The sequence below is a fragment of the Dasypus novemcinctus genome, chromosome 8 (genome assembly GCF_030445035.2).
Source record: "Dasypus novemcinctus isolate mDasNov1 chromosome 8, mDasNov1.1.hap2, whole genome shotgun sequence".
Classification (NCBI taxonomy): domain Eukaryota; kingdom Metazoa; phylum Chordata; class Mammalia; order Cingulata; family Dasypodidae; genus Dasypus; species Dasypus novemcinctus.
Genome location: NC_080680.1, coordinates 80939459 through 81083637, shown reverse-complemented (window position 1 = coordinate 81083637; position 144179 = coordinate 80939459). Strand labels below are relative to the sequence as shown.

General features: G+C 40.9%; 2 protein-coding genes across 4 annotated transcripts; both read right to left on the bottom strand.

The window, feature by feature from the left end:
* Positions 1-171: 171 nt before the first annotated feature.
* Positions 172-20441, bottom strand: GLIPR2 (GLI pathogenesis related 2). Its single transcript, XM_012524689.4, has 5 exons — positions 20301-20441; positions 10795-10903; positions 10330-10433; positions 8420-8497; positions 172-1727 (listed from the first exon to the last, which is right to left on the bottom strand). The coding sequence occupies exons 1-5, from the start codon at positions 20311-20313 to the stop codon at positions 1567-1569; spliced, it is 465 nt and encodes a 154-aa protein (XP_012380143.2). The 5' UTR covers positions 20314-20441; the 3' UTR covers positions 172-1566.
* An 8704-nt stretch (positions 20442-29145) lies between these two features.
* Positions 29146-134039, bottom strand: RECK (reversion inducing cysteine rich protein with kazal motifs). Of its 3 annotated transcripts, XM_004457292.5 has the most exons (21): positions 133859-134039; positions 120790-120848; positions 98145-98219; positions 92968-93004; positions 90004-90089; positions 88247-88294; positions 76997-77030; positions 74653-74850; positions 72540-72807; positions 69686-69865; positions 56691-56903; positions 54526-54662; positions 52264-52404; positions 46996-47184; positions 45179-45301; positions 43063-43234; positions 35540-35732; positions 34077-34287; positions 32611-32684; positions 31650-31805; positions 29146-30683 (listed from the first exon to the last, which is right to left on the bottom strand). In XM_004457292.5, exons 1-21 carry the CDS (start codon positions 133956-133958, stop codon positions 30441-30443), a joined length of 2937 nt encoding a protein of 978 aa, XP_004457349.2. In that variant the 5' UTR covers positions 133959-134039; the 3' UTR covers positions 29146-30440. The 3 variants fall into 3 exon arrangements, with proteins under 3 accessions (XP_004457349.2, XP_023444188.2, XP_058158060.1); XM_023588420.3 differs by lacking the exon at positions 56691-56903 and having other exon boundaries at positions 133859-134037; XM_058302077.2 differs by lacking the exons at positions 88247-88294; positions 90004-90089; positions 92968-93004; ... (1 more) ...; positions 120790-120848; positions 133859-134039 and adding an exon at positions 86987-87083.
* Between the last annotated feature and the right edge of the window lie 10140 nt (positions 134040-144179).

Genomic DNA, 144179 nt, shown 5'->3' with positions numbered 1-144179 from the left:
AGCCCTTGGGGGTGGGTCATACGATTCAAAACATGGCCACCTCAGCAGCATAGTCTAAGGGGAGGGACTGGAGATTGGCAAGGACTTGAGTTACTCCAGACAGGAACTCAGAGTCATGGATTGCCTCAGTCCCCAGTTAAGATCAGGCATGAAACACATTGGAGGAAGAAATTACCCAAAAGAAAAAGATTTTATTGTCTTATTGCCGATATCCCTGGAAGAAATGAAGAGCACAGCATGAAGCTGTGTTCACAGTGCAACACAGACCATCGGGAGCCATGTTTCAAAGGCTGGCCTGCTCAGACCCCTGTCTGTAAGCTGGCAACTCCCTACCACCACCACCCCTGCTATCTTATGGCATGGAGATGCCACGGTTTCAGGACTGCTCACCTTGGCATCTGGGCGGGTCCCTCCTTATGGACAGTGTGAAAGTGCTATTCAGGAGAACTTCGTACAGTTTGAGGCAAAACACAGAACCAAATTAGTGTCTCTAAGCCCCTGCTTGGGACATCTCTCTGGAACATTTGGGCCGGTCACACATTCCAGGAGGCAACATCACACAGCTGCAGCCACAGCTGTCAGGAACAGGCCCGGGCCCCCACCCTGGGTGTGGGGGGAGGGCGGAGGCTTGAGGGCTTCCTCTCGGGGTGCTGAGCTCACCCTCACCCCCACACTCACTGACTTCATCCGTCCAAGGCCACTTGGCCAAGCGCCCAGGCCGTGTGAGGGGCTCTCTCTCCCAGAGCGGGCCCTGGGCCTCCTAACGGGGGCGGGGAGAGTTTCAGGCCTAGCGCAGTTCCCCAGAAACCAGAGGTAGCATCCTGAGCTCTGAAATGCCCGAGGATTTTAAGGAAAATAAAAAAAGTTTGGGGCTGGGGGACAAGGAGTGGCGGTGATAGTGGTATTTCGCTACTCTTTAAAGTTACAAAAATGCAAGGAAGGAAAGCTTTTCTCCCCCCATTTGTTCTTTGGCAATCCCATTAAGAATTTCAGGAGGCATGTGGGATGACATCATGTCTTACAACTGAGAAATCTCAACAATTTTGTGAAATGGAGCCCCTGCCTGACCTATGTTTCCAATGGAAGCTGCTTTCTATTTAAAGGTTAAAGCTGTGTTTTATGTCACATTTAAATGAGGGTTTGAGACCCATATATATCTTCCCAAAGCAGATTACAATGTATGAAGATCACATAAAATCAATTTCACTTCTCAGCATCACAAACATTTGGAATACAAAAAGACCAGGGATTAAGATTATAAGTAATAAAGGTACAAAAGAAGTTTGCTTAAAAAAATAACAAAAAAAATTAAAATTGATTCCCCCCCCCCAAAGTCTAAATAATTGTAGTCAAGGAAACCATCAGGATAAATGCTTCATATACTCGCTCCTTCGGTAAGAATGAGTTCATGCAGTACTGTATATCCAAGTGTGTGTACAAGAGACGTTCACACGCATCACACACACAAGCACATATACCCACAGGGACAGACACACAGCTCAATCTTTGTTCTAGGCACTTGATATCCATGCTCTTAAGTCTGCCACCTTCCCATTATTTGATAAATTACTTCTTTGGAGGCAGGACATTTTCTTCAAAGTAGCCCTGATTGACAACATTCCCTGCTGGGAAGTATCTGGCTACCACAAAGGAGGACCCATCACTTGCAGATGCCTTTCCCACTCCCATCTTCTTTGTATTCTTCCATACCATGGCTGTGAAGTGTCCTGTAGAGAAAAAGGCAGGGGGCAGAGGGAAACAGATCAGTCAGTAGAGCCTTGAGAAGGATGTTTCCAAGGATTCTTAGACTCCTACACCATCTTATCAGGCTTGGGGGAGACTGATTTTCAGACACTGATCAGAGGAAGGCAAGACAAAACACACCGACTGCCCGATATTTGCAAAAGCATCAGGTCCTCTCAACCACATAGAACTAAACTCACCACTTTCTGATAGCCAAAGCACTGTGATTTCCCAGTTTTCTTTGTTTTATGACAAAGCTCAGTGACTGCAACAATAAGGATGCCACCCTACCTGATACCTGCTCCAACCCTCCCTTCAAACTGCCCTCCTCAAGGTCACCAACCACCTCCATGTTGCTCCCCAATGGCTCCTTTTTGTCATCTTACTTGACATCTCAGGGACGTTTAACACAATTGACTCCTCCCCTTTCCAAAGTACTCTTCTCTTTTAGGTTACATGATGCACATTCTCTTGGCATTCCTTCCATCTTGCTGCCTCCTCCTTCTCCTCTTCTTCCTCTCACACATGTAAATATTGGAGGACCCGCATTTCCCAGGTCTCAATCCTGGACTCTTCTTTTTTCTCTACACCCTCCTTAGGCGACTTCATCTTTCTCTGGCTCCCAAATTTATTTCCCCAGCTCAAACCTCTCTTCTGTGTTCCAGACACAACTCCTTATTGATGTTTCCACTTGGATGGCTCACAGCCCTCTCAGATTTGACCTATCCAAACCTCACATTTGATTTTGATTCTCTGCACCCATCCTGCCCCCCTGTTTTATTCCTCCCCAGCCCTCCTATTTCCATCAACTCTTCCTCTATCTATACAATGCTAGGGGTCATTCTGCATTCCTCTATCTCCCTCATCTTCCCCACTTCAATCCAACATTAAATCCTGAAGAATCTAGCTCCAAAATACATCTCATGTCTATCCACTTGTCTCCAATTTACTCCCAAAACCTTCCCAACCACAAATATTTCTTACTTGGACAATTGCAAAGACTTCCTGACTGGTTCTCTTGTGTCTACCTTAGTCCTTCCAATTCATTTTCCATTTACGTAGCCAGAATGATCTTCTTGAGCATAAGTATTTGTTCACTTCCCTGCTTAAAAATCCTCCCATAGCTTCCACATGCAACTAGAATGAAAGTGAATGCTTTGGCCGGGTAGCCTCTTTTTCATTCCTTGAACACAGCAGGTTATTTCCTGCACCAGAGCACTTGTACACACTGGTTACTGTGTGAAACACTCTTCTGATGCCCAACATCTTCTTGACTCTTAGGTCTCAACCCAAATGTCACTTGTTCTGAGAAGCTTTTCATTATTACCCTTTTATTTCCTCAACATCCCTCTTCCAAGATATTCTTACCGCACCCTGTTTTTCCTTTCATAGCATTCTTACAGTTTGCAATGACACACTTGTTTGATTGCCCAATCAATTATTGCTTCATTCCTTCACTAGTTGTGAGCCTCACATGTGCAGAAACCAAGTTGTTTTATTCACCAAAGTATACCCAATACTTTGGCACAGTTTGACACATGAAAAGTGTAAAATAAACTTTTGTTGAATCAATCAATGAACGTATATGTAGAGGGACTATCTTTGCCTCAAAATTTGCCCTCATTGGCAATGCAGGCCTTCTATGTTTTGAGCAGTTTGAACCTTGACAATTCACAGCTTCCTTCAAATCTCTCTGCTCTGAGCCAAACACTAGCTCCTTTTAAAGCTACTGCCCTAACCACCCAGGCACTTCTGAGGCTTGGGGAGACTTCTCAGCAGTTCCTTACTGTTCAAGCTGCTTATCCTTACTCACTAGAAGCTAACTTAGAGCTTAGCTTCTAGCTCTCTTTCCCCTTTGGGGTCAAAGAGACAATGCTGTAATGTACTCTCTGCTCAGTGGTCATAAATTCTTCTCATCTCTTGGCAGTAGAGGTCCAAAACTGATCCCTTCCCTTGTACTGTTTGGGACCCCTAAAGCTTCTTTGACAGCCAATCTAATTAATGGGGTATTTACTTTCATATCTTAGGATGGCATTTATTTGCTAAAGTAACCCTCAACCCACATTCCTAAATACCTGTCTTGCAACTGGGCAAACTCTGTGGGGGCAGGCACCATGTCTGCCATGCTGACCACCACATCCCTAGTGTTCAGCACCGACTTGGCAGATAGAAGATGCTCCATAAATATTTGATAAAGGAAGAGACAGAAGAAGGAAGGAAAGGGGGAAATGGTGACCAGAGTAGCTAAGCTTGTCCTAGGGTGCTTAAGAAAGAAAAGGTGTGCTGGGGATTGAATTGTGTACCCCAGTTTGGACATGTCCTTGGTCTTGGTCACATTCTGAAGGGTGTGGACCATTGTAAATAAAATCTCTTCAAGATGACACTTCAGTTAAGGTGTGGTCTAACTGAATCAGATTGGCCTTTTTTTTTTTTTTTTTAGGTACCAGGGGCTGGGGATTGAACCCTGGACTTTGTATGTGGGAAGCCAGTATTTAATCGGCTTCAAACTGAGCCACTATGGCAACGCTGAGTTGGTTTTTCTGTTTGTTTGCTTGTTGTTGTTGTTGTTTCAGGAGGCACTGGTAACTGAACCTCCCATGTGGGAAGCAGGTGCTCACCAATTGAGCCACATCTTCTCCCCAGGTTGGGCTTTAATGTAGGATTACTGAAGTCCCTTATAAGCAAAGTGAATGCCAGATGGAGGGAGAAGCCCCAGGGAGAACCCAGAAGCTAGAAGTCGGCAGAACCCAGAAGAGAAAAAAGACACCACCATATGCTTTGCCATGTGAAGAAAAACCAAGGACCAAGGATCAACCATCTCCAGAACGCCACAGTCTTCTGGGAGAAAGCATCTCCTTGCTGATGCCTCCATTTTACACTCAGAACCGTGAGCCAATAAATTCCCATTTTTAAGTACAAATACTGTACATCGTATGGTATTTGTTTTTAACAACCAGGACACTACAACTGAGTGGTATTCACCCTCTTCTAATCCTTTAGGGAAGAGACAAAGTTGGTATCTCCCACTGTGTCTTGAAAATGGTAGGAACTTAAAGTTTTGTTGATTAAATTTTGTTTTCCTTCTATAGTTGAAATCCATTTTATAATTTTTAAATTTAATTTCTTTGTCTACACCCACAAAGGATTTGAGTTTACTAAATTCTTTTTTAAAATAACCAAACTAATAAACACTAATCAATACAGTTAATCACCAATGAGGTGAAACAATGAAAGCAGGAATTAAAGGAGGGAAGCAGACATGGCTCACGCAATTGAGCTCCTTCCTACCACATGGGAGGTCCCAGGTTCGGTTCCCGGTGTCTCCTAGAGAAGATAAGCAAGACAGCGAGCTGATGTGACAGGCAGATGTGGTGAGCTGACACAACAAGGTGGTGTAACAAGAGACACAAGAAGAAAAATATAGCAAGAGACACAACAAAGCAGGGAGCAGAGTTGGCTCAAGCCATTAGGTTCCTCCCTCCCACATTCAGTTCCCAGTGCTTCCTACAAAGACCAGCACACAACAAACACAGCAAATGCAAACAATGAGGGGATGGGGAGAAATAAATAAGTCTTAAAACAAATCTTAAAAAAAATTAAAGGAGAACAAATCCTAGGTGCAATTATGCATCTTTACATTTATCCATAAACTTGTTTTAACCATTACTCAATAAACTCTGGTTTTCACCTCAGAATAGTTTCTCAGAGGAGAAACACACACTTTTTGCCCGTTCAGTGCTGGTCCTTCTACTTTTGAGTCAGAGCTCCAGGTTTTCAGCAGCTTCACCAGTGTCACTGCTTCTGTAGGCTGTGTTTTCACTAGGGCTCAAGCCTTTTCTCACACAAGCCTTTGCTCTCAAGAGACCCACCCACTCTCTCTGTCTCCAGACAAGGAAGCAGCAGCCACATATCCACTGGTTGCCAAGAAATTGATTAAGGACACAAAGTGCACATCAGCAGTATGAATGCCTGCGGCAGCCTTTACAAACATAAGGGACTGCGTAATCTTTCTCACTGGGGAGTTTTCTGTCTCCATAGACACAGTGAAGTGATGGGTGTTTAGAGATCAATTACAGGACACAACTTCCTTAGCAACCATCAGATACACACTGGTTTCTAACTCTCTACTAACAGAGCTCCCCCTCATCTTTTTTTTTTTCTAAAAGGATTACATCCTTTTTCCTGCTATGGACCCAAACTTCCTAGAATATACCTCTGAGAAAACATTACTAAGTTACAGTACATCCTTGCACAAGAATAATGGACAACAGTAAGAAAGAATGAGAAAGCTCTTTTTGTATTGATATGGAACAATCTTTGACAACCAGTTGTGTGAAGAAAGTGAGTGTAAACAGATCATAGACTGACACCAATGTGTAAAAAAAGGGAAAAAAGAGAAATGTGTAAAAAAGGGAAAAAAGTGTGCATAAATGCTGGTATAAACCCAAATACTTCTAGAAGGATACACATGAAGCTGCTAATACTGGTTGCCTTTAGGGAGGGAGTGTGCTGGGGGACGTGGATGGAAAGGAGACTTTTTACCTTCCATAGCTATTTGCAGCTTTTGAATTTCATGTCGTGTAAAAGCATTAATTATTCACAATAAGCAAACAAACGTACTCATTTAAGTAGACTGTAACGAAGCAATTCTAAGAGAGTTTCTCTCCACTTGGCACTCAGGACAGAACTCTGCTGGCGGCACCCTTCATCCCGAGACACTGACCCGGGGAACGGGGGAGAGGCTATTAGGAGATGTTGCAAAGGCCCTTTCACTCATAACATAGACCCGGGTCTGCGCAGTGAGCAGAGGTGGGGGCGGAGGCTCTGGGGAGGGCGAGGCCTGGATGACTGGTCTGATGACACCAACACCCAAGGCCCCGCTCACCTCTTAGGCTCAGGCTCTGTCACTCCCTAGGCATTGCCCACTGGCACCTGGGCCAGCACAAGGCCTGGGTGCTCTGGGCTTTTCCTCTTTCCGGGGTGTGAGATGTGAAGCAGTGGGTGAGATGGGCAGAGCGTGGTAATGGAGAGCTGACCCTTGTGAGGTGTCCGGAGAGATTCCCTTCTAAAAGGAGGAGCTGTGGGGGGGGGCGGGGGGGAAGCAGGGCCCTGGGACATCTCTTTCTTGCGTGGGCTTTCAATTTCTTCTTCTACAAAATGGGAAGAAGAAAGCCCCACCTTCAAATGGTGTCCAGGCTTAAGTGGCACCTTCTAACTGTCAAGTGGTGTGCACACATGAGCAATGCTAGTAACTTGCTCTGAAACATGACGATTGTTCGTCAATCTTGCTCATGGGAAAAGCAAACCTAGAAGCTATGAAATGAAACATTTTCTGTATACTCCTCTTTATTAAAAGAAAAGGGCCTGCTTACACGTCCTTGATCAGTGGTACAAGGCTGTTACTGCCCCCTCTCTTACTCCTTGAATATAATTGCCACAGAGTCATCAGTTCTCACTAAGGCCCTGGCAGCAGTCTGGGTAAAATGAGAGGAGGAATGCTTCAGCAGATGCTTCTACCTCTGTACCCTCACAGGATTGCAAGAACCCCTGCCCAAAAGGGTGAGCAGCAAACCACAGGAAATGGTGACTGGCTCGGGGACCCTGTCACTTCCTGCTTCTGAAGAAACCCTGTGAGAGGAAAGGGGGCGGCCACAAGCAGCTCCACCCAGAGCTGGGACAGGGGTGAGCAGAGAATCCCCTTTCCAGGCAGCCCTGGTGCCTCTGGTCAGAGGCACTCACAGCCCCTCCCCACCCCATCCTGTGCCCCAGGCAGAGTCCCGGAAGGGCACAAAGCAGCGGAAGGGCACAAAGCAGCGGCTGTTTGGGGCTGTTTGGGCTTGAAGGAGCTGAAGGTTTACCTTTTACCTTCCGCCTTTCACCGTGGAGGAGGCCTAAGGGAGTGGCTGGTGGTTTCCCTGGCAGGTGCCACCCTGCATCTGGACCACTGGGTCTCAGAATGTCCCTTAGAGGATGCCACCTTGTCCCTTTCCCTCAGGGAGGAAAGGACAGGAATCGACCCAAGGTCACACAACTAACAGTGTCAGAGCCGAGATAAGATTCAGGTTTCCTGCTTCCCAAGCTTGCCTGCTTCTCCAGCTGGAGGGAAGAGGTGAAGGGAGGGAAAGCCCAGGAGGCCAGGCCTGAGCAGCGTGGCGGGCTGGAGGGGACGCGAGGGGAGGAGGCATTAAGACCAGAAGAGCGAGGGGCCCTTTTCCTGGTGGCACCAGGGAGCACTGGCAGTTCAATCAGGAGAGCCACATGGGCAGAGAGGATTTTAGAAATACTGTTCTGGCTGCTGGAGAGCAAGGCAGTTAAAGGGCTAAGGTACACAGCAGGAGAGGAGCATCCTTACACAGCTTTAAAAATCCACAGCCTCCTATGACGTGCTCCAGTGATGTGATGACCTCTGAGCTGATGGGAGAGAATCAGCAGCTTATGTGCTCTTACACAAGGGATCTCTCTTTCAATCTCTCTCTCTCTCTCTCTCTTTCTGTGTTTGAGGATGTGTTGGGGGAATGGAAATCTTTGCCTTTTGGGTAAGATTAAAAAGAGAAATATGGAAGAGGTAAAGGGGGAAGGAAATGATGGGCTGTCAGGTTAGTTCCTCTCTGAAGCCAGACACCCAACCTGCAACCCTGCCCAGGGCCCGGCCACTGTGTGGGACCCTGCCACTCACCAGTCCCCGAGGTGAAGCCGGGCTGCTGGAAGTTGTAGTTCTTGATTTCACTGTACCATCTATCGGCCACCTCTTTTCCTGTAAGGAGAAGAAACTGTTCTAAAATTCCCTCCGTCTTCTCCCATTCACTCCAGACCACCCACCCCACAGTTACATATCTGATAAAGCGCCAATGAGCTGAAACATCTTGGATGTTCCTGGCAGACTCCTAGGGACTCCTGCCCACGAGTGTGCCCAGGCTGAAGTCAGGGCCTTGGGAGCTGGGACGAGCACTGAGCTGCGGTCGGGAGGACTCACTGTGCAGTCCTGGGCAAGGCCTTCCCTTCCTGAGCCTCTGTACAAGACGGCTGAGGGCATGCTGTGCCTTCCAGAGACAGGTTGAGTGCCTATGAGACTCTGCCCTCATCCCACCCCAAGTCTGGCTCCTGAAATAGTCACAGGAGGAAAGGTAATTGGGCTGGGCGCTACCACAGGCAGGAGGGACCTCACGGCTTGCGGCCACTGGCTTAGCAGGTAGGGATATGAGCTGCTGATCACAGGGCCGGAGCTAGGCACCTGGGACCTCAGTGCAGTCACCTCCCAGCTGGAATGTGTGCATGAATCACCCGGGGGGGCTTACTGAAATGCAGATTCTGATTTCAGTAGGCCTAGGGTGGGGCCCATGAGCCCGCATTTCTAACCAGCTCCCAGGGGTGCGGCTGGTCTGTGGATCACAGCCTGAGCAGCAAGGCCCTGGAGAGCACTGGCTGCACATCAGCCTCACCTGGGGGGCCTGAAAACTACTGATCCGTGGGGTCTTCCTCAGACCCATTGTGTCAGTACCCCTGGAGGAGACCCAGGCATCGGTATTTAAAAGCTCTGCAAAAGATTCCAGTGTGCAGCCAGGGACCGCCTACCCGCTCGCCTCTCTGTTGAGATGGGGAAACTGGGGCCCGAGGGCAGTAAGTTGCTCAGGTTTCCACAGGGAGCCAGAGCTGGCCTGGGATGGAGCCCAGACGGCCACTCAAGGCTCCTTCCCTGCCCTCTCTGGGCTCCCCTGGGTCCACCAAGGGACAAAACCTGGGGAGTGGGAGGAGCCTGCGGGCTAGGGCGAGGCCTCCCAGGCGGGCTCCTGGCCTTCCTGGGGAGGGGGCTCACACCACCTCTCCCAGAGGGCTGTGCAGGAGGCCCCCGTCAGGGTCAGGCGGTGCTGGGCAGCCAAGAGGACCGGGATGGGACCTCCCCCTGGGAACTCCCAGGAATGTGAGGCCGGGGAAGGAGTGAGTCATTCTCGCTGGGTTTTGGAGAAGGCTTCAGAGAATGAGACACTTTCTCCATTATTTTTCCTAAAAAGCCACTCCAGGGTCACCCAAGCCAGGAAGCTCAAGAATGTTTGGTCAGTGGGGGGATCACCATTCCAGGCTGAGAGCTTGGATGGAAGAAGTGTCTTTTTCAGTTATTTTTTCCCCCAAGATGTAAAAAGCTCTCTTGCTGCTTTTCTGATTATAAAAGTAATAGCACTGTAAACATTCTAGAACAAGGTGAAGAAAGGACAGTTCCTCTGTAGCTGGGGATGATGCTCCGGTGCCCACCGAATAGGCTAAGACTGTGCAGAAATGGCCTGTCTTGCCCACCCCCACTCCTCAGCTGGAAGCCCTTCCAGAAGTGGGGGTGAGGGAAGGTCAGTCTGACTCATCTCTGTGTCCTCAGCACCCGTCACAGGCCTGGCCTGGAGCCAGCCATCAGAGCCCTTGCTGGGAAGTCAGCCTCTAGGAGAGACACAAAGGGGAACTTTGGGTTTCCCTTCCCTCTGTGGGCCTGTGGCTTACCATGGCAACAGGAAGGGTAAATGGGGGCCAGGAGGGGTCTGAGGAGGCCCCATCCCAGGCCCAGCTCAGGCAGCAGGGAGGAGAGCCAAGAAGGGAACTCACCCGTCTGATCGTAGGACGCCCATGCCAGGTTCTCCCCACACTGTCCACGACTGGACTCCGGGCTGTGCTTGAGGATCCTTGTGCTGGCCAGGGCCTCAGAATACCTGCCAGAGGCCACGGTGCTTCCTCAGAGCGGGCAAGTCCATGGAAACCCCCCTCCCCGCCAAGGTAGGGACCCCACAGGTGGGGCTGAGCTTCCTTCCTTGCCCAGGGCTCTCAGAGGAAATAGGCATGAGCGTCACACCTGCACCTCTTCGAGCCTCACACAGTTCCATTTTACAGAGCAGTAAACCAAGGCTCCAAGGAATGAAGGGACTTGCCTAGGTAAGCAGCAGAGTAGCTACTCAAGCCTGGCTGTGTCTGACCCCAAAACCCACGTCCCTGCTGCCCCCCAAAGCCCCTCAGTGACAGCAGCAGCAGCAGCACTGTGGAGGTCCCAAGTCACTGCAGGGCCCGGGCACTCACTGCTGGGCCTCCTGGTTGAGCTTGTTGCAGAGCTTCAGAGGGGGGACACCGTGCTGCCGCCGGTACTCATTGTGGGCCTTCAGGACCTCGTTATTAAACTGCTTAGAAGCTGGAAGGATTTCAAAATGGAGACTGTCTCAGTGCAGGGGAAAGACCCAGCAGAGCAGAACGGCATGTTTCAGAACAACTGCACCTCAGGCCACAAGAACGGGTGCTGCTCCCCTCCCACGCCCGGCTCCCCTGCCAAACGGGCCGCCATGCTGCCCTGCCCCACACCTTTGCTCATCCTGTCTCCACCCCTGACATCAGCCTCCACGTCTCTCATATTTAAACCTCATGGATTATACAATGTCTAACAGGCCATGTTAGGGACTTGGGTCTTTATCCAAGGCAAGGGAAGGCCACCGAAGGGTAGGGAGCTGGGGGATGAGCTGGTTGGATTTGTGTTTCTGACAGACACCGCGTGCTGCTGAGTGGAGGAGGGGCTGGAAGAGGTGCACAGCAGATGTTGGGGACTGGGCAGTCAGCAACAGGACTTGTGAAAGAAAGTGTTCGAAGGACAATGGAAATCTGACTTGACCTAAGGTGAGGGGTGGGCTGGAGTTGGGAACACAGAGCAGAGGCCTGACTGTGGAGGGGTACCCACCCTAGGCTGGTGGGACCAAGAGGCAGAGGGATAGACAAAGACAGAGAAGAGGACCATGGAAGGGGAGCTTTGGGGAGGTGGAGTGAGGGGAGAGGGTGTAAGAGAAAGTGGTGGTCAGCTAGGCCCAGGACTGCACTGCAGAAAGAGATGGGGTCTATACCTAACTGCGTCATGACCTCAGAAAGGACAAGGTCAAAGGGCCTGGGATTAGGGAGAGAATAAGTGCGTGAAGCCAGGGGCAGGCAACTCTAAAAGTGGACAGAAGTCATACCAATTTGGATCTTAAATGGAACTCCATCCATCCACCACCCACCCATCTATCCAATATCCTCCATCCATCAACCAATGTCCATCCAATATCCTCTATGCTTCTACCCTATCCATCCCACATCCTCTGTTCATCTATACAACCAACGTCCTCCATCCATACCTCCACCATTTATCCACCATTCATCCACCAATCCTCTGATTCATCATCCATCCAGCATCCTCATCCATCCAGCATCCTCACTGTGGCAGTTTGATATTATTTATGGCTTCCAAAAAGAGATATTGATTATGTTTGTAAACTGGTCTGTTCCTCTGGGCATGATATCCTTGATGTATTAGATTCAGCTGAGATGCCTTTGATTAAATTGTGTTAAGATTAGGGTGTGCGGGGTTGAGTCCTCACCCTCTTGGTGGGTTGATAAAACACACAGAAAAGAAGAAAACAGAGGAAGAGCAACAGCTCATTAAACAGGGAAAGAGGCCCCAGGAAGAGAGATGAGCCTGATTGTCTACATCTGACCTTGTGAAGAGACCAGAGCAGCTAAGCCTGGAAAGAAACAAGCCCCAGGGGCAGAGACAAGCCTTATGCTGCCTACAGCTGAGATCGGAAGAAGCTGAGACCATGAAGCCTTAAGAAGGAGGAAGACTGAACCCTCGCAGACATCGCCCACCATCTTGCTTCAACATGTGGCCAATGACTGGGTGAGGAAGTGCCTTGAGTTGGACTCTCTAGGGTCTTGTGACTGTAAGCTTCTACCCCAGATAATACCCTTTATAAAAGCCAACAGAGTTCTGGTGCTTTGCATCAGCACTCCTTTGGCTGACTAATTTACACTCATTCATCCACCCAGCCAGCCATCTAGCCAGCCAGCCAGCCCCGACCCATTCACCCATTCATCCATCTGTTCATCTGCTCTCTGAAGGCCTCCTCTGTGCTATGGCCTGTATTGTGTGCTCGTGGTCCAGAGGCAAATCAGCCACACCCTGCCCTCACAGAGCTCACACACCAGAAGAGAGATCATCTCATAAACAGACACCAGCTGTTTACTTAACTATGAAAAGTTTCAAGGAGCAAGTGAGCACAGGTGCAAGGAGAACTCAGAAAAGAGAGACCAAATACAGTGAGGAGGTGACTGCACAGGAGTTAGCCAGGCTAAGATTGTGAAAGCACTGAGTGCCAGCCTTAGGAATTTGGGAAATACCCTCTGTGCAAACAGGGGTCAGTTGGGTGAGCTGCGAGTGGATGGGAACCTGCCCCCTGGGGCTGGCGGTCGGTGTGGACAGGAAGGGTATAAACTGAAGCACTGCTCCAGTCACATTTACCAGTCACCGTTCTTGTCCACCCCGAGGCTGAGGGGATAACCCCACAGGGCATCCTCTTTCCCTCCCCCTTGGCCAAATCTCCTGTCTGCTGAGCCTTCAAATCACATCCCATTGGGCCTCAAAGGGAATCCCAAGGGACGAAGCCCAGGGCTCGACCTCAGGGAGCTTCACCAGGAGAGGTGAAGATACTGCATGGAACATCGAGAAGGAATGGTACCACCGACCTCAAGTCCTTCAAGCCTCTGGGGCTCCAGGCAGCAGTCTGGTGAGGTCCTGTCACAATAATGTGGGGGACAGACAGGACCACAAGTGGGGCCCCGAAGGCAGGACTTGGGGTAGAAATGGGGAGACATTGTGAACAAAGACAGGAAAATGATGAAGATCTTGGACCAACTGGGCACAAGGCAGAGGGGCAAAGCCACAAACCATCTGCGGCTTTCAGGTCCTTGTGGCCAAGAGAAGGCCTAGCCTTCTTTTGTTGGTATGAAAGACAAAGAGTTCAGGTTGAGCATGTTAATGCAGTATTTGGGACAGTGGAGTCACAGAGGCTTGTAAAGAACATCTCAAGCAGAAATGGCAAGAGCCACAGCAACTCGTGGGAACTGGCTGGGGATCAATCGGCAGGGTGATGTGGCAGCCTGAAACCCACGGGCCCCTGGCTGGGGCACTGCTTGCCATGCAGAGCTGTCCCCAGCTGACTGGTCACCCAGCCCAGCCTCTGCTTAGTCTGAAAGGCAGTGATGATTTGTTGTATCCAGAGGCAGTGAAGAGGGGGGAAGGGGCTGGAAACAGGATCTTAGAAGGAATGGTTGCAAATACTGGGTATGCTCAACCTGGAGAAGACGAGACAGGAGAAGACACAGCAGCCGGCCCTGATGAATTCTACCATAGGGCAAAGCTGAGGCTGGTGGATGAAGCCAGAGGGTGAGTGATTTCAGTTCAGTCTTTCTCTCAATCACAGCTTTCTGAATACCAAAAGGGCTACCTCGCAAGGTAGTGAGTTCTCCATCACTGGGAGGATCAAGCAGATGAGCCTTTCTCAGAGACATTCAGACACTGGGTAACAGGCCCAGTCAGATGACCTCCAAGTCCCCTCCAATCTGGAGATCCCGTAAAGTCCCATTGGGGTGGGGGTGAGGGGAGACAAGATAGCCAGCTGGCCCCAGGCTTCCAGGATCCGCTTCTCTAAGGAGACTGAGAAGTCAGACACAGGTGTAAGCGCAGGGCATGTAGGTGCGCCCACTCTAGGTGGTGGAGGGACCCCTCTGGGTGACAGGCTTGGCGAAGCCCATCCTCAAGTCCCTTCCTGCCCCCATATCCCAGGCAGGCCATGGTTGATCTACTAGGACACCACTGGATATGCATAAGACCAAATGGCTTGGGCACTGTCGACCATGAATGTATCAAGGAAGGCTCCCTGGAGGAGGTATTCCTAGATCAGGAGGAATGAGATGAGAGGCAAAAGGCCCAGAAAGGGCAAGGGTGGAAGCACTTAGACCTCTGGGACTGTGAGGAGGGTGGAGATAAGGGAGTGGGTGGATACCTAAGGTGAAGCCAGTTTGAGGGTAGCCCTGACGGCCAGGGACACTTTACACTGGGCCCCACAGTGCTGTGGGCCCTGCAGTCTCCTTGGCAGAGAGGGACCTATAAGGTTGCTAAAAACTAGGTCACTGCATTCCCAGAATGTGGAAAGTAAAAGGGAAACAAAAGTGAAAGTTCCTGTGCCCACCCCAAGCTCGGGCCCAGAAGCCAAAGCTGGGCATTATCCCCGGCTGGGCTGGGTGCCTGGGGCTGGGTTCTCAGGAAGGGCTCAGGAGAGCTTTCTGGTGATCTGGAGGGGAGGAGGCCTGCTTGCCCCACCCTGGCTGGGAGGCCAGGGAAGGGAGGGGACACTGGTGCTGGGAGTCCCCTCCCGCCCCAGCAGCCAGGCACAGCCCAGGTGCCTTAGATCAGCCCAGGGCGGCGAGATATGGCCCTTGACCAGCCCAGCCAGAGGCCTGCCCAGCAGGAGCCACACCCGATTCAGTAGAAAAACTCAAGAACGAGATAAGCATAAGGGAAAAAAAAAGTCACAAGAAAGCCACCTGTCCCTGGGTTAGGCAGGGAGAGCCCTCACAGAAACCTCACAAGGGGGGAGGGGCAGGAATGGCCATCCTCATTTTGTGGGAAGGTAAACTGAGGCTCAGAGAGGTCACCTGCTTGCTGACCAACCATTTCATTCACTGACTTTTCACACTGTGGGAGCTTCCATTACTGTACCCAGCCCCACCCATTTTTTAAAAGTTGCATGAGGAAATTGAGGATTGAGGAGTGATTACTGCCCAGCTGGTCCCGGGGCAGGCCCATGGGGGTGGGGGGAGGGGACCAGGCCTGCCCTTAGCCCCCACTCCCCAACCCAAGGGTCAGGAGACAGGGCAGCAGGCAGAAGGGGAGCCAGACCTAGGCTCAGTGGGGTCAGCTGAAGGATTGAGGAAAGCAGGCCCAGGGTTGGCAGATACCTTCAAATTTCTGAAGGAAGAGGAGGAAGGAAGAAGAGAAAAGCAATAATATTTCTCAAGAGCCTTCTCTGTGCCAAGCCCTTTATAGTCCGGCCTGCCTAAGGGGTCCCAGAGGACTAGTCAGGAACTGAGGGGTAGAAGCTACAGGGGGCAGATTTGGGTCTTAAAATAAAGGTTCATCCTGTTGAAAGATGGAAGGGGCTGCCTGGGCGCAGTGACCTCCCTTCCGGGCTGTGTCTGCTGGGGCTGAGCTAGGGGCTCTTCAGGGTTCCTTTGGGGCTGGAGACTTTACTGCTTAATAAGGACCCCCAGTGGGTGGTGCCCCTCCCCGCAGCCGTGGCTCTTGGCTGGGGCCAGGCTCATCTCTCCATCCGTCCTTCTCCTCTGCAGCCTCGCAGGGCCCAGCCCACCTCATTTCTCTGCCCTCTCCAGACTCCTCATCAAAGGGGCCTGTGGCAGCCAGGCCCACAGAAGGGAGTTAGGGCCAGGCAGGAAGGGTGAACAGGCCTCTTCTGTCCCTCTTGAGGCAAGTCTGGTTTTGCTTGTTTATCAGGAAGAAAGAACAAAAGGTTTGGGGTACGGGGGAGAATGAGTTCCGCATGGGTAGCTCCTGCTTTAAGCCTGGGTTCCAGGAAATTCAAGTGGCCAATCCTAGCCAGCTCTGCTTTTTACTAGCTGCAAATCCTGGGCAGGTTACTTAATCATTCTGGGCCTCAAATCCCCCATATATAGGATGGGACTAACAGAATCCACCTCACAGGGTTGTTGTGAGGGATTAAATGAATTAATCCATATAAATGCTTTAGAAGAGTTCTGGAATACTCAAGAATGGGAAGCCACAAGAATGGGATTCCTCTTCTCAATTACAGATGGGAAAACTGAGGTCTTTGGGGTGGGAGGTAGGAGGTGGGGGGTGGGGTGGGGGATGGGAGTGAACACTTATTAAACCTCAGATATAATTATTATCATCACTACTGGCCCAAGCCCTGAAGGCCCCTGGTCTTGGGAGAACCTGCTCCGGTCAGATCCTCCGCTCTGAATGTCAGCAGAGCTGCTGGCATTAAGTGGCTCTCTGATGATGCCTTTCAGTACCTCAGAGCCGGGATATTTGCTGAGTGAGCGAGTGAACAAATGAACGAGGTTCTCATACCAGCACAGGGAAGCCACAAGAATGGGATTCCTCTCCTCATTTACAGATGAGAAAACTGAGGTCTTTGGGGTGGGAGGTAGGAGGTGGGGGGTGGGGTGGGGGATGGGAGTGGGTACACATCAGCCTGAGGTCTAGGAACAGGCCCTTTTGTCACCCCCTCCCCTGCTCCAAATCTCCCACTCTTTCCACTTTACAAACATCTCCCACATTCCCACTGGAAAGAGTGATCTCTCATGAAGAGTTGTTCAACTGCTTAAGGGAACACGGAATCCCCATTCTGGAGGATTAGCCCCAGGCTGCCCCTGTCTCCTCTCCTAGGCAGGGGGAGAGGTTGCTCTGGCCCACAGAGAGGCCCCCTATTTTCTGGCCTCAATTGTGAATAGCCACTCACTCCCTTGAGGCACTGGGCAAGCGCCTGCCCATCTGGGCCCCAGGTTCCCCAACTTTGTGAGAAGGAAGGATGACATCGTGTTTTTCAGAATGTCTTCAAAGCTGGGGGTCCTTTCTTTTGAGTGAATTCTTCAACAAAATCAAAAGATGAGACAGCGGGGGCGGGGGGTTGACCTGGCCCACACAGCTGCCCCTTGCACGATGGCCCCACTCAGTAAAAAATTCCTGGGCTAGTTGGTCCCTAAAGACTTTTCTGTTTTGGCACTTTCTGGAGCTGGGAAATGTGGAGTGAGGGACAGTCAGATTCTTATGAGATGATAAGAAGGCACCTACTGGGAGGGAGGGGGTCAAGTGGTCAGTGTGGTAGAAGGGAGAACACAGAAGTTTGGAAGTCAGAGAGCTTGGTCCAAATCCCAGTTTAACCACTTACTGGTCAAGGTGGGAGCTTGGGCAAATACTCTCTGCAAATCATCGCTGCCGTGCAGGACTATTACAAAGGTTGGTAACATATACACAAATACCTAGCTCCATGCCTAGCATGCATCTCCTCCTCTTCTCCAGCCCCCACCCCTGCCCTAGATGCCGCTATCATCGCTTGCCTGGGTGACCGCCGCAGCCTCCCCACCAGTCCCCCACCTCTACTCTCTGGTCATCCCATCCACCCTCCAAACTGGCACAGCTCTAGTCCTGCCAAATCGATGCCCTTCAGTGGCACTCCAACTCACACAGGACAGAGTCCAGATTCCCAAGACCTTCTGGGATTTGACGGCCTCTTCCAGGAAGCCTTCCACAGGCCTCCTTGCTGAGGAGATCTCTTCCTCTATTGAGCTCACCCCTCTTCACCTCTGCCTGTCTTGTGACTTAGATTACTTTCCACCTCTTACTGAGCCATGTGGTGCCCGTGTCTCCCTAATCGGCTTCATTTATTCATCTTGCAATCCAAATGAACACCCCTGAGAGCAGGGGCCATGCCTTCCACAGCACTGGGACTGCCGCTTGGTACAAAGCTGACGCATGGCTGAAGAGAGGGCAGGAAGGACGGGGAGATGGATGGATAGATGGATGACCAGATCAAAGGATGGATAGAGCTGCATATCAGCAGTTCTGGAAAACTGATTTTGGGGAAGAAGCTAAAACAATGGAATGAAATGTAGCTTTAGGGAAAGTGGATTTTCTCCCAAATCTGCAGGGAAATGAGTTGATTTCCCACGCAGAAATCTCAAAATGTTCTATCATTTGCCACACTTTTGTCCCATCACCACCCATCATGGTGTTCTTTAACTACAAGATAAATCCCTATATCACCTTTCCATACAGAACCACAGGATTCCAGAACTGGAGACCATCTGGGCCACCTTCATTGTACAATTGGGGAAACTGAGACACAGGGAGAGCAAGAGCCTTGCTCAAGAACACACAGCACATGACTAGTAGAGCTGGGGCTGAAAGCCAAGCCTGTCACTACAGCCCAAGGAAAGGTGAGGTAGGACCAAGGCCAGGAAAGCAGCTTACTCCCCCTGCCGGTATCACACCAGCCCCATCGGTGGGACAGGGTTAAGTGACTCCAGATCTTGGAACACAGATTCAAGAATCCCTTCTGAAGGACAATCACCACACCATGGAGCCTAGAGTGATTACAACTGAAAATGGGAGGATTGCATCCAGCATCCATGTGGAATTTGAGCCTCCTCTTGACATAGAGGTGCAATGGACACAACCAATCCAATGTCCACATAGAAGAGGTGGTATTGGATTGAGAAAAGTGGACCTGGTGGACGATGGGTATGGGGAAAGGCAGGAAGAGATGAGAGGTGGAGGTGTCTTTGGGACATGGAGCTGCCCTGGATGGTGCTTCAGAGGCAATCACCAGACATTGTAAATCCTCACAGGGCCCACTGGATGGAATGGAGGAGAGTATGGGCCATGATGTGGACCATTGACTATGAGGTGCGGAGGTGCCCAAAGATGTACTTACCAAATCCAATGGATGTGTCATGATGATGGGAACGAGTGTTGTTGGGGGGGGAGAGGGGGGGTGGGGTAGCGGGGTTGAATGGGACCTCACATATATATTTTTGATGTAATATTATTACAAAGTCAATTAAAAAAATGTGAATGAATAGGATTATTAAAATGATTTTATACTGTAAAAAAAAAAAAAAAGAATCCCTTCTGAGACTGACAACCCCAATTTTCCCTGAAACAGGGCTTTTGAGCTCTGTTCACTTCAACAGCTGTTTCTTAAGGGCCTCCTGGGAGTAGGAAACTCTACCAAGATAAAACCTGGTCTCTGACTGCCAGGAGTCAGGAGTCTGTGGGAAACAGGTCTAGGGCTGGATACACATCCAGGCAGACTGGGGCGCAGCTGCAACAAAGGGAGGGGCTGTTGCTCTGCCTGGAGGCATCAAGGGTGAGCTTCCAGGCAAGGAGTAGAGCCTAGAAGGAAGTGGAGGATTTGCAGCCCCAGAGAAAAGGGAAAGGCCGGAGGAGGTGGTGCTGAGTGCTAGGAAAAGAAACCCCAGGGACAGGAACAGTGTGACAGGATACACTCCGGATAGCTGGTGCTTCAGGTAAGGGGGTGATGACCAACCCCCAGAGCTGGCGAAAGCAGATGTGGAGAGTGTGCACTTTTCCACCCTACAGACAATGGGATGGAAGGTCTTAGGCTCGGAGAGACAGGATGCGCTCTGTAAGAATTTTAGAAAGCTCCCCCCACTCCCGCCCAGTCACCGTGGTGAAGATGGGCTGTGACAGGCCAGCGGTATAACCAGGGTGGAGCCAGACTGAGTCTGTTACAGGGGCCTGGCACTCCTGCCGCCCTCGAGGGAGGAATAAACGAAAGGAATGCAAAAGACGCTCAGAGCTGTTCTCCGGCGAGTTAGATGGGGCAAGCTGCCCTGCAGCGAGATGCTGTCAGTTTGGTGGTTTTTTCCAACTCTAACTCTGTCCTCCTCCTGAAACAAAGCAAAGGCCACGCCTCGGCCGGCGCTGGGCGCTAATCCCATCAACGCCTCGGGCTCGCCCGCCAGGGGACCGGCCCTCGGGCTCGCCTGCCTTCCCTCTCTGCCCGCGGCCTCACCGCCTCCCCGGCTTCCCGGCAGCCTCGGAAACCGCCCGCGCGCGCCTCCATCCGCGCCCCTGCCCCAGCCCGCCGGGGGGCGCCGCGCGTCCGGGGTCCCGAGGCTCCGGGGCCAGCCCGCGCCGCAGCCCGGGCGGCCGGCGGCCTCACCTGACTTGCCCATGGCCGGCTCGGCGCGCTCCTCGGCTCCCGCGGCGGCGGCTGCGGCTGCGGCTGCGGCTTCGCCTGCGCTCCCGCCCCGGCCGCGCGCCGCTCGGGACCGAGGAGGCCGGGGCCCCTCCCCCGGCGCGGCCCGGCCCCCGCCTTATAAGGCAGCGACAGCTGCAGCCCGAGGCGCCGGGGGCCACCCCGCGGGCGGCGCGGAGGAGGCGGGCGCGCCCCGCGAGCCTCGAGGCCTGCTCGCGACAGCTTTCCTCGTTGCGCCCCGAAGGCACCTCAGCGACGGCCCGGCCTCGCGGATCTCAGCCCGGAGAGGTCCCCGCCCGGGAGCGGCGCGGGGGTGTCCCTAGGGGAAGCCCACGCCTCCCCCGGGGCTCCCGGAAGTTCCCCAGCGGCTGGCGCTCTCCGAGGGGCCCAGGCACCGCGCGGGGGTCGGTTCCCGCTGTTGTCGCCACGGGTCGGTGCTCCCCCTGCTTTGGCCTGACCCTACAAACTACCTCAAGCCCGGAGCTGGCCCCCTTCCCCTCCCCAGCGACAGCAGGCTCCGAAGGGCGTCTCCGTCTGAGAAGGGGCCAGTTTCTTCACTCCCCAGACAAACCCTCTGGGGCGTGGCCTGGGCAGAGTTTGGAGTCTCCATGACGCTTCCGCGTGGGCTGCCCCGTGAGGCTCCCACAGCTCGACTATGACCTGTCCACTTGTCCCTCGCTGCATTTGAGACCAGGCCGAATCCACCCCTGAAGTCCGGCCCTAGACCTGTCTCCTCAACAACCTAACTTTATCCCAGCCTCAGTCAAACTAGACTTCTTGACATTCTCAAAACATTTCTAGGATTTCCCACCTCCATGCCTTGGCTTAGGCTGCCAGAGAGGGCCTTTGGAGTGCCCACCCATCTCTGCCCATTCAAGTCCTACCTGTCTCTCAGGTCTGTAGCACCTTCAACTTACAGAGTCCCTGATCTCTTGGGCCCATGGAAACAGTGGTCACTGCACACCCGATATTAGGGAGACTTGGTCTTAGCCATGGCCCCACCCCTGTGAATGAAAAGCATGCCCACGAGGTCTGTGTGAGACTCCTTGAGCAACTCTACACTGGGGCAGGAGCTCAGCAAACCCTAGTGGAAAGAAGCTAACGTTTCCTACCTTAAGATCTTTCAATAAACAGGCACCGAAGTGTAGACCTGCTGGTTATAAGGGTAGAATTTGCAAGGGCTTACAACTGTCCAGCGGGGCAAGAGTAGGATGGGGGCAGTGCCCTCCCTACTCCCTCCCCCATGACAGGGCCAAGGAAGGTGAGAATCAATGGCTATTGTGTTTTGTACTTGCCAGTAGTGTTAGAGTAGGCCAGGATGGTGCCCACTATGTTTGAGTGACTTCTGGTGCCAGGTGGGATCTAAGCCCCTCTGTCCGATTCCCTCTCCCATTTTGCCACCAAATCCACATTGGAATGACCAAATAAGGACCCAATGGAAGAATTCATATCATCCCTGGAATCTCTAGAAACCTGTTTCCAATGTAAGAAAAGCTTCAAGGCCATGGGTAGAGACAGCTGAGCCCAATGGAGCCAGGACAGCATGCAGTGGAAAATCCGTCTGCGGATCACCGGGTTGCATTCACATGTCCTTGTCCAGCAGTGAGGGCTGGATGTGAGAGAGGGCCTGAGACAGGGGAGGGGACAAATTCCTACCTTGCTGGCATCTTTGGAGTCTGTGTGGGATGGGATGCTCCGGGCTGTTAGAGCTGGCCTTAGCAGCAGGAAGGGACAGTGTGCTGAATGGCATTAGGGCAGTGCCAAAGTCCTACCAAGGGCCATGGGCTGGTTGGAGATGGAGTCACTGTCCAGCTGGTGCCCAGGCAGCAGACACAGAAGGGACAAATGGCAACAAAGATCAGACACAAAGGAGAGTGACTGACACAAACTTCCTGCAATTTATCATTTTTGTTTGTGTCCTATGTAAGACCTCCTTGCCTAACTTCAAAATTGTGAAGATTTTCTCCTATTGTGACAATTTCTTTTCATTCTAGAAGTTTTACAGTTTTAACTTACATTCATTTTGAGTTAATTATGGTGTGAAGTAAGGGCTGTAGCGTTCTTCCTCCCCTCCCTCCTTCTTACCTTCCTTCCCTCTTTCTCCCCTTCCCCCTCCCCCTTTCCCTTCCCCCTTTCTCCCTCCTTCCTTCCCTCCCTCCCTCCCTTCCTTTCTTTTTCTCTCCCTCCCTCCTTCCCTTATATGAATAACCAGTTGTTCCAGTATCATTTCTTGACAAGATTATCTTTTCCCAATTGGCCATATATATGTGGGTCTATTTCTGGATTCTATTCTGTTCCACTGATATCTATCATTCTATTATATGTATGTTATATATAACATACACTAACATCACACTGTCTAGATTACTGTAGCTTTATAATAAGTGTTAAAATCAGGTAGTGTAAATTCTTTTTTTCTTTTCAAAGTTGTTTTGTTCATTTTAGGTATTTTGCACTTCCATATAAATTTTAGAATCAGATTGTCAATTATTGAGGGAAAACAAAAAGCCTGTTGGGATTTTGATTAGGAATGCATTAAATTTCTAGATAAATTTGGGAAAAATTGACCTCTTAACATGATTGAATTTGCTGATCCATCAGCATGGTATATTGTTCAATTTATTTATATCTTCTTTAATTTCTCTCAGCTTTCATGGGACATTGGTCTGCAGTTTTCTATTCTTGTAATGTCTTTTTCTGATTTGGGGATCAGGGTAAAACTGACCTCATTAAATAAGCTGGAAAAGTGTTCTCTCCTCTTCTATTTTCTGGAATAGTTTGTATAGAATTAGTAGTATTTCTTTCTTACATATTTGCTAGAACTCATCAATGAAGCCTCCAGGCATGGAGTTTTTGGGATGGGGTGGAGTTTAACTGCAAATTCAGCTTCATTAATAAATACAGAATAAACATTTAGCTGATCTATTTTTTCTTAAATGAGCTTTGGTCACTTGTATCTTTTAAGGAACTTGTTCATTTTCATCAAAGTGGTCAAATTTATAGGCATGAAGTTGTTCATAATATTTTCTTGTTATCCTTTCACTGTATGATCTGTAGTGATGTTGGTAATTTGTGTGCCTTTTATTTATTTTTTATTTATTCCCCCTCCCCCTCATTGTCTGCTCTCTGTGTCCATTCGCTGTGTGTTTTCCTGTGTCCGCTTGCATTTTTGTCAGCGGCACTGGGGATCTGTGTCTCTTTTTGTTGCATCATCTTGCTGCATCAGCTCTGTGTGTGTGCAGTGCCATGCCTGGGCAGGCTGCACTTTTTTGGTGCAGGGCAGCTCTCCTTGCAGGGCGCACGCCTTGCACGTGGGGCTCCCCTGTGGGGGTCCCCTATGCGGGGGACACCCCTGCGTGGCATGGCACTCCTTGCGTGCATCAGCACTGCACGTGGGCCAGCTAGCCACATGGGTCAGGAGGCCCTCGGTTTGAACCCTGGACCTCCCATATGGTAGACGGATGCTCTATCAGTGGAGTCAAATCCGCTTCCCTTGTGTGCCCTTTAGATGTTTATCAATACTCTTGGTCTTTGGAAGAACCAGCTTTTGGGTTTTTTTCTCAATTATTTTCCCATTTACTATTTAATTAATTTCTATTTTTATCTTTATTTTTTCTTCTGTTTACTTTGGGTTTAATTTGTACTTTTTCCAGTTTTTAAAGGTAGAAGCCAAGATTACTGATGTTAAGCCATTCTTCTTTTCTAATATAAACATTTAGTGTTATAAATTTCCCTCTAAGCTATCTTTAGCTGCATGTCACAAATCAATGTGTTGTGTTTTCATTTTCATTCTGTTCAAAATAATTTATTTCCCTTGTGATTTATTCTTTGACCTATGGGTTATTTTAAAATGTCATTTAGTTTTCAATTATTTGGGAATTTTCCAGATATCTTTTTATTGATTCTCACTTTAATTCCATTGCGGTCAGAGAATATACTCTAGGTTGTTTCAATCCTTTTACGTTTACTGGGAGTTGTTTTATGACCCAGTATGGTCCTACCTTGGTAAATATTCTTTGTACACTTGAAAAAGATTGTGTGTTCTGTTGTTATTGGGTGGAATGTCCTATAAAATGCCAGTTAGGTAAAGTTAGTTGCTAGATTAATTCAAGTCTTTATATCTTTACTGATTATCTGTCTACTTGTTCTATCAAATATGAATAGAGGAATGTTGAAATCTTCAGCTATAATTGTAGATTTATCTGTTTCTCCTTTATGTTCTACCAGTTTTGCTTCATGTACTTTAGTCAGGGTATAAACGTTTATAATTCTTATATCATCTTGATAAATGAACCGTTTTATCATTATGAAAATTATAAATCTTTGTTAATATTCTTCCCTGTTTAATAATTTTGATATTAATATAATGATTTTAGCTCTTTGAAAATTAATGTTAGTAGCTTCATCTAATTTCCATCCTTTTACTTTTAACCTGTTTCTTTATATTAAAAATGGGCAGCTCATAGTTGATAGCATATAGTTGGGTCTTTCTTTTTATCCACTCCGACAACATATGCCTTTTAATTTATATGTTGAGACTATTTATATTTAATAACATTATTTTCAAATTTCTATGAAGCAAATACAAAATTGATCAAATATTAGGACTTAAAGTAAACCATAATAAATTCCTCAAAGTAGAAACTTTTTAGTCAAATCTTCTGAACACAGTGTAATTAAAAAAAAAAAACTAAACTAAAACTTAGTAACAGCATGGGGCATGAGTTTGAAGTCATGTGGCCCAAGTCCAAGTTCTAGCTCTGCTGCCCCTAAGTCTGTGACTCTGGTTAAGGTGCTTGAGCTTTCTCTGTCTCAGTTCCCTCTACTGTAAAATGAGGGTAATAACACCCGTCTTTCAGGATTTTATTTTAGATTAAGTGAGAATGACACTTCAAAAGTACTCTTTAGAATCACTTATTTTAGTGTGTTTATGTCACAGTCTCTATTTGGACGTGTAAAATGGTAACTTTCATTCTCTATACAGATCACCTTCTTCCCAGCATGTCAGCTTCACTGTTTTATCACTGGAATAAAACCGGATTCTCCTGATTCTGGACCTTTGCTCAAGCTGTATCCCTTGTTTAGAAAGCCTTTCTTCAAAGCCACCTTGCAGACCTTTCCTATTTCTTCCAGGTCAGCTCAAATCAAACTCTAAGAAGCCTTCTGCCTTCTTCCTTGTTAGACTTTGTCTTCCCTTTCTCACACCCGTAATGGCATGCTGTTTGTACAAATAGATCACTACTTCATTCTGTCTTGTACAGGCAAACCATAACTAAGGGTAATGGCATTGAGGGGCTCTTAGTTGACAAAATCTCTTACTAGAAACAAGTCTCTAAACTTGTACTGAGGATGTTGTAAGATTGTCTGTGACTCGTGCCAATAATGATACCATGCCCAACTCACTGACTCATTGAGAAGGGAGACTTGCCTATGTTGAGGGCGTAGACACCATACCCCCAATACTTTCCACTCTAGGCAACTAGGCGGACCCATCTAGTATAGGGTGGGGAAGAAGAAGAGGACTTTGCATTGGATATGGGGTTGAAATTTTAAAATAATCAGGACAGAGACCTGAGGAATAAAGTGAGGTTGCTTGAATAACTGGAAGTAACTAATAAAGTTATGGGTTCAGACAGAAATGTTATGGGGATTCTCCTACCTAGCTGGAAAACAGGAGTCTATATAGCACAGTTAGAGGGCATTATTAGGAAAAATAAAACTTTTCATATTTATACTTTAACAAGTTGAGACACTCCTAAAAATACTGGTCTTTTACTGAGGCAAATGCTGTTGGTGGCCAACAGAGCAGCACTTTGTCTTTCTATTGTCTTACTGAACTTTGACATGGTTTGGGAAGCAAAGGGTGCAGTCCCCAGGCTTAAGTCAATTATGGCTAGTCGGTTCCCCTTGGCCAGTCGTGGGCTTATGATGTAGTCTTGGCCAAGTGAGATATAAGGACGACTACAGAAGGATTTCTGAGAAATAATTTTCCTATCGTAAGGAGTGCAAGCAGCAAAAGGAGAAGGCACTGTGGCTATCACCTTCTTTCTTCTTGCTTAGAACTCTTGTGTGAGATGTGATGCTTGGAGATTGGTTTGGAACTGAGACAGTCACCATGAAACCATGAGGATAGAGCTGTGATCTCTTTACCACTGATATAAAATGAGGGTTTGGTGGCACCAGTGACCCTGAGCCTACAGAAAAATGATGATTTATGAGAGAGCAACTATTTAGTGTTCTCCAGTGACAAGTCTTAAGTCAGGGGCCTCTGTCCTGGGGCCCTTAGGAATCTCCCTGATAGAGCTGGCTCTGGAGCGAGGCATGCAGAAGGCAATCTTTCCTAAGTTGGGGAACCTTGTCAAGTTGGTCTGCTTCTTTTTGCATTAACTGATTTAAATTTTCTACACTTATCACAGTCTTGCCTCTTTGTTGCCATTTTTTTGTTCTGGGTATAAAATAATTATTTTATTATTAATTACTCTGGATAATTTGCTTTTTCAATACGTCAGTCTTTTAAAGCACCCCATTGATTGAGTCACAGGACTCTGATGGCTGATGTACAAAATTTTGATGAGGTTCGTGCTCACAGATTGGATTAGTTTGGCCTGTCAGTGACACACACTCCTCAGTGGACACATTTAATAGGAACAGAATTCTTTCCTGTGAGAAATTCATTTTCTGGTTTAGTTGGGGCTGAAAGCAACTTCCCTCCTCTGCCAGAGGTGGGCATGTGGCCCAGGCTAGGCCCATGATTCTCTTGGCGTGCGTTGCTGCTCAGCCACTTTCTGTGGACTGAACTGGGAGCCTGTTTCTTACCTCTTTCTTTTTTCTTTTCTTTTTTTCTCTTCAGGAGGTACCAGGACCTCGTATGTGGGAAGCAGGCATTCAAAGCACTGAGCTACACTCCTCCCCAAGACAGCCTCTATTTATCATCTGTCTTTCTAGTAAATTGAATTCATTACTCAGGGCCATAGGAGCCTCTGAATCTATCTGAAATCCACTTTTCATGAAGTTTTCTCACCTTCTAAATTATCCTCCTCTTGCTGAACTGCTTTCTCCTGGACTTCTAGGCCATTCTTCCAGCCAAATCAAAAGGGGACAGGTACCATATTTCTCTCTCTCCCTCTCTTCCATAGGATCATTTTTTATTTCTCCCATAGGATCTTGATTCAAGGCCTCTTCCAACCTGACACACTTGGTCCTCGTGGTACCCCGTCCTGGGCAGAATGCTGGAGAGCTACCCAACAGGGGCTCAACCCTGCTCTGATGTTGGGAAACCACTGCAATCTGTCCTCAAGGCAGCCTGGGTGTGTTCACCACAGCAGTTACTAATCTCTTAGCTCTTTGAACCGATCTTACCTGGACTTGTTTTTCCCATAACCGTCTATGGAGTTCTTATAACTTTCTCCCCAGAGCAGGAACAACCTATTTAAAAAAAATTTTTTTAGGAGGTACCAGAGATTGAACCTGGGACCTGATACATGTGAAGCAGGTGCTCAACCAGTGAACTACATTTGCTCCACATCTATTGCTTTTCTAATTAAAAAATCAAGTCAGCTTCAGCTATTTTCCTATTCTATGACAAAAGGGGATTTCTGTGATAGATTGTATTGTTATTCAAAATACTTACTGTCTTTCCCCCTGCCCCTACTTCCTTCCCTTTCCCCAAAACACCATGTATGATTATTCATCCTCACCCTTCTGAACTCAGGGTTGGCTGTATGACTTGATTTGGCCATTAAAATATAGGTAGAAATGGCAAGGTCACCTCTGAGCAGAGACCTAAGAGCTAGCTTGTGGTTCTGAGGCAGCTTAGTATAGGAAAAGAGGGAATACAGCTGGGACCAGGCAGAGAACATGGCTGTGAGAGCCCTCCCAGAAAACCCCTGCAGGTCGGGCTGTACTAAAGAACCTAGCTGGAAAGACCCCCGAGACCCTGGCCACGAGGTCCTATTTGGAACTCTTTCTGGGGTCAAGGGAAGACCCGGGTAAGTCCAAACAGGCCTCCCCATTGGCCCCCTGAGAGCTAACAGGTGGGGCAACCAGTAAGAACAGCCAACAGCTGGGGCTGCTCTCCAGCGTAAGGAAAGGGGAGGAGGAGAGGCTTTAAAAAGGCCTAACCTGGCGCTCTACATGCACGCCTCACCCTGTTAGCACACATGCATCCGTGTCTTGAGTTGTGTACTTAACCTTATTTCTAGTTTTCTTTTTTCTTAATAAACCCTTTACTCCTCTGCATACCCTATGGCATGTCCTTACATTCTTTTTATATGATATAGCCAAGAACCAAGAAGTCCAGAATCCAGCATTCCCCCAACAGTTCCTCCTGTCTCTTTCTTTCCCCTTGCAAGGACACTGGAAAGGAGTCCTGGGGTGAAGAGCCACAGCTGACCCACAATGTGGTGGTACAAGAAGTAAGCCACTGAAATTGTGGGAAATTACCCTAAGATGATTGATACAACCTGTGAGGTCCTGATCAATAAGTCTTGTGCCTCCATATTCCAAAATTATCTCTGCCCCTGGAGCTGACCATCAGGCCTGAGGCAGTAGGAAGAAGAGGACTTGAAGCTCTCTCTGTCCTGAAGGCCTAAAGGTGAAGTTTTTGTATTTGACTTTCTGCCACTGCCAGCCCTCTGGGCCTATCTGGGTCTGGCCTGACTAGCTCCATTCTAGCTGCCTTGCTTTCCCAGGCACTGGGCCTAGGAAAATAACACTCTATGACTTCTTATTCCAGAGTAAAGAACACAGATCTCCCAAGTGTGATCAATGGTTTCATTTTAAATGTCCACATTGCTTGGAAATGCACAAGTGTGTATAAAAGTTATTTTTATTAAAATAGAAAAGCTTTCCAGTATTATTGCATTGAAGACTTTTATACAGAAAAAAGCAATTGTAACAAACAAGCTACATCGCACTGAGATATTCTGAAGGCTTTAAGTGCCCACTTTTACACAACATTTTGGTATAATAAGCATATCGCTATATATTTCAGAGGGTACATATTATAATACTGAAAAAAATACTTCATGTGTTCAGGTGCATAATAAGAAGTATTCCATTAAATAGCTTATTTCAAACTGTGAAACACATTCAAAGTGTTCAATTTCTTAGACAACATGCAAACATTTTAATATAGACATTTTTAAATATATAAACCACAATTCTTTATAATTCTATATCAAAAGAGAAAGTCAGACAGACCACTTATCTACATTGTGCATATCACAGAAAACAAATGTGTCTTCATGAACGGAAAGTACTGAGTTAAACACATATGATTGTCATTTTACAAATATGGCTATTCACTTTCTTCATAATAAAATAGAAAAATCATGTATTATTTACATGAACTAATTATTTCACTTTTTGGCAATTATATAAAGTAGCAGCAATTGGTTTAAAGATTGATGTTTAAAAACTCTAAATTTAACTCAGATGAAAACCAAAGAATATATCTGGTTAATATAAAAACTGCATAATGCAAGACATGTCGATACCATGTAACTTCTTCCTTTCACAAAACTCACAGACACATAATCATGAGTGACATTTAGTCAGCCTGCTTTTGTTTAACATGCTAGGTGGGTTCCTGAATTAATTTTCTGTAAATTTATTTCAATTTGCCTGATAGTTTCCACTATAATTTCCAAGAGCATGATTTATCTTTATTTCAAGCTCTTCACTTTGACCCCCAGCTTCTGGATGGAGTAAGTTCTTATCTGTAAACAAACACAAGCACCCTAGGGGAACCTTAATACTTAAAGGAACTCTGAAATGAAGTTTCTGCAATAAGAAACACATTCTAAAATGTGTTCATTTCATTTATCAGTGATATGAAATTAGTTTTAGAGTGGGGAACCCATCTAATGAACTAAATGTAAGTCATAAGGCAGTGATCCACCAGAAAGAGACATCCTCTTTTCATTAGTATTTGGAAGAATGTATTTTAACATTTGTAAAAACAAAACCCTACTAATATTGATAGATTTAAAAAAAATACTGTCTAGTGAATAGAGGTGACACGTGCTTTTTGTTTGGCCACTATTCAGCTACAAATGAGCAGTCCTGAATGTCTTTCGCGATAGAAAAACAGATCCAGGAACTTTATACACCTTTCCTGGGCAGCCAATTATGTGTCCAGAGCAAGTGCAAGGCAAGGCCCAAGCTTAAGAGGAAAAGGCAGAAGGGGGATGGAGGTCTGGCCCTGATGCTGGCTGAGGGCACGCTGTTGGAGACCTGCACTTGCGAAATGATGAGGGCGGAGAGAGGGACGTGGGATGCCAGAGTTGGGCTGTCGGAGTTGATAAGGGATTCAATCTTCTCTGCCTCTTTGTTACAGGCTTCAATCTGGGAGGGGAAAATCAGATTCTTTTAATATAGAATTGCAGAACCCATATAAAGACAAATACCACATATATCCCTAGCAATGGTATAGCCTCAACTGGAATATACTTTCTCTTTGTCCTTTCTTTCTTAGCCAAAGACTACAACTTATTGTAGTCTTCATTTATTATACAAATAGTAACAGCACTAAATGGAAATTAAACCGGAAAAGAAATGTTCCGCAATTCCACTGTCCTAATCAATCAACTGTTTTCATTTTTCCATAATCATGTTCACCTCTTACTCACATTTAGACATTATCTTTACATGGTTAAACATAGTCATAGGAAATACACTGTCAACTCCTATTTAAACATGAGGTTTAAACATTAGATTTAATGAGGTGTCTAATGATGGCAGTGAATAAACCACTTGCATTTATTCCCTTAAGTCTCACTACTTTGATGCTGAAACCTGGGCCTACATGAGTGAGCTCCACATGCCTCTAGTGTATGAGAAAGGAAAACTGGGACCCATAAAACCAGCTCTGGTGGGCTCTTCCTCTACAGTGAGAGCATAGCCATCTACAGTCCATTATGGCTTTCACTGGGCCAGTCCCTTCCCTCTTCTGGGCCTTGGCCACCTCACCCATACCACAAGCAGATGAGGTTCAATGATTTCTCAGGTTCCTTCCATCTCTGCATACTGAGTCACAGTATCTTAACCTCTCTCCTTTCCCAGCTCCTTCACATTTTGCTGTGAAATGAGTATATGCGTGTATGCAGCTTGCCTGGAAAACTGCTCACCTGGCACAAGTTGTGTCTTTCAGAGACAGCCTTGCTTTTCTACCTCCTGTCCTACAAACTTTCCAAATGCTGCTGTTTCTTCATCCCTTGTCCTTTCCTAGGGTGTGGTTTGTGCCCACCCCCTTCTAAATCCACTGAACTTGAAGGTGAAAAAATTGCTTCACAATTTTGTGTTGAACCCCACCTGCAAGGCTTTTGGGGAATGATCGACAGGAATGATCAGGATCACGATTTCCGACTCAATGCTGAAGTATCCAAACACATCGCACTGCGGGACAGACACATGCATGCGAATTTTCTGAAGTATTTCCAGAACTGCTATTGGCTTTTTGTTTGTTACCTAGGAAGAAAAAAAATTATATTACCTGAAAAAAGAATTCCTTATAACTTATAGCTACCTGGCTACAGCCTGTCAGCGGAGGAGGCTCTTTTAACCAAGGTCCCGTAAGAGCTCACCTAGGCTGAATTCTAAATCTCCACAGAGTCCATTACAATGGAGTTATGCCTAACTATGGGGCTTTATAGCCAAGATAAGCTCACCAGAAGCACGTTTTTGGAAGTGAATGTTCTGAGTTAGAGATTACAGGGAGAGAAGGTCTTTCTGTAAAAATACAGGTGCTTTAATCAAAATGGGGATAATTCTCTAGGTAGTGGCAGGTGTTGGTTGTTCCATTTGAGCAGCAAGTGATGGAAGGAAAAAGGAGGAGGGGCAAAACTATCCAGAAGTACCCACAATGTTAGGAATGGGGGCTAGTGTAAGGGGAAGCAACCTTGAAATCCTCCAGGGCCTCCACTAGCCACAAGCTGCCTAGTTGTGCCTCCAGTCCCTAACTATGCTTCCTGTGCCAGCAGGGGACCTTTTAAAAGAAAGCTTCAGGCTGACTGTGACTTGCAGAGGCAAGGTGACCAGCCAGTCGGGAGTGAGGGCAGGAGCAAGGACCGGGTTCAAATGTCAAGTGGGTTCAAAGCCTGGGTTCAGACCCTAGCTCTACTCATTATGAGCGGCATGGCCATGGGCAAGTTGCTTCTCTGAAAATTAGTTTCTTCACCTATATATAAATGGAGAAAGTATGTTCTGCCCTGTAGGATTATTGAGAGGTTTAGCAATAAGGCTTAAACAGTACCTGGCATATAAGGCAATTTACCTTAGCAATAGTATCCAGTTTTTCTTTGTCGAATAAAACTCTTAACATCCCAGCACACAGTGGGCAACAAGCACCTGTGTAAAAGAAACCATTTTGTGTGTTCAGAATTAGACACAAGGTGGATTCAAAATACTTGGTGAAATCATCAGCCCTTCATTTTGTACTGCAAGTTGTAAGTGCCCTTGATGACTACGCTTTTATATACATTCCCCGACCAACCTGGGGCCTAACAGTCTATACGTTCACCAGAATCTTTCTTTCGTACATTCTTGCTTTCATCCTCGACCACTTCTCTGAGTAAGACAGGTGCAGTGTAAGAGAGCACAAACAGGGCTGGCTTTTCAAGAGGCTTGGGGCTTAGGTCCTCTTCTGCCTCCAAACACTGTGTGATCCTGGGTTAAGGGCTGTTCCTGGGTTTTGGTTTCCCTGTCTTTAAAATGAGGGAGCTGGCGTTTCCAGCTTTCCACAAGTGTTTGCTTGAAATTTAATTTAAAAATTATTTTAAACTGTTAAAAAACGATTAACATATGGCATAATCAAATGAAATAGTTATGCTACATTTTAACACAAAAGAGATCATTAACCAACAATTAACAACCTCTCCATCCCAGGCCCTCCCTATCCCCCTTCCTTTTCACTTCTTTGCACTTGTGGTCAACTGACTCAGACTGGATTTGCATGGAAACTTGTTGGTTTGCCTCCTCCCTCAGAGGAATGTGGAAGAATGTGGTCTCCAGGATGGAAGACCTTTGTTTTTGTTTTTGTTTTTTTTAAAGGATTTATTTATTTATTTATTTCAGATAATCCATAGCTTTTTCTTTTTTTTTTATATTTTTTTATTTAATTTCCCCCTCTCCCCTGGTTGTCTGTTCTTGGTGTCTATTTGCTGCGTCTTGTTTCTTTGTCCGCTTCTGTTGTCGTCAGCGGCTCGGGAAGTGTGGGCGGCGCCATTCCTGGGCAGGCTGCTCTTTCTTTTCACGCTGGGCAGCTTTCCTCACGGGCGCACTCCTTGCGCGTGGGGCTCCCCCACGCGGGGGACACCCTTGCGTGGCACGGCACTCCTTGCGCGCATCAGCACTGCGCATGGCCAGCTCCACATGGGTCAAGGAGGCCCGGGGTTTGAACCGTGGACCTCCCATATGGTAGACGGACGCCCTAACCACTGGGCCAAAGTCCGTTTCCCAGCTTTTTCTTTTTATTTATTTTTAGGAGGTAGCAGAGATTGAACCCAGGACCTCATTCATGTGAAGCAGGTGCTCAACCTCTAAGCTACACCCACTCCTCTGTAGCTTTTTAAGGTCAAGCCAGAGTAAAGCAGTCTTAACATTATTACGGTCTTTTGAAGGCTTTTAAAAAAATTTAAATAAACTAGTCAACTCTGTTCTCCTCAGTGATTCATTTTCTGGAGGTGGACAACCAAGTCTTCCCAATCTCCCCCTGCCCCGCCCCAAATATTTCCAGCCTACCAGGCGGGATGATGGGTTTGCACCCAGTCACTGAAAGTGGAGGACACTTCACAGCAGCACACTCAGTGACAGAACTGTACTCTGAGAGGACCCCGACGGCCTGGCAGGGGCCATGGTAATCAACGGCCACACGATCTGAGTAGGCAGCACACAGGCTGCTGTAGGTCTCACCATTGTGCCCGCAGACAGGCTTTGTGGCTCTGCAGAAGGGCTGAAGGCAAACAAATCACATTAGCCTGGACCTCTATGGTGTAACTTTTCCATAACCAAGAGGACAGAACAGGTCTCCCTATTACCAGTAAAGAAAAAGACACAGGTATAAATTCCAGTTACTCTTAAGTTCCTAAGGTGGACTGAATGGGGACAACAGTGCTGTTCCGAGATGAGTTGAATAGATTATTTTTTCTCAGCCTCTGTGGGACTTAGGGGCTTTTTCCATGTGAACTGATATGAAATAAAAATCTACCTCCCCCTCTAGATTTCTACTAATCTTCCAGAAGTACCTGTTTGAAGAAAAGAAGATCAATCTCAATGCAGATGTAGAGGACTTATTAGTTCACACTTCATGTGGAATGAGGAGAAGAGAGTGGGGAGATCAATATTCTAGCAGATAGGTTCTGGATCCACTGGGTGGGTTAGAAAGATGTCAAAGAAAAATCATAGGTAGGAAGAGGGAACAAGCAGGAAGAGAAGACTGGGAATTCAGAGTAGAGCTATAAATGCAATTAGAACAGAAGACCTGAAAGAAAACAAGTGTAGAAAAAACAAGCTGAAGGGATTTTTCTCATCACGAAACCCAGGGAATAAGAAGCAATCATGTCAGGTGTTAGCTGGTTGTAGGCAGAGAGTTCTGGACCCAAACATGGAAATTTCCCAGAAAGAGCGGCCAGCATGCATTTTAGTGGTGCATATTTGAAACCCTAATGGGAAATTGTTGGGGATTTACTTTTAACATGAATGCAGATTTCAAAACCCTAAAGACTGTGAGATAAACTGATATAAAAAGATATTAAGTCTTAGAAACGTTTTCAATCATCTTTCAGTACTTTGGGAGGTGGGATTATGAGGGAAGAGGAGAAAAAGAACTTTTTTTGGTTATTTTAACTTACACTCTTCCTGATTTGTTTTATAGTGAGTGCCCACAGAACTATGGGAAGAGAAACTGGTAGTGACCTATGTAAGTGTATGAAACTTTAAATTCTTTTCCTTGGAGTAGACTGCAAGATACCATGCTGAGCTTGCTTGCACACTGTATGAGCAAAGGTTTACTCACTAGCAATTCAGCCCCTCAGAATTAGGAGAAAAGTATAAGATGATTCACTTCTAGTGGAGAACTGAGTTCTTTACATTTGACAGGATTCACAGAACACCTATAAGAGGTCTTACTGCTGATTTATCTGTCAAAGATCATAAGTCAATTTTTATGCTTAGTGTTCTTTGGCTTATCAGCCAAACAACTGTACCTGGCATGGGCCTTTGTAAGAGAGGCTTTTTCCTCTTTGGTACAAAGTGCAAAGATTGTTGTGTTCCATGTGGTCTGTGTCACAAACAGGATCGCGGACTTGGTCACAGGTGAGCTGTCTTGGCACACACTCATACTGGCTACATCCAAATTTATCAAAAGTTGTAAGGCAGACTTGTGGTTTGGGTACACACCTGGAAAACATGAAAGCACCACCATGAGCCTATCTAGGGCAGGGCTATGATGGGGCTGGTAAAGCAATGGCTAGACACAGAAAGTTGAAGAGAAAGCAAGAGACAAACTGGAAATAGTCCCTGCCCCTGAGGAGCTTATGTAGAGTGGGAGAGTCAAGCATATATACAGAGTAGGCTACAAGGCAGATAACTGCAAACAAAATACTGTGGAAATAACTGGTTCTGATAGGGGAGCCTGGGGACAGCATCCTGGAAAAGGCAGTGTTTCAGCTGGAACCTGGAGTACAGGAGGGTTGCACAGGCAGCCACGCTGAGGATGTAGTATGAACAAAGGGTGATGCTTGACAGAATGTGGTGATGGGAGAAATGGCAGGTGACCCTGAAGACAGAAGCAAAGGACGCATGGCATGAGATGAGGCCACGAAGGTGGGTTGGGGCCTGACGTTGGTCTTAATTTTCAGCTTCATTAATATGAGTCTATTCAAGAGAAGGCTTCATTCTACATCCTGAAATTCTGAAGTTTATGTGCCTACAAGGCTGAGGACCTGACACCGGTCAGTTGCAAATTCAGTGAGAGAAGGCCTCCCCACCTTCCTACCCCATGAAGTCGATGTTCTCTCGTAATATCTGGACCTTGCTTTATTCTTAATTACTGAACTTCTTCAGAAGGACTAGAGACTATGGCTCTTTTCTTCTTTAATATTTTCTGCTTTCCTAATTTCTGTAAAGGATGTATATATATTTATATATAAAAACATATAAATAAAAAAATACGTACATATAAAGATAAGACCTATTAAAATGCTTAGCTTTCACTGTTAGTTGAAATACCAGGAGGTCCAAATTGTTTGTAAAATTAAAGGGGAAGAATATAGTAGTGTTATTTTAATTTCAAAGGAGAGTACTTACACTCTTTTTAGGGATGAGCCTCCTGTACTTAAATGACCACCACCATCACCATCACTACTGCTACGCATGGTTGCCTTTTTGTCTTTGATTTGAAATTAGAATGCATTTAGCTATGGTTTTATGGAAATAAGGGAAAAGAATAGTTAGAACTTCATTATGCATTAACATGGAAGGGATGAAAACCAAGAATATCAACAGAAATTTCGTAATTTTGGAAGACAAAACTTTACCAAGTTGGGTATATAGATCATAGGAAAAGAGTGAGAATCTGAGAGGAGGTGGCAAATTAAACATGATCAAAGTAGGAACTTGCTTATGGCTAGAGTCTCGTGTTTGGAAAAATGCTTGGTATATCAGTGAATACTGGATGAATGAATATGTCTTTTTTAAAAAATTTTAAAAATCTTTTTATTTTTTTGTCTTTATTTATTTTTTTAATGTTGTATTTAAAAAATGAGGTCCCCATATGCCCCTCACGCAATGAATATGTCTTTATACCTAAAAAAAAAGCTAGTTTTTGAACATCTAATACAAGCTTATGGTGAAACTGAAAAGGTAAAAAAAAGGTAGACAGTGAAAACAAGTCTCCTTGTATTCCATCTACCTAGCTTCTTTCCCCAGAGGCAGCCAATATTCCTATTTCTTGTTTACCCTTCCAGAGATATTCTAGGTACAAATAAGCATTTATGTATGTAATATTTATTATTTTTAAAAACACAAATATAGGATTCTACATACAATACTCTGGCTTTTTAAAAACTTAAAAATATGTCTTGAAGGTAATTTCTCATCTCCAAAAGAAACCCCATACCCTTTAGCAGTCACTTTCTATTATCCTTTACACCTATCCCTTAGTAAATGCTATTGTGTTTTCTGCCTTTGTGGAGTTGCGTATTCGGGACATTTCATATTAATAGGATCACACAATATGTGGCCTTTTATGTCCAACTTCTTTCACTTAGCCTGATGTTTTCAAGGTTCATCCATGTTATAGAATCCCTTTTCATGGCTGAATAGTATTCCATGGTATGGACATACTATATTTTGTTTACTTATTCATCAATTGATGGGCATTTTGATTGTTTTTACTTTTTGGGTATCTGAATATGTTGCTATGAGCATTTGCATACAAGTTTTTGCATGAACATATGTTTGCATTCTCTAAGAGTATTAGGTCATTTGATAACTGTTGATTTTTTTGGGGTAATGGCCAAAGTGTTTTACATAGTGGATGCACCACTATTACCACCAGCAATGTACAAGAGTTCCAGTTTCTCCACATCCTCCCCAATACCTGGTACTGTCTGTCTTTTTTATTATAGATATCCTAGTGGCTGTGCAGTGGGAGTATCATTGTGGTTTTGATGTGCATTTCCCTGGTGGCTAATGATGTTGAACATCTTTTCATGTGCTTACTGGCCATTTGCATATCTTTTTTGGAGAAGTTGTTTGCCCATTTTTAATTGGTTTATCTTTTTTTTATTGTTAAATTGCAAGTGTTTTTGATATATTTCAGTTATAAGTCCCCTATTCTGTGTGTTGCTTTATCACTTTATTGATAATTTCCCATGATGCACAAATGTCTTTAATTTTGATGAAGTCTGATTAATCTATTTTTTCTTTTGCTGCTGCTGCTTGCTGTCATATTAAAAAAATCCATTGCCAAATACAAACCATGAAGATTTACACTTGTGCTTTCACTAAGAGTTTTATAGTTTAACTTTCACATTTAGGTCTTTGGAAATTTTGAGTTAATTTTTGTATCTGGTTTGAGGTAGGGGTTCAAGTTCATTCTTTCGCATGTGGATATACAGTTGCCCCAGAACCACTGTTGAAGAGACTAGTCTATTATGATTGAATTGTCTGGACTTCCTTGTTAAAAATCAAGTGCCCACAAATCTATATGTCTATCTTTATCCCAGTACCACATAGTCTTAGTTACTGTAGTCTTGTAATAAGTTTTGAAACTGGCAAGTGGAAGTCCTTTAACTTTGTTCTTTTTCATCACTGTTTTGGCTATTCTGGATCCCCTGCAATTCCATATGAATTTGAGGATCAGTTCGTCAATTTCTGAACAACAAAAAGACAAACAAAAAAACAAACAGCTGGGATTTTGAGAGGGACTGTACTGAACCTTTAGAGCAAATGGGGAGTACTGTTACCTTGACAGTACTAAATCTTCTAATCCATTAACATGGGATGTCTTTCCATCGTTTTGGATTATCTTTATTTTTTTCAACGATGTCTGAAGTTTCCAGTGTATAGGTCTTGCACTTCTTTTGTTAAATATCTTACTAAATATTTAGGGTGTTATAATAAATGGAATATTTTAAAATTTTGCCTTCAGATTGTTCATATCTAGTATAAAGAAATAGAATTTATTTTTGTATGTTTATCAAGTATCCTGCAACCTTGCTGAACTAGTTGATTAGTTCTAAATGTGTATGTGTGTGTGTATTCCTTAGGATTTTCAATATACAAGAACATATTATCTTCTTTCTGAGACTGCCTGTTTCCCTATATTATGTTATTGAACATTTTACCTTTGCTAATCTAGTAGATGAAAAATGATACACAATTGTGCTTTTAATTTAATTTAAATTTCTCTTACTATGAGGAAGGTTAGGCATCATAGCAGAGACTGGCAGACAATCAACAAACTCACTAATTTTCTTCCTGGGCTGACATTTAGGATACATTTCCTAGCCTCCCTGTCAATTAGTTGTGGCCAAGAGATAGTTCCAGGCAATGGAATGTGATGGGAAGTAGTGCTCTATGTCACTTCTGGACCTGGCCCAGAAAAGCCTCAAAGAGTGATCTTCATTATCTCCCTTCTCTCATTTGTTGATCAGATGCTGAAGATATGGGGGACTCTGAGGTCATAGGAGATGACTGAGCTTCTATACAGAAGGATACTGAACTTTTGAATCACCATGTGAAAAGCCATTTGCTGAAAACCCAGATGGACTTTATTGAACTTCAGTTGTGTCAGTGAACTAACATTTTGGCAGTAGCTAGAGGTACTTACCCTACCACAAGTTTTTTTTTTTGAGGTTCCAGGGCCAGGGATTGAACCTGGGACCTCATGTGTGGGAAGCCGGCATTCAACCACTAAGTCACACTGGCTTCCCTGAGCTGGTTTTATTGTTTGTTTTGCTTATTCCTTTGTTTTTGTTTTTTCAGGAGGCACAGGTAACAGAAGCTGGGACCTCCCATGTGGGAGGCGGGAGCTCAAATGCTTGAACCACATCTGCTTCCAAAAATATCTTTTGAAATGTTTAAGAACGATTTGTGGACAGACCAAAGATTTAAGTCTCTGGGTCATATATTTAACAAATATAGTGCTAATCATAGGTTGAAATAAAAGGGGCAAAAGAGCCATGTGTAGGGAAACTATAAATGAGTCTTTGTTACTGGGGACCTAGATTCCAAAGTAAGGCCCACTGACAGTGTGCCAAATTCTTGAGCTTGTCTGCCTTGCTTACAGTGTCTGGATGTCTCTAGAGCCCTCAGGAGCCTCACTATTCGAGGCACTGTTTACTGTGGCAGTCAATGAGATCTTGCTGAGACGTGCATACGTGTAACCTCTGGAATGACTTCCCGACTCACTTTAAGACCTCTTAGCCATAAAAACTCATTTGTATTTACCATTTATCCCTTTTGGTCAAGGTCTTTTTCCAGATGCACTGTGCCAGTTAAGCCCTGAATCGCAACAGAGTTGCACCACCTATTCTCTAGTTCATTGGATTCACCCAGGACAACTAGCAAGGAGATGATGATGGACAACACCCATCCCAAGGAACAGAGAGTGTCTTGTAACTGCAAGCAAGATAGTTCCATCCATCTGCCCCCATGGGATGTAAGCCCCTCTCAATTAGAAGCAGAGTGGGTGTCACCATCCCCAAATCCTCAAGATTGGGGAATGAACAAATGGACTAAAATAGACATTATTATTCTATTATAGACTTATTATTTATTCAAGAAATGAAGTACTTTTATCATTGATATAAAGATAGTGGCCAACAGAGGTTTTGAGGGGAGAGGGAAGAATTGGGGGCATTTTGGGGACATGGAATTGTCCTGCATGACACTGCAATGACAGATACAGGCCATTATATATTTTGTCTTAATCTACAAAATTGTACAGGAGAAAGTATAAACTATAATGTAAACTATAGTGCATGGCTAGTAGCAATGCTTCAATATGTGTTCATCAGTTGGAACAAATGTACCTCACTAATGAAAGATGTTAATGTGAGAAAATGTGAGAGGGGGAGGGAGTAGAGCATATGGGAATCCCCTAAATTTTTTATGTAACATTTATATAATCTAAAGCTTCCTTAAAAATAAAAAAAAAAATTTAAAAAAAGAACCATTTGTATTCTTTCTCTGTATTTATGTCCTCAGCCCATTTTTCTATTAGGTTATTGATCCTTGCCCATTTTTATATTAGGCTGATTTTCTTCTTATTAATCTGTAGGGACTCTCGGTAATATAAGGACATCAGCCCTTTCTCTGTGATGTGTGATGCAAATATTCTTCCCAGTTTGTCATTTGTCTGTTACCATTTTTACCACTGTCTGTTATTAAAGATCAAAATATTTTTTCCAATCTTTTCTTTTGTATTTGTTTTGCATTATACCCAGAAAGGCCTTCCCCACCTTGAGATTTATTTTTTATTTTTAATTGGGTTGAAATTCACATAACATAAAATTAACCATTCAAAACTGTATAATTCAGTGACATTTTATATTCCCACCAGCAATGTACAAGAATCTCCATATCCTCACCAATACTTTTTTCCTTTTTCTTTTTTTGTTATGATAGTCAACCTAGTGAGTGTGAAGAAATATATCATGATTTTGATTTGCTTTTCCTAATGGCTAGCAATATTGACCATCTTTTCATGTTCTTGTTGGCCATTTGCATATCTTCTCTATTCAAGCCATTTGCCCATTTTTAAACTAGCTTATTTGTCTTTTTGCTGCTAAGCTGTTCTTTATCTATTCTGGATACTAGACCCTTATTAGATAGTTGATTTGCAAATATTTTCACTTTCTTGATAATGTCACTTGATGCACAAAATGTTTTAATTTTGATAAAGTCCAACTTATCTATTTTTTTCTTTTGTTGTTGGTTGGTGTCATATCTAAGAATCCACTGCCAAATTCAAGATCATGAAGATTCATCCCTAAGTTTACCTCTAAGAGTTTTATAGTTTTAGCTCTTATATTTAAGTTGTCGATTCATTCTAAGTTAATTTGTGTGTATGATATAAGGTAGGGATCCAAGTTGCTTTTTTTTTTAATTGTTTTTAAAATAAAAGCAACATGACTTTAATAAAAAATATTAGAAATAAGAGGAAAACAAATGAACATACAAACAAAAAACAACCCTAAATTCCCTCTCCCAATATGACCTATATAGTTCTTTGGCCTATTTCTTTAGCCTTTTTTATGCTAATTCTAATTCTTTCCATAGAATTTCCTTGGTTTAGTTTTCATGGTACAAATTTTGCCAGATGGGCAACCAATTCTCTTTGCCATTTTCTTTTAACAAATAAGAACCTCCCTCCTACCACTGCATCAGTTTTCAGGGTATGGAAGTAATTGTTTAAGCTCCACAAAATCCTTCAAAAAGAAAGGCCTGTGGCAATCGGATGTGTCCCACTCAGAGTTTTGAGGCAGCCAGTGAGAACTCCAGTTCTAAAGGCTGAAACTTAAGAGAGTCAGTGGGACACTTGCTCTGATAGCCACCATGTACAGAGAGCCATTACTAAGCCCAGATCAACCGTACTCTGAGTTGAGAGGAAAGTGCAGAGAAAGGAGCCCAGGAACAAATAATTTCAAATAATACTGAAGTTTTATTTCCAGTATTTCTAATGTTCAGTTCCTAAAATGGAAGTATATAAGTAGAAGAAATTTTCCCATCAGGCTACTGATGGTAAATAGCTACTAATTAGACTATGTCTATTTGTCTTGTTTTTCTGCTACTCTCCTTGCCTTACATTTTATGTCCTAGCATTATAGAACTGCTATAGTTCCTTGTATACATTATGCTTTCTCCTCATTTCCCACAGCCAAGAATTTTGCTCCTATTACTCTGTCTTCCCCAATACCACATTTCCTCCACTGCAAACACTTCCTATAATTTTGTACTCATCTTTCCAGATTCAACCAAGTATCACATCCTCTGGAGGCTTTCCCAGACCTTTGCCCAGGCTGCACTAACTGCTCCACTCCATTCCCAATCACAGAATGTTACCAAGCAGCTTTACATGGCTCCTTTTCCTCTAGACTCCAAGCTCTTTAGGGCAGTGAGCACTTCTTATTCATATTTTTATTTCCACCATCTGGTACAAATTACATGCTTCGTAAGTGCTGGACTTTGGTTGGAAAGAATAAGGAGCCATTTGACTTACCTTTGGCTTTTCTGGCAAGGGTTGGGATTACATGGATCCTTTGAGATGCACGATCCAAACTCAAACTGATGGTCTTGGAGACCCACACAACGAGCAATGCAGGCACTGGGGTAAGTGCGCCCATTCTGCCCACACACAGGGACAAACTGATCTGCACAGTTACAGGGCAGACCTGAAGAGAAGAAACAGCCTCAATAATAGGCTTGTATAGTCCTCTTCCCCCCAGACTTCTTTACTAGGGTGTACTATTAGCAATGATGTGGAGGCCTAATGTTAAAACAGAATTGTACGTTAAGTCATAAAAAAAAACTTCCCTCCAATCTCTGACAGGGTTTTTAAAGGCAGCAAGCCTCTGAAAAACCATTTGCCTGCAGAAGGGCTTTCCTTTGTTCTAGTCATGGCCAGCTGAGCAAGGGCCTTCAGACTTTGATCCCAGGTAGAGACCCAGTAAACAAGACTATATAGGTAAAAAAACAGTAAAGAATGCTTCTTCCAGTCTGGTAAATAAAATCTAGAATTTAGATTTCTGAAGTCTGGCTTGGGAGATTTCTGGAATGTTAAAGGATAATACCAAAACCAAGACAAAGAGTGAAGGCTATTAGTGCCTCATGTAGGTTCCTGTCACTCTCATCTCCTTAGGAAGGGGGGGGGGGGGAAAGGAGAGCGTGACTTGGGAAATTATTGTAATTTTGAAAAAAACATGAATTTTTTTGAATGTCTTCTCTGAGTCATATTTGGACTGCTATACTGAGTCTCAATAATGTGGTATACTCTTTTAGCCAGTAAAATCCCCTAAGATTCTAGTAGCTAAATAGTCATTAACTTAATTTATCCCAGGATACTAGGGACCACATAACTATAAGGAAAAAGGGTTCTGCTAGTTGTAAAAGTCACCTTCCAAAAATATATATAAAAAAGAAAGATTTTCCCTGTAAATCTTTAGCTCATTCTTCATACCTACACCCCTCTATGGCTTCCTAAGTAGAATGAATTGTCCTTATCAGAGCAGAGCAGTTAAAGTATAATAATAAAGGAGCAGTGAAGGCTGCTACTCATTAGGGTAGATAGAGGATGGGGTGGAATAAGTACTGCTCCTACTTCCCCATCAGTTTAGATTTCATTCCTATTTCTGATCTCCTTTTTCTGGAGGTGTAGGGTTGGTAAATGTTTATTCTGCTCACCCCACCCCATGAGTAATACTAACTCCAAGGAAAGAAGAATCAAGTTGCCACTGTAGCAGCATCAAAGAGAGCTACCTGGTTCCTCTTTACCCAGAAATGGAAGTATTTCAGAGCTGGGCAAAAGCGGGTACTGGTAGACTGCTGTTGCTGTTGGCAGCTATAGCTTCTCCAGAGAACAGCATCCCATCTCCTTGGCCTTTCTATTTACTAGTATATGTAACTGGTATATAGCTGCATAATATCAGTAGAATAAAGCTCAGTAAAATCAGTAAAGCAGTATTCTGGGTTATTATTGTTTGTGGGAGCCTAAATGAATCAGTAAACTAAGGCAGGTAAAGAAAGAAGGTGGTGAGAAAAACAATAGAAAAGGAACAAACTTAGAAAATACATGGATATTCTATACCAAAATGGTAGGGTAAATGAGTTATTTTACCAGGTAGAAAAGTTCCATTTAACCAAAAAAAATTCTGTTTTTGTTTTTGAGCTACTGGGGACCAGGGATTGAACCCAGTCTCTCGTAAGTGGGAAGTCGGCATATAACCACTGAACCACATCGGCTTCCCTGAGCTGGTTTTTTGTTTGCTTTGCTTGTTGTTTTTTTTTAAGGAGGCACTGGAAACTGAACCCAGGACCTCCCATGTGGGAGGTGGGCACTCAACTGCTTGATCTACATCTGCTCCATCCCTGTTCTTTTTGACTCATGCAATTCCAGAAATTACCCTAAGAAATTCTTTAGTTCAATGCCTTCAATTCATAGAGGAAACTGAGATCCAGTGAGGGAAAGTACCTTGCTCTCAGATTCTGTATTTACTGTACTATGTATATTTGCAGTTAAACCCACTCTTGAGAAGTAGTGTCAGTCTTGTCTCTTAGGGAAAAATGAGTCCAAAGGAAGGATGGCCTGCTCAGGACAGCCTCTGTGTGACCAGAGTTACCTGTGAAGGTGCGACGATCATCTTCTGAACTGTGCTCACTGAGGCAGAGGCGGGTAAAACACACCAAATTTCCAGCAAAACAAGAACAGACATTGCAGTCGATATTAAAGGTTGTTCCATGACCTGAGAGAAAGACAAATAAAATGTTGACCTGAATCAAATCTTCAGAAATAGAGCATAAATAAACAATTTAATGGTTTAAAAAGGTTTAAAATGGAAATTCTTGGAAGACTCCTTCTGAATACACAAACCAAGTAGTTAAATCTGAGATATTTATATTTTTGCATTTACCTTCCACCTTACTCCTCCAACCACCTAACATGCTGGTCTCACCAGACTGCTCCCGATTCTTTGAGAATGTTTCAGCCTGCCCATTCTGCCTGATCTGCTTTTCCTTTTGGAACTCTGCTCATCTCCAGGACCTGACTTGATGCCATCTTTGGGTCAAAGACTCTCCTGGCACCCTGACAGGAATAAATGCTTGGTCTGCTCCTTTTTGTGACTCAAATTCTCTCCCATTTTATTGTATAAAACCTAACTCTAATTTCCCATCAGTTTCAGCCCTGCAAGGAAATAGTTGCATGTTCTTTTGTACAAAATAGGCATTCTGTCAGTGACAATTTATGGAAGGAATGAATTTATTTTTCCTCGGATATTTTCTGTGACACCTACCTCCCACCTACCTCCACATTTTAACCAAGTAGAATATGGACTAAGAAACAAGTATCTTATTTGCTCTAGGACAGAAGTTTGCAAATTCTTTTTAGCCAGGAACACTCTTCTTTCAAATAAGATCACATTCTGGAGGGCAAACAAAGGAGCATATAAAAACTGATCTATTGGTTAATGGGGTAGGGAGAAGGAGATAAAGGTGGGGTAGCAGAGTAAGCTGTGGGCCCAGGAGCACATTCTAAAAAATGCCATTTTTTCCACACACACACACACAAAATATATATATACACACACATATAAATATATACTTATATTTAAAGATACTTAGATTACATAAATGTTACATAAAAAATAAAGGGGATTCCCATATGCCCTGCTCCCTCCTCCCACATTTTCCTACAACATCCTTCATTAGTGTTTTTCCACAATTTTTGAGATCATATATGGACATTGACAATTTTAAAGCTATAAAGAAAAAATGGTTAAGGAAGCAATGGGAAAGCAAGACCCCAAGACTTTAAAAAAAATTCATCAAAGGGTGGTCTTTTTAAATGTGCTCTCACCCAGCCCCTAATCACAGTGTAGTTCCTATCCCCCAGTTTACTCTCTATGATATCAAAATCTGAGTTTCATTTCTGGGGATGGGGTTAGGGAGAGCATGGTTGGGGAAAGGCTGGCGAGAGCCAAACCTGTGGCCTTGCCTATAAAAGGCATGGACTTTGGAGTCAAACAGGCCTAGGGCTGAATCCCACGTTGGCTACTTACTAGCTGGGTGGCCTCTTTGAGCAAGAGCTTCCTCATCTGTGAGGTAGGAATAATAAGGTACCTCTGTAAAAGGTAATTGGGAGGGTGAAATGGGAGGATGAAATGAGATAATGCGGGCTGCGGCTTACCATAGTGCTTGGCACATGGTTAAGAGTTCAGTAAGTATTCATTAATTACCACTGGCTATGAGCCCCTTCTTGAGGAGGCTTCTAAGACAATTCTTTAGATTAGCACCCTGTAGAGTATAATTTGAAAAATACTGCCCTGGAATATCTGATTTGTAGAGCTTGCTCTTTGGTGAGAATCCTCAATGATTTTCCTACAATGTTAAGATAACTATTTTTGTATTAAAAACAAATAAAATATGTTTCAAGACTCACTTTTTCTTTTTCCTCCAACAATACACGATTTCTGGAAGTCTATACAGTGCATCTCCATACAGTTTTCTAAGAGTCCACTTTGTCCACATGAACAAATTTTATAACAACCAACTTCCCCTGCAGATGATGGCACCTGGATTAGTGTCCCTTGACGGACAATGAAATCAGAAGCTTCTCCCAATTTGCAACCTGTACAAACAAAAATTGTCTGAGAGAGATAGTACTGTTTCATGACTTTGTTTTATGATATTAGATATACTCCACAAAGTCTAACAGGTACTATATGGCTATTAAAAACCTAAAAGACTTTTTACCAAATTAGAGACTTTGTTTTGGTTCATTGGTCAAAAACATATCACAGTATTTGCTGAGGGCAGGAAGAGGGAAGTAGAGATGTAATATGGGGGCATTTTTGGGATTTTGAGTTGTTCTAAATGATATTTCAGGGTCAGATGCTGGACTTTATATTTCCTGCCATAACCCACTTAATGTACTGGGGGAGAGTGTGAACTACAGGGTAAACTATTATTTATGTAGTGCAGCAGTGCCCCAAAATGTGTTTACCAAGTGTGATGAGTATGCCACAATGATGAGGGAAGTTGTTGGTGTGGGAGGAGTGGGGTCAGGGGTATATGGGAACTTCTTATATTTTTTAATGTAACATTTTTTTTTTTTGATGTATATATCTTAAAAAAATACAGCTTACAGAAATGATGAGGTGGGGGTGGGGAGTGGGTTTATATGGGAACCTCTTATGTTTTTTGTATTTTTTATGTTTTTAGTGTAACGTTCCCTATGATATATTAACTTTAATAAAAAAAATTAAAAAAACCATATCTTCTCAAATAAAAGTTCCACGTTCTGTAGGATAATTAAGGACCTATACTTCAAAGTTAGTTATAGTTCAGAAATGCTATAAATAGCCTTTTTAAAAAAAATTTCTTTGGACTAATTAAATTAGTCCAAATTAAAGATTTTTTTTTAAAAAGGAGTAGAGAAACTGACAGTATTTTTAGAATAATCTTGCTCAATAAACCTTTTAGTGATGGAACACAAGGGATACCTTAAACTAAAAGAAAAACTGAATACTTAGGTGGGCTTAAGGAAAATCCGTTTTCTATCTCATTACAAGGTGGACTTAGTTTAACAAAAAGAAGATAATTTTTAGTTTATTTCTATATTTAAAGAATTTAGAGTATTACTGTTTTAAGCAACTATGCATTGTTTTCTTGCTAAAAAACATTTATCAAATTATTATGTAAAGATAACGGACAGAAAAAATTATTTGGAAATTTGAAACAGCCCAACATTTCCAATTTTAACAAGGTTTATTATGACTCCACAGCTGACATATTACTGTTTCACACAAATAATATAGATGATCTTTTGAGGCATAATGCTTATTTTATTCTTTTGCTTCTTTTTACTTCACAGATTTTTAAAGATGTTGATTCTAACATGATAAAGAAACATATTCAATTGGGAAATAGATAAAAGGAAACAAAAGACTGCCACAACTGTATTTTAAAGGGACCCATAAAGAGATAAAGTCTATCAAAATTCTATGGGGGAAGCAGACTTGGCTCAATGGGTAGAGTGTCCGCCTACCACATGGGAAGTCTGTGGTTCAAACCCCAGGCCTCCTTGACCTGTGTGGAGCTGACCCACGTGCAGTGCTGATGCGCGCAAGGAGTGCCCTGCCATGCAGGGGTGTTCCCCGCATAGGATAGTCCCACGCGCAAGGAGTGCACCCCGTAAGGAGAGCTGCCCTGTGCAAAAGAAAGTCCAGCCTGCCCAGGAGTGGCGCAGCACACACGGAGAGCTGAAGTAGCAAGATGACGCAACAAAGAGACAGAGATTCCCGGTGCCGCTGACAGGAATCCAAGCAGATTCAGAACATACAGCGAAGAGACACAGAGAGCAGACAACTTGTGTGGGGGTTGAGGAGTGGAGAGAAATAAATAAAAATAAATCTTTGGAAAAAAAAATTCTATGTCATAACATAAGACAACATGGATGAACCTAGTTGATATAATGCTGAGTGTAATAAGCCATACACAAAAGGACAAATATGGGATGGTCTCACTAATATGAACTAAATACAATGAACAAACTCACAGAGATTAACTTTATTTATTTATTTTTATTTATTTCTCTCCCCCCCGCCACTTGTCTGTTCTCTGTGTCCATTTGCTGTGTATTCTTCTTTGTCTGCTTCTGCTGATGTCAGTGGCATGGGAATCTGTGTCTCTTTTTGTTGCGTCATCTTGCTGTGTCAGCTCTCCGTGTGTGCAGTGCCATTCCTGGGCAGGCTGAACTCTCTTTTGCGCTGGGCAGCTCTCCCCATGGGGTGCACTCCTTGCGCGTGGGGCTTCCCCACACGGGGGGCACCCCTGCATGGCAGGGCACTCCTTGAGTGCATTAGCACTGTGCATGGGCCAGCTCCACACAGGTCAAGGAGGCCTGGGGTTTGAACCGCGGACCTCCCATGTGGTAGATGGATGCCCTATCCATTGGGCCAAGTCCGCTTCCTGAGATTAACTTTAGAGTATAGGTTACTAGGAAATAGAATGTGCATTGAAAATTGGAGCTGATGCTTAATATATGTAGCATTATTAATAAGGTTAATTATAAAAGTGTAGAAATGAGTAGACTTGAGAGTAACACATTATAATGAGTATAGCTAAAACTGCTGATTTATAAATGTGACTGTGGCTGAAAGGGGTAGTGGACATAAATATCAATTGAAAGGAAACTAAATAATAATCTAGGGAATGTATATTATTGATTTTGGTGGTGGATGAAGATTGTGGTCAATAATAGAAATATAAGAATGCTCTTCTTTTACAAAGTCCTAAGAATATGGTGATACATAGGAAAGTTATAACTAATGTAACTTATGGATAACAGTTAACAGTAATGTAATATTTTGCAGCAAAGGCAGTAGGTATTTTTTCAACACTAAGGAACAACAATAGGTGGTACAAGGAAATTCGGGATTTTTCCTTTTGGAGTAATGAAAATGTTCCAAAATGGACTGAGGTGATGACAGCACAACTCTGTGGTGAAGATGAGAGCCATTGAGTGTATATTTTGAATGGACTATACAAAGCATGGAACTGTATAACACAGGAAATCCAGTGGTGGATGATGGACTGTGGTTAACAGGATAAATAAGAGAATGTTTTCTCCTAAACAATAACAAATATATAATACTAATATAGGGTGTGTTAATAATTGGGTGGGTTGGGGGAAAATATATTAAATGTAAGACATGGGATATAGTTAATAGTAATGTTTGACAATGTTCTTGCATAATTTGTAACAAATGTTTCATGACAATGTAGGTTGTTGGTGGTGAGGAAAGGTATGGGAGCCTTGTATGATATACATATTTGTTTTGTAAATTCACAAATTTTACTATACACTTACTGTTTATGTATGTTCATGTATGAATGATACACTTCAATGAAATTTTATTTAAAAATTCTATGGTATAAAAATTTTTTCGGTCTTAAAACAACATGCATTTCAATACAACATTAATATTTATGACTCTAATTATACATCCTATTGAGTATACCATTTCTTCATATACTAAAGGAAAGAAAGAAAAACACATGAACACATGAATAATATGCAGTGCATTTTCTCAAACATTGCAATACGGAAATGGAAGTATAAAAAGTTGGCCCAAGTTTTCTTTCCTCTTTTCTTTTGCAGTCAAGACACTATAACTCATTATGAATACAGTTTTGGATTGATATTTTTAGTTTACAGTATAAATGAAAATTGCATTTATCTTTGTCTTTTTTTATGTGTTTATATAAACATGTCAAGCTTTGCTGTGACGGAATTTACCAGTTTGGACATGTTCTTGTTTTTGGTCCCCATTTTGGTGGGTGTAGATTTCTTGAAGATGTTATTTCAGTTAAAGTGTGGGCTACCTGAATCAGGTTGGTCTTTAATCCAGCTAACTAAAGTCCTTTACAAACAGAATGAAATTCAGACGTTGAGAAAAAGCTATGGTAAGAAGCCAAAATCAACGGTCCCCAGAGGAGAAAGGAAATGGCATGATCATTTGCAATGCCATGTAACAGAAAAGCCAAGGATCAAGGATCACTGGCCGCTAGCCCCAGAATGTCACAGTCTTCAAGGAAAAAGTATCTCCTTGCTAATGCCTCAAAACCATAAGCCAATAAATTCCCATTGTCCGTGTGGAGCTGGCCCAAGCGCAGTGCTGATGTGCACAAGGAGTGCCGTGCCACGCAGGGCTGTCCCCTGCGTAGGGGAGCCTCACGTGCAAGGAGTGCGCTCTGTGAGGAGAGCCGCCCAGTGCGAAAGAAAGTGCAGCCTGCCCAGGAATGGTGCCGCCCACACAGAGAGCTGACACAACAAGATGACGCAGCAAAAAGAAACACAGATTCCTGTGCTGCTGACAACAACAGAAGCGGACAAAAGAAGACGCAGAAAATAGACAGAGAACAGACAACTGGGGTGGGGGGAAGAAGGGGAGAGAAATAAATAAACAAATCTTTAAAAAAAAATTCCCATTGTGTAAGCTGACCCATTGTTTGGCATTTGTTTTAGCATCTAGGAAAGGAAGACAATTGCAGAAAACCATAATTAGAAAATAAAGAACTTTGTAACCTCACTCTAAAGATAATCCCTGTAAAGAAACACCAGGAAGTGGGTTCTGCCGCTTGGGTTTGAAACATGACCTTGTCAGTGTTGCGAGGCAACCTCACCCTAAGCAAACCAATTTAGGGGCTATGGTAGACAGAATAATGGTCCCTTAAAATGTCCCCATCCTAATCCCCAGAACCTGTGAATATATTACCTTACACAGCAAAGGAGTGTTTGCAGATGTGATTAAATTAAGGATCTTGAGATAGAGAGATAGTGGTAGGCCCAATATAATCGCAACAGTCTTTATAAGGGAAAGAGAGAGACAGGAGAGTCGGGGAAGGAGCTATGATGACAGAAGCAGAGGCTGGAGTGATGTGATGCTGGGGTGGAAAGGGGCCACCAGGCAAGGAATGTAGGCAGCCTCCAGAAAGTGGAAAACACAAGACTCCCAGAAGGAACACAGCTCTGCTAATACCACGATTTTAACCCAGGGAAACTTCTGACCTCCAGAACTAGTAAGTCTGTTTGTATTAAGCAATTAAAAAAAAAAAAAAAAGGAAAGAAAAAGAAAAAAGAAACACCAGCAGTATATATCAGCAGTATATATACATATTCACCCCACACTCACCTACCTCTTACCTTGAACACAAGAGTACGGAAGGCAGGGATCTCCAGGTAGACATCCTTTTCGGTTTACCTCACAGAGCTCGTTAGCAGGGCAAGGATTTGGGTTACAGGGATGAGTCACCTCCTCTACAATGTTACCTAAAGTACTTGGCCCTGAAAAGCCAATAACAGATCAATTTAACCAACCTAAAAGTATAAAAGAGGCATATGAATTATCTGAGTTAATCATGGCTGGAAAAAAATGGAGAACTCATAAGCATAAGGGAAGGCCTGATTCTAGCAAGCTATTAAAACACTCAGATTGTCTGATCACTTGTGAACTAAGCATAAACGCATATACATATGTTTATTTATTTAATACCTACAATATTCCAGGCAAGATTTCAAGCATAGGACATACAATGTGAACAAAAGAGACAAGTCTCTAATGTGGAGTTTACATGTTTACACACTGGCAGAGAAAGAAGAAACAGACAATAAATAGACTATATACATAACAAAGTCATAGAGCAGTAAGTAACGTATGTGGATGGAAAGTGAAAGGTATATTTTGAACAGAGTGGTCAAATAGTTGCTTATATTTAGAGGGATAATTTGTCACATTTTACCACAAATGATAATAATTTATTATGGTAAGATGGACCCTACACCATGATTATATTTATTAACTTGTGAAATAATGACCAAGAAAAAGTCTCACATAATATAAAGTATTATGATATTTAAAGAGTACTGAAATACAAACAAAACAGTTCTTCCCACTGAATTACTTTCCTTCTACATACATATGTTTTATTGCTCTAAGAGAGCCTGATTGTGAATATAGTAGTTTTGCTTATTTGGTTTTAGGCCAGACTCAAAATCTAAGACTAATGCAGGTATAACAGCTCTTGAAATTCATCTCATCCAGTCTAATCATCTTACCATAGAGAAGACAAGGCTCAAAGAACTGAAGCAAAGTGCTCAAAGTCACAGAGATTTATGTGTTCATCTACTGCTCTTTTTTGCTATAATGATCAGAGGCTAAGGGACACAGTTTATTGGTCTTGAGAAAATGTGGCTGATATTACCAGGTGTCAATCTAGCATCCATTCTTCTTTTCCTCCTTATGAACAGAATGCCAGTTTTACTTAGGGTAGCAATGGACCCTGCTAAAAAGAGAATCTTTCCCAGGCTCCCTTACAACTAGGGGTGGCCAATGAGATTAAGAAGTTGCTCTCTCCCTTCCTTTTTCCATCAGGAACTAGGATATGGTTGCTGGAATTCTAGTTACCATGTTAAAATCATAAACAACATAAAGTAACCTTGATGACAGAAGCCAAGAGTTAAGGATGGTGGAGAAAATTAGAAAGAGCCTGTATTCCTGATAATAATGGAACCACCATAACAGTCCTAGACTATTTACTTCTTAGTTTTCTTTTACTTCTATCTGACACAGGAAAACAAGGAGCTGAATTCGCTGTCAGTATTCCCAGGCAGCTAAAGGCACTAATGCCCTCTGGTGGCAGTCTAAGCATCTATTTTAACGACTTGTTATCCTCTACCTCTAGGAGCCATCAAATAGTCACCTTCCTGCCAGGAAGCTCAGTTCCAGGATTCCTTAATGAGATCCCAACTTAGTCTTCTAGTTTTTGGCAGAAGTATTTGGCAGAGAGACGGTGAAGCAGTGAGATGTGGTCCATTTTCATGTAGTAACCCAGACCATCATTCCTTACCCCCTGTTTGGTGGGTAAATCTGAGCCAATTTCTGGCTCAGGTCCCCTGATATTGACTGCATAGGGGAAATTCTACTGTCTGCTCAAATCATGGCAAGGACACAGCAATGATATGGAGATGGTTATGAGAATGGTACCTCTGATTCAACTCTTAGAATGCCTGATTAATAATACTTCACTAGATCCTCAGACTGATAAAATGAAAAACTAGATAGTAATTATTCTATGCCTTTTTTTTAGGAGGTACTGGGGACTGAACCTTGTACAAAGGAGGCAGGCACTCAACCACTGAGCTATATCCACTCATGCCTTTTTTAAAGATTATTTTTTCAAGAACAAAGACAAGAACTTGAACTAAGGGAAAATCAAGAGTGATAATCACTTTTGTTTATATGTTTTATGATGACAATTTTGTCTTGGGCTAAAGAGGCCAAGCAAAATAAGATAAGGCTCTGTGATTGAGATAGTATCATTAAACAAGGTGTTCTTAATATGCAAAACAAACAAGGGCAGAGATGGAAGGGAAAAGTGCTTGAAAGCCAAAAAAAAAAGGACCTACTAAGGTATGTATCCAAAGGTATACAATTTTCTAGGTCATCTGTAGGTGATAAGAGCTCACAAATACTTTCAGCTGTATGGTCTTCAGGAAATTTGTTTTGGTCTCCACACTTTTTGAGAATCTCCACACAATCTGATCTTGAAAAGAAAAATATATACAGATTTAGGTTTCAAGGGATCTTTTCATGTTGTCTTGTCTATATCCATTTTGTTTCTTAAGCTTTCCAAAAGGTGAATTTTCATAATTTAACAATGTTTCACAATTAGTTTTTGTAAGTATGGTAAAAGAGAATAGGAATCATAGGGGACCCTATGGTTAATAAATAAGTAAAAAAAGCATCCCTAACTTTCTCTTATATGAGATTAAAGACTTTTGTCAAATTTTATACTTAGGCTGTTAATACCAATGGTGTGGCTTTTCACTCTTTTTTAAAAAACATATACTTTGTTTTTTAAAAAAGATACTTAGATTACATAAATGTTACATAAAAACTATAGGGGATTCCCATATGCCCTGTTCCCCACACCTCCCACATTTCCCCACATTACAATATCCTTCGTTATTTTCACTCTGTTTGAAAGGAAATTAAATTAGCCTGAGGGAAGTGGATGTGACTCAACTGATGGAGCATCCCTCTACCATTAGGAGGTCCAGGGTTCAAACCCAGGGCCTCCTGGCCCGTGTGGAGCTGGCCCATGCACAAGTGCTGCCATGCACAAGGAGTGCCGTGCCATGCAGGGGTGTCCTCCACATTGGGGAGCCCCACGTGCAAGGAGTGTGCCCCTCAAGGAGAGCAACCCTAAGCGAATAAAGTGCAGCCTACCCAGGAATGGTGCCGCACACATGGAGAGCTGATGCAGCAAGATGACACAACTAAAAGAGACACAGATTCCTGGTGCCACCGAGCATGCAAGCAGACACAGAACACACAGCTAATGGACACAAGAGAGTAGACAACGGGGATGGGGGGGGAGGGAGAAAAAAAAAAATTAGACTGACAGGAGTTGCTCCTCACAAAATCATATATCTTACTTTCAGGACCTTATGCTTGCTTTTTTCTATTTTTTAAATATCTCATTAGTTATCAAAATTAAGGTATCTAAGCTATAACAAATGGATTCTCCACCACTTTACAATCTTCTCTGTCTTCAAGAGTATTTGGCACTCATATCAGTGTTTTGTGCTAAGAGTCTACAAATTTTCCACTCACCTCTTCCCTGTCACCCAATATCTCCCCTACTCAGGTCATCCCCCTGTCATGTCAGAGATTAGCTCTGGACCCTGTTTAAGGTGAAATAACCTGCAGTCAGTCATCAAGCACCCAGCAGCACTGAGCCACATGCCAACAACTTAGGGACTGGATATTAACGTGGTTTTGGAAAAGCTTTCTGGAAAAAGATGCTTAAAGAAAGGCTGATATAGATTACTATGAAATTAATGCTTTTGGTTTCATCCATCATTGCAGGTCCCATCTTTATTTTATCCTAGATCTAATAAGCAAACCTTTCACAAATTGTTTACTAGGAACAGGTCCTAATGGTTATATTCACTAACTCCTTCACTAATCAAACAATTATGGTATAGCTATTGTGTCAGGGTTATGCTAATCCCTGAAGAAAAGGAAGAGAGGATACAAAGGGGAAGAAGGCACAAAGAATAAGCTCAAGGAAAGCAAAGTCTAACAGAGAATATAAGACAAAATAAAATATAAAAATAAAGCTGAATTGCACATTGAAGGTACTCAAATGTTTCTAAAATTGAGTAAATAAGAAAAGTACACATACAGTTCTGTAGGAATTTGTAGAAAGGATAGATTACTAATAGCTGGAGAAATCTGGAAAGATTGCACAGGATTGACTGGTATTTAAGAAGGGCCAAGAAGAATAGGCAGGATATGAGCAAATAGAGATGGGGGAAGGGAATTTCAAGCAGGGAGATGAGGGGAATGTAGAAAAGCATTTGGCATGTGGGGGTGATAGGCAAAAGGAAGTTGTAGGATGGAAAACTCTAGTGATAGACTGTGGGTAGATTAAGAAGCATCTGATCAGCAAGCGAGTTGTGACCTGCTCCGTTTCTGACCTGGGCTGGTTCACCCCTCCTTAGGCAACCTGGTATTCCGCGGCTGTCGGGAAAACTAGAGAGTCTTTACGATGAAAGAAACTTACTTGCAAATAATACTTCCCCGGGATTTACTATGACAAGGTTTAATCTGCAGCGAACAAGCTATTGCTTTCCACATTTCTGGTTGACACTTTTTAATGTCAAGAACAGGTATATTTATAAATGGCATTTTTATGCTTCCTTTCTCCCACAGCTTCATGTCATTCATGGCTCCTTGATCTGACTGAGCATTACAACTCCTGAAAAGTTCTGTTGGCCTATAGAGAAACAAGTCCAGAAGGAATCAAGAGGCGATTATTTTTGGAGAGAAATCAATAGGTAAAATCCTCACCTATTAATACACCAGGAAAATATGCTATACTTGAAGAAAGCATATATAAGCCATCAAAGGACATCAGTTTTGAATTGTATGCTGTACAATAATGATAGTGTCTATTAAATATAGACACTAGCACTAAGAATCTGATTGCATGTTTTCTTTTTAACATAGATTTTTGTGAGGCAGTTCAAAACTTCAAAATGGTCTGGATGGTACTATTATCTCCAGATCTTTCCATTTCTTTCATTTCACAAAATAAATGAGTCCAAGTTTTTAAAATTGAAGTAAAATTTACAAAAATAAAATGCACAGATTTTACAGATACAGTGTAATGAGACTTGACAAAGGAATACATCCATGTAAGCACATCCAAATCAATTAAGGAACACTTCCATCATGCCAGAAAGTTCCTTTGTGTCCCTGTAGAGTCAACATTCGCTCTGCTACTATACCCCAGAGGCCACTATCATTCATATTTGTGTCACCATAGATTAAATTTTGCCTGTTCTAGAATTTCATATACACAAATCATAGGGATAGACTCTGTATCTATCTTTTGGGTCTGGCTTCTTTAGCTAAAACATAACCTTTTTGAGATTCATCCATGTTGTTATATATATATATATATATATAGTTTGCCCCCTTTTTATTGTCTAGTAGAATTTCATTATATGAAAATACCACAATTTGTGCATCCTAGTGATTCTCATAGTTTTTAATCTCAGGACCCATTTACACTCTGAAAAATATTGTTTACATGGATTATATCTAACAAAATTTACCATTTACCATATTAGAAATGAAAATAGAGAAAAAATTTAAGTAGTTATTAATTCATTAAAAATTATGAGCCCATTATATGTTAATAGAAATATTTTTATGAAAAATAACTATTTTCCAAATTTAAAAAAATTAGTGAGAAGGTAGGACTGTTTTACAGTTTTGTAAATCTCTTTAATATCTGTCTTTATCAAAGCTGGATTTTCATATCTGCTTCTGTATTCAATCTATTGAGATATCTATCGCCTCTAGAAAACTCTATTCTACACTTTGGTGAGAATGACAATAAAAAGGGCAAATATCTTAGTGTTCTGGTGCTGGCTGTTAGTACTTCTTGGTATTTCTTGATTTTTCTGTCACATGATATCCTCCCTTTATCTTTCTGTGACTTCCTGGTTCTCTTTATAAGGCCTAATTCGGATTAAGGTCCACCCTGTTTCAGTTGAGCTACACCTTAACTAAAAATAACATCTTCAAAAGGTCCTATTTACAATGGGTTCATACCACAGGAAGGTACTGTGGTTAAGATTAAGAATGTTTTCTTTTTTTTTTTTTTAAGATTTATTTTATTTATTTATTTCTCTTCCCTTCCCCTCCCTGCCCCTGGTTGTCTGTTCTCTATGTCTATTTGCTGCATCTTCTTTGTCCGCTTCTGTTGTCAGCGGCATGGGAATCTGTTTCTTTTTGTTGCGTCATCTTGTTGTGTCAGCTCTCCATGTGTGCTGTGCCATTCCTGGGCAGGTTGCACTTTCTTTCGCGCTGGGCGGCTCTCCTTACGGGGCACACTCCTTGCGTGTGGGGCTCCCCTACACGGGGTACACCCCTGCGTGGCAGGGTACTCCTTGCGCGCATCAGCACTGCACATGGGCCAGCTCCACACGGATCAAGGAGGCCTGGGGTTTGAACTGCAGACCTCCCATGTGGTAGACGGATGCCCTAACCACTGGGCCAAGTCCGCCGCCCCAGAATGTTTTCTATGGTGTACATAATTCAACCTGCCACTTCAGTGTTGACGTGTAAGTCATTATTTTTTTTTCCTTTATAACTAATACATTATATGCCCTGTCTAGAAAATCTTTGCCTATACCAAGAGTGTAAAGATATTGTCTTTTGCTTTCTTCTAGAAGTTTTATATTTTTTGCTTTTATGTTTAATTCTATGACCCATCTTGAATTAATTTTTGTGTATAATCTGAGACACAGGTTGAGGTTCTTTCATTTTTCATAGATATTCAACTGTTCCAGTACCATTTGTTGAAAAGATGTTTCTTTTTACCTTGAATTGGCTTGCTATCTTTGTTGAAAATCAATTTACTGTATGTGTGGGTCTATTCTGGTCTCCAAATTTGATCTATTTATCCATCCTTATGCCAATATCACATTGTTTTAATTAGTCATTTTACAGTAAGTCTAAGGAAGCTTTTTTTTTTTAAGATTTATTTTATTTATTTCTCTCTCCTTCTTCCCCATTATCTGCTCTCTATGTCCATTCACTGTGTGTTCTGCATCTGCTTGTATTGTCAGGCGGCACTGGGAAATTGCGTCTCTTTTTTGATGCGTCATCTTGCTGTGTCAGCTCTGTGTGTGTGCGGTGCTGCTCCTGGGCGGGCTGCACTTTTTATTTCCACACGGGGCGACTTTCCTTGCAGGGCACACTCCCTGCGCATGGGGCTCCCCCACGTAGGGGCACCCCTGCATGTCATGGCACTCCTTGCGCGCGGCAGCACTGCGTGTGGGCCAGCTTACCACTTGGGTCAGGGGGACCTGGGTATTGAATCCTAGCCCCTCCATATGGTAGGTAGATGGTCTATCAATTGAGCCATGTCCACTTCCCAACAGTAAGTCTTGAAATAAGGTACTCTTAAATCCTTTGTCTTAGTTTCCTAAGACTGCCATGACAAAGTACCCACAAACAGTTTAGAACAATAGACAATTTTTTTGTCTCACAGTTCTGGAAGCTAGAAGTTTGAACTCAAGGTGTCAGTGGGGTCGTGCTTCCTCTTAAGTCTGTAGAGATCTGATGGTGGCTTGCTGGCAATCCACGTAAACTGTTATGGATCACATTGTGTCCCTGAAAAACATGTTCAAATTCTAACCCCTGGTCTTGTGAATGTGATCCTATTTGGAAATAAGAACTCTGAAGATGTTATAAAGATTCGACCAAGGGAAGCGGATGTGGCTCAAGCGATTGTGGTCCTGCTTACCACATGGGAGTCCCTGGTTTGGTTATGGTGCCTTTTTAAGAAGACAGCGAGCTGGCATGATGAGCAGACACAACAAGAGATACAAGAATGAAAACAAAGAGAGATACAACAAAGCAGTGAACAGAGGTGGCTCAACCGGTTAGGTGCCTCCCTCCCACTTCAGAGGTGCCAGGTTCAGTTTCCAGTGCCTCCTAAAGAAACAAGGAAGATGAACAGATACAGCAAGTGCAAACAACAAGGGGGTGGGGAGAAATAAATAAAATAAATCTTAAAAAGAAAAAGATCAGGCCAAACAAGTTTAGGGTAGGCCCTACTCCAATGACTGGTATTCTTACAAGAAGAGGAAATTTGGGTACAGACAAACAGATGCAAAGAAGATGGCCATCTATGGTGGCAGAGATTGAGTCATGTCATGGTTTGTCAGCAAGCCACCAACTGAACCCTATGAATTTCAGAGGAAACATGGTCCTGCCAACACCCTGATTTTGGACAATAAATTTCTGTTGTTTTAAGCCACCAGTTTGTGGAACTTTGTTATGGAAGTTCCAGAAAATAAAAAATCCTCCAAATTTGTACCTTTTCCAAGATTGTTTGAGGTATTCCAGGTTCTTTATATTTTCATATGAATTTTAGAATTAGCTTGGCAATTTTTATTTGAAAAGTTTGCTGGGATTTTCATTGGGATTGTACTGAATCTAAAGATAAATTTTTGGGAAGTGGATGTAGCTCAAGCAATAGGGCTCCTATCTACCATATAGGAGGTCCAGGGTTCAAAGCCCAGAGCCTCCTGGTGAAGGCAAGTTGGCCCACATGGAGTGCTGGCCTGCACAAAGTACTGCCCCATGCAGAGTACTGCCCAGTGCAGGAGTGCTGCCCCATGCAGGAGTGATGCCCCGTGCAAGAGTGCTGGCCCACACAGAGAGCTGGTACAGCAAGATGACGCAACAGAAAGAGACACAGAGGAGAGAGAAAAAGAGATGCAGCAGATTAGGGAGCTGAGGTGGTACAGGAGAATGGTTGCCTCTCCCCTAATCTGGAAGGTCCCAGTTCCCAGAGCTGCCCAATTTTTATGAGAATACAAGCAAACACAGAAGAACACACAGCAAATGGACACAGAAAGCAGACAATGGGTGGGGGGGCGGAGAATAAATAAATCTTTTTAAAAAAGGGTAAGTTTTGGTAGAAGTGACATCTTAACAATATTAAGTCATTTAATCCATGAATATGGTTCTTTAGTTTCCATTAATTTAGTCTTTAGTTTCTCTTTGCAAAGTGTTGTATTTTTTAGTATAGAGTTCTTACACATCTTTCATTAAATTTATCCTTAAGTATTTCATGGTTTTTGATGCAGTTGTGCAAATTGGTATTGTTTTAAAAATTCATTTTCTATTATTTATTGCTAGTACATATAAATACAAAAAAACTTTTGTATTAGCCTGGCATCATGTGATTTTATTAAATTCACTTATTTTCTTTTCCTTCCCAATCTTTATGCCTTTTACTTATTTTTATTGCCATAATACATGAGCTAGGAACTCCAATATAATGTTTAACAGAAGTGGTGAGAGTGGTCATTTTTGCCCTGTTCCCTGTCCTAGGGCAGAAGTTTTAAGCTTCACCATTATGTTGTTAATTAGATTTTTTGTAGATGTCCTTATCAGACTGGGAAATTTTCCTTCTATTCTAGTTTGTTGAGAATTTAAAAATCATGAAAGGTAACTGGATTTTGTTAAATGCTTTTTTTCCTGTTATCTATTGTGGTGCCCATAGCTTTTCTCTTTTATTCTCTTCATCTGGTGAATTTCACTGATTGACCCTTAAATGTTGAACCAACTTTGCATTCGTGGAATAAACCCCACTTAGTTATGACATTTTTAAAATGTATTACTGCATTTAATTTGCTAATATTTTATTGAGGAAATTTGCATCTTTGCGTGATACATGTCTGTAGTTATTTTTTTTTTGGTAATGTCTGTGTCAGGTCATGGTAACAGAATAATGCCAGTCTCATAAAAGGAATTGGGATGTATTTTCTCTTTCCTCTGTATCCTGAAAAGAGCTTGTGTAATATTTGTATTATTTCTTCCTTTATGTGTTTAGTAGACATCACCAGCAAAGACTTCTAGGCCTGAAGTTTTCTTTGTTTGATGAAGATTTTAAATTTAAACTCAATTTCTTTAAGAGAGATAGTTTGAGTTACTATTTCTTCTTGTGTTATGTTAGTTTTGCTTTTTTCAAGGAATGCATCCATTTCATCTAAGTTGTTGAATTTATTGGCATAAAGTTGTTCATAGTATTCCTCATACTTAATATCTTTAGGAACTATAGTGACATCCTCATTCTTGATATTGGTTGTGAGAGAGAGAGAGAAATAGAGAGAGGGAGAAAGAGATAAAGGGGGGGGCTATCTTTTAAACAGTCTTGATAGAAATTTATTATTTAAAAAAAAATCTTTTCAAATAACTAACTTTTGGCTTTGTGAATCTTCTCTAATGCTCTCCCCTTCATATTTAATTGATTTCTGCTCTTAAATTTATTACTCATTTCTTCTGACTTTAGGTTTAATTTGCTTTTCTTTTTCTAGTCTCTAAAGGTAGAAGCTTAGATTACTGATTTAAAACTCTTCTTTACCAATATACATATTTAAAGCTCTAAATTTTCATCTAAGCACTGTTTAGATGTACCACACAATTTTTAATATATTTTATATAATCAGTCATTTCAAAGTATTTTCTAATTTCCATTGTGATTTTTTTTTGACTCATGGATTACTTAGAAACATTGTTTAATTTCCAAATATTTGAGAGAATTTCTAGATATCTTATTGCTATTGATGTCTAATTTAATTATTTTGTGTCCAGAGAATATATTTTGTATGATTTCAATCTTTGACATTTATGGAGGTTTGTTTTATGACCCAGTATATGTTATTCAACTATTCTATATCCTTATTGATTTCTATTCGTTCTATTATTGAGAGAGGGGTGTTAAAATCTCCAACTATTTGGATGGTTAAGAATATTTTGGTAATGGATGATGATGATGGTAGTACTACATTGTGAATGCAATTAACAGCACTGAAATATATGGGTGAATGTGATTAAAAGGGAAATATTAGATTGGATATATGGTAACAGAACAAAAAATTTTTTAAAAATCCATGGAACTGTACTACACAGTAAACTCTAAGTTAAAGCATGTACTATAGTTAATAGTACAATAATAAAAATATGCTTTCATCAACTGCAACAAAAATTTCACACCAATGTAAGGTGTTAATAATAGGGTGGTAAATGAGAATCCTGTATTTTATACATGATTGTTCTGTAAACCCTAACGTTTTTAATAAAAAATATTTTTAAAGGACATTATTGGAACATATGAAAAAACTGGAATATAAACTGTAGGATTTATATTCAAGCTAAGGTTCTTGAACTTGATGACTAGTTGAAGTGTTTACAGAAGCGAATATCCTTGTTCTTAGGAAACGTACTTGGAAGTACAATGTGCTCAAAGAGTGTGAATGCATACAACCTACTCTCCAATGTTTAAAAAATAACTCAGGGAAGCGGATGTGGCTCAAGTGATAAGGCCTCTGCCTGCCGTATGGGAGGACCCAGGTTTGATCCCTGGGGCCTCCTGGTGAAAAAGAAGAAGAGAAAGCGTGCCTGTGCAGTGAGCTAGTGTCTACATGGCGAGCCAAGTGCCCATGTGGGTGCCCATGCAGCGAGCTCAGTGCCCATGTAGTGAGCTGAGTGCCCATGGGGCAAGCCAAGGGCCCATGTGGTGAGCCCAGTGCCCATGCAATGAGCTGAGTGCCCACATGGCAAGCCGAGTGCCCATGTGAGTGCCCACATGGTGAGCCAGTGCCTGCATGAGTACCCATGTGGTAAGCCGGTGCCCACGTGGCAAGCTGAGTGCCCGTGCGGTGAGCCAGTGCCCGCACAAGTGAGTCACACGGCAAGATGATGATGTAACAAAAGAGAGACGAAGGGGAGAGTCAAGGTGAAACGCAGCAGAGACTAGGAACTGAGGTGGTGCAATTGACAGGGAACCTCTCTCCACATCAGAGGTCCCCAGGATCAAATCCTGGTGAATCCTAGAAGAGAAAGACAAGAAGTGAACACACAAAGAAATAGATATAGAAGATCACACAGTGAATGGACACAGACAGCAGAAACAGCAGGGCAGGGGAGGGGAAGGGGAAGAAAAAAAAGAACAAAAAAAAATAGCTCAACAAATTGACAGATGGATAGATGGATGAATAGATAGAATGATACAGGAAATGTGGCAAAATGTTAAAGTTGGGTGCATCTGGGGATCTGAGGAGGGGAGTATGTTTGGTTCTCTGTAAGGGTTTTATATTATTTTTGCAAGTTTGAAATTATTTCAAAATAAAAAATTTAAGGGAAAAAAAAACCTCAAACTATGACTGGGGATTTGTCTATTCCTTTAGTTCTCTCAAGTTTTGTTGTATGTATTTTGAGTCTCTGGTATTAGGTTTGCATCTCTTCAGGATTATTATATCTTCATGATTAACTGATACTTTATCATTTTGAAGGGATTCTTTTTATCTCTGGTGCTAATCCTTGTATTTCTGATATTCTCTACCTTTCAATTGAGATGTTAGTCCATTTATATTTGTATTAGTCATTCAAAGGAGTGCTGATGCAAAGTACCAGAACTCTGTTGGCTTTTTAAAATTTGTTTTGTATTTTTTTTTCTTTTTTGCTGTTAGCTTTTATAAAGGGTATTTATTTGGGCTAGAAGCTTACAGTCACAGGGCCCTAAAGAGTCCAACTCAAGTTACCATAAGAGATATTTTCTTACCCAAAGTCATTGGTCATGTGTTGGAGAAAGATGGTGGGCAATGCTTTAGCCTTCCTTCTTCTTCTTAAGGTTCTGTGGCCCCTGCTTCTTCTTCTCAGCTGTAGGCTGGTATAAGGCTCATCTCTCTCCCTGGGGCTCATTTCTTTCTGGGCTCAGCTACTCAGTTCTCTTTATAAGGTCAGCTGTAAACTATCAGGCTCATCTCTCTTCCTGGGGCCTCTGCTGTGTCCAATGAACTGTCTTTCTTCCTCTGTGTTCTTCTTCTCTGTGTATTTACTTCCCAAGGCTCCAGCAACAAAACTAAAAACTCTCCTCTGCTGAGTTATTTTCTCTACTACTACTGACATGGCCAAATTAAAGCCCTAATCATAATTTAATCAAGTAAAAATGAAACCTCTGAATTTAATACAATTTAATATGCTCAGAGGAACAGACTGGTTTACAAAACACAATTCAATATCCATTTTTGGAATTCATATACAATACCAAAGTGCCACAATATTTAATATAATTATTGATATGGTTGGGTTTAAGTCTATTATCTTACTATTGTTTTCATTTGTCTCCCCTCTTCTGTTTTCTTTTGGCTTGATCAAGTTTTTCTTTTTTTTCTTTTTTTTCTTTTTCTTTACTGTTTCTCTCTGTATCATCTACTGGCTTCTTAGCTTTACCTTCTTTTTATTATTTTTTAAAGTAACGGTTGCTCTACGCATTATATGTATCTGTAACTTCTTACGGTTTTCCTTGAATTACGGTTGTCCTGCTTCAAAATTAATTTAAGAAACTTACAGCAATATACTTCTATTTACCTCTTTCCCATCTTTTGGGTTACTGCTGTCATATATTTTACTTCTATAAAAATTAAAAACCTATAATATATTATTATTTTGCTTTAACCAACTAACTTTTGCAGAATAAAAGGATTTTATTTCCATTTATCTACATATTTTCCATTTCCAGTTCTCTTCATTTTTTTCTTTAGATAGGTTTTCATCTCGTATTTTCCTTCAGACTGAAGAATTTCTTGTAGTATGAGTCTGATGGCACCCAATTCTCTCAGCTTTTAAAAATATATACATCTAGGGAAGCGGACTTGGCTCAACAGATAGAGCGTCTGCCTACCACATGGGAGGTACAGAGTTCAAATCCAGGGCCTCCTGACCCACGTGGTGAGCTGGCCCACGCGTAGTGCTGATGCGCACAAGGAGTGCCGTGCCATGCAGGGGTGTCCCCTGCATAGGGGAGCCCCATGCACAAGGAGTGTGCTCCTCGAGGAGAGCTGCCCCGCACAAAACAAAGTCCAGCCTGCCCACAAGTGGCGCCGCACACATGGAGAGCTGATGCAGCAAGATGACACAACCAAAAGAGAAAGATTCCAGGTGCCACTGACAAGAATACAAGCAGACAGAGAAGAACACACAGCAAATGGACACAGAGAGCAAACAACTGGGGGGGGGGCGAGGGGAGAGAAATAAAAATAAATCTTAAAAAACATATATATATATACATACACACATCTAGATAGATCTTTATTTCACCTTACTTTTTGAAGGATACGTTCACTGAATATAAGATTCTGGTTTGACATTTTTTTTGCTACATCTGCTCCCCAACAGTTTTTTTTTTTTCTGTGATCACTTTAAGGACACCATTCTATGGTTTTTGGTCCTCTATTGCTTCTAAAGGGAATCAGGGAAGAGGACTTAGCCCGATGGACAGGGCATATCCGCCTATCACATGGGAGGTCTGCAGTTCAAACCCCAGGCCTCCTTGACCCATGTGGAACTGGCCCATGCGCAGTGCTGATGCGTGCAAGGAGTGCCATGCCATGCAGGGGTGTCCTCCATGTAGGGGAGCCCCATTCACAAGGAGTGCACCCCGTAAGGAGAGCTGCTCAGTGCGAAAGGAAGTGCAGCTTGCCCAAAAATGGCGCCACACACACGGAGAGCTGACACAGCAAGATGACGCAACAAAAAGAAAAAGAAACACAGATTCCTGGTGCCGCTGATAAGGATAGAAGCAGTCACAGAGGAACACATAGCAAATGGACACAGAGAGCAGACAACTGGGGGGGTGAGGGGAAGGGGAGAAAAATGAATAAAAAATAAATCTAAAAAAAAAAAATAGCGGGAATCAGCTGTCATATTTATTGTTGTTGGCTTTTTTAAAAAGATTTATTTTTTATTTATTTTTCTCCCCTTTCTCCCGTTGTCTGCTCTCTGTGTCCACTGCTGTGTCTTTTTCTGCATCCGCTTGCATTATTCAGCAGCACTGGGAAACTGCGTCTCTTTTTTGTTGCGTCATCTTGCTGCGTCGGCTCTTCGTGTGTGTGGCACCACTCCTGGGCAGGCTGCACTTTTTTCACGCAGGGTGGCTTTCCTTGTGGGGCGCACTCCTTGTGTGTGGGGGCCCCCTATGAGGGGATGCTCCTGCATGGTACGGCACTCCTTGAGCGCCACAGCACTGCGCATGGGCCAGCTTACCACATGGGTCAAGAGGCCCTGGGGATCGAACCCTGGACCCTCCATATGGTAGACAGATGCTCTATAAATTGAGCCATGTCCACTTCCCATATTTACTGTTAACCTGTTATATGTAATTTGACATTTTCCCCTTGCTACCTTTAAGATTTCTCTTTACCTTTGGTTTTTAGTAGTTTGACTATGATGTGCTAGGTGTGGTTTTTTTAATTGATTTTTTACATTTATCTGACCTTGGGTTTGCTAAGCTTCCCCAAGAGGGAGGGTAATGTATTTGATCAAATTTGGGGAAATACCAGCCAATGTTTAATTAAATACTTCTCTTCCCCTTTCTCTCCTTTCCTTCTGAATTTCAATTATAATTGCTATGTCACTTATTCTCTCTGTGCTTCAGTTTAGATAATTTCTATTGAGTTATCTTCAATCCATTCTTTCCATTCTTCTGTTGTGTCAAATATGTTTTTAATCCCCTCCAATACATTTTTTACTTCAGACTATATTATGTTTCAGTTCTAGAATGTCCATTTGATTCTTTTTTGGAGTTTCTATATCTCTCCCCAAACACTCCATCTACTCACCTATATCCATCTTTACTTGTAGATCCTTCAATGTATTTTTAGTAAGTACTCTAAAGTCCTTATCTTCTAATTCCAATGTCTCGGTCATTTGTGGGTCTTATTGTTTTTTCTCTTGACTGTGGATCACATTTTCCATTTTTCTCATTTCTTATAGTTTTTTATTATTTTAATAGACATTGTGCATGATTGGAGAGTAGAAAATCTGGATTTTACTATTTTCTTTTGAAGAATATTGAGTTTTTGGTCTAGGCAATTAAATTATCAGCAAATACCTTGTTCTCGCAGTAGCATACTTTCAGAGTTTGTTAGGATGGGTCTATTTCAGATTTAACCTTAGTCCTGGGATGTGGTCCTTATTTCCAAGGTGTGGCCTTTATGGGGTTTTCGATGAGAAACTTGAGGTGTTTACCAGGCCCCCCAACTTGGTATGTATTGAATTCCAAAGACTGTTTGCTCAGCAGCAGGCAGCAGATGTAATCTATACTCTTATTTTAGTCTTTCAGCTATTATTTCCCCCTAGGTTCCTTGTATCATCCTGCACAAGTAGAATTTCAGAGTAAGCCAAGGCCTATGAGTTTGTGGATTCTGGAGCATCTTTTCTTGTGGCTCTTCTTTTCTGGGATTTCTCCCTTCAATCTAGCCACTCTGGCAGCCTCAAACTCTAAAGTCTGTCTCTTGGTCCACTAAGCCTGCTGCTTTATGCTTGAACTTTATTCCCCATGTAAAGCGACTGAAGGTACCCACGAGGGAAAAGCTGGATAATGTGGCTCTTGCTCATTGTAGTTTCTGTCTTTTAAGAGATGCCCCTCCAATTTCTGCCTGCTTTTAGTCACTCTCTAATGCCTTAAAACAACAGTTCTTTTAGATTTTGTGCAGAATTTAAGTTAGTATTGATAGGAGCATGAGTATGACAAACCAGGAACCAAAACAATGTGTTCTAAGTTTAACCTCAAGCGTTTCATAGATTTCAAATTTACACATCACCTGAAATTCGAAGCCAGGTCCTTAGGGGCTAATACGCTATCATCAGTTGTTAAGATATCTCAATTTTGTTACTTAAAATAATATTCTCAATACTTTTAAGAGGCTAGGATGTGTTTTAGCTTGAAGTAAACATCCCATGACAAAAATACCTAGAACTCTCTTCTGTGCCAACTGAATGATTCTCTTCCATTTTTGCCTTCTTGATTGCTGGGCTATGGCACATAATATCAGCCACCTCTTCTTTAGGAAACTCTGTCTCTGGCTTCTCTGTTATGGAAGTTGTTCTCTCATTTTATGCTTCTGGATGCCCTTTTTCTGTTTTCTTCACTGATTCTTCAGTTATTAGCTGTGGATATGCTCCAAGGCTCAGTTCTTGGCCCTTTATTTTTATTATAGTTAATACACTTCAGGAAAATACCTATTTAAATTGCTTCTGCAAGGAATATATATATATGTAAAATGAAAACAGAGGACTCAGTAAAGGATAAGTCAAACTAATTTAAATTAAACTTTTCACAGGCAGACACTTGGATGATTAAATAGTTCAAAATTTATTCTGCAATAAATTGTATCCATTCATGGGACAGCAGAAGGGAGAGGGAAGAATATGATATATTAAAGGCAAGAGATTCTTCGAATTCTAGAAGTTGCAGTTATCTCTAGATTAGACTTTGTTATAATATTTTCTCTTCCAGAGGTAATTTACTAGATGGATTGCAGAGTTTAAAGGTGAAATCATAAAGAAGTACTACTTTCTTTTAACCTAGCAGGAACAAAATCAGAGTAAAGTGGTATATTCACTCATTTTAAAACAAGATAATTAACGGTAAAAACATTTCCATTCTGTGGAATAATTGGCTCCTACCTGTTGTTAAAATTAGTACAGTAAGTAAGGTTTCTACAGCCCAACTGGCAAGGTTCCCGAACATCTGCTAAACAGGTCAACATGGACACTTCCACTGGATTATATTCACAAAAGCGATCGAACTCTTGCCAACTCTGTGTATTGCCCCAACTCATGCTATAAAGTTTAGTGCACAGCTCTCTGAAACAAAAGCATAAATGCAGAACAATATAGATGAGCCAAATGAATAAATACTTGATTTTCATAAAACTCAAATTCAATGAATTATACTTTGGATATAAATAAGACTAAAGTACAAAAAAAAAAAAAAAAAAAACCCCACAGAAGACTAAGATATATCTCCTATAATTTAAAGTAAAAAAAAGAAAGCGCTGTTTTCCATGAAAAAGTTAGGCCTTCTTTTATCATTCATCTCTTCCCTTTTTGATGTGGTTATTGGAAAGTTCAGTAGCAAATTTAATGTTCTATTATAATATTTGCTTATCCTTATTAGTTCTTGGTACATTATTTCTCTGACATCTTCCTGATGACTTTTCTTTTACATTTGCTTAAAAGTAAAGTACGTGGTTTTGCCTTCGTGAAAATATCTTCTCCTATATCTACGTTCCAGTTACAAGAGGTAAAACTATGACAAAGGCTTTAGAATTTTAAGAATCATTATAGATTTAGGATTCACTAGTTTCTCCCTAAAAAACTATCCCAAAGCCAATTTATTTATTAATATATACCAAGATAGCCTACATGTGAAGATGTGAAGGCTTATAAATTCCAAAACCTTTGTATAATATTGTAGCTAATACAAGACATTCTTATTTTCAGTACTCGATTACAAAATAATTTACATGCATGTGTATAGCTCAAATAATAACAGAAGTATTTCCAAGTGCTTTTACACATCATATTCATTAGTTTAATTTTTAATTATAAAGGTAATAATGTTCACTACATACAATTTTAATATTAAAAATATATATGAAGTCACAAGTAAAAATCCTCCACTCCCCTCACATTTTATTTGACCCTCATACTTTTCTCTGTTAGGAGGGTATCTTACTTTTACAAGTCTGTTCATTTGCTCTACCAGTGTTTACTGAGAGCTTATTTTGTGTCAGGTCCAGTTAGAGGCTTTGAATATGCCTAGGTGAATAAAACAGACAAGGTACCTGCTCTTAATGGAGTTTACATTCTATGGGAATGAAAATAAAAGGTGGAATAAAGAGGATGAGATCAAGTTATGTCAAGAACCTTGATCTGGAAGTTAGTCTTTTCTCTATTCTTTAACACTATATGACCTTGGGCAGATTATTTAATATCTCAGAGTTAGTTTCCTATATGTGAAACAAGAATTATACTACTACTTGCCCTAACCACCTCATAAAGTTTTATGAGGACAAAATAAGAGGATGTGAAAGCATTCAGCAAACCATAATCTCCTATATCAAGGTATGATGGAGGAAACAGTGCTTCTTATGGAAGCTCTTCAGGGTCTACAGTCATTCCAGTCTCCACTGGCTTTATATAGGCACAACCTCTTTTATGGATATTTCATAGCTACTCAGCATCCCTCTCATAAATACATTTATTGACTCCTATAAATAATCTAAATTTCCTTAATTACAGGGCCAACAACTTCCTGTTAAGCTCTTCTGTTAATTTTTTTTTGATATTTCCCAGATTTTTCATATATTTGGTAAAGTTTAATGAGCTTTTCTAGGCATATTTTTTGCCAAAGGTTCATCTAATTTAGAAACCACAAGAAAGATGGTTTCATTCCTGGTGTGTCATATTCATTTCAGGACATTCTAGTAACATGTTGTCCCTTTGCACCCAAAATATCTCTAATATAGCAAACTTCTATTTTGCTTGTGGTCTACTCTAACCTTAGTTATTTCTATTCTTTTTTTTTAACTTTTAAATTTTTAAAATTCTTTTTAAATTTTTTTTAGGAGGTACTGGGGATTGAATCTAGGACCTTATACATGTGAAGCAGTTGCTCAACCATTGAGCTATACCTGCCCTGCTCTCCATTTATTCCTTTTTTTTTTTTTTTTTGAGGTACTGGGGTCAGGGATTAAACCCAGGATCTTACAGGTGCTCAACCACTGAACCACATCAGCTTCCCTGAGTTGGTTTTTCATTTGTTTTGCTTGTTGTTTTGTTTTTGTTTTTTTCAGGAGGTACCAGAATCAAACTCAGGACCTCCCATGTGCTTGAGCCACATCCACTCCTTTTCTATTTATTCTTGTCTCTAGATTGTGTTTCCTCTATCCTATGTGTTATTATTTTTTTAAAAAAATCTCTAAATGTTATGACCCAAATGAATGCCAATACACTGCTATCCAACTTTGGATATAAAATCTCAATCCAGGTTATTCACCAATATAACAAAAGGTTGGTTAAGTCCAAAAGTTCTATAATTTAATAAAGAAACTATCACTGAGATGTCAGATAAAAACATTTTTTAAATTGTAAGCTTACTTAATGATCTCCTTGAGAACAGAATCCAAATTGCATTATCTTTAAACATTCATTACCCTGCTCAATGGCAGTCCCCTATACTCCAAAACACAGTGTGTATAACACTCAACGCACAACAACAATCTTTGTATAGATGCATGTTGCTTGTAAATCTTTGTTGGATGAAGGAATGAAAGAAGATGTTATATCTCTTAACTCTAAGCCTACACAATAAAAGAATTAATATACATTTGCTAAGTTTAAAATCATTAATTAATTACATTAATTTTGATAAAATCATTAATTTTTCAAAATGCTATTTTGAAAAAAAAACAAAAGAAATTTTTTTAAATGCTATTTTGTACTGGGTTTTAATAAAGGAAAATGAGATACTGACCTACATGTTGAAGTGTTCGCTTTAGAACAACAATGCAATTTAGCCCCATCAAGGCCTGTAGAAGGAGGAGGGTGAACAGTGACTCCAGGGTGAACAGATCGGGAGCTTTCAAGGAAACACTGCCACAGAGGATCCTGAGGCAAGGGCTGGGTCTTACATCCCTCGATGAGGCCATCAACGATCTCTGTATCTGTCTTCTTAGACATCAGGATTCTCTTGCAGGCATTTTGGCAAGCATGGTCTTCAGCTCTGTCACAGCAATATAAACCTACATTTTCAAAACGTAAGTAGGGCTTAATTAGCTAGTTTTATGTAACATACTGCTTAAAAAAGAACATGGTGGTATACTACTCTGAACTTCCATTACTTTGTAAACTTCCAGTACTTTGAAATTTAGCAAACAGGTAAGGAGCTAAATTAGGTGAACAAGTTATCTATTACCATCATCCCCAATCATGGGATCTCTGGGATTATGCAAAGACATCCTACACCTAAGAAGTCCTCACATGCAAGGTATTTTATGTTTCTAGAAAAGATACTATAAATCAAATTGGAAATATTCCTACTAAAAACAACTATCTCAAAGGGATTATGTTTTTGACATGAGAAAGAGAACTAATTTGTGTAGCAACAACCACAAATACCATATTTAATCATATTTGAGGACGGCATAAAGCTTTTATAAGTTTAAGTCAAATAATCAAAGTTGTAATTTAAGTAATGCAATATCATACTCTGTCAAGGTATCAGTTTATTTCTGCCTTTTATTTCTATAAAGAATCAGGAATGAAGGGACACTTTCAACCAGACTATAGAATTCAGAAGGTTTTCCTTGAAGGAGTTTCCTCAACGTCTTTGACTTTTTAAAGAGGCCTATTCAGGCACATCTGTAGACTTTGCCAGATTCCCGTGTATTAGCACAAACATTAGAGATGATGTGTTGCTCCTTAAAACACCTGTTATTTTAGAGCTGCTCTCTCCTCAGCTCCAGCAGCACCTCTGTATAGCCTAAATGTCAGAAAAGATAGACTGCCTTTAAAATGAATGAAGACTATTTGTGGCAAATGCTAAATCCTCTGGCTTTCACCATATAGCCACACCACAGAATGTCAGAGGCCTTGGGGTTGTGGCTTAAATGGGGGCCAAACAAAGCACACAGCCCTGCTTTCTTTTGAGTCCGTAAAAACAAGTCACTCAGTATCCCACAGTAAATCAAAACATTAGCACCTGGCTTATAAACCTTTTTTTTTCAGTTTGATTAATTAGTTCTTTAAAGTTTGATCACCTCTAGATGAAGAAAATGGATTCCAGGACCTACAAAGCTAAGATTTTTAAGCCCCATAAGGTACAGATTTACTAAGAGGTCTGGACTTAAAGTATCAGGTACTCTTCTCATTTTCATGACATTTTTATTACAAAAGTAAAAACTGCTCACTGATAAAAATTCAAACTTTACAGAAATTTTTAATGTGGAACAAAGAGGTAGATAACTAAAAAATGTATCAAACTATATACTTAGTTCTAACTTGCTTTTTTTCCTTAACAGTATATCCTAGAACTTTCTTTTATGTAAACATTCTTCTTTTTTTGTTGGTGATATAGGGTTACTATATAGATATATCATAATTTACTTAATTTTAATTAATACCCTATTGATGAAAGTTTTCGTTATTTCTAATTTTTCTCTATTACCAACAATATTGTAGTGAACATCCTTTATAGGCAGGTATACAATATATTTTTTTCAAACTTGTTTGATGAGTTTTCTTGCTAGAGAAATTCTGAGAAATGGAATTACTAAATCAGAAGATATGACTATTTTAAATTTTAATGGTTATTTCCCAACTTCCCTCCAAAAAACCCATACCAATCAACTCTCCCAACTTTCAGAAAAAAGAGTGCTTGTTTCCTCACACCCTCAACAGCCCCAGTTTTTCTTGGAACCTTTATCTCTGTGACAATAATGTCAAATCTACCAAATCTAAACACCAAAGGAAGAATTATGTTTCCCAAGTGACCCAGACTGGAGATGTCTACAAGAACAAACCACTTTCTTTTTACAAATGATTTCACCAAAAGAGAGAAATGAGAGGAATATGTCTCTCTTACTTACTATCTGTTGGGTTCCTCATTGGATAAGATTGGGTATAATTGTTCACACAGTGTATTAATTGTGGACTAATAGAGGCACAATAATTTTCCACTGCTTTGATCTGAGATGGACCAGGAGAGGAGTCTGTTCGAAAAATGGCTTGACAGTATTCTCGGCAGTTTGTGTGATGGCCTGCATAACTGCAACAAACGGAGCCCACTATGGGGGAGAAAAGGACGGCATTGAAATGGAAATAGCTCTTTGTTAACATAAATAATCATAATAATGATGAAACAATATGTAACTTTCTGAATTTGAGAAATAAGACCATGTCACATAAGAAAAGCACTTAACAGCAGCACTACTGCGGGCAGAGCAATGGGGAGACAGTCAGGTGCTGACTGTCAATTTGCAGTCTGTAGTCCCGTGGTTCTCAGCTGGGAGCTGTCCCACCCCGTGGGAGAGTCTGCTTGCATGTGGAAGTATTTCTGATTGTCATGTTGACTTGAGGACTGACTACTGCTGGCATTTAGTACATGGGAGCCAGGGCTGCTTAATGTCCTGCAATGCATGGACAGTCCCACACAACCAAAACCTGTCTCCCAAACTGCCAATAGTGCCTGTGTTGAGAACCACTGAACCCAGCTTCTTTCCACAGTGGATTTAAAGAGGTTTATTAAAAGCAAAAACAATATAAAACAAAACCTAAAACGCCTCATGTTTATAAAATAGGACCAATAAAAACTGAGATATTACTCATTTCACAAATTTAACAATTATATAGCTGTATATCTCGAAACAAAAGTCCAAAAGTTTGAACATCTCTAAGAATATGCCTAAATTGAGACAATCTTCACCTCACATTTTAAAAATATGACCAGCTTCAATACTGAAAAGTAAAACCCACATTTGAAATAAATATGACTCTGGATTTATGTGTTTAAAAAATTAGTGGCAGACAATTTTAGGTATATGGGGAGAAATGAATGAGTAGCCAGGGGTATGGATGTGGGATTTATAATGGAGAAGAGCAAGAGATTCTTAAAGGAGGGGCTGAGGGTCTGTGGGAGCTGAAGGGAGCCAGGGTAAAGGTATGGCTGGAAAAGGGTAAGAGGAAGGCAGGAAAGAAATCCTTGATAATTACTGGAGATGGATATGGAAGAACCAGAATCAAGTTTCTAATGAATTCCACAGACTAATGAGCAAAGATATCCTGTGACTTCTAGAAATAATGATAATGATAATCATATTTGAATTAACTAAGCTGGGACTGAAGTGATGCAGGACAGGCCTCAATTTCCTGGATCAGGAAACTATGTCATACCGAGAGTGTCACCCAAGCTTTTGACTTGTAATTACTACCAAACTTACTGTGTCCATTAGTAAGAATTCACTTTCGTTATCACAAAGAACAATTCTTAATGGCTACCTTTATCAGTTTAAGCCTTCATGAGGAAAAACTGGGGGTGGTTAAGGGGGAATGCTGAGGACAGAAGAGACAAGTGGGAATGGGACAAGGATGCCTATCTTCAGCTCCCCCATAAGGCTGGCTTCCTTACCAGTGTGAGAGGACATAAGACTAGGTTCCAGAGACCATCTGGGAAATCCTGAATTAAGCCCCAGTTAAAAAGGGTAGAAGATAAAGTAGAGACAGTTAATGTCTCTTAACATCCTTTGATAACTCCCACTGCCAAGGTAATCTAAACAACTCTTTATTCCTTACATGTGTTTTCCCATCTCTAACTGCTCTCACTATTCTTTTCACCCAGAATGCCCTTCCTCCAATCTCTACTGTCATACTTTATCCATCCTTTAAGGCCCAGATCATCTACCAACTCAATTTCTAAGTATTCTTGCAGAATATGATCCCTTCTTCCTCTGAACTCTCTCAGCACTTTATCAGGGACACTATCCCATTCCTTACCAGGTGCTAGAGTTCTTTGTATACAGGTTGCGTTCCCCAAAGATCTGTATCTGCTGGGCACAGAGCAAGCACTCAATGAATGTCTGCTGTATGACTGAGAGGCAACCCTCAGCAAATGCTACATTATAATGTAGGTATGCTTAACTTCTGAAAGTAATCCTGTTTATTCAAGGGAGGCATGATCTTCCTCTAGCATATCTAGCTCTAGTAACTGCTTTGTAGATTTGCAATGAGGACATGGGAATTGTTTTAATACATGAATGGCCTGAACGTCAACTCCAAAGGAAAGAGCCTATCAGAATTTACTATGCATATTCATTCAGATGGCTTCCTAACAGCCTAGTTATAATGCCAGGATCCTGACAATATTTAGGATAGTTAAATCATGTCCTATAAAAGATTTTGCTCTTTGTACTATATAGCCATTGACAATATACTTACTTTCATTTCTGTTAATGCAACTGAAAAGAGCATTCTGTAAATTAAAGAAAAACAAACAGAAATTAACAACTAGATTTTCTAATTTTATTCCATTTTATGGTTACATGGAAATCAGGATATCAAACTATTTTATTTTTCTCTAAATCCAAGACTGAAAACAAAGTGTGACAGGACATCCTGGTGAAAAAAGGAGCCATCTTCTAACATATTGGAAATCAGGATTATCACCCCAAACCAGAAACTAAACTGCATCATAGCAAACCAAGCATAGGTAAAAGCTACACCACTGTTGCAAAGGAAGGGGGAAGCTACAATGTATTGATCTCAATTATGACTTACAGGACATTAGAAGCCTTCCAGAAAACATTCTAATAAAGGGCATATTTAGGGAAAGATATATTTCATATAGCCACTGCATTTTGGAGTTGAAAGGATCTTAGAGATGATCTCTAATTGTCCTCAAACTCGGCCATGCACTGGATGGAGCACAGAAATATGAATTTTAAACAAGGCTTCAAAGATGGTTCTTATGTAACCAACCAGCTTGAGACCAGGGTTAAGGGATTGTCCTGGTCATTTCAGAAAAAAAAACCCATGTCCTCATCAGGGCAAAGAACTCCTCCCTAGGTCACAGAGCAAGTGAAAGGCAGAGCCTGAGACTAAAATCTTTGTTTACAGAGCTCTTAAATTACTGTTCAGAAAACACCACACTGCTAAAGTCATTGCAAAGAAAATAAGAGAAAACAAGAAGCAAAACTAGACAAAAACAAAAAACTCCTTCTACAGAGCCATTTAGATAGTCAGGGCCTGTTATCTATGATTAATATCACTTGTTGTGGAGTGGGTGTGGCTCAGTTATTGGGTGCCTGCTTCGCATGTATGAGGTCCTGAGTTCAATCCCCGGTACCTCCTTTAAAAAAAATTATAGTATCACTCCCAACTGAAAGACAATGAATTCTTAAATAATACGGACATAAATAAAAGGTGAATGGAAATCAAGTGCTTCCTTATCAGCAAATAGAGCTGATAAACGGCTTTTAATTATAGCTGAGTTAGAATCAGCTTTATCTACATTTAAAACCTAGCTTCAAAGATCCATCTATGTAATTGTGTCAAGCTGTACTGCATTCATTTTCTCCACCAAATAATACTCCATTGTAGGAATAAGCTACAGTTGACTTATCCATTTAAAGCAAAACAAAAATAAAACGAAAAATACCAAGCCTCAAAGATGAAACCTAATGAATTCACAAGTGAATTCTATATCTGCTAGAGATCTCATTGTAGCTGTTTGATATTATTGATGAATTCCAAAAAGAAATATTGGATTATGTTTGTAAACTGGTCTTTTCCTCTGGGCATAGAGATTATATTGGATTTACTTGATTAAGCAATCAAGTAAACCTCTTGTGTCAGTAGGGCGTTGAGTACCCACCCCTTGAGGGCTTTTAATGTTGGAGTTTTGATGTTGGAGTTTGATGCTGAAGCTGGAGCCCCAGGGAGAAAGACAGAGCTGTTTGCCTGATAGCCTACAGCTGATCTTGTGGTGAAACCAGAGGAGCTGAGCTCAGAGGAACCCAGGAAGTACAGAGTGAATAAAGGGCAGAGCCAAGGCTAGAACCCAGACTGCTCCAACAGAGCTCTTTCCATGATACTATGCTATAAGAGCAGTTTGAATTATTTTTCTGAATGCAGCCAATACAAGGCTGAAAGGATGTGCACAGCGCAATGTTTGAACACTCTCCTATGATAAATATCATTTCAAATAGCTGGATAAAAATGAAAACACAAAACTGTTAGAAGAGTAATAGGTCTAGCCTGCTCAGAGAAGTTTGTTCATTATTACCACAGAACATCCAATGAGATGGAAGCAATTTACCAGCAAGTAAGACCTACAGAGTAATGTGGGTCTAGAACAGAGCCTGGTACAGAGTATGTGCTTGTAGAAGACCGACTGTAGTAATGGCCCCAAGTTTTCACATCTCTCTCTATCTATGCCCTTTGGTAAATTTTTTTTCACACTATCACTGGACTTCAACATGTGACTTGCTTGGCTAATGGGACAGGAGCAAGCCTGAAGCAAGCAGAGACCTGAAGATAAACCTCCAAGTTTCCACTTATTCTCCTGGACCCCTGCCACCACCATGGGAACATGCCTGGCTAGCGTGCTAGAGGGATGGGAGAAACACATGAAGCAGGGTTAAGCTTACTTAGCCCACGGCATTCTAAACCAGACAGCCCCCAGCTGACCTGCCAGCTGACTGCAGATACATGAGTGAGCAGAGTCGGAATCAGCTAAGCTTAGCCCAGATCAGAAATGCCCAGCTGAAGCATAGATTGAGGAGAAAAAAGTTACTGATTTAAGCTATGGAGTTTTGGGATAGTTTGCGACACAACATTACTATGACAATCAATAGCTGTTACAGTACTGGAGTAATTGCTGAATAACTGAATAGTATATCATTCTCTACTCATTTGAATAATGCCTAATTCATAGACATTTACACAAGGTTTCTACATAAAACCATTTGCTCTGAAACAAAGGAAATTGCATAATTCAGCTTCCTAGAGTGGAAAAATTTCTATTAAGAAATTCCATAAAACTACTGACTTTAGCACCTTCCCATGGGTAATAAATTCTTGCTCATCCTTTTAGTCTTCTGTGAAGACTTCCCCATTACCCTAGGCATGTTTTTTTCCTGCCAGGTTCTTACAGTGTCGTGTATAGACTTCTAGTAGTACACTTCCCTCAACTGTATTTATAATGGACTATTTTAACTTCTCTATTCTCATGGACTAGATTATGAGCTTCTTGCAGACATCTTTGTTCACTGAGAATACCTGGTACATATTAAGTGTATCAATTCAATGAATGTTGTGTGAATGAATGAATGACAAAGACAATTGAGACATGCATTCTGCCCCCAGGCATTCAGAGTTTAGTATTAAAAAGATATATATATATGTAAAAGATATATATAAATAAATAGTTACACTATAGGGTGACAAGTTCTATAATAAAGCATGTAAAAGATATAAGGGTTTAGTGGTAGCAATCAATTTTATGTGTGTGGAGGAAAGAAGAATGGGCAGGAAAGGTTCCAAGGAAGTACCACTTAAACTAGAATTTGAGGCAAAACTTGCCAGTTGGATAGAGGTAATAGTGACCTGGGATCAGTTTTTGAAGGGAGGGGGCCCTAATTTGTAGATTTGCTGATGTTCATAGTGTAAATATTCCCACTGTGGTTGATTTCAAGTTACAAAATAGCTTGCAAGATTAACAATCAATTCTCCCAGGCTGGTAGGAACAGGCTCCAGCATACTAGATGAGGGATGTGATAGGACAGATTCAGGGAAAGGGAATTCCAGGTAGAACCAAACACTTGTTCAAATACAACCAACAAATAAAACAACATGGGAAATTACAGGTAGCATAATACTGAAATATCTAAAGGAGGGAAAAGTCAGAGGCCAGATTGAATAAAGTTTGGTATACCAGGCTGAAGAACATGAACTGCATCCTATAGGGAAGCCAGTGAAGGATTTTAAAGAAGGGACTGACTCGATCAGATCTGGCCTTTAAAGAGATCACTTTGAGCAAAGCATGGGTAAGTAGTTGGGAGGATAAATTAAAGACAGGAAAGCTAGTTGGACATCTATTGCAATAGTCCAGAAAAGTGATAAAAGGGCCTGAGCTAAGGCAGTAACTGAGGGTCTAGAAAGCAGACTGATATATTTAGGAGGCAAAATCATTAGGACTTGATAGCCTGTTATCTGTGGGAGGTAGTAAGGAAGAGGAAAGAGTACACAACATCTCTTAGGCTTTTAGTTTATATGTCTGAGAGTATGTACTGTTACAACCAAGCAAGAAAAATAAAAAAAATGGTAAATTTTTACTTTGGAATGGGGGTGGGAGTGAGGGTGCATAGGGGTGTAAGGGTGGAGTGGAAGGAAGAAGAGGTAGGGAAAGTAACAATCCAGTTTGGTTCAAAATGCTAGTGAAACATCAAAAGTATCCATGACCAGTAGTGAGTCTGGAGCTCAGAAAAAGAGGTTAGCAAAGAAGATTCTGGAGTTGTAATCACACTGGTATAATTAAAGCTATGAAAGTAGATGAGATTGCTTAGGGGAAAAACACTTGGTCACTAAAGAATGTGACCTGATCAGACTTCCTTTTGGGATGATCACTCAAGGTGACCTCTGAGCAGAAAGGACTGGAGATGAAATACAGCAGCAGCAAGGAGATTAAATAGGAGTCACACCCCTCCCCAAAGTATAATACAAAATATAACAAAGCAAAATTACATACATGTGGAACATAATCAAGGTTCAATATTGTCTTAAGCCAGTACTGCAGGACCTAGTAGGTTTCGCTCTTTTTGGAGCTCATCAGCTGCAGGTAACGGCTCAAATCTACTCTGATACAGTACACCTGTATAGCACTTTGCCATTTACAAAGCTTCCCATTCAGTCTTCTATTTACTTTATCTTGAACTTCTCTAAGTTTCTTAAGAATCGTAACAAAAAGAAGCTTTACATGTAGGTCCAGGAAAGGCTTCACTTGGGCCAAATATCACATGAATCTTTTGGCTAAAAACCCCAGAAGCTTCCTGAGTAGGGCACAATACAGTTGTCTACAGCCTAGGCTGATGGCTGCCATACAAGATGGTCTTCTCTGTTAGAACCAGTGCAGCACAGATCCAATCACATGGCAGCTTACAAGGTCACTTGTCCAGAGAATCCTGTTGGTCCTTAACATCCCTTCCCTCTTATCACTAAATTAAGCTACTTTTTTCACCCCTTTTTCTTTATGCTTCTGGTAGTAAATCTAGAATCAAGGTTAATTTGAGGGAAAATAAAATAAAATATATATCTGTAAAGCAGAACTTTTTATTTTGATATTCCCTAAGGACACACTGTACAGCCTAGGTAGACATACATAAATAAGCACAGAAACCTTTCACCCAGAGGCAAAACAAAGAATATGGTAAGTTACCATTTGTGCAGAGGGAGGAAGGGGAGACTATATATTTTTACTCTTATATGCAAAAATAACTCTGGTAACTTTAGAACTGAGTGTCTGGAATATAATGGGTTGGGAAGGAGACATTTTATGGTATACCACTTGGAATTCTGAACCATGTGAATATTTAAAAAATAAACAAAATTTGATTCACTTAACCGTGTGTTGACAAGATGGTGCTGATAGAATTGTGCCTGGAACTCAAGGCTGACCATCTTTGTTTCTACAGTTCTTGGAACCTCTTTTTAATATCCAGAGTTTTATTTTTATCTTAGCATTCAGACAGAACAAAAGCCCCATGGCAGAACAATATTTTAGCTAAGTGTTAACAACTGTTTACTTTAAAACTTAACTGCCTTAAGTTAAAAAAAAAATTTACTCCTCACAAAAATATCTCCTACTGACTTTGTTTCATTATTTCTCACGTTCCTTAAAGAAATGGCATCAAATAACGGGACTTAAGAAAGCTAACAAAGATAGGAGGTAACAGAAAATAACATTTCTGAAAAGAATATAAAGGGAAGCCTAGAGAAAGATATGTGAAAGAAGGGAGAAACAAGTAAAAACATAAAAGTCTGACGACAACTTTGTAGCATTGTAATTTAGTGCCTCATGTGACATGTGGAAAGACATTTATGGCCATAATGTTAACAGAATGGCAGGTAAAGTCTGGCCTTAAAGGTATGAAGTGGATTTATCCAGTCCAAACTAAAATTTCTCTCATCACTTTACAGCAGGGGTTCTTAACAAGGAGTCCACGAGCTTGAATTGAAATTTTAAAAAAAACCCAAATTATTCTTGTGGGAACGTGTTGGTGCAGGTGTGATATATTTATTAAATAATACACAGTATAGTGTGGACTTAGTAAGAGGGCCATGGTTTTCACCTGACTGACAAAGGGGTCTGTGGAACAAAAAAGGTTAAGAACCCCTGCTTTACAGCCACTGCCAGTTCTCTAAAAGTTCACAAGCCTCAATGATGCTTATTCTGACACTCAAGAAGGAAAGGTACTATAAACAATCATTTTGGTAACTAGAAGAAAATGTTCCAGTCAACTTGTGAACAAGGACTGTGTAGAAAGAATGCATGGATAACATTAGCTAATTTTCAGTTTAGTGCCAGTCAGCCAATGTGCACTAGGATGAGCTATACAGATGAAGAGTATACAGCCAGCATCTATTCAGATTGTTGGTGCTTCTGTTGTTCCAGCCGTTGACTATTCCGAATATCATCCCTGGTTCTAACATTACACATTCATGAACCCCATCTAGCATGATCAATACTTCCAAATTGGCCAAGGACTGAACCTGGTAAAATGCAGATAGAAACCAGAACTGAGCACACAATATACTTGACATGATCATGTAGTAGTTACCAAACCACTTGCTGATTTCAGGAGTTCTAGAGACCAGGGCATGGTGACCTTCAAACAAACAGGTGTGCTTCTGTAAGAAGTACTCTTAAGAACTGAAGAAAGTACTCCTTCTCAAGTACAAGCCAGAATAACACAATTGCAGAACTGGAAGGATTCATCAATCAAATCTCCTGTCTGATGAAGAAATCCCCTCTACGATATGTGACTAGAGTTATCCTTTGCTTGAACATTTCCAGCGAAAGGAAGTTCTCTTTTCCTTTGAACATCTCTTTCCATTTTGAACACAGATAGGGGTCCTCCTACTGAAATTTCACCAGTATCTGGCTCTTCTTTCAATTTCCTGAGAAAGCAATTTTCAAACTCAGCTCTTTACTCTTTATCTCTACACCTTGTCCTTCATGGAACTTTCATTCAGTCTCAAGGTAAAAGGGTCTTTCAATGTTGATTTTGGGCATTTCTCTCCTCACCTTTGGTATTGTATATCTAATCACCTCTGTGATATGGGTCTTAGAGTTTTAAAAAAGACCTAACACTCAATATGCTTCAAATAATTTCCTTTAATTTTTAAACTTTAGACTATTTTAAACCTCTCTCCCAAAAGATATGCTATTGTTGCTGTATATTTTAATTCTCTTTTTTTTTAACCCAACAAGACTTGTTTTATACAATCTGTATGTGTGTTTTAAAGTACCCACATTCTATTTTTTCATCACTCCCTTTTACATCTCAAATTACTTTCTGCCTGAAGTAGATCTTTTAGAAATTCCTTTAGAGGACTTCTAAAAAGGATCCAGTAATAGCAACTCTGATTTCGTTGTCTGGAAATATCTTAATTTTGTCCCCTTTCCTGAAAAATATTTTTGCTAGATATAGAATTCTAGGCTGATAATTATTTTCTTTCAATACAGTTTAGATAATATTCTGTTATCTTCTGGCTTCCTCTGTTGCTATTGAGAAATCAACTGCTGATTGAATGGTTACTCCTTTGAATAATATCTTTTTTTTTTTTTTTTTTTTTACTGCTTTTAAGATCTTTGGCTATGATGTGTCTATAATATGTGGATTTTTTTTCTTGCTGGGAACTTGCTGGGCTTCTTTAAAAATTGCCTCAGTCCCATACTTTCTTCTTCTAGTACTCCAAGTAGAAGACTTAATCTATCCTCCATGTCTCATAAGCTCTTTCAGCCTCATGTCCCTCTGTGCTGCATTTCCATACAATTTTCCATACATCTCTTCATTTCTCTCTTCCAGTTTGCTAACTCTTTTCACAGTATCTAATCTGCTATAACAACCATGCATTGTGTTTTTATGTCAGTTATTACACTTTTCTTTAAATTCTCTTTCATTCTTTTTCAAATATACTTGCTATTTGTATTTTCAAGATTTATTTTATTTCTTAAACATATTAAACATTTTATACTCTGTATCTGATGATTTCAATATCTAGAGCATCTTCAGGTTTGATTCTGTTCACCATCATTTTGGCTGGCTGTTGTTTGATGAACCTTGTTTTCTGGTGAATTTTATCATTTCTTTACTGCAAGCTGCTTATTTTCCTTAGAACTTTATCTGTGGAAATCCTGAGAGGCCTGGAATGAAAATTGGTTCCTCCAGAGAAGATATATGTAGCAAGATATATGTATCTTCCTTTGGTACCTGAGAGCCACTACCATTTCAGAACTACAAATACATTCTCACCTTGAGGTGAATACTCAGAATGAATTTGGTTTGCAAACTCAAGTGAAACCAGCTTAAAGCTATGAATTCTCCTTGGAAACAACATTAAGATTTGAGAGAAGCAATTCTCCTTGCAGTCCCCTAGAGAGGGAGGAGATGAGTTTATTTCTTGATCTCCCTAATACTGAGGGTACAGTACCACTGGGATCTCAAATTTATTGGTGGGAAAAGGAGTAACTTTAATTAGATTTTCCACTCTCCATTAAGACCTAGGATTTCTCTCCAGACTTCTATGCCATATGAAGATACAAACCTATAAGGCTAATGCTTTCTCCCATTTTCTGCTTACTTCTCTAGACTCTTCCCTTCACTTACTTTTTGGCCTGAGCATTCTTTATATTATTTTCAGCAAATTAACCTAGCATTTTAAATTGGTTTTATCAGGAAGGTTGGTGTAGGTACCAAGGGTGCCCTACTGCCTGAAAGAGAAGTGTTGAACAGTATCTTCCTGTTTTTTACATATATCCTTGAACATCATTCCCTATATTCAATCCATCATAATAAATCCTGTTGATGGATTCTGCCTTATTCTGACTTATTCTTCTTTTTATATAACTAGGAACTTTTCTTATGTTTCACATGTTCATAAAAGCACTAAAAAGAATATAACCAACATCTATGTATCACAGATACTTCTGATTTATTCTTGAATACTTTGTTGCTGTCATCCTAGTTCAGGCCTTACTTCTATTTACCAAGTTTAGAGGGCTTTGGGTAGCTAAAACTTAGCTGGTAAATAACTAAGAGTTTAAGCTTTCTAAAATATTCTATTTGTTGTTTGTTATGTTGGTCTCCTATTACAGAAACTTGATCATCTTCCTCTACTTATAATGGGCTGAGCCCTAAAATGTCATCTTTCTCAGATTTGGTCCTACTTTGCCTAGCCAAGCAGATTCTCAGCCCAAAATAGGCCTGTCCTCTTTTTGTCCCCTGAATAAACCATGTGCATTTCTGTGAACTTGTCTTTGATCCACAGTCTTCTTACCCAAATCTTACCAATCTTTTCAGGTCTCTTTTTTTTTTGCAAGTTTTTTCCTGGTAACTCCCAACATGCTCCTTCTGCTTTCTGGTTTCTCTGAGCCGTTGTGTGTGCAGAATATATTTTAAATATCTTGACTCCATTAAACACAATTCTTAAGGATTTGAAGCTAAGTTTTAAGTAGCTTAACCAGAATTCTAACATACGTCTGACTCCAAAGTGTGAACTCTTATATATAAAAATGCCTCTAAGTATTTACTAAATATTTGTTGATTTACATAAAAAACAGACGCTATAAAATAAGATACAACAATGCTTTATATTTACCTGGTTTATCTTAGCTTGGCTGAAAGAAAGCAGAATCTTAAATGGCATTAAATACTTAAAATTCATTAAATAAATTGAACACCTAGATGTTCAACCCAGGGACTACCCCAGTGTTAAAGAAAAAATGCTGAAAGTCTAATTTTCCAAATTATTCTCATGCTGACAATCTATCAAACCAGTTAAAATAGGTTGCATCACACCAAACTCACCCAATTCACCTTCTAACAAATAGCCGTTATTTCTATACTAGTCTTCAGTAATCCTGATAGTGACTGATAATGGGGGTATATAATGTAGAACACTCTCTCTACATTAAAGTGTTCTTGCCTCTCTTTATTGCTAAATAACAGAGGAAATCAAACTGAGCCTTGAATTAAAATCTTGAGTAATTTGTGGGATCAGTTTTTAATATAAAAATAAAAGAACCCTCATGGCATGTAGATTTTTGAAATATGGTTGCTTAATCTTAAACCAAATAAGGGAGGACAGACTAGGAAAAGTAAACTAGTCTTAGTGTTTCTATCATAGGACAGTGTTTGTCTCTCTTACCTTTCCTGTCCCGTCCTTCATCAACACATACTGGCAGACTTCCTAGGGCAATGCGGAAATCCAGACAAGAGAAGGAAGCACACTAAAATAATGGAGGACAGGCTACAGGAGATGGACAGTATCAGACATCATGTGGGAGAAAAGAAGGAATTATCAGTTAGCCACTTTGTTCAAGAGAAACTAAAACTGGTCATTTCAAAGGTAGAGCGATAAGAAAAAAAAGAAAGATCTTTTATTTCTTTGTAGTAAGGTTCCTTTCAATAAGAACAGAAGAGAGTTGCAGTTAATTTGAAGATTTGTCTTCAGAGGAACAGATATAACTTAGCAAACAGTACAAAGGGACAAAAGATAAATAAGACTCTCTAGTTTAAAAATGTTAATCAAGAAATATAATTACAGGCTTTGTGAGAGGAAAAAAACTCAGAACTATAATCTAGAAGCAGGTAAGAGAGTGCTATCTTTCTTTGTGAAGAGAATACAGTTTAAGAGAAATAGAAATGCCCATGTTTATATTTAATAATGATGAATGAGGCATATGCCCTTAAGTATCCTTAATTCTATCACCTTATACTATGAAAAACAATAATGTCACATTTAATAATAGAGTTCTTTAAATAAAGTAGCCCCAGTGATAAGCTTTTTCACATCAGGGACAATCTTCTGCATGTATTTTGCATGGTAAAAAATATCTCCTCTACTCTTACCCTATATTAATATCTTCCCCACCTAGATTCCACATGAAATCTCACCATTAGGAGGAAAGAGTCCTTCAGATTTAACAAGCCTTTGTGATTCAGTTTTTTCCCCACAAATGCAATACAACATGAAAGTTTGAAGCTAATCACTCTAGCAGCATGATTTGTTTCTTTGATTACTTTTTTCCAAAACAGAGGCAGTTTATAAAAATGAACATCTGGATGGGACAAGGAGTAGGAAAGGGTGGCAAAAGAGGATACAGAACCTAAAAAAACTTTATTTCACAACTTTGGGTACCAACCAAGTTGTTTCATCTGAAAACATTATATGTTAAATCCTCTCCACATGAGATTTAGACATTTCTTTAAAATTAATGCTTAATTTCAACAAAAACAAAGTGATAATATTTCAAAATAAGGTAAATCGCAGTTTTGTCAGGGCTAAATTTTTTTATAAGGTAAAAGGCAATTTGTGTAAGAATGAGTTCATTTTTAAAATTTAAGTGACTTTATCAATTGATAACATTTGAACAGTCTATCCAAACTGGTTTAATAAAATGCATACCTCATATTCTTTTCTGCAAACTTTGGAAATATCATTCTTTGAAGATGCCTAAAAGCCAACAAATTTCTCCATTAATTTATTACACATGCTATTCAGTGCAGGTCAAAAAAGAACAAAAATTACTCTAAGTATATGTTAATTGCTGGTACAATATTCCTTATTTCATCAAAGAAAATCTTCCGATGAAATATTTAAAAGTTTATAAAATACAACAAACAGTTTTCATGCAATTTCTTTAAAACAAACATCACCCCAGGACCTACTCAATATTCTAGAGCTTCATGTTAACTTCTATGGCTTTAATCTCACATAATAACACAGTGCTTTTGTTATTTCAAAAACAACATGGCTTTGAAGGAGATGTAAATCAGAGGGCTTTTTTTTTTTTTTTTTTTTAAGCTGAATCCAAGTCTGCAGCAAATTTTCTTGTGAAGCTCTGCCAGGGCACTTACATTGTGCTTTGTCTTTAATCATTCATATTCTAAGTTTTCATACTGAACTTATTCAGAAAAATGTAATGAAGGGAGGAATTAAAGAAGGAAAGATTACTACCCCAGGCAATTAACAAAAATTATTTTCATGTAATTTTCTTATCAAGTTTATGAAGAAGATATCATCCCCTCTGCAGATGAGAAATAGTCAGCAAGTTATCACATTTAAGTATGTACTTTCTATATAAAACAAGCCAAAACAAATCTGCTGAGAGGTGGCCATATGACATCAGTTGCCACTTAGAGATACAGTTCTAGAGACATAGGGCTCTGGGCCCTTGTTCCATTCGTTGCCTTTTGTTCTATTACCTAGGTCCAAATAATTTCGGATGGAGAGAGCGAAGCAGAATGTGCAGGCAACTGCTTTAGACCCATTAGAGTTCAAATCCTCTGCAACTCAGCTTCATCTTAATGCCTGGAGGAGAGCAGCAGATAGCTATGCTATGTGCTGCCTTAAGAGTGTTGTTCAGGATATATAGGAAATATATAGTGGAGAACTCCGTGTGAAAGTGAAAGCGATACTATGCCTCCTATACTCCTGTCCAGAGACCAGTCCCTAGAAGAAGAAAATAAGAACACTTTCGTGCTATGGTTTCTTGTCCATCTAATTTCAGTTCTAAATACTCATTTATAATTTTCCAGTTAAGTCCACTCCCACTGCTTGGGGTATGAGGAGCCAGGAGGCTAGTTTTCCCACAGTACTCTGAGGAACCACTATGAAAATATATACAGTGAGAGAGAACTAAGGGGCCTAATCTGAATTGAACCAGACATGTATCAAATCAAAAGAAGTCAAAACTCATTGTAAGAGTTGCACCCACCTTAGGAGCAGAGAAGGGATATAAGAATATGCTCAGGGTCAAACCATGATGAAGTAGACAAGAAAAAACAAAATAAGCCAAGCATGTCAACTACTCTTATGTAGGTATATCCTAAATTTACAAGAACCATTTGGAGTCATTCAGCTTTGACTCAGCATGACTGCAGGCAAAGTGCAAAAGGTCTCAATTCCTATAATAGTCTTTATTTGTGTAGCAGAGACAAGGGAAAAACGATAATGAAAGAATGAGAAAGGCTGACGGTCTTACTCATAGTGGCCATAACTGAAAAAGCAGCAAGTCTATGGTCTATGCAAGAAAGGCTAAATTTGCAGCTTTTGTTGGTCACCTTTCTAAAGCTATGAGGTGGACAAGGTTCAAGACAAATGCACAGCTAAAACCTAAACTGTACTCCACTCTGTTTAAGTACCAGATTGCCCAGTGTTACCTGCTTGCATGTTTGTCGACACTCTGAAGCAATTGCCAGTTCACAGCAGCCTAAGCCAACCCAGCCATCAGACTTCTTAAATACACCTTAAAAACAAAATATTCAAACATTTTGGTCATAAATTGAAACAAACACAAATAACATGCCAAACTGGTTCATGGATACCACTGAAAGTCAAAGCTGGTGTCCACAGGAAAACTAGCTGAGGCAGCAGGGCCTCAAAATTATTAACTCCCTCCCCTTCCATCCTTACTTCCAATGCCACATCAGTTTCCTCAGGATCCCTCACAGTATGAGCATCAGATCCTTTGTTTCTCCTCTTTTCCCTGCCCACCTTAAATTCTATTTAGGACAGTCTCACTCTAGGGTACATAGTGCTTCCACCAAAAGACATACAGGGTAAGGAAAGTGAGGGAGAAGCCCTCCTCACCTTCACTATGAATCAGAGGCAAAGATTGTAATTTAATTTAATTTAATCAAAAAGCAAACAAACAAAAACCCTACAAGTATTATTGTATTCAAAATATTAAATACCTAGACTAGAGTAAAACATATGATTCTATTTAAAATGGATACTTAGACAGGAACATCTGTGAGCCAGGCCTGGCTTTGATGGGTACATTTGTTCGGGTATATCTGATCATAGGGCAAAGTAACTATGTACTATTCTGGTTTAATTTATGCACAGGAGTGATTTCTCCAACCAAATTACTGTGATACCTAAAAGATGATATAATATATAAGGTATTCTACTGTGTTTTTCAGATCTCTTTTGGAATCATAAATGTAAATGAGAAATTCCTAGGATAAAATTAGGAGAGAAAAAAGACTTATGCTTACAGGGATGTTGCAAATTCCTCCTTACCACCTTTAAAAATGCTTTATGCTATTTCCATAAAGTACACAGATCTGCAGATCTAGATCGACATCCATACTAAATTAGATTATTATTTATATATGGAAAAATGTTAGGGCTTCTCAAGGCAACAGATAACATGGTTTTCCAAAAGAAACTAGAACTTGATATAACAAATAGAAGTATTCTTCTAAGAAACAAAATAAAATACATACAAAAAAGCAAAAGGCCCACAGATAAAGCTCTCAAAATATAATTATAAACCATTCCAAAGTTTATATAAATACAATTTGTAAAAACTGACCAAAAACACTGCATATTATAAGCTGCTGAATTCCTATGTGTTTAAAGGTTGCAAAGGGCAATAGACTCCCATCCTGCCTCACTGGTTTTCTCCAAATCTTTGCTGCTTGCTATTCAGAATGCCTCACATTTTAGAAAGAATTTTGAATGGGATAAATGTCGGCCATAAACTCTTGTGAACTTTTATACCATAATGCAGTATATTGTTGTTTTCACGTACCTGGTGGCCTCTTAGAAAATACTAAATTATTTAATAAGCATTTACATTTATTGAACCCCTACTATGTACACGATACTCTAGTAGATGCTATGTGAACTATGAGATGGATACAATATATAATTTAGTCCCTTTTGGCCATTACACTTTGGCAGAAAAAAAATGTGTACATATGTATTATTCCAGGACATTAGGTAGAGGGATAAAAAAGAAAACAGACAAGGAGATAGGCAATTTCAGGAAACAGTCCATTTACTTGAAATGAAAACTTCAAATAGTGTGTCAGGCCCTTGGAATTCAGACATTACATTAAACATACTCCTTTTTTCAAGGCACTGTCTTTAACCAGGGCTATAAAATGAGCTTCAATTCTAGGAGACCTTGTATGCCAAGCTAGGGAGTTTGGGCTTTATTCTGATGGAAGCAGAAGGGGTTCTTTTTGAAGGGATTGGGGAGGACAGAAATGATGTGCCGAAATACCAGTTACAAGGTTAATACAATATTCTAATCCAAGAAGGTAATAATAAAGGCTTCAACTAGGAATAAGAGGAAGGATGCAAGATTTTGCAAGGGGAAAGTTAATGGAGGTAGAAAGAAAAAGAAGTCAAAGATAACTTGAGGAAGCAGATGTGGCTCAAGCAGTTGGATACCCGCCTATCACATGAGAGGTCCTGGTTCGGTTCCTGGTTCCTCCTAAGGAAGACAAGCAAGACAGTGAGATGACACAATGAAGAGACACAATAAAGAACACAATGAGAGGCACAAAGCAGAGAGTGGAGGTGGCGCAAGTGATTGGGCCCCTCCCTCCCATATGGGAGGTCCTGGGTTTGGTTCCTGGTGCCTCCTAAAAAAAAGAAGAGGAGGAGACATAAAAAGCATACAACAAACAGACACAGAGAGCAGACAGTAAGCACAAACAACAAGAGGAAGGGAGAAATAAAATAAATCAAGCTTTTAAAAAAAAGATAACAAGGGTTTCCAGTCTAGGGTCATTCACAGAAAGGGCAGTTATAAGGTGAGTTTGATTTTGGGTTTGTATTTCAGATGCCACCTAGATGCAGAGATCCCAGTAGGAAGTCTAGACGCCAGAATGAATGATTTGGATTTAAGGGTTACCTCCCCAGAGGTGATCTGTTAATGGTTCTGGGAAGGGATGAGATTACAAGAGTTGAGTATGGAGAGACACACTGGAATTACCATAATCCTTATGGGGGTAAGAAGAGAAAGGAGGAGAGACAAGGTAATGAGCCAAAGTGGAGTCACAAGGAAATAGTGGTCAATAATATAAAGTGTTGCAAGAAAATCAAAGAGAATATGTATTAAGAAAAAGCCATAAGATCCAGGAGCCAAGAGATCCTGGTGATCTTTCCAAAAGAGCAATTTCAGTAGAATGACAGAAGAGGGGACAAGGGTACAACATTAAAAGGACTGAATGAATGAGAATGATACATCTGCAAATTTGGGTGATAAAAGGGGAGAGGATAGAAACTCGGGTATACTTCATTTTATATAAACTATGACATAGATATTGCAAACACAAAATAAGTTTTTAAAAATAAAGTTCTAACTTTACACTTCCATGGCTTACCTGGCAAAGACGAATTCATACAACTCCAAATGTCAACCTAAAATCGTAATAACCAAAAGGCTTTTATGTAGATAACCAGTTCTTAAATATGACAATTTACACAGAAATTACATACAGCTAATTTGATTATGGCTGTTACTATATAGTCAATCTTCCAGTACTATGTGCTTATCATCCAACTAGTCAGGAAAGAAACCAAAAAGCTGAGATGCAAAAATACTGCTTGCTCTTTTTCCCATTTTCCCATTTAAGAGCACTTAGTAAGAGTCTGCTTACTAAGGATGCCTAGTAAGGATGCTTCTTGGAGTCACGGTTTTCAAGTACATAGACAAAAGTGTCTATGGAGTGACTAAAGGAAATGTGTAAGTCAGAACTTTTTGAACATCAGGTTTTTGTCCCCTATATAAAGCAGACCACCATATCTGAAGAGGCTTTCAGGCAAGCTCAGGCTTTCTTAGCCTGGCCCATGAGTATCCCAAACACTGAGGACAGCCCAAGTGTTAAAGCCATTTTAATTTACATGGTTCAGAAAGCAAGCATCAATAGGAGGAAAACGAGATGACAGGATAATGAGAAGTCATACATTTCACCTTACTACAAATTCAACTTTTCAAATTCAAAATAAATGATTTAGTTATAACAGTTTCCATAAAATCAGTCAAAATACAATAATAAATAAAATTCCACACTCCAGATAAAATACTATATAATAAAATTTAAAGCCTGGGAACAACCAGCAAAACGGCGGAAGAGTAAGGAGCTCCTAGAGTCAGCTCCTGCTACAGCACAGTTAGCAAACACCTAGAGCCCTCTGGAGGTAGCTGAAGCACCTGTTTGGGGGCTCCAGGAGGCCAGAGGTGCATCCTGCAATATCCCTGAAGGAATGGAAGGAGGAGACTGCCTATCTTCAGAGAAGACTCATAAGTAGAATGCTCCACACCATGGAAGCTGGTGCCCATCCTCCACTGGAGACACAAGCTGCCTCGGGAGCTGTTCCACGGCTAGAACTGAAAGCTCCACTTCCCAAAAATCAGGGAGGAAGAGACGGTTGGGCACCAACTTCAGCTACTGATGCGTAAATTCAGCAGGCTAAAGTGTACTCCTGAGAACAGCTAAAGTTTGAGCCTGTCGAAATCAGAAAGAAGCTGGGAGCTGCCATCTTAACTCCACTCCTGGCACGAGGGGAAGGGGGGTGGACTGAAAATCACAGTGCTGGTGGGGACCGGCTTCTTTACATCCAGATCAGATTGCGCTCTAGCCTAGGCCCCAGTGCCACCTCCAGCAGGGAGGAAGCTGAGGGGACCTGTGCCAGCCCCTCTAGGAAATTACTGGCCAAGCTGCAGGAGCCAGTGATTATCCTACTCTGAGGCAATGAGCTGCCCTAGGAGCTACTCTGTGGCTGGAATTGGAAGCTCCATTTCCCAAAACCAGGGGAGGAGGAAATGGTTGGCTGCCGATTTCAGCTACTGATTGGTAGACTTGGCTGGCTAAGATATAATCCTGGGAACAGCTGGGGTGTGAATCAGCCCAAGTCGCAAAGAGGCTAGTGGCCATCATTTTGACTCTGCCCCCAGTCTGAGGGGAAGGCAGGCTGACTGAAAATCACAGTGATGGTTGGAAACAGGTTTATCCAGATCCATCTGCAGCCCTAGACTAGGCTTCAGCCCCACCTTTGGCAGGGAGAAGGCTGGTGGGCCCTGCACCAGCCTATCCAGGTAACTGCAGGTACCTTTGGCTGGCACAGACTGAAAATCAGAATCTACTGGGGCAACGGCAGTCAGCTTAGACCTGCACTGCATAGATTGCTGGCCACACCTGCAGCTCCATCCCCACCCAAGGCAGGGGAGAAAGGGGCATGAAGCTTCATCAGTGTCTCTGGGCAACTACAGTTTAGGCCTGTATGACTTGAATTATTCCACACAGCTGTGACTCTGTCCCTACCTCTGGCAAAGGAGAAAGTTGGGAGAAGCTTCATTGGTCCCTGGGGCAATGAAGGCGACTTGAGCCTCCACAGCTTATAGCACCAATTACAACCTTGGTTCCTACCGCACAACCAGCAAGGGAGAAAATGCAGGAAGCCCTAAACTAAAGAGAAAAACTGCACCCAGAATAAATATGCTAGTAAGCCAGATGCCAAGACACCAACAAAAAATTACAATTCACACCAAGAAATAGGAAGCTATGGTGCAGTTAAAGGAACAAGATAAGCTTCCAGATGACAGAAAGGAGTTGAGACAACTAATCAAAGATGTTCAAACAAATCTCCTTAATAAATTCAATGAGATGGGTAAAAAGATTAAAGATATTAAGAAGACACTGGATGAACACAAAGAAGAATTTGAAAGCATACAGAGAAAAATAGCAGATTTTATGGGAATGAAAGGTGCAATCAATGAAATTTTAAAAAGCACTGGAATCATAGCAGATTTGAGGAGGCAGAAGAAAGGATTGGTGAGCTTGAAGAAATGAACATACAAAAGAACAGATGAAGAAAAGAATGGAAAAAATTGAACAAGGTCTCCAGGAAGTAAATGACAGCAAAAAGTGTGCAAACATATGTGTCATGGGTATCCCAGAAGGAGAAGAGAAGGGAAAAGGAGCAGAAGGAATATTTGAAGAAATAATGGTAGAAAATTACCCAACCCTATTGAAGGACATAGATATATATGTCCAAGAAGCACAACGTACTCTCATCTGAAAAAATTCGAATAGAAAACGCCGAGACACATATCAATCAGAATGTCACATGTTAGAGAGTTCTGAGAACAGCAAGAGAAAAGCAATGCATAACATATAAGGGATACCCATAAGATTAAGTGCTGATTTCTCACCAGAAACCACAGAGGCAAGAAGACACTGGTCTGATTTATTTAAGATACCACAAGAGAAAAACTTCCAGCCAAGAATCTTATATCCAGCAAGACTGTCTTTCAAAAATGAGGGCAAGATTAGAATATTCACAGATAAACAGAAACTGAGAGAATTTCTAAGCAGGAGACTAGATTTTGAGCAAATACTAAAGGGTGGGCTAGAGTCAGAAAAGAAAAACAGGAGAGAGAGGTCTGGAAGAGAGTCTAGAAATGAAGATTATATCAATAAAAGTAACTAAAATTGTCAAAAGTGTGGTGAAAATAAAATATGACAGATAAAACTCAGATAGTCAGGAATAAACTTAACCAACAAGGTAAAGCACTTGTATTCAGAAAACTACAACTCAGTGTTAAAAGAAATAAAAAAAGCCCTAAATAACTGGAAGAACATTCCATGCTCATGGATTGAAAGACTAAATATCATTAAGATGTCAATTCTACTCAAATTGATATACTGATGCAATATGATCACAATAAAAATTTCACCAGCATTTTAAAAAAAAATTAAAAACATGATCATCAAATTTATTTGGTAGGGTAAAGGGTCCTGAATAGCCAGAAACATCATAAAAAGGAAAAGCAAACCCTCATTGCCAGACTTTAATTCATATTACCTAACTACAGTGGTAAAAACAGCATGGTACTGGCATAATGGCAGACACATAGACCAATGGAACCAAGTTTATGGTTCAGAAGCAGACCCTCACATGCATGGTCAAGTGATTTTTGACTAGCCTGTCAAACCCACACAGCTTGGGCAGAACAGTCCATTCAACAAATGATGCTGAAAGAATTGGATATCCATAGCTGAAAGAAGGAAAGAAGACCCTTATCTCACACCTTATCCAAAAATTAACTCAAAATGGATTAAAAAACCTAAAAATAAAAGCAAGAACCATTAAACTTCTAGAAGAAATTGTAGGAAAATATCTTCAAGACCTGGTGGTAGGTGGTGGATTCTTAAAGGAGATAATAGGAGGACTGAGATGGACTCCTGATGTTTAATGTATGTTGAAGTTTTAATAAGCTTTACTGTAAAAGTGTGGAAATGTATAGAGTGGATGGTAACACACAGTGAGTAAGTAACAGCTATTTCATAAATGGGGATGTGGCTGAAAATGGTAGTCTAGGTATGTAAATGCCAATTGACAGAATGCTAGAGAATAATCTAGGAACTGAATAGCACAGTAAACTGAGGTGGATGAGAATTGTGGTTGATGGTACAGATGCAAGAGTGTCCTTTGTGAGCTAGAGTAAACACATATCACTACTGCTGGGTGTTGGGAATGTGGAGAACCATGGGAAAAACACAGCTGGTATGACCTATAGACTGTGGTTAACAGTAATAATATTCTTGCATCTATGCAAAAGATGTACTGTGTTGATAATGAGGCAGTATGGAAAATGTGAGCCAAATGTACACTATGGACATGGTATCAATCAGATGATATTATCTTATCTGTAGCAAATATTCCACCACCATGTAGTGTGTTGATGGAGGGGTATTGTTTGGGAATTCTGCACATGTGCATGATGGTTTTAAAAGTTTACAACTTCTGTCATAAAAAATATATTTAAAATATAATAATAGGGTGGGTTAGGGAAAAACACACCAAATGTAAGATTAGGACTATGATTAGTAGTAAGATTTTGACCATATTCTTTCATAATTTGTAACAAACATCTCATGACAATGCAAGGTGTTGGTGGAGGGTTGATGTATGGGACCCCTGTATGATGATATGCATGTTTGCTTTGTAAGTTCACAATTTTTACTATATACTTATTGTTTATGTATGTTCATATATAAATGATATAAAGATAATAATAACAGGGTTGGTTGGGGGAAAAATACTTTGGTTAGGAGTAATATTTTGACAATGCTCTTTAATCATTAAATAACAGTGCAAGTTATTGGTGGTAGGGAGAGTTATGAGAGTCCTGTATGATGTTATAAGTGTTTGCTTTGTCAGCTCACAACTATTATTACACCTTACTGTTTATGTATGTTTATGTATGAATGATATACTTCAATAAATTAATTTTAAAATATTAGAAAAATTGTAAGCCTGGAAAACACTTAAATTTAAGACTGTTTTTAGCTTATATCTTAGACAATGAAAGATGAAAAACATATTCTACCTAGTAATTTATGTGAAGATCTTCTCAAATTACCCAATTAAATCTAATATTTTACTTTGACCATAAACTCCAATCACATTTAAAATGTTTTTAACTCTAAAAAGTAGCTCAATAGATGGCTTCATTTCAACACAAGTGTCCATAGTTAAGTTAAACAAGACCTACCATTGTTTCTGGGCAATAATCTGGGGCACGCTGCAACAGATGTTTTAGACGGGATTCACTTTTTGATGAGAAAATCTGTTTGACAAAAGAAAAAAAAGTTTTTGTGGTATATTTTTTCATGAGAAATTAGAAGAGTTTGTAAAACTTACTATCTTCTATATTTCTCAGTCATCTAGAATATTTTCCAACTTTCTTTTATAAACAGAAAACCTTGGCATATTAAACTGAAGTAACATTTCTTAAAAGGTTGATTAGTTTGGCAAATAATCAAAAAACTCTGAATATAATAGGTCTAAACACTTTTCTGATGACCAAAAAAGGAGAAAACCAGGCTACCAAAATGTTAGAGGACAAGGAGAATGAAAGAAGAACACTGGAAAGGAAGAAAAAATATAGATTTATTCTACACTGTTCAACAAATTGCTTTAGTCAAATGATGACAATGAAAAATAGTGTCATACCCTTGATATTGGAGAAGATATAAATCTGTGAACAGCATTATGGTACATAACTTTTCAATAAAATGTCATGAGAAAGACAAAGCCTTTTTATTTTTTAAAAATATACATGCTGAGGCACTAACAAGGTTCACTTACCAGGCTAAAATGGCTCACTCCAAATAGGACTCTGATTAATGTAACTACAATTTGGTAACTCAGTAAATTACAAATCATTACTATATCAGACAGAACTTCATTGTTACCAGCAAATAGTCAAGACTGCAAAATCCATAAATGCTAAGGGCAATGAAAAAAGGATTTATCTCCAGCTGGTTTATTTAAAACACATTTTTCACCAAAACTACAACTGCAATTAAGAATTGAAAAGAACTACCGCTAATTAATTAATTAATTTAGTAATTAGCAACAATGGCTGCTAACATTATAAAAAAGAGACAATCAGACATAGTTATGTCTGATTATGAGTTATGAGGAAGTTATAAGGACGACTTGCCAAAAGAAATAAAAAAAACAAAAGAACTTTACCTGACTCTGATCAAGCCACTGGATTTCATAAGGTAGCCACTAGCCATGTATGTTTATTTAAATTTTTTTTAAAGATTCATTTATTTTATTTATTTTTCTCCCCTTCCCCCCCCACCCTGGTTGTCTGTTCTCTGTGTCTATTTGCTGCGTATTCTTCTTTGTCCACTTCTTTGTCCACTTCTGTTTCTTTTTGTTGCGTCATCTTGTTGTCAGCTCTCTGTGTGTGCGGTGCCATTCCTGGGCTGGCTGCACTTCCTTTCATGCTGTGCGACTCTCCTTACAGGGCGCACTCCTTGTACGTGGGGCTCCCCTACGCGGGGGACATCCCTGCGTGGCACGGCACTCCTTGCACGCATCAGCACTGTGCATGGGCCAGCTCCACATGGGACAAGGAGGCCAGGGGTTTGAACCGTGGACCTGCCATGTGGTAGACAGACGCCCTAAACCACTGGGCCAAGTCTGCTTCCCTGCTTATTTAAATTTATATCAATTAAAATAACACAATTAAAAATTCAGAAGCTTGATCTCTTTAGTCACATTTCAAGTATTCAACAGACACATTGATCTAACTGGCTACCATATTAGCACAGGTATTGAATATTTTCATTATCAAAGAAAGTTTTAATTGGCAGCTTTGTTCTGGATCTAAATGCCAATTACTAGGAAATACAGAGAACAGAGGAATGGGTTAATGGACACCACAGGTATGCAAACAGCAAAGTTTAGCCTGTGGGAAATATTATAGGATGAATGAACAGATTTCTTCATCAAATAAATTATAAGGAATAACCTATGTATCAGAAGATAAAGACATATAATCAATCAATTGTAATGCATATACTTCACTTTAATTATGATTCAAACTAAAAATATTACAAAACAATAGAGAAACTTGAACATGACTGGATATTTGAATATTTTAATGAAGTGATAATATTGTGATTATGTTCTTTAAAAAATGGGTTGTTATAATTTAGATACAAACTTGAAAATTTATGGATCAAATGATATGAAGCTGGGATTTGCATCAATATAAATTTGTCTCATATAAGTTTGGGGGAAGGGGATAGTGGATGGGAGTACAGACGAAACAATTCGATTTAATAATGTTGAAACTGGGAAGCAGATTTGGCCCAATGGATAGGGCTCCTTCCTACCACATGGGAGGTCTAAGGTTCAAACCCAGGACCTCCTGTCCCATGTGATGACCTGGCTCACGAGCAGGGCTGATGCGTGCAAGGAGTGCTGTGCCACATAGGAGTGTCCCCAGTGTAGGGGAACCCCGCATGCAAGGAGTGCGCCCCGGAAGGACAGCCGCCCTGAATGAAAAAAGTGCAGCCTGCCCAGGAATGGTGCCACACACACGGAGAGCTGACACAGCAAAAACAAGACACAGACTCTGGGTGCTGCTGACACAAGCAGACACAGAAGAACACACAGTGAATGGACACAGAGAACAGACAACAGGGGCGGGGGACAGGGAAGGGGAGAGAAATTTTTTTTAAATTTTAAAAATCTTTAAAAAAACGTTGAAACTCAGTATGCGAGTTTATTATACTATCCTCTCTACTTTTATATATGTTAGAAATTTTCCATTATAAAAAGATAAAAGAAAGTCCCAAATGGTGCATTTTTGGGACTTGGAGTTGTCCTGAATGATACTGCAGGGACAGATGAAGGATATCCTGCCATAACCCACTGGATGGACTGGGGAAGAGTGTGAACTACAACGTAAACTATGGTTCATGCCGTCTGGCAGCGCTCCAGGGTATACTCATCAAATGCAATGAATGTACCTTACTGATGAAAGGGGATGTTGCTGTGGTGGTGGTGGTGGGGGTAAGGTGTGGTATATGGGAACCATTATGTTTTTTAATGTAACGTTTTCTGTGATCTATTTATCTTTTTTTAAAAAAAGACAATAAAAATTGCTGAAAAAAAGATAAAAGAATGAAAAGAAAAATAATAGGAAAAAGAAACCAATAAATGACAACAACAACAACAACAAAAAAGAAAGAATGAGAACAAGAGAGAAAACAAAGAAAAAAAGAGTAAGTACATAATATTGGTAATGGAATTGGAAGACTTGCAGAAACACAGAGACGGAAGGTTATGCTTTCACTCACTCCTTCTTCCCTCAACTGAGTCTCCACACAAATGAAGCAGGCTAGTAAGATAAGGAATTAATAGATGGATCTGGAACCTGGCAAGAAGTCCATGTGGACATCAATAACTGCAAGATGGCTGCTGGAGGACCCTCCCCAAGATTCTGCCACTCAGAAGACGACTTCCTCCAGAAGGCAGGAGAAGCCCTGGATATTCCCCCAAGGACTTTATCATTGGGCCCTCATGGGAGACTGACGGGAGAGAGAATCAAAACAATAAACAGCTGGAACTCCTCCACTGCCATTAGCAAAGGGGTAGGAGAGTTAACAGTTCAAAAAGGCAGGCACAGGGCCTGAACTCTCATGTGCTCTCTTGTCTGTGGGCCCGTTTCTGCCCTCTGTGCACGGCTCTTGCCGTTTTCCTCTGCCATGTGGCCATGCAAGTAAACCTGGGGATTTATAATCTATAATGGGAAACTGTAGCCTGTAAATCAACCCTCTTTATCACTTTTTAGCCCCTTCCTCTCTACCTGGGACCCCTGATATGTTATTTTCTCCCCTTTCCTGTCCCTCCCTACCTGAATAAATTATTGGCCTAACTCACCCAACATGCTCTTGAACTTCATTTCTGTAGCATAGTCAAAACCCTAGACAAAATCCAATAACACACACACAAATTTTTTAAAGAGCAAAAAAAAAAAAAAAAAAAAAAATCAACACAGTTTAGAATGGAAAGAACACTGAACTGAGAGTTGAAAAATATTCTTTGAGTAACACTGAGCAACTTGGCCTTTCAGGAGGTAGCTATAGGCCAGTGAACATGGATTCTGTAATCAGACAAATTTGGGCTTACTAGCTTGTTGATCTTGGCAAGTTTTTAAACTTTTCTACACCTCGGTTTCCTCACATAAAAAGTGCAGATAGAAGGTGGCGTCAGAGTAAGGAGTTCCTGGAGTTAGCTCCTGAAACAGGGCAGTTGGTGGTCACCCAGAGCTACCTAAAGCAGCTTTTAGAGGACCCAGGAGACCAGAGGAGTATCCTGCAACATCCTTGATGGTGTGGAAGGAAGAGACTACCCATCTGCACAGAGGAATTGTGAGTAGAGCCCTCCATGCCACCGAGGTCGGTGCCCGCGGTGTGCAAGCCACCTCGGGAGCTGTTCCATGGTTGGAGTTGAAGTTCCATCTCCCCCAATAAAAATGGGAAGAAACAGTGTGGCACCGACTTCAGCTACTGATTAGTAGATTTGGTGGGCTGAAGTAGAATCCTAGGAACAACTAAACTTTAAGGCTGTCCAGGTCTGAGGGAAGCCAGTGGCTGCCATTCTGACTCCGCCCCAGGCATGAGGGGAAGCGGCGCTGACTGAAAATTACAGCACTTGTAAGGACCGGCTTCTTTCCACCCAGGTTGGGTTGCAGATCTAGCCTAAACCCCAGTCCCACCTCCAGCAGGGAGGAAGCTGGGGGGACCTGCACCACCTTTCTGGGAAGCTGCAAGCCCTGCCACGGAGGCTGGTGCCCATCTTACTCTAGGGGCACAAGCTGCCTCAGGAGCTGTTCTGTGGCTGGAGCTGGAAGCTCCATTTACCCCAAATGGTGGAGGAAGAGACAGATGTCCAGTGACCTCAGCTACTAATTAGTGGACTCAGCTGGCTAAAGTATAATCCTAGAGTCAGAGAGGGTCTGAGCCTGTCCAAGTGGGAAAGAGTCCGGTAGCTGCCATCTTGACTCCGCCCCTGGCATGAGGGGGAGTCTGGCTGACTGCAATCCAGTGAAGTTAGGGACTGGCTTCTTTCCACCAAGATCAGAATGCAGCCCTAGCCTAGGCTCCAGCCCCACCTCCAGCAGAGAGGTAGCTGGCAGGACCTGCACCAGGTTCTCCAAGCAACTGCAAGTGCTCTCTGCTGGCAGAGGCTGAATAGTCAGACACCTGGGACTGCATCCCTGCACCCCAAGAGAATAGGAGAGGAGCTCGGTATCTTCAGCCTCTCTGGACAATGGCAGTTTTCAGCCCACACAGATTTGTGAGTGCCTTTGAGCCCATCTCCACCTCTGTCCCCCCAAAGGATAGGAGGGGGCTGGTGTTGCCTCAGCCTCTCTGGGCAACAGTTTTGGGCCGCCCAAGTCTGACTGTTAGGCACCTGTGGCTCCTTCTCCATCCCCAATAGGGCAAGAGATGGACTGTGTTTGCCCAGATTCTTTGGGTAACCACAGGTGCTTTTGGCCCACACAGCCTGATCTGGTGGGTACTTGTGTATGCACCCTCATGCCCCAATAGGAAAGAAAGGGGCTGATCTTTCCACAGCCTTTTTGGGCAACAGCAGACCTTCAGTCTGCATGGACTGGACTACTGGATGCCTACGAATCCACCCCCATCCCCAACAGAATAGAAGGGTTTTGGTGTCTCCACAGCCTCTCTGGACAATGAGAAGAAAGGTGGGAGAAACTTCATCAATTCCTGGGGCAATGTGGACAGCTTCAGCCTCCATAGCTTACAGCACCAACTACATCCTTGGCTCCTATTACACAACCAGGAGGGGAGAAAAGATAAGAAATCCCTAAACTAAAGGGAGAAACTGCACCCAGAATAAATACATCTAGCAAGCCAGATGCGGAAACACCAACAAAAAATAACAATCCATACTAAGAAACAGGAAGAGATGGCCCAATTAAAGGAACAAGATAAGCCTACAGATGACATAAAGGAGTTGAGACAACTAATCTTAGATGCTCAAACAAATCTCCTTAATAAATTTAAGGAGATGGCTAAAGAGATTAAGGATATTAAGAAGGCACTGGATGAGCACAAAGAAGAATTTGAAAGCATACATAGAAAAATAACATCTTATGAGAATGAAGGTGCAATAAATGAAATAAAAAATACACTGGAGTCATATAACAGCAGATTTGAGAAAGCAGAAGAAAAGATGGGTGAGCTCGAAGACATGGCCTCTGAAAGTGAACAAAGAAAAGAACAGATAAAGAAAAGAATGGAAAAAATGGAATAGGGTCTCAGGGAACTAAACGACAGCAAGAGACATGCAAACAAACATATGTGTCATGGGTGTCCCAGAAGGAGAAGGGAAGGGAAGAGGGGTAGAAAGAATATTTGAAGAAATAATGGTGGAAAATTTCCCAACCCTAGCGAAGGACATAGACATCCATGTCCAAGAAGCACAACATACTCCCATCAGAATAAATTCAAATAGACCAACTCCAAGACACATACTAATCAGAATGTCAAATGTCAGAGACAAAGAGAGAATTCTGAGAGCAGCAAGAAGCAACACATAACATATAAGGAATACCCAATAAGATTAAGTGCCCCAATTCTGGCCACCTTCTTCCCGGCTTGGATCATTATTCAAGTAAACCTGGAGATTTATAATCTATATAGGGAAACTGTAGTCTGTAAATCAGCCTGCTTTATCACTTTTCAGCCGCTTCCTCTCTATCTGGGACCTATAATCTCTTACTTTCTCCCATTTCTCGTCCTTCTCTACCTTAATAAATCACTGGCCTAACTCACCCAATGAGCTCCTGAATTGTAGTCGGTGCTCAAAGTTACTGAAATTACTGCAATAATAGAATAAACAAATAATTTTTTTAATTAAAAAAAAAATTCCCTGTAATGTGACTTTTTATTTTTAGGTTTTTTTCCATTTTATTTTTTCATTAGGGAAGTTGTGGGTTTACAGAATAACTATGCATAAAATATAGGATTCCCATATACCACCCCCCACCACCACCTTGCATTGATGTGGAACATTTGTTACAATTGCTTATAGCACATTTTTATAATTGTACTATTAAAGTCCACAGTTTAACATAGGGTTCCCTGTTTGTGTAGTGTAGTTCCATGGATTTTTTTAAAACTTTTATTCTGTATCATATATACATACAATCTAACATTTTCCCATTTAATCATATTCAGATATATATTTCAGTGCCATTATTTCAATGTTACTTTTAACCCTACCACTCCAGTCAATCTAGAAATATTTAATATTCAGAGTTTTCTGAATATTAGGCACTTCTCTAGGCACTGATTCAATATAAAAATGCAAATGAGAGGTAATAAAGGGGAGGTGGGGCAAGATGGTATCTGAGTGAGTGCACCTTATGGTCTCTCCTGCGAAGAGGCGGCCAGGTGGGATTGGAATCTTGCTGGAGTGGGCTGTCTTGGGGGCTTGTAGGGTGGCGGGTGTGTGGACGTCGATTTGGAGAGAGAGTGGCAGAAGTGGTGCTTGCTAAAGGTAGAATTGCGGCTTACAAGTATGGAGGTTGAAAGCTGTGGACTGGCCGGACCCTTCCCCCTAGGGCTGGTGGCCTTGGTGTTTCCTAAGATCTGTCAGTTGTGTGGTCGTGTTCCTTGGCCCCATGGTCCCCAGATGCGTGGTCCCCAGGTCTGTGTCCCTTGAGCCCCCGTAGTCTATGTTCCATGGACCTACGTGCCCTGGGCCTGCGGAGTCCCGGACTTTCCTTTCCCAAGTCCAGCGCTCCCTGAGGTCCGGGACTGCCTTAGCCCTCCAGTTTTGGACTGATTCTGTGGGTGGGTGGGAGGGATTTGGTGGGGGGTGCAGTAGGGGAGCCTGGCTAGTGTGTGTTCGATTTTCTGGTGTTTCCCCCCTCTTATTTTTCTTTTTTTTTCTTTTTTTTTTTGCGCTTGGAGGAGCATACCGGCTGGCTTGGGGAGAGTCTGGGAAGAGAGCTGTGGCAAATCTGCTGAGAAAGCCCGACTCACCTAAATACCCTGGGATAGGAAACTTAACCTGGGAGAAGGTGGAGTCAGAAAATCAACTAGACTTCTCATAGCATACCTAAAGGAGTGAGACTGTAGGAGGTGCTTTCCAAGCCTCCAATAACATACTTGGGGTTCCTGGTGAGGTGTGGGTGCTCTCTTTCTGGAAATTAAGAGTCATTGTTTTCTGTGCAGACCTGATTCAACAAAGACCTACTTGAATATCCTATTGGACCTCTCAGGCAGCTTTCCTGCTGCCTGGGAGAGAGAGAAGTAAAGAAGGGAGAAAAGGGGGAATGTCAGATCCCTAAGCGTTTTATTTAACTACAAACAGGATTCCTTGCTTGAAACTTTCCCTAGTATTTGGTTGATTTTTCCTTGTTTTTCCTTCCTCTTTATCCCCCCAAGGCCCTTTTTTCTTTCCTTCTCTTTTTCTTTTTCCTGCTTACTTCCCGACTCCCTTTTGTCCCCCCCCCCCTTTTTTTTCCTCTTTCTTTCTTTCTCTGCTTTCTTCTTCTTCTTACATTAGGTGCTGTAGGGAGACCTTCACATTTGCTGCATTTCCTCATCCTCCATTTACACTCTTCTGTGTGTATTTATTTTGGCCACCAACACTATACCCTTTCCTCTACATCTTTCTATCCTCCATCATTGATTGTTTCTCTTACATTACACCTCTCTTTGTTTGCCCCCCTCTTTTTTGACTTTTTATTATTAATACCTTTGTTCTGTTTTCTGTCTTATATTCACTCTTTATACTATTGTCCTCTCTTTTCTCTTTCCCTCTCTTCTGAACACACAGGTCTTTTAATTCATACTGTATTCCTCCCCATATTCAGATTTTTTACGTACTCTACTTTTCTTACTGTTATAACTCTACATACCTTACATGAGTCTAATATCCATTCTCCTATATGGTTCCTCTGTTAATATTTACTATCAATACTACTATTATTCATTTTCTTTTCTTACTCCTTTTGCTTTCTCTGGCCCTAATATTTTCCTTCAAGTGGACTTAGCCAACAACAAAGAAATAGAATAAGAAGAACAGAGTGACAAAGAGAAGACTTAACATTCACGAAAAAACAACTAATTAATCCAAACTAGACAAGGAACCTAAGCACCTGACTAAACCCGCAAGATAAAATGATGACCAGACAGCAATACAAACCAAACCAATAATCAGGAAAACATGCCCCAATCCAATGAACAAACTAAAAACCAGGAAGAGGAGCAGAACATCGAACAAGTAATTAAAGATCTCAAAACATATATTAGGGACCAATTTGATGAGGTGAAGGAAGAGATTAAGAATATGAAGAAAACAATTGGAGAGAATACAGAAGAAATGGCAATCATACACAAAAATATTTAATGGATATGATGGTGACGAACAGCACAATCCAAGAAATCGAAAATACACTCTCAGCAAATAACAGCGGACTCGAAGAGGCAGAGGAGAGATTAAGTGATGTGGAAGACAGGACATCTGAAATCAAACAGATAGGAGAACTTGTCGATAAAAAGATAGAAAAAATCCAGGAGAGGCTTAGGGAGCTGAATGACAATGCAAAACATGCAAACATACATATTATAGGCATTCCGGAAGGAGAAGAGAAGGGAAAGGGGACAGAGGGCTGTTGGAGGAAATAATGGCTTAAAACTTCCCAAACCTATTGAGGGAGATGGATGTACATGTCTAGGAAGCACAAAGCACCCCAAACAGCATAAATCCCAACAGGCCTACCCCAAGACATATACTTGTCAAATTATTCAATGCTCAAGACAAAGAGAAAATACTAAAAGCAGCAAGAGAAAAGAGAACCATCACATACAAAGGAGGCTCCACAAGATTAAGTGCTGATCTCTCATCTGAAACCATGGAGACAAGAAGACAGTGGCATGACACAGTCAAGGTATTAAAAGAAAAAAATTTCCAACCAAGAATACTCTATCCAGCAAAGTTAGCATTCAAAAATGGAGAGTTCAAAATATTCACAGATAAACAGAAACTAAGAGAGTATGCCAACAAGAATCTTGCCCTTCAAGAAATACTAAAGGGAGTTCTGCAGGAAGAAAGAAAACAAGAGAGACAGAGTTGGAGGAGAGTGTAAGAGCAACTAAAAAGACAAAAACAGAAAAAGAAATCAAACGGAATATGACAAACACAAATCCAAAGAAAATATGGCTAATATAAGTAATTCCTTGAAAGTAATAACACTGAATGTCAATGGATTAAACTCACCTGTCAAGAGACTCAGACTGGAAGATTGGATAAGGATATATGACCCATCTATATGCTGTCTGCAAGAAACACATCTTAGACCCAGGGATTCAAGGAGGTTGAAAGTGAATGGTGGAAAACAATCTTACAAGCAAACAATAACCAAAAAAGGGCAGGAGTAGCTATATTAATATCAGGCAAAATAGACTTTAAATGCAAAACAATTGTGAGAGACAAAGATGGATTCTACATATTAGTGAAAGGGATAATCTTTCAAGAAGAAAGAACAATCATAAACATTTATGCTCCTAACAAGGGTGCCTCCAAATACATGAGGCAAACACTGGAAAAACTAAGTGAAGGAATAGATGCCTCTACAGTTATAGTGGGGGACTTTAATACAGCACTACCAACTTTGGACAGAACATCTCAAAAGAGAATCAATAAAGAAACAAAGACTTTGAACAATATATTAGAGGAGTTGGACCTAATTGACATATACAGAACATTACACCCAAATACAACAGGATATACATTCTTCTGAAGTGCACACAGATCATTCTCCAAGACAGACCACATGCTAGGCCACAGAAAAAGTCTCAATGAATTCAGAAAGATAGAAATCACACAAATAATTTCTCTGACCACAGTGGAATGAAGCTGGAAATCTGCAAGGGCCACAGAAACAAATTTGGCACCAAGATTTGGAAGTTAAATAACATACTCTTGGAAAAACAGTGGGTCAAGAAGGAAATCTCAAAAGAAATTAATAACTACCTTGAAACTAATGAAAATGATAGCATAACATATCCAAACTTATGGGATGCAGCAAAAGCAGTACTGAGAGGGAAATTTATAGCCATAAATTCATATATCGAAAAAAAAGAAAGAGCTAAAGTTGAAGAACTAAATGTACATTTGGAGGAATTAGTTATAAAACAACAAGCTAACCCCAAAGGAAGAAGAAAGAAAGAAATAACAAAGATTAGAGCAGAACTAAATGAAATAGAAAATAAGAAAGCACTTGAAAAAATAAACAAAACAAGAGCTGGTTCTTTGAGAAAATCAATAAAATTGACAAACCCTTAGCTAGACTAACAAAGAAAAAGAGAAGATGCAAATACACAAAATAAGAAATGAGAAAGGAGATATCACCACTAATCCCACAGAAATAAAGATTATCATAAGAAGATACTTTGAAAAACTATATTCCAACAAAAACAACAATTTAGAGGAAATGGACAAATTCCTAGAAACACATAAGCAGCCTACATTGACAAAAGAAGCTGATGATCTCATCTCAACAAACCAATCACAAGTGAAGAGATAGAATCAGTCATTAAAAACTTCCCAACTAAAAAGAGCCCTGGGCCAGATGGCTTCACAGGTGAATTCTACAAAACTTTCTGGAAAGAACTAACACTAATCTTGCTTAAACTCTTCCAAAAAACTGAAACAGAAGAAACACTGCCTAACTCATTCTATGATGCCAACATTACTCTAGTACCAAAGCCAAACAAAGACACCACAAGAAAGGAAAATTACAGACCAATCTCTCTAATGAACCTTGACGCGAAAATCCTCAACAAAATACTTGCTAATCATATTCAACAGCACACTAAACAAATTATACACCATAACCAAGTGGGGTTCATTCCTGGTATGCAAGGATGGTTCAACATAAGAAAATCAATTAATGTAATACACCATATAAACAGATTGAAGGAAAAAAATCACATGACCATATCTATAGATGTAGAAAAAGCATTTGACAAAATATAGCAAAACACTGCAAAAGATCAGAATAGAAGGAAACTTTCTGAACATGATAAAGAGTATATATGAAAAACCCACAGTTAACATCATTTACAATGGTGAAATCCTAAAATCTTTCCCTCTAAGATCAGGAACAAGACAAGGATGCCCACTATCACCCCTCCTATTTAACATAGTCTTAGAAGTACCTGCTCAAGCACTGAGGCAAGAACCAGACATAAAAGGCATCCAAATTGGAAAGAAGTCAAAATTTCACTATTTGCAGATGATATGATCCTATATATAGAAAACCCTGAGAAGTCTACAACAAAACTTCTAGAACTTATAAATGAGTTCAGTAAAGTCGCAGGTTACAAGAGAAATGCACAAAAATCAGTAGCATTTCTGTACACCAATAACGAGCAATCTGAGGAGGAAATCAAGAATCAAATACCATTCACAATAGTAAATAAAAAAATAAAATACTAGGAATAAATTCAACTAAAGACATAAAAGACTTATACACAGAAAACTATACAACACTGTTCAAGGAAATCAAAGAAGACCTAAATAAATGGAAGAATATTCCCTGTTCATGGATAGGAAGACTAAATATTATTAAGATGTCTATCCTACCAAAACTGATCTACACATTCAATGCAATCCCAATAAAAATCAACACATCATTCTTTAATCAACTAGAGAAACTAACTATGAAATTTATTTGGAAAGGAAAGAGGTCCCGAATAGCCAAAGATATATTGAAAAAGAAAAATGAAATTGGAGGAATCACACTACCTGACTTCAAAACATACTACAAAGCTACAGTAGTGAAAATAGCATGGTATTGGCACAAGGAGAGACACACTGACCAATGGAACCGAATTGAGAGTTCTGATATAGATCCTCATATATACAGCTATATGGTATTTGACAAGGCCACCAAACTCTCTCAACTGGGAGAGAATGGCCTCTTCAACAAATGGTGCCTGGAGAACTGGATATCCATATGTAAAAGAATGAAAGAGGATTACCAACTTACACCTTAAACAAAAATCAACTCAAGATGGATCAAAGACCTAAATATAAGACCCAAGACCATAAAGACCTTGGAAAGCAAAGTAGGGAAGCATCTACAGAACCTTGTAATAGGAAATGGCTTCATGAACTTCATACCAAAAGCATGAGCAGCAAAAGAACAAATAGATAAATGGGACTTCCTCAAAATTAAAGTCTTCTGCACCTCAAAGGAGTTTCTCAGGAAAGTGAAAAGACAGCTTACACAATGGGAGAAAATATTTGGTAACCATATATCTGATAGGAGACTTATATCTTGCATATATAAAGAACTCCTATATCTTGAAAATAAAAAGACAAACAGCCCATTTTAAAAATGGGAAAAAGATTTGAACAGACACTTCTCCAAAGATGATATACAAATGGCTAAAAAAACACATGAAAAAATGCCCAAAATCCCTAGGTATTAGGGAAATAGAAATCAAAACAACAATAAGATACCATCTTACTCCCAGAAGACTGGCAGCTATCAAAAAATCAGAAGACTACAATTGTTGGAGAGGATGTGGAGGAATGGGAACACTCATCCACTTCTGGTGGGAATGCAGAAGAATCCAGCCATTCTAGAGGACAGTTTGGCAGTTTCTCAAAAAATTAGCTATAGGGAAACGGACTTGGCCCAGTAGTTAGGGTGTCCGTCTACCACATAGGAGGTCCGCGGTTCAAACCCCGGGCCTCCTTGACCCGTGTGGAGCTGGCCCATGCGTAGTGCTAATGCGCACAAGGAGTGCCACACCACTCAGGGGTGTCCCCCGCGTAGGGGAGCCCCATGCGCAAGGAGTGCGCCCCATAAGGAGAGCCGCCCAGCGCGAAAGAAAGTGCAGCCTGCCCAGGAATGGCACCGTCCACACTTCCCGTGCCGCTGATGACAACAGAAGCGGACAAAGAAACAAGAGGCAGCAAGTGGACACAGAGAACAGACAACCGCGGGAGGGGGGGAAATTAAATAAAAAATAAATAAATCTTAAAAAAAAAAAATTAGCTATAGTTTTGCCATATGACCCAGCAATTCCACTGTTGGGTATATACCCAGAAGATTTGAAAACAAGGACACAAACCGATATACGCACACCAATGTTCATAGTAGCACTATTCACTATTGCCAAAAGTTGGAATCAACCCAAATGCCCATCAACAGATGAATGGATAAATAAAATGTGGTATATCCATACAATGGAATACTACTCAGCTATAAGAACAAATATAGTACAAACACATGTGATAACATGGACGAATCTTGAGAACCTTATGTTGAGTGAAGGAACCCAGGCATTGAAGGACCAATACTACACGATCTCTCCAATATGAAGTAAGTAAACCAAGCTGTCTCAGAGAGCTAGAGACTGTAGGATAAACTTTAAGGTAGTTGGGGGGTAGAGGAAGGTTGTGAGCTGCCAGCTACTTGGATGATATCTATGATAAGCTGGAGATAAGTATTTGTACAGGGAAGGGATAAAATGGGGGCAAAGGGATAACTTAGGGTGGGGCTGCGTGGGTTTCAGGGATGCTAGGGATGGGAGGATGGGTCAGGTTGCCCAAGAAATTGGGGAGAGGGAGAGGGGAACATTTGATCATGGGAGATTGTCAGGTATGTGGTTGAAATTGTGGTGCAGAGAAAACTCTTTAGAGAATGTAATATGGAAGGTTGCCTGTTTGGGATGCTTAGTGGGGGGGACATCTGACACAGGGCAAGCTTCTGGGGAGTGTGTGAGTGCTCATTTTGTCATAGTGCATTATATCATTGGGTGGAGACCCATACAATGAGAGTGAAGGTATACCCACTTCCTGGGGAGGACTGATGTTCTCAAACAGAGGGAATTGTATCTTTTGAGAGAATTGGTGGTTCCCAATGGGTTAGGGCAGTCAAGTATGTCAAGCCCTCAACAGTTTTGCAAGTATCTCTGAATATGGTCCCTCACGTAATGAAGATTGATTGCTATGGTGGGCGCTGTGGGGAAAGCAAAAGAGGTGTTGAATACATGGAATCAGGGTAACGTGGGGCAATGGAAGTGTTCCACAAGATCATGCCATGATGGATACAGGACATGTTAAAGTACACCAAAAATGTATCAAATCTATAGACTAAAATGTAAACCATAATGTAAAACATAAGATAACTAAAAATTTAGAAAATTGTATAGTCTAAAATATAAACCATAATGTAAACCTAAATGGAACCATGTTTGAAAGCTATTGTTTCAATATCTGTACATTAGCTGCAGCAAATATAATATGAACATGTAAAAAGATCACTGTTGGGGAAGGGACAAAGAGTTTGATGTTGGATATGTGGGAGTACCATATATTGTATATGTGAATTACTGTAACCTAAAACATATGTCAAGAGAAACTTAAAAATCAGGAAAAAAAAAAAGAAAGGAGGTAGACACCGAGGAAGAAATGGAAGAAATTGCCTTGCCACTATACATAAAGGGCAACACCTGTAGCAGTGATGAAAGGCAAAATGTCAAAAACAAAGCTTTTTCATTTTTTCATTTCTTTGATATCCCAATTTATTTTTCTTTTATTTAATTTTTCTAAATTTCTATGTATTCTTTATCTAACCTTTAAACCCATCACTACATTCCATTTTTCTATTAAGGGAAACTGGCAATATACTGGGCTTTTTTTTTTAAGACGTTTTGGACTACAGAGAGGTTCAACTATGGTGGGGGAGGAGCACTTGTGTGGGGTGTCATTGGTGGGATGCACACGGTTGGGAGGGATTTCTCCAGGGCATGTATACAGGGTACAAAGAAAGGTTTGGATATTTTCATAGTGGTTTCAGTTGGAAACGACAGATGAGAGAGTCCAGAATTCCTGACCAGGGGAGCTCTATCACATTCCCCAATGGAACAACAACAATCCCCCAAGTGCAATGGGAAAGACCAATAAAGATGGATGGTCCAACGATGAGCCCTTGATACTGATGGCTGTGATTATGAGTCTGTGTGCCTGAAATATGAACTAGGCCTATAGCTGTGGGGTGCCTAAGAGTTACCTCCTGAGAGCCTCCATGTTGCTCAAATGTGGCCACTCTCTAAGCCAAACTCAGCATAGAGATGCACTGCCTTCCCCCCAGTGTAAGGCATGACTCTCGGAGATGAGCCTCTCTGGCACTGAGGGATTACTACCAAGCACCAGCTGATGAAGTAACTACAAAAATATCATGAACAAAGAGGTCAACTGAGACCGGCAGAATAGCTCAGCCTACATGTAATATCAGGTGTTCAAAACTGCTTTTTGACTTTGGACAAAAAGGGGGAAATGGAAAGGACAATTGAATTTATATGGTTAAGAGTCTCCAAAAAAGAGTCAGGAGATCATCAGGGGGTGATGCTTATGCATGCCTCAGCAGGGTACCAAAGACAGTGAAGGTGAATGGAAACCCAGGTGCTGGTTCTCCTGAGGGCTGCAGTGACCCAGGTTCTATGGTCAAGGCAGATGGCTCTGGAGTTCAGGGCCATGTTAGTTGACCCTACTTTGGAGTTTGTGTTCCTGAGTGTGATGGAGTTGGACTCAGATATAACCTTTCTACACATGCCTCTTCCATCACTTTTACCAGACCTGTGGTTGGCGTTTGGGTTGGTATATACTGAGGAGACCTGAATCTCTGAACTGTCCATGTGACGGCCAGGCCCTGGGCCTCAGCAGACTTGTAGCTCCTATCCTCTGGTTTCTTGGACTTACCCTGGCCAGCTGACAGGAAGGTGAAGAGGGTCAACCACCACACCAGGGAGCCAAGAGTGCCTACAGCTGCAAGCAGGAGAATTGCATCCATCATCCAAGCGGAATCTAAACCCCTTCTTGATGTAGAGGGTGACTAGACATAGCCATCGCAGGTCCACAAGATGGAGGAATAGAGCATGGATTAGAGTGGGCTTACTGGTGTTCTGCTGGGGAACTATTGTGTTTAGTAAGGGAAGAAACTGTAGTAGTGATGTGGAGAGGGTGGCCATGGTGGCTGCTGACGGTCAGGAGAGGAAAGAAGAGATATGGTTTGGGGGCATTTTCAGGATTTGGAGTTGTCCTAGGTGGTGCTGCTGCAGGGACGGATGCTGGACGTTGTGTGTTCTGTCGTGGCCCACTGGGTAGACTGAGGGAGAGTGTGGACTACAATGTGGACCACTGTCCATGTGCTGCAGCGGTTCTCCAGAACGCATTCGCCAGGTACAGTGGATGTGCCACAATGATGGAAGAGTTTGTTGATGTGGGAGGGGTGGGGGGTATATGGGGACCTCATATTTTTTTAATGTAACATTTAAAAGAAAATAAAGAAAAAAAATAGGCAATAAAGGAGTTAGAAAAGGAATTATATACTGTTAAATTTGGAAACACCAATGGATTGGGTAAATTCTTAGGAAAAAAAATTGTCACAAAGGGAATTAGAAAACTTGAATAGACCAATAAATATTAAAGATATTGAAATGGTAGCCAAAAAAAAAAAAAATGCAAATGAAAATCCATGCTCTAGAATACCTCCATTGACAGTTTTTGTTTTAAAAATTATGGCCTTTTCTCAGAACTCAAACTCCTTAACTTTTCTTTGGCATCTGACACTGTTGAAAATCTCAGTGTAAACCATCACTCTTATTTATTTTTACTATTATAGAACACCAGCTCTGACTTCTTATCTAAATTCCAGTTCTAAAAATCTTAATTACAAATCTCCAAAAGTCTTCACTTAGTGGTTTTCAATGATTATTCAACAACTGTAGAATAAAATTCATCTTCTCTTCAAACCAAATCCTTTTCTCAACCATAAAGGGTACTACTATAAAGGAAAGTACTGAAGCAGGCTAGTAAGATAGGGAATTAATAGATGGATATGGAACCTGGCAAGAAGTCCACCTGGACATCAGCAACCCCAAGATGGCTGCTGGAAGACCCTCCCCCAAGATTACGCTACTCAGAGGAAGACTTCCTCTGGAACCAGGACTAGCCCCAGATATTCCCCCAAGGACTTTATCACTGGGTCCTCCTGGGAGATTGATGGGGGAAATAAGCAATCAAAGTGGTGAACAGCTGGAACTCCTCCCCTGCCATTAGCAAAGGGGTGGTATAATTAGCAGTTTAAAAAGCAGCACTGGGCCTGAGTTCTCTCTCTTATGCTCTCTTGCCTCTGGACCCAGGCTCCAGCTCCTCCCAGCCCCTGCCCCCCACCCCCTTGTATCACCACTCAAGTAAAACCTGGGCATTTATAACCTATGATGGGGAATTACAGCCTATAAATCAGCCCTCTTTATCACTTTTCAGCCCCTTCCTCTCTAACTGGGACCCCTGCTCTGTTATTTTCTTCCATTTCTCTTCCCTCCCAACCTGAAAAAATTACTGGACTAACTCACCCGATGTGTTTTTTTTTTTTTTTAAAGATTTATTTTATTTATTTCTCTCCCCTTCCCCTCCGCCCCAGTTGTCTGTTCTCTGTGTCCATTTGCTGCGTGTTCTTCTTTTTGTCCACTTCTGTTGTCAGTGGCATGGGAATCTGTGTCTCTTTTTGTCGCATCATCTTGTTGTGTCAGCTCTCTGTGTGTGCAGTGCCATTCCTGGGCAGACTGCACTTTCTTTCGCGCTGGGCAGCTCTCCTTACGGGGCGCACTCCTTGTGCGTGGGGCTCCCCAATGTGGGGGGCACCACTGTGTGGCATGGCACTCCTCGCACACATCAGCACTGCGTGTGGGCCAGCTCCACACAAGGGACAAGGAGGCCCGGGGTTTGAACCACGGACCTCCCATGTGGTAGGTGGACGCCCTAACCACTGGGCCAAGTCCGCTTCCCCCGATGTGCTCCTGAAATTCATTTCTCCAGTGTAGTCAAAGAACCTAAATGAAATCCAGTAACAGTGTTTCTTTTCACCCTAAACGCAAAACCTAAATGTCACCAGGACTCCACTCTTTCCTCATTTCCTACTGGTAGGAGAAAAAAATGGTATTTCCTGCCTTATGGAGTGAGCTCTACTATTCTGAACACCCTGACCTCTCTGTACTCCTCACTCTTCCATGATCAGAATGACTGACTCACTTGACTGTTAAGCTGACAGGAGAAAGTAAACACATTTAAGCCAGCCCATACCTCTCCTCTTCTGGGAGTAATTCTAATTCTGTGGTTAAGGGTGTACCTGCAGCTAAAAACCACATTCAATATTTGTGTAATTAGTTATAAAAGTAGTATTTTGGAACCTATTTGCCATATTCCATCGCCTTATTTCTCAACTGTTAAGAACTTAGAGGAGAAAATGTTCTATATTGAGGCAACTATAGTTATTTAACAAATTACTGATAATCACTGTTATATACTAAACTCCTTCAATGCTTTAAGTATAGCAATAGGCACTTTATACATATTTTTTCTTTTAATCCTCAATATTCTATAAGGTATTGTGGCAGTTTGGTATTGTTTATGAAATCCAAATAGATATTGGATTTTGTCTGTAAACTGGTCTGTTCCTCTGGGCATATTAGATTATATTAGATTCAGAGGTTTCACTTTACCTTTATTAAATCAAGATTAGGGCTTTTATTTGCCCACATCATTAAGGCTACTCAGTTTGAGTCCTGCTCCCCCTCCCCTTGTGGGCTATATAAACGGATACTCACTTTGTAAGTAAATACATAGGAGAACAAAGAGGAACAGACAGTTCCACAGACAAAGCAGAGGCCCCAGGAAGAGATGAGCCGATAGATTACAGCTGCAGCTGAGCCTGGAGAGAAATGAGCCCCGGGAGAGAGACAAGCCATATGCCAGCCTACAGCTGAGATCAGAAGAAGCTGGGACCATGGAGCCTTAAGAGGAAGAGAAAGCCAAACCCTTACAGACATTGCCCACCATCTTGCTCACCATATGACAAATAACTTTGGGTGAGAAAGTACCTTTTATGGTACCCTGAGTTGGGCTCTTTAAGGCCTGGTAGCTATAAGCTCCTACCCCAATAAATACCATTTATAAAACCCAACAGATATCTGATACTTTTTATCAGCAACCTTTGGCTTACTAATATAGGCATTATCATCTCTCCCTTTTCAGATGTGAAAACTAAGTCTCAGGGAGGTTAAATAACATGTTCAAGGTCACAGAATTAAGTAGCAAGAATAGGAATTGTCCTAGGCATGTCTTACTCTAAATCTAAAGTTCCTGTTTTTCCCACTATGTTACACTATTTCCAGTTCTATAGATTCTTCCCCTATAGTATCACTTGCTACCTTTTCTTTCCATTCTACAACCATAACCTGAGAATTTATCATCTCAAAAATGGTCCTCTACATCAGCCTTCAATTTCATTTCCCCAACCAAACCCTCTATATTATACATGGCCATCATACTTATCTGAAAACACCAGTATCACTCCCTCGCTCAAAAACTTTCCCACTGCTCAAAATTAGATTGAGTCATGCTGTTTCAAACAGCCTTCTCTGTTCCAGTCCATATACGTACCTCTGAAACTCCTATTGTCCCTAAAAACTACACCTCTGTATTCTCAACTTGGCACTCAGGTATTTACTGCCTTGACAGTTACAGAACTGCTTTATCTATGCAGGTTTTATCTGACCAATAAGATTTTAAGCTTCCAGAAGGCAGCAAATACTCTCTACTTCTTTGGCTTCCTTATCAATGTCTAACTAATAGTGGGTATGAAAGAAGAGGTCAGTAAATCCTTTGTTTATACCCAAATTATTTCTTTAATGGTCTTAAATTTTTAAAAATTAGTATTTGATCTATTCATCTGCATAAAAATTCTTTCCTATATGTAAGTAATAAGTCTGGGGCCTTCTCTAAAGTGATCAATTGTACAACATACATTTTCATTTAAGCATTGCTAAAAATTGTAACATCTGCCTGACTGATGCAATATTCCTAAGTTACAGAATTTCTAATATTCCATATTTTAAGAAATTAGACCTTGTCTGTAAGACATCTCTTAAAAATCATTCCCCCTGTGGAATCAGGGAAAGCAAGAGGAAACAAAGCTGAAAAGTCAAGAAAGCCGTGCTTTAGAAGCAGCAGAGCTCCTTTAAAATCTCTCTTTCAGTAATACCATCAAGGCGTCAGTTTTACTTTTAAAAACTACTGTTCTAACAATAAATTTGCAGAAAACTAAATTTGCAATACTGTGATTCCATGTTGCTGAAACTTCTAGTAGCTACTTAGAGAAGCTGAGTCACTGTCATATCTTATAATGAGAGTATCTTACAGGGAAGTGGATGGGCTCAAATGATAAGGCCTCTGCCTACCATATGGGAGGAATGGGTTTGATCCCTGGGGCCTCCTGGTGAAAAAGAAGAGAAAGTGTGCCTGTGCGGCGAGCTAGTGCCCATGTGGTGAGCCAAGTGCCCACGCAAATGCCTGCATGGTGAGCTGAGTGGCCGCATGGTGAGCCAGAGTCTGCACGGCAAGCCAGCAGCTGCGTACCTGTGCAGCAAGCTGAATGCCTGCACAGTGAGCCAGTGCCCATGCAAGTGAGTCACACAGCAAGATGATGACATAACAAAAGAGAGATGAAGGGAAGAGTCAAGCTGAAGTGCAGCAGAGACCAGGAACTGAGGTGGTGCAATTGATAGGGAAACTCTCTCCACATCAGAGGTCCCCAGGATTGAATCCCAGTGAATTCTAGAGAAGAAAGACAAGAAGAGAAGACAAAAAGAGAAACAGATACAGAAGATCACACAGTGAAGGGACACAGACAGCAAAAACATTGGGATGGGGGAGGGGGAAGAAAAATAAATAAATAAATCTTTTTTTTAAAAAGTATCTTACAAAATTTTTCTAAGTCCATAGAATTGTTTGAGACAAGTTATAATTCCATTAGGTAGCTATTTCAGTTTTAGGAAGTAAGTGACAAAATCCAGGTGATCACTTGAAAACTCTTCCAAAAAAATGACTGGGCTCGTGACTTCTCAAGGTCTAAGGACAGAACTACACAACCAAGATCATGAAATAAAGGTAAGACTTTATGAAGTATTATCTCAGTGGAATTTGCCTAGAAAGGCTCAACCAAAAAAATGCAAACTTACAGGAAAGTTTCAAGAATAGTAAAAGGAACATCCACATAGTCTTTATCTAGATTCATTCACTGTTAACATCTTCTAACATTTGTTTTAAAGCTCTCTCTACATACATACTATTTTACAATTATTTCGATGAACCGCTTCTAAACATAATTCATTATAGATATCATGATCATTCATTCTTAGATTCTAACATGTACCTCCTAAGAATAAGGTCATACATAACCATTCTACAATGAACAAATATAGGACCACAGTATTGATAAAATACTATTAGTTAATATACAGTCCATAACATTAAACCAATTTATCTTGGTAATATTTTTATAGCAATTTTTTTTTTCCATTTCACAATCCAATCCAGGATTACACATTGTATTTAGCTGGTATGCTTCTTTAGTATTCTTTAACCTGGAACAGCTTTCTTTGCCTTTCCTCGTTTTTATAACACTGATATTTTTGAAGAATACAGGTTGTTTAAAAGAACATCTCTTATTTTGGGTTTGTCCAATTGATTCATGTTATGTATTTTTGGTAGAAATCCTACAGAAGAGATATTGTGCTCCTTCTCAGTGTGTCAGGTCAGCAGATACATGTCAATTTGTTTGATTTGTTTACATCAACTATTATTTGTGATATGAAATCTGATTGTTGGGTTAAATTGCTGTCCAAAAGATTTCTTCAAAACAACTGTACTTTATAAACAGTTAAACAGTTACATAACTATTAGCCTCTACAATTATTATGCAAGCTTACCTGTTCACATACATCACGGCACATCTGGTTATCCTTCGAATGATTACAACACAATGCACCTAGGAAGAAAAATAAACACCTGTTGTTGTCCTACTGTTAAACAAAATGACTAAGTTCATTTGGATAGTTACATAAACTGCTCACTCAATAGATCAATTATTATTACTTATTTTAACTAAACAAACCTTTACTAAGCACCTATTACAAGCCAAGGACAGTGCTAGGTCAGAGGATATGATCCCAACCCTCAAGAAGCTTGTGGTCTAATTGGGGAAACTGTCATGTAATAATAATAGCTATTATTTATTGAGTAATTTCTATAGTCCAGAATTTTGCTAAGTCTGTGTTATGCATTATCTCATTCAATCCTTACAAATGTCCTATGTACTAGATTCTATTATTATACTAATAATGGAAGATCAAATGATTAAAAGCAATAACGAATTTTAAATAGGGTATGTTGAATTTGAGATTCCTACAGGACATCTAGATTCTGGTAAAGTAAAAAAATCTGAGCCTGGACTATGGGTAAAGCCAGTTCTAAAGATCAAAGTTTAGAAGTTATCAGCATAAAGGAAGTATAGGGAAATGAATGGCATTTCCCAGAGAGAGTTTCTAATGAGAAATCAACTTAGCACCAAATCCTAAAGAATAGTAACATGAAATGCTGAAAGAAACAGGGAAAAAAGACTGAGATGGAGAGGGAGAGTCAAGTTAGACTGAAGACTGAGAAAAGGAAATAGATTTACTAATTAGGAGGCTTCCTAATGACTTTTATTAGGTACTTTCTAGGGTGCTAGGAGAAAGGAAAGTGTTTCAAGGAGTAAATCAGAAGTGAGGAAATACTGATAGTAAATAAAGATTCTCAAGAATCCATCAGTGGGAAGCAGATATGGCTCAAGCAATTGGGCTCCCATTACCATAAAGGCAGTCCAGCATTCGATGCCCAGGGCCTCCTGGTGAAGGCAAGCTGGCCTGTATGGCGAGCTGGCCCACATGGAGTGCTGGCCTGCACAGGAGTGCTGCCCCACGTGGAGAGCTGGCACAGCAAGATGACAAACAAAATGAGACACAGGAGAGACAATAAGAGATGCGGCAGTTCAGGGAACTAAGATGGCGCAAGAGAATGTTCGCCTCTCTCCCACTCTGGAAGGTCCCAGGATTGGTTCCGGGAGCGGTCTAATGAGAATACAAACAGATACAGAAGACCACACAGTGACTGGACACAGAAAGCAGACAACAGGGGTGGGGGGTGCGGGGATAAATAAATAAATCTTAAAAAAAGAATCTGGCAGTGATAGAAGGGGAAAAGAGTGGTAGGTAAAGGAGGATGCAGGGTCAAGGGAAGATTTTTTTCCTTTATTCTTAAGAGTGGGAAAGATACTTCTTTACAGACAGAGGAAAAAGAAACAGCAGAGAGCTAATGCTCCTCTTACAGAACAGTGTCTCAAGAGGAGTCAAAAGAGAATGAAATTAAGAGTACATGAGAAAGCCCTGTCCTTGGAAAGAAGTAGATAATACCTCTTCCTCCAAGATATTTATTAACTTAAAAAATATTTTATGAGCAGCCAGGCACCAATTCACTCATTTAATAATCATGAGTCTCTGTCCTCATGGAGCTTACATTCTAATGGAAGGAAATAGATAAATAAGAATATGTATTGCATACTAGATGGTGGTAAATACTGTGGAAAAATAAAGCAGGATAAAGAGTAAGGAGGATAACGTGTGTGGAAGTGGGTGGTATTTTATAGGGTGGTCTAGAAAAGCTTAACTCACACAGTTACATTTGAGCAGAGACTCCTTTAGAAGTGAGGGAGAGTCATACTGACAACTTACTAGGCAGAGGGAAGAACAAGTGCAAAGTTCCTACTGTGTTCAAATTCTCTCAGGAAAGAATTCAAGAGAAGAATGTACAGGCAACCCTTGAGTTCTATTGCAAAGGTAGTAGTAGGAAATGTAGTTGCTGGAAGGGGGTGTGGGTTCAAGAGGCATGCATTGTGCTTGGTGAAAGAGAAACAATAGTGAACAAATTATACGTTCCCTGTCTTTTCAAGGTTGCACCAAAGTCTTGTGATAGAAAAAAGTCTAGACAAGAGGAAAGAATATAAGGAAATAGGTAAGTTAAAAAGGAAGCTGACAGCCTCTTATTTTCTCAGGAAAGTAGGGGTTAGGTCTGAAAACAAATAGGGTTAAGATGGGGTTGAAGGCTTCAGCTGAAACTTTAAAGGTTTGGAAAGCACTTTGGAGAATAGAGAAAGAAGGCAACTATAGATATGTTTCCCAAACTTGGGTCCTAAGGAGCATTGTTACATGAGATGCCTCAATAGAAAATGTTTCATGTACAAATAAACTGGGAAATGAAGATTTAAACAAATTAAATGTATTTCTTTATCGCAGGACTACTCAAAGCCTGTAAAACTTCAAAGATCATTTTAAATCTCCTAAAGAGGGTCCTAGCAGACAGATTTCTCAGAGCACAGAACACTTTTTTTCATTTCAGAATGCCAATTAAAGAAACCGCAAATTAGAGAAAAGTAAAAAGGTTGCCAAACAGCATTATGAGCCCATAGTAATACATAAATTGGCTAAAAAGATCATCAGACTGGAAAAGATATAGCTGGATTGATCAGGGGCTGTGTGGGACTGAGGAGATAAGGTAGTGAAAATATATCACTTCAGGCAACTAGATCTGGTATAATGGCTTAAATATATATTCTCACATATATTTGCAATGTAATCCTCTCTTCTAATAAAATCTATATAGTTTTAGAATATAACTTAGTAAAAGCAGAGTTTTTATTGAAAGTACAATTAATATTGGGGAGGAAAGAATGAATGAACAAAAGAAAAGTCCTCTTTAGATCTACCAACAGGACTTAAGTTTGAACCTGGCAATCACTGCTTTACAAACAATGACAGGGTTTACAATAGTACTGGCAAATTACCATTGTTTGGTTTCATTGAAGACTATAAGTGGGGCTGGTTTTCTAATATTATTTCTATGGGAAAAGCTGTCTTGAAGTTCTAAATGTTCCACTCACAAAATTCTGAACAACATATAAAAATTTCATTAAGTTTCAGAAGGGGAAAAAAAAAGCTCCCTATTTATAATACAGGATACTTTCTAAGAAGCTCTAATTTGGGAGTAGGGCCCAATCACTCGTGTTGCTTTCTCACAACACAGCTGCTACCTCCTCTGTAAGACCATATCATGCTACTCCCACGTCCTAAGATTCTGCTATGTCCCCAGCCTCATTAGAATGGGAGGACAGGCAGGAAAAAAAAGGCTCTCCTGTGTGATTTTGATGCCTTTTTTTTTTTTTTAGATTTTGTTTTCTTTCTTTTTCTCCCTATTCCCCCACCCCCATTGTTTTGTGCTCACAGTCTGCTCTGTGTCTGTTTGTTGTCCTCTTTTGAAGTGCTCTAGAAATTAGCATTTCCTACTATCCTCTGTCACAAAGGTCATATGAGGGCAAAAAATCCAGCTGATGGTGAGCAAAGATAACTCAGGATAACACATGGTCCCAATAAACACAGGCTTAGCAAAAAGTAAACAATTAGGCAGTCTGATTTGGGCCTAGGGATTTTTAAAAAAGATTTTCTTGGAGCAAAGTTCTGTTAGAACATAAACATAAACATGTTATAAACAAAACTCCAATAACAATGGAACATTTTTATTAAAAAATCAAAATTCAAAAGCCCATTTTTTCTATTTAATGGTGAACATCAAATTTATAGTGATGTAATTTCCAAGTTAAATTATTAAAACTGTTTTCCAGTTTTTTTTTAAAAACTCAAAATTTAGAAAAGAAAAAGAAAACGGAAAACGATCTATATTCCCACTACCCTGCCACAACCTCTGTTGACATTTTGGCATACCTCCTTCTAGTCTTTCCAAAAGCTTTTTCTATTTCTAACAAAACTGGATTAAAAATTATTAAAATGGGGGAACTTTATGTTAGCTCTATGTCACTACGATTAACAGAAAGGGGACAGTCGGAAGTTTCTGGTAACAACCCTCCTCCCCCACCCAACCAAGCATTCCTTTGTAATAGCACACTTTCCTTACTCTCCTGCCTTGAGTAGACTGCCACCCTACAGTAACAGATGATCTCTGCTCCATCACATTTCTACACTCTATTCTTAAGCTTAGCCATAATTATAGTAGTACATATTTTTCTCCCTTACAAACAAAAAGAACTTAGAATCTTTAACACTCTGCATATTTTTTCCTGAAATAAATTTCTACAAATACACATCAATGCTAACCCTTCATTAAGGATTGGGGGCAGAAAGGAAGGGATTCAAATGCAATCAATGCAGCAAAAATGGATTAAGTGGGTCATTCAAATATAACTGTGCAAAAATGGTTCTACTCTGCAAGTTCCAATGTTTTTTACAAGAGAAGTCAATGAGTTCTATAAATATTTGTTTTATAAGTTGAGTCTAAACATTAATAATCGTTTAAAAACTCTTATTCTCATGAAATGGAATTGAACAGATAAAGGTAAAGCAAATAAAAAGCCAAGTGTTATCCTTACTAAAGACCTAAGGATGAGTGCCATGTCGTACATTCTTATTCCAAGAGTACGTGATTATAAAATTGAAAACCCCAAAACTGACTTCTAAATGCCATGCCTGTCGGGCTTAAGAGGGTATTAGTATAGCCTAGAAATATGCAAGCGGAATTATTTGGTAATTAGAAACACGAAGGTTTGGCTGTTGGTTTTGGCCAAGTATATACTAAGGATAGGCAAGTAAGCAGGAAGCATATGCTCCAGCCACTGCAAAAACTTGCAACTTCTGAGACTAACTAGCATTAAAACAAAACAAAACAAAAAACACATACATGCCCTAATCTGAAAATAAGAAATATTCATAGAACATAGGGTTTTGAAGTTAAAAGGAATTTGCCTCAGAAGCTTCCCAAAAGCTAAACTTCAATCTGGTTAATGAAAAGCCAATCTTATTTTCTGTTATGTATATATCCCTTCTAATCAATGTCTTCCTAAAGAATTACTAAAACCGAATATATATATCCTACCCTATTTAGGGGAAAAAACTAAATCTGAGCTACTGGAAAAAGGTCATTCTAAATTAAAAGGATATTAATAAAAAATCCTATCTTATTTTTATTAATGATGTGAAATATATTTAATCAAATTTTTATTTTCAAAACAGCTGGAAAATGACAATCACTTTGAAAATGTTCAAATGACAACTTTAACTTATAAATGCATTCTTGCAACTGTCACATTTGTCCCTTAAGATATATATTCATATGTATAGACACATGTGTGTATATCTCTATATCTCTGTATCTCTATCTCTATACCTAAATCTATCTAACTAGAGAGAGCATCAGCCAAAAGGCAAGGAAGAGCCAAATAGTAAAATTATCCATGGTCCCACCACCTTGATTCAACAATAACATCTTGTCATACTGTTTTATTTATATATGTGTACACAAATAAAAATTTTGGTTTTTTGCTGAACCATTTGTAAAATACAGATATCCATTTCCCCTCCTGCCTCATATTCCATTGTTGCAGAGGCCAATTAATTTCATTCAATTCTATTACCAATATCACTGCCAGATTAATTTTTTAAACAGACTTTTCATGATGTCAGAAGGGCTATTCCAATTCTAAATTTTTAAAGTCCGCCTCTAGCCTTTCCTTCACTAAACGTCTCTTCTTTTTTTTTAAGGAGGTACGGGGGATTGAACCCAGACCCCAGCACATGGGAATCAGGTGAACAACGACTTGAGCCATGTATGCTCCCCATACTTCTATTACTTTTTTTTTCATCCCCCCTGCCTGCCCCCCCCCACACACACCATGGCTTGCTTGTTGTCTGCTCTGTGTCCTTCGCTGTGCATTCTTCTGTGTGTCTGCATTTACTTTTATTTCCCCACCCTTGCAACTTGCTTGTTGTCTACTCTCTGTGTCCACTCATTGCATGCTCTTCTGTGCCCTTACTTGTCTCTCTTTTTGTTGCATCACCTTGCTGAATCGGCTCTCCGTGGTGCTTTGTGGGCCAGGAGACACTCCGTGGCACTTTGTGGACCAGGTGGCACTCCACGGTGCCTGCAGGCTGGCAGCTCTCCGTGGCGTGCAGGCAAGACTGTCTTCACAAGGAGGCCCCAGGACACGAACCCAGGGCCTCCCATATGGTAGACAGGAGCCCTACTGATTGAGCCACAGCCGCTTCCCCTTCTATTACTTTTTAGCAAGGAAAGTCTACATTTACCTTGAATACAGCCTTCTGCCTGAAATGCCTGGTGTTCCTCTCCTGCTGACCTTAATCCCAAACACCTTTAAGGCTTAAATTTCATCTCAACTCTACATAAATCTTTTCCTCTAACAACTCCAGGCCATGTTGATTTTTTGGTTAGTCAGAACAGAAAACGTTAACACTTAAATCTTGACTAATTATTTAATATGGGTTCTTTTGGTACCCTCAGAGAGATCGTAAGTTTCTGGTATCCACTTAGCACAGTGCTCAGCCAAAAATTTTATTCATTGATTAATAAGTAATAATATCCAATTATAAAATGCCTTTTTATCAGGAAAAAAACACAAGAAGTTTTATTTCTCTCACCATACTACTTCAATACCATATTTCTTATAGTAGACCCACCCATCATTTAGTAAACATCATATGATTTTTTTTAGCCTACATCAAAATATAATTTGGAGTCAAACATATACTCAGTCACAGAGGTAAATCTGCCAGTAGATGGTGGGTTCTGCGACAGTAAGGTCAAGAAGAGTTGGGGCTGAGGTAGCTGAAGTTTTATGGAAATGCTGATACCATGAGTACAAAGAGGAGCTGGTTAGTTAAGAGAGGAAAATGCAAGAAATGCACAAAGAGAAGCCATGAGCTACAGAGAGGTTGTCTCTAAAAGTAGCCTTGGTTCCTGCAGTTCTCCTGCTTCCACAACAGTCCCTGAGGTAGATTTGTGCTTAATTTTCCTACCCTTGAATATCTATGAGATTTCTGGTTAAATACTATAACAACTAGCTCCCCTAAGCCTAAGATACCTTGGTTTCTGTTCCTTGGCATCAAAAGACTTAGCCCAGATATTCCTTATTAGGAAACAACTAAAGCAAATGCCTCTCCTAAAATACTAGTATTTTGGTATATGTGTTGCCATGCTGCCAGAGCGAGCAGAATCATAGACAGTATTCTTGGATAATTCTCTTCCTGACTCTGTGCTGCAGGTTTCCCAGCTATAAAAACAAGTGATCTGGGAAGCAGATGTGGCTCAAACGATTGGACTCCCACTACCACATGGGAGGTCCATGGTTTGGTTCCCAGTGCCTCCTAAAGAAGACAGCAAGCTGGTGCAACAAGTAGGCATGGCAATCTGACACAAGGGACACAAGAAGAAAAACATAATGAGAGACACAACAAAACAGGGAACAGAAGTTCCCAGTGCCTCCTAAAGAAGATGAACAGGTTGGTGAGTTGAAGTGACAAGCTGACGTGACAAGATGACGCAACAAGAGAAACAAGAGGAAAAATATAACGAGAGACACAACACGGCAAGGAATGGAGATGGCTTAAGTGATTAGGCACCTCCCTCCCACATGGGAGGTCCCAGGTTCGTTCCCAGTGCCTCCTAAAGAAACAAAGAAGAGAGACACAGCAAGTGCAAACAATGAGGGGGTAGGGAGAGATAAATAAATAAAATAAATCTTGAAAACAAAAACAAGGATCTAAAATCCTATGAATGTCTGGTTCCCAGCCGTACCTGTCATGATCAGAATACTTCTCCTAATAGTATACTTTCCTTGTAGTCTTCTTTGCGTTATCTATTTGCTTTATAGCATCCATCATTTTAGGATATAAATGGATATGTACTGTCATAATCACATAATACTAGAAATTTAGATATTATACATTTTTGGGCATTGTATTAGTCAGCCAAAGAGGTGCTGAGGCAAAATACCAGAAATCTGCTGGCTTTTTTTTTTTTGCTGGCTTTTATAAAGAGTATTTATTTGGGGTAGGAGCTTACAGATACCAGGCCATAAAGCATAGGCTACTTCCCTCACAAAAGTCTACTTCCACATGTTGAAGCAAGATGGCTGCCGGCATCTGTGATGGTTCAGGTCTCCTGGGTTCTTCCCTTCCAGGGTTTTGCTTCTCTCTGGTTTCAGGGTTCTTCTCTTCCCAGGGCTTGCTTCTTCCTGGGCTCAGGGTTCCTCTCTTCCTGGGGCTGGCTTCTCTTTCCTCTGTGAGCTTACTTCCTGGGGCTCCAGCTTAAGGCCTCAGCATCAAACTCCAACATCAAAACTCCAACATTGGGGAAACAGACTTGGCCCAGTGGTTAGGGCATTCGTCTGCCACATGGGAGGTCCACGGTTCAAACCCTGGGCCTCCTTGACTTGTGCGGTGCTGGCCCACGCACAGTGCTGATGCGCGCAAGGAGTGCCGTGCCACGCAGGGATTTCCCTTGCGTAGGGGAGCCCCACATGCAAGGAGTGCGCCCTGTAAGGAGAGCCGCCCAGCGTGAAAGAAAGTGCAGCCTGCCCAGGAATGGCGCCGCCCACACGGACATCTGACACAAGATGACGCAACAAAAGAGACACAGATTCCCGTGCCGCTAACAACAGAATTGGACAAAGAAACAAGACGCAGCAAATAGACACAGAGAACAGACAACCGGGGTGGGAGGGGCGGGAAGGGGAGAGAAATAAATAAATAAATCTTTAAAAACAAAAAACAAAAAACTCCAACATCAAAAACCCTCACATCAAAAGCTGCAACTCTGTCCTTTGCCATGCCCTAATGACGTGGCCCAATCAAAGCCCTAATCGTAACTCAATCATGCCCAGTAATAGACCAGATTACAAACATACTCCAATATCTATTTTTGGAATTCATAACTATATCAAACTGCTACAGGCCTATTTAAGGTCTGAAATTCCCACTAAATTGTAAGTTTCATGAAGACAGAAACCATGTCTGGTTTTGTTTACTACTCTCTATCTAGTATCTACTACAGTGTCTGGCACTATTAACTGCTTAATAAATATTAGCTGAATCAATTACTGAAGGGTATGAAATGTAGCTTAATAAGCAATGGAATTGGAACAGTCATTCCTAATATCCATCTTCAACATGTATAAATACAGAATTTTAGATGTTTTCCTTGGCTAACCTGCCAACCTTCCTCCAAACTGCTCCTCCCCTATCTTTCCTATCTCAGTAAAAGGCACCATCTTTCATCTTTTATCAGATTGCTCAAGATAAAAACCTATGAATAATCCTAATTTCTCTCCTCCTTTCCCCTCACTTCCCACATACAGCCCATCAGCAATATATCTTGACTCTCTCCTCCTCTAGCTTCACCACCTCTCTAGTCTGAGCCATCAATATCTCTTGCTTGAACTACTGCTCTTACTCCTATCCCATTACAATCTTTTTTATTCCCATTCAGCAGCCAGAGTGACTTAAAATATAAATCAAATCACACCATTCTTGCTTAAAATTCTATTGATTTTTATTTATTTTGGAGTAATGAAAAGGCTCTAAAATTGTGATGAATGCACAACTCTGTGATTATACCAAAAGCAACTGAATGTACACGTGAATATATCTCAATAAAGTTGCTTAAAAAAAAAACAAACACAACTCTGTTGGTTTCTAACACACAGAGAATTAAATCCACAATCCTTATATGGCTTTTTGCAAGGCTCAGCATCACCTAGCCCTAGAATACTCCTTTGCTCACTATGCTCCTACTATACTAACCTGTTCATTTTGGTTTGGGGCCTCTGCACTTCCTAGTTCCCTAGCCTCAATTCCACCCCTGTCTTTCGTTCAGACAGCCCCTTCTTGGCCTTCAGATCACAACTCTAAACTTCGTCTTCTCAAAGAGGTCTCTCTTTCAATCCTATGTAAAGAATTATTCCCCTTCCTACACACACAGTTCTCAATGTTATCCTCTGGTTTAGTTCCTTTACTGCATACTTATCACTACCAGAATCCTTTAATTTTCTTTCTTTCCCCCCACTAGGATGTAAGTTCCTTGAGAGCAGCAACCCTGCACCTATAACAGTGCCTGACAAACAGTAAACTCTCAGTAAACAAACCCCAGTTTTGTTCTTCAAAAACAATTATAATATATTGAAAAATCACTTCGTTGACATTTTCCCAAATTATTCTAGAACTGTCATACAATGAAAAATATGATTAATGAAGGACTGGCTAAATCTATGGATGCAGGACAGGAACTTTTAGCAGCATACCAGAGTAAACTGTCAAATTTGGTCTACCATCAATTCTAGCTCTTTCAGCAACATGGGCCAAGAAACTTCTTTGGGAAGACAATCTGCTTCTTATTACAATCTTCCAGATAGGTACTTGCTTTTCTAACTTAGAATTCATTATATTCTTTTACAGGATTCTAGGTTATTACATAATTCCTTAAATGTCAGCTTGTTGAAACCTGGCCCTTAATATTACATCTTTCTTTTGTACTATTATGAAACAGCTTAAATAGAAACAGAACTGTTATCAGGGGCCATGACACATACAGATCCTGGGAAGGCAGCATGGGGTCCCATCACATCCTCCAAAAGGAACACTAAAGGGTGAAAGTGAGGGTGTGTGAGAGAGAGAGGGGGAAAGGAAGGTGGGAGGGGGGGAGAGGAGAGAGAGAGAGAGAGAGAGAGAGAAATTGAAAAGCACACTGGAATAGGAAGTGTGGCACTACTTCATTATAGAGGCTGTGGCCAAACTAAAATCCTTAAATCAGGGAAGATAAGACTTATAAAGTCTTACAGCAGAAAAGGTCAGTGACCTCTAAAACCTTATACCAGAGGAGAGAGACACGCCCAGCCTTGGATAGGGGTGAGGAGAGGGGAAATAAGATTGTGTGAGCAGGAATAAAAGGCAGGCCTTCATTGAAATATAATTTAATATTGTATTCTTGCTTTTTCTTTAGGACTGAAGAACATTTTCCACACTTCCTACAAATCCACAGTGGAAACCTTTGTCCATTATACTACTCAATGTCCTTTATGTAAGGAACCAGGCAATATATCCTTCCTACAATTAAGTACAAGGAACAAGTCTGATTTTTTAGATCAACCCTGAATTGTTCTTTTTTATCAAAAAATGCAAATTACATGGTGTCAAGAACACTTTTGAAGCTGGAAAAGTCTTTAGAAATCATCTAGCACACCATTTTCCGAATGCGCTTTAGATTTTAAGAAGAAAAAAATTCTGTAAGAAAATGTCTTTCTTTTCATAATAATTTTATTAAGATAATAATGTACAAACCAAATTCACCATTTTAAGGTGTACAATTCAGTGGTTTTTAGTATATTCACAGAATTGTGTAATCATCACTACTATCTAATATTGAAACATTTTCATCACTCTAAAAAGAAACCTCATAACCATTAGCAGTCACACTCCATTCCTCCAGCAAACAAATCTTATTACCATGGAATTCACATAGTAAATCTAACGTGTTTTGTGAATTTGTAAGATGGAGATACAACATGCAGTGTTTCCCAAACTTATTTAATAGTTAACATTTTGGTGTTTACTATGTGCCATTCTAAACACTATATATATAATACCTCAATTAATTCTCACAATAAAATCTATTTGGAGGTATATTGTTATCCATTATCTTACAAATGTGGATATTAAAGCACAAAAAGATTAAGGCTCAGTAACTTGCTCAAGTGTTCTTAACCACTCCACTCTACCTCCCACAGAACTAACTAGGTGTGGGATAAGAATGGACAACTAGTTATGGACCATAACTTTGGAAGTACTCTAGTCCAATTCGTTTACTTAACTGTGAGAAAAGGACCCAGAAAGGCTAGGTGATTTAGTCAAAAGTACACAGCAATCCTTCTCTATTTCTTTGGTTTGGGACTAATTTACAGATAAATTTAGAACACAATTACAGTTAACTATCTTATCCCAGGTTCCTGACACAATTCTCTTCCTTCTTTAAATAACTTGTCTATCATTTTTTGTTTTTGTTTTTTTTTAAAGTTTATTATTGCAAGGTACCTTAAAACCTTGTAGGGAGTGACTCCTGAATATCTACTCTACAATGCATTTCTACACCACTTCTGTATGTACAAATCCTATCCATCTTTTAATGTCTGGTGCAGCTGGAGGGATCATTCAATTTTTCTCCCCACTAGGTGGATGTCATTTTTCTCCACCCAGGCCTTCATCTTTCCTGGACACTTCTGTCTTGAGTTGGAGCTACTTGCATCCTGTTACCTTCCATCTCCTAGGCAGAGAGCTCCTGAAGGGCAGGAGTTGACATCAACTCCTAAAGCTCAGCACATGGAGACAATCAATACGCACTGAACAGAATTAATTTTCTACTCACCTTGGTTTATACTCCTCTAGAGCAAGAACAAAAATCTCCCCAAGTCTGCCATCCCCAGGGAGAAGGTTTACTGATTTGTAATCTGTACCCCACGCCTGGGCAAGCGCTGTCCCTGACATCAGTGCACCCACGATGCACAGAAACCGAAGCGGATTTAGAAGGCTTGGTCCATTCTCTTCTGAGACGTGAACCAGGCAGGCTGTGGGGCCATCAGTGCTCACCGCCACCGAGATCGACCTTTCTGAACCAAGTGCGGGTCAACTAACAAGTTACAATAACTGGGCAGGGCGGCGGTACGGCTGCTGCACACAGAAATCCCATCCAACCCTAGCAACGAGCCCGGGCTAAGGCATTCCGCCCTTCTCTGAGCGACGCCCGAGCCTGGAGAGGGGAGAAGGGCAGAGTCGGGGGCCCGTGTCCGGTGGGTGACAGAGCAAGGCCTCGAACCCAGGTCACCAATCCCAGTTCCGAGGACCTTGGGGTGGAGAGCGAGGGTGGAGAGCGGACCTCACTCGTCCCACTTGGCCGCCCCCTCCGGACTGCTGGGGTCTGCGGACCCTGGGTCACAGGCCGTGGCCGGGCCTGGGGGGTCGCGCGCACCGCCGCCCCCTGCCCCGCGCCATCTTGGAGCAGCGCAGAGGCGGCGGCTCCGGACCGCCCCGAACCGCTGCTCCAGCGGTTACTCACCCGCACTGCCCGGAGCCAGGCCCCCTGCCACCTCCGCGACCCCAGTCACGGCCAGGAGAAAGAGCAGCGCGCCTCGCGGGGAGGCCCGGACCGCCGCCATGTCCGGGCCGGACTGGTCGGGAGCCGCGGGATGCTCGGACCCAGCTCCGCCGACGCCGCAGCTCGCGCGAGGCCCCGCCCCGGGCGCGCTGGGCCTTTGTTGATTGGCCAAGGTGCGCCCGAGCCCCGCCCCCTCCGGCTGCTCCGTTTCCAAAACCGCCTGGGGGCGGGAACGTGCCCCGGACCCGGCTCTTTGTTAGGGTCCAGCTGTGTGTCAGCTTCTGCAGCAAAATCCCCTCAGCTAGCCTTCTCTAAAAGGGGATTCAGAGGATGTCAGAGCTATAAGTGCCCTGAGAACTCATCTACCACCTCCGGAGGTTTACAGATGGGGACCCTGAGGCCCAGAGAGGAGACTGACCTGCCCAAGATCACCCTGCGAGTTCGCCCGAGAACTACGGCTTAGACTAAGGCTGAACCAAAGGGACTTCTCCCCTTCACGTACCCTCAGTGACACTTACTTTCCTTTCTGCGGAGACGCGGTCTCACACCCAAAGAAGACGTGTCACCACGGGACAACTCGGGCTCCTCGAACAGCTGAAGGCTCTTCCGCAGACATGGCCCCCTGAAGGCACGGATTCACAACCAAAGCTCTTTTGTGCCGGTAGGCACAATATGTCTTTGATGTACTAATAATCATTTATTCCCCTCAAGAAAGGATGAGGAAAGTGAGGCTGTGTAGCTTAGATGTAGACGGCCTCGAATTTCGGACTGAGAAGTTTAGACTTTGTTCAAGAGAAAATTTGAAGCTGGGTCTCCCGCCACTCCTCCGCTCCACTCACAGCTACTGTAGAGACAGTTTGAGAGGGGGGTCCACTGACTTTCAAAGTTAATTCTGGCTTTCTGAATTAAAAGCCTTTTCCCTTTCCCCCTTAAAAAAAAAAAAAAGCACATAACCACAGTTGAAAATTAATAATTTCTTAATACTGTAAAATACCAGTGTTCGCATTTCTCTGATTGTCCCATCATTTCTCTTTTCAGTTTGTTCAAATCAAATTCCAAACAAAGTTTTCTTTTGTTTGAAGTTGATCTATGTCTCTTTAAAAATCTATTCTCTCATTTTCTTCAAGTTTACAAAAGAAAACCATGAGTAAGTTACAAAAGAAAAACCATGAAGAAGTTAACAAAAGAAAAACTGCTCTGACCACAACCCTCCTGCTTCAAACTTTCAGAGGTCACCTTTAAGGTGATGTACACTTATTTTAAGAAAGCATCAGAGGTCTTAGCAACTGGATCCAATCAGGCTTTTCCACCTCCATCTGTACACACTCCTTGCCACTATCCTTACTGAAATGAACCTCTTACCTTGTGATGCCAGAACTCTTAGTTGCTTTCACCCTTCTGTCATCACATGTGTCTCTTCTGCCCCAAATCTCCCCAATTCTTATGATAACTGGGCTCAACTGAGGAGACTAAGGTGACTGCTCCGCACCTGACTGTGCCCTGTAAGAACTTGAGCAGGAAGTGAGCTTTGTGAAAGGTGACCAACTCATCCTGGTTTTTCTGGAACTGTCCTCGTTTTAAAACTGAAATGAAATTGTTCAGTCCAAGGCAAAACGGGACAGTTGGTCACTCTAGCTCTGTGCACCTCAGAAAACACTCTAAGGGTGATGTGTAGGGGGGTTTCCAAATGGAAAAATGGGGCCAAGCAGGTAGTAGAAAATACTCCCAAGGTAATTCCATATGTGAACTGGCTATTATAAGCCATAAAGATGGATCCTTAGATCACAGGGTGTCTAAAGGAAAGACCATCCACTCACCCACTCAGAAATCATTGGTTCTGAAGGAGAGGCTGAAGAAGGAGGATAAAGGACTGATCAGTTGCAGTTCAAAGATTCTAAGTTCCCCAATAAGAGAAGTGGTTGGATTCACCCCTGTTGACTCACAGAGGTGATTCTTGAGACCTTATGCACAATGAATGCTTGAATAATACTTGGGCATTTTTAAACTATGGAGTCAGAAATGACTTTATTTCCAGCTAACTCTTATGAGGTGTGGGAGCAAACCTGCTCTGGACAAGTAAATCAATGTAGTTATGCTAGTGAGACTGAGGGGCCCTGGTGGCAAATGGTGGTTATTTCTTTAATATTAAGATGATTAATTGGGATAAACATGATAAAGAATGGCTAAATTTGAGTTATTGATAATGATATATGCTAAGTGGGAGCCCTTTGAGATCCTCCTGCCCTGAGAGATTGCTGACCAGCTACTGTATTCCTGGTGGAAGTTAGGAAATAGGGAGATGATTGAAGCCCTTTCTGGCCCACTATGTTCCTCTTTAATTCCCCTGTGAGGGGAGTCCTTAAATGAGATAGGACCTGGAGTCTCTATTAACTATTGCCCAGTGGGGCAATTGACCTCAGGCATGAACAGTAGGCTTAAACAATTAGCACATCCATATGGCTTACCATTCAGTGATGAAACCAAGAGCTTGTTTTCAGGTTCTCTACATCCAGACCACCAGAAACAGTTAGCTTTCCCATGTGACAGAGAGCAGCAATGTAATATAGTGGAGGGAGCATGCGCTATAGAGACACCTAATTCCAAATCACACTCCTCTACCAATTAGCTGTGTGACTTTGTGTGACAAAGTCATCTAACTTCCCTGAGTCTCAGTTTTCTCCTTTCTGAAATGGTGCCAATTATACTTACATTTTGGACTTCTTGAGAAGATTAAAGAAGATACTATATTTAAAGTGTTTAGTGATTGTTGAACACTCCATAACTGTGATGAGAGATGCAGACCATCTTCAACTTGGGCCACAGCACTGACTGGCTGAATCCACTTACCTCCTTGCTCCCCCACATCCCCCAGGAGAGAAAGGCCAAAAAGCCTAGAGCTGTACTTACCAATATGTTAGCCACATGCCACACGTGGCTCTTGACTACTTGAAATGTAGCTAGGCCAAACTGAAATGTGCTGAAACCAGATTTTAAAGACTTAGTATGAAAAAAAAGAATGCAAAATATTCCTCTGCAATATCTAATCTGCTATCCAATATATTTTCTTTGCAAGTACTGTATTTTTCATCTCTGGAAGTTCCACTTGTGTCTTTTTATATCTTCATTTCCTTTCTCATTATATTCATGTTTTCCTTTATACCTCTGAGCATATTTATATTTATAGGCTTTTATACTCATAGTATATTTATATATATTTCTTCTCAAGGAGGAGATATCTATTTATTCATAATAGCTATTTTTATGTCCTGGTCTGATAATTCTATTTCCATCATTTCTGTATCTGATTATGAGTCATATTTTCCTGCTTCTTTGCATTCTGGTCAAATTTTTATGGTATGCCATACATTGTGAGTTTCATATTTTGAGTGCTCTATTTGTGTGTGTGTGTGGGTGTGTATTATATATGTCTTCCTTTAAAAAGTGTTAGACTTTGTTCTGGCAAGTAGTTAATTTACTTGTAGATCTGCTGAGATCCCTATCTATTTATTCAATATGGCCATATAGTCCTTTAATTCTTAAATATGTGTATGACAAGTCCTTTAAAGACTTTGCTTACTAATTCCAACAACTGGGTCATATTGGGGCTGATTTCCATTAACCGTTTTTACTCTTGATAATTGGTTACATATTTCTATTTCTTCATATGTCTAGCAAAGTTTCACTGTGTGCTGGACCTAGAAAATCTCCCTTACATAAAGGCATAGTTCCCAATCCTAAAGCACAGCTGTTACCTCAGGAAAAAAAAAAAAAAAAAAGGAAACTATTAAAAAAAACCGAAATGGAAATTCTAGACCAATAAATAAAGTACAATGTATGAATTAAAAATTCAGCAGACTGGAAATGGCAGAAAAAAGAACCAGTGAGCTTGAAGCTAGATCAATAAAAATTATCCAATCTAAAGAACATGGCAGGGAGTGGTGGTGGGGGGGGGGCTGAGATTGAAAGGAAATGATCAGGGTTTCAGTGATTCAGAACCCTCACACTTGAAGTTCCTTCTGCCTGGAATGCTTTTCTCCCAGATGATTTCACAGTTGGCTCCTTCTTATTTAGCTCTTAACTCAAACAACCTTCCCTCATCACCCTACATAGCCCCCTCCCCACTTTATTTTTTTTCAAAAGCTATTATCACCTTCTAATCTATGAGTAGTTACCTTTCCTGATGTGATGGGTATTTGTTGTCTGTCTTTCTACTCCATAAGACCAGAGATTTTTAATTGCTTCCTACAACAGAGTCTGCATCTCATAGAGGAGGAGAAACATTTTGATTAAGAACTTGGCAGGATTTATTGATTTTAATTAACTAGGAGCCCATACAATGTTTTCTGGAATTTATGCGTAGTAAATTTCTGAAGATAAGATTTCTGAAGGTAATTTTTATCACTTTATTTGGCCTAGATCCATTTACTTATGATCATTTGAGCTATCTTAGTAAGGAAGAGGTCTGTTTTGAATTCCTTAAGATTTTATGGTATCTGGTTTTCATATATGTACAATGAGCTGATTATTTGAAATATTAATATTCCCAAGGTAGGAATAAATGAAGAACACCCAAATGAGAATAGCAAAGGCTATTTATTCAGAGCTTGTTATAGCAAGAAAGTCAACCACCATCACTTGCATTTGGCAGAGACTCAAAGGCAGGCAGAGAAGGGGAAAGTTTATAGTGGGGGATAAAACAGGGGCGATGGACTTCAGGTATGCCCTGATTAAAGGCTTTTGGCGTGGGGAAGCTGGAGGGGAGCCAATTAGAAGAAGGATATCCTAAGTGTCTGGTTAGGGGAACATATTTGACTTTCCCTGATTGCTTCTAATTTGGAAGCTAGAGCAAAATTAGGGAGTCTGTTAGTTATTGATCAAGTCCTGGCTATTTTTGTCCAGTTGTTACTGGGATCATGGTTTAACTTCCTAGACTGGTTGTTGTAGATAGTGGTTAACTTCCTGAACAGATCTGTGGATTGGAGTTTCCTGATCTGGTTGCTGCATATAGTGGGTAGGAGTTCTATTTTTATATATGATCTGGGTTTTGTCCATTTAGATATTCAGTCTGTCACCAGTCATTTCTCCACTATAACTAAAACATGAGACTATGACATTCATTACTTTGGGAATGATCACTACAATAGAAAAGTAGACAAAGAAGGCAGTTCCTAGCTTTTGAATTTTAAAAATAGACATTTGGAATTCCAGGCAGAGACAGTGGTTTTAAGAGAAAAAAAATTTGAGATATAAGAACCTAGGCTTTTCATGTAAAACCTTGTCCTGAAAAGCTGAGGGCATAAAATATTTGCATAAACAAGACTTGGAAGAATACTGTGATGGGTAAAATAGAGTCCTTCCCACCCCTGTTAGCCTCTAGATAATTAGATGCATGAGGATGGGGGAGGAGGAGAAGAAGGGGTGCCTGGTGGGGGATGGCGTACAGTGGGACATAGAACTAACAGATAGGCTTGAGGATATGAAGTAAGAGGAGATCTGAGCCTCACTTTCCATATGCAGCTTAGGGAAGTGACAGACCTCATCAAATTCTCCTGTACGCAGTATGATGCAGGTGTACAGTAGAAATGTCTATAAGTGTGCCATGCTCTTTGCTTCCCACCTAGAGTGCCACAGAAGAGTAGCTGAATGTTTTCTGTGCTCCTCAAGAGGGGCATGATAGGATCTGAGAGAGAGCAGAGAACCTGAAGAAGACTCTAGATCAGGATGAGGAGGCTATACCTCTCATTTGCATGGATCCAGGATTGCTACAGGATACCAGATGAGAATGCAGGTGTCAATGGGGATTGATGATGACAACTGGGAACCAGATGTCCTGCCCTCTTCCCCAGTCCCAACTGATGGCTTTGGCTCAATATATTCCTCTCAAAACTAAAGAGCCTGGTTGGAGGGAGGCACTCACTAGACTGAGATCCCACTGAACTGACTGAGATTAAGTTTTTGTCATTCAGCAGAAAGGGAGATGTGGGAGACAGCTAGCTAACCATTACCTATTTGTACCCTCCTTCTAGAAGCTGTTACTTGTAGGCAACTGCCCAGCCAGAGACAACATTTTCCAGCTGCAAGTGTGTCACGGTCACTGTTAATTTAATGACTGGGAGTATGGCCTTAGAAAACAAAGTGTTCCTATGCCTTGGGATAGAATCAGCACCTATCCCCACTGACCTCTGCGAGATTTCAGAGGAGGAAAGGAAACCCTACCCAAAGCATCCTACACCTAGCATCCAACATGGAGGACATGTTATAAAATTCGGCATTGTGAACCTTGACCTTTAATGCTGGTGTAGTATCCTGCCAGCCTCCACTGAGTATGAAATTATCTCCATCTCTACTCCCCTTGCCTGTTCATTTCAGTAATGTTCAAACTTTAAAAAGTGATTACTTTTATTTTTTAACACTGGAAACCTTTTTCCAACAAAATTGTATAGAGTCTTGCTATATAAGACAGGAAAAAAGCTGTGTCTTATCACTATATATTTATTTTATAAATCCAAATTAATAACAATTGCTTGCTTCAAAGACAGTGTATAAGAATAGTGAGATTTTGATGAACACAAAAATTTGAAATTGGGAATCATGGATGACAGCTGCAGTCATACCAGTTTCAGTTTCCAATTTATTTTTGAGTTTTCTTTTGGTTTCCTGCTGTTGAGAAAATCCTGATTCATGTAAATGAATAGTTTGCAAAAGGTCACAGTTTTTAAAATAGCTCACCTTGCACTCTCAGACTACTCTTTATTCAGTTAAGATGGTATCTTGATTTTGTGTGATCTATTAATTTCATAAAAGATAATTAAAAATAAAATTAAAGTTAAAAAAAAGATGGTATCTTGAAAAAAAGTACCAAGAAAATTTTGTTTCATTATTGACTCACTGATAAGATCTTATAACTGCTCAAATCCCTTATCATAACTATAAAGTCAGAGAAGTAGACCCTAGACTTACAATTAATGCTGATACCATTTATAATATGACATCATCACTTGTTACTGTGCAATTGGCTACAGCACCTTGGCGAGAACATACATTGAGCAGATGATTCTGAGCCTTGCCCAGCACTTAATCAAGAACAGCATTAAGTGTATTCCCTTGTACAATTTCATGAGTGGGTATGGATAGGCTTAGATTAAAGAAAAGATCAGTGCAGATATATACTTGTTCTCAAGGACGCATTTTAAAAGATCAAATAAATGCATAGATATGGCAGGAAAAGATTTATTCTGATGTCTAAACAAAAGTGAGTCAATTCAACAGCACACATGCTACTGTGGTAGAGACCTCCAGTGTATCAAAAATGGAAACAAAACAAGTTTGCGTATGTCTTCTGTTTTACAACATATTAAAAGTGACAGAATATATTTTTTTAAAAGAAACTCAAATCACACACTTGTGTTGTCCTGACAAACCTCCATTTGAGAGACGTTTCATTCCTATTTGATCAGAATATATTACAAGAGTCTTGTACAATGTATTTTGAACATATCTATTTTATATTTGATACCCTTTTTCTCTCCAAAAATGAACCAAGTTCTTCCACAGCTGGAATAAATAAGTAATTCTGTTCTTTTTTAGCTTTTTGCAATCATGATGGTGTTTTATGTTTAGCTCCAATCCATCTGAAGTTTATTGCAGCATATGGTACAATGTATGGATCAAAGGCAAATCTTCATTCAATTTAATGTTGTTGCTGTCCCACCTTTTATTAAAAAGTGATTCCTTCTCTATGCTATCAATTTTGATCTGTAATATATGTATTCAGTTCTTATAGTTTGAATTAATTTGCTGGTATCTCTAATACCATTGCTTTTCTAAAGCTTACAAAAACAAATGGTATATAGTTTAAATAATTGTTAGTTTATAATAAATTCTTAATTGACAAATGGACAATGACCAGGAAACTCTGACCTACTATCAGCAGCAACCAGACCAGGAAACTCTGACCCACTACCTGTAGCAGTTAGTCCAGGAAACTGGCCACTGTTTACAACAACCATTCCAGGAAGCTAAATCACAACCCCTCTAACAATTGGCCCAAAATTAACTGGTCTTCATCCATTATTGACAGCTTCCCTAATTTTTGTCCCTGCTTCCATTATAGGAGAAAGCCAAATACACTTCCCTAACCAACCACATAGGATGTGCCACTTCTAGTTATCCCTCCTCCAGCTTCCGCATGCCAACAGCCTCCAGTCAGGGCAGAGTGAAGTCTTCCCTTTGAATATCTACTAAGCACAAGGGATGGTGGCTGGCTCCCTTGCTTCGGCAAGTGCGGAATAAATAGCCTTTATTCGATCTCATTGGGTGTTCTTTATGTCTACAGCTCAAATCTTGTAGGAAGAATCTAACATTATTATTTTAAAAGGATCCTTGTATTGTTCAATTATTCTTACTAGCACTTTATAAGTTCAGTAGATTTTGTTCTGTTTTGCTTTTGCTTTGCTTTGCTTTGCTTTGTTTGGATGTAGAGTTTTTGGGGGAGAGAGTTAAAAAATTAAATAACTATGTTTCCTGGGAAGCAGACTTGGCCCAATGGATAGGGTGTCTGCCTACCACATGGGAGGTCCATGGTTCAAACCCAGGGCCTCCCTGACCCATGTATAGCTGGCCCACGTGCAGTGCTGATGCATGCAAGGAGTACCGTGCCACGCAGGGATGTCCCCCATGTAGGAGAGCCCCACGCGCAAGGAGTGCACCCTGTAAGGAGAGCCACCCAGTGCGAAAGAAAGTTCACCCTGCCCAGGAATGGCGCTGCACACGTGGAGAGCTGAAGCAGCAAGATGATGCAACAAGAATAGACACATTCCTGGTGCCGCTGACAACAATACAACAATAGAAGCAGACACAGAAGAACACACAGCGAATGGACACAGAGAACAGACAACTGGGGTGGGGTGGGATGGGGGGTTAGGGGAGAGAAATAAATAAATAAATAAATAAATCTTAAAAAAATAACCATGTTCCCAAGACTAGCTTTCCTATTGGCCCTACCTCAGCCATAATGACTTTGGGGATTTGAGAAGGGTGGGGTGGGAGTGGAGCCCAGGAATATGCATACTTAAGAAATTCTATTGTGTCTTAATTTGCCAGGGCTGCTACACCAAATATCACAGACTGCTTGGCTTAAACAACAGGAATTTATTGTCTTACGGTTTTGGAGGCTAGAAATCCAAACTCAAGGTGTCTATCGGCAGGCCATGCTTTCTCGGAAATGGGTAGCATTCTGGTGGTGGCTTGCTGGCAGTCAATCCATCTCTGCCTCTGTCACATGGCTATTTGTCTCCCTTGCCTTTCTGTATCCTCCTCCTGTGGCTTCTTCTCCATGTCCAAACTTCCTTTGCTTATAAGAACTCCAGTCATATTGGATTAAGACCCTCCCTGCTTTAGTTTGGCCTCATCTTAATAGAATCTTTGAAGATCTCATTGAAAAACAAGTTCATACCCACAGGACTAAGGGCTAGAAGTTGAACATGTCTTTGTGAGGAACATGATTCAATCTACTGCATTTTGTTTGTTACTTGAGAGTTTCCACTTTAATGGACTAAGGTCACTTATCACTATATCTCTTTTGCCAATTCTCTCACTTATCACTCTATTTTCCCTTATACTCCTATAACAGTTTTATTATTTTTTCCTTGACTAGCTATGCCATGTCTAGGATTACATTTCCCCCCCATTATTTGATACTTATTACTACTGTGAAAAGAATATTTTCCCTTATATTGATGTGTATTGATGGCGTGTAGGAATACAGTTGATTTGGGGGTGTATTTCTGTGTCATAACTTTTCTGAAATCATATTATTGATAATAATTTTATGGTTAATTTCTAGAAATACAATAATTGTGTTATCTGCAAAATTTGACATGTTTATCTTCTCTCCTATATTTATTTATGCCTCTTAGTTTGCACTTACCTCTATTTGAATTTGGCTGCATTTCAAGAACTATTTGAAATGGGAATGAGGGTAGGGGCAGGGACAGAGGACAGAGGACAGTTTTTAAAGGAAATTACAAGTTAAGTCAGCTGAAAATTCAGATAAGAAATGAAAACTCTTTTATTGTTTAGTGAGCTGTATCGAGGTATAATTTAAATACAATAAGACACACCCATTCGAAGATTCAGATTGAAGTCTTAACCAAATATATACCCTTATGTAAGCACTATCACAAAGTCAAGATATGAAACATTTCCATCACTACAAAAAGCTCCCTCATGCGCCTTGCAGTCAACCTCATTCCCTCCCCTAGCTCCAGGCAACAACTGATAT

Coding starts and splice junctions, on each gene's coding strand:
- GLIPR2 (XM_012524689.4), bottom strand. Junction 10,434..10,794: donor CTCAACCAGGAGGCCCAGCA/GTGAGTGCCCGG, acceptor GGCCTCTGGCAG/GTATTCTGAGGCCCTGGCCA. Junction 1,728..8,419: donor CGGCTTCACCTCGGGGACTG/GTGAGTGGCAGG, acceptor TTTTCTCTACAG/GACACTTCACAGCCATGGTA.
- RECK (XM_004457292.5), bottom strand. CDS start 133,958: ATGGCGGCGGTCCGGGCCTCCCCGCGAGGCGCGCTGCTCTTTCTCCTG. Junction 47,185..52,263: donor TCCGTACTCTTGTGTTCAAG/GTAAGAGGTAGG, acceptor TTGTTTGTACAG/GTTGCAAATTGGGAGAAGCT. Junction 31,806..32,610: donor AACTGGATACTATTGCTAAG/GTAAATTGCCTT, acceptor TTTTCTTCCTAG/GTAACAAACAAAAAGCCAAT.